At 41.2% G+C, this 144,179-nt stretch overlaps 3 protein-coding genes across 10 annotated transcripts; all 3 read right to left on the bottom strand.

Annotated features, from left to right (window-relative positions):
* Nucleotides 1-34,012: 34,012 nt before the first annotated feature.
* Nucleotides 34,013-63,658, bottom strand: epc1a (enhancer of polycomb homolog 1 (Drosophila) a). 3 transcript variants are annotated; one of them, XM_051940646.1, is made up of 15 exons: nt 63,347-63,658; nt 62,401-62,521; nt 50,987-51,146; nt 49,651-49,796; nt 49,038-49,244; nt 48,474-48,622; nt 46,570-46,723; nt 45,206-45,364; nt 44,861-44,950; nt 44,525-44,673; nt 42,299-42,714; nt 38,914-39,035; nt 38,317-38,458; nt 36,906-37,317; nt 34,013-35,725 (listed from the first exon to the last, which is right to left on the bottom strand). In XM_051940646.1, exons 3-15 carry the CDS (start codon nt 51,084-51,086, stop codon nt 35,653-35,655), a joined length of 2,319 nt encoding a protein of 772 aa, XP_051796606.1. In that variant the 5' UTR covers nt 51,087-51,146; nt 62,401-62,521; nt 63,347-63,658; the 3' UTR covers nt 34,013-35,652. The 3 variants fall into 3 exon arrangements, with proteins under 3 accessions (XP_051796606.1, XP_051796607.1, XP_051796605.1); XM_051940647.1 differs by lacking the exon at nt 63,347-63,658 and adding an exon at nt 63,254-63,276; XM_051940645.1 differs by lacking the exons at nt 62,401-62,521; nt 63,347-63,658 and adding an exon at nt 58,207-58,715.
* Nucleotides 63,659-64,459: 801 nt separating this feature from the next.
* Nucleotides 64,460-80,977, bottom strand: LOC110963851 (integrin beta-1-like). 6 transcript variants are annotated; one of them, XM_051940649.1, is made up of 17 exons: nt 80,562-80,977; nt 80,260-80,469; nt 79,984-80,047; nt 77,712-77,803; nt 76,603-76,828; nt 75,020-75,190; nt 74,429-74,673; nt 73,858-74,013; nt 71,501-71,596; nt 69,565-69,654; nt 69,332-69,472; nt 68,967-69,172; nt 68,623-68,864; nt 68,315-68,537; nt 67,074-67,309; nt 66,172-66,338; nt 64,460-65,857 (listed from the first exon to the last, which is right to left on the bottom strand). In XM_051940649.1, the coding sequence occupies exons 3-17, from the start codon at nt 80,045-80,047 to the stop codon at nt 65,792-65,794; spliced, it is 2,421 nt and encodes an 806-aa protein (XP_051796609.1). In that variant the 5' UTR covers nt 80,260-80,469; nt 80,562-80,977; the 3' UTR covers nt 64,460-65,791. The 6 variants fall into 6 exon arrangements, with proteins under 6 accessions (XP_051796609.1, XP_051796608.1, XP_022068047.2 ...); XM_051940648.1 differs by lacking the exons at nt 80,260-80,469; nt 80,562-80,977 and having other exon boundaries at nt 79,984-80,250; XM_022212355.2 differs by lacking the exons at nt 80,260-80,469; nt 80,562-80,977 and having other exon boundaries at nt 68,967-69,097; nt 79,984-80,250.
* Nucleotides 80,978-83,555: 2,578 nt separating this feature from the next.
* On the bottom strand, nt 83,556-92,762 carry LOC110963854 (serine/threonine-protein kinase H1-like). Its single transcript, XM_022212358.2, has 3 exons — nt 92,506-92,762; nt 91,068-91,767; nt 83,556-83,937 (listed from the first exon to the last, which is right to left on the bottom strand). Exons 1-3 carry the CDS (start codon nt 92,760-92,762, stop codon nt 83,686-83,688), a joined length of 1,209 nt encoding a protein of 402 aa, XP_022068050.1. The 3' UTR covers nt 83,556-83,685.
* Nucleotides 92,763-144,179: the final 51,417 nt, after the last annotated feature.

Genomic DNA, 144,179 nt, shown 5'->3' with positions numbered 1-144,179 from the left:
AGCATGACAAACTTTTGTTGTCTTGCTCCAAGTCACATCGTTCACACACTCTTAGACATCCAATAATATGTAAATCACTCGTATCAGCTGTAAATTAAATGCAGAGTGGTGACATTTTATCCGCCATGAGGGCAAATATTTCACTTTGAAATATGACATTATCTGTGAATAATTTCAAATGACTCACATTCTGCAGTGCATTTAACTCCTCTGTGTCAGCAACATTTGTCTCTTTCCCAGCTCTGCATCGCTGTTTCCTGGCAAAGAAATGCTTGTTTTCATATCTTTACATGCAAATTAAATTTTGTATGAATGTTTGGCTGAGGCAGTAAAATGGATTTAATGCTTTGCTTGAAGGCACAATGGAAGATTGGTTCAGAATTAGCCGTTTTTTGTTATTAGAAGCAGATGTGATGTGTGTAATTTTGCAATATGTTTGATTTCAAGGTGGCTTGAAACACAAATCCGACTCGAATCAGGGATAAAACAGGGAGTAAACTTAAACAGGACAAAAGCATAAAGCAAGAATGTATATGTATATGGAGGTGATGCATCATTAACACTGAACCATAAACTGTTCCAAAGTCTCTAATCTCTTATTAGCATCAAGAACCTCTAATGGAATCGGATATTTTAGGCATTGCAGGAACTCAACGCTGTAGATTTGTTGTATCTGGAGTCTGTTTCCTTCCAGAGGCCTGTTCTGCAGAAACGCTGGAGGAGACAAACCTTCCATTTAAAATGCCAAAATCCACAGAGAGAGCTCCAGGCCAAGGAACATCCTCCCTGCCCCCAAGGCCAATATCCTGATATACTAGTGTTTCCTGTAAATGTTGCTCCTTGGCAGCTGGGGAGGCCTCTGAAAGAGCATTTAGACCTTTATAACAATGAAACTCCCCTCAAATAAAAATAAATTATTCTATTTATGTGACATTTTAAAGCAGACTGTCTCAGCGGCTTATCTATGCAAAGCTTTCATACACAACGGTACATTAAAGGCCTACTTTGCTCCACGTTATCTTGCTTATGTTAACACCTCTTAGCCTAATGTGATGCAAAGCCAAGCTTATAATCTGGCAACTGACTGGATGAGCACGAGCTCTTAAAACAACATTGTTAAATGCACAACTTCAGCATTTAAAACCACAACTGCGTGCATGTGTGTTTTGCAGAATATTTGTGTTTAAACTCTGGCGGATAGTTCAGAGTCGTCCCACCTCCTCCTACATTCACCCAAAAGAACACTGACCTTCCTGTCAGCCGCAGCCAACTTCAAGTTCAACGGTTTCAAGGCCCTGCGCATACCACCCTCGAGTGTTGCATTCCAGAGAGAAGATATTGTGTGAAAGTGACCATCAAATGTGAGATCAAAGTCAGTTGGGAGTTGTAAACAGAAACTCCCAACACAATACATGGAGGTGTTGTTGATTCTCAGCAAACTTTGAACAAAAAAAACTGTAACAGCTTGGCTCAAAACTGCAGCAAAACAGGGAGACTACACCTGTGTGGTGACTAAAAATGGCTTTATTTTAACATGAAACAACCAAAACTCTGCATCAATAACCACAAACAGAAACGCAAAAACCATCCTGCTGGTCATAGTTGCCAAGTCCCCTGATTATTAGCGACTTTGGGCTTGTTTGTCTGTAAAGTTGCTTGCAAATTTCATCAATTTTTCGGCTTGTTTTCTAAAGTGCAGTCGCTTATTTGGGCTTGCTTTGCTGCCTGTGTGATTCTCTCCAAGTTGTCCACAATATAGTGATACACATTAGTTTGTCCTTTTCCAGAACCCGTCCACTCCACCATGTCTTGGTTACAGCCCCTACCCACACTCACAAACATGCACAACAACACCTGAAAGTCTGTCAGAGAGAAACCATGACAATGAGCGGGAAAAGTGGGGGAAATATGATAAAAAATATAGTAAAGACTGGGAAAGCGGGTGCATTGAAAGACTGGATCTGACGTCAGGTGAGAGGTAACTCAAAAGCATTCTGTCGATTTTGCAAATGTGAGATACATGCTAACTACAAATTATATAAAGCATGCTGGCTCTGAAAAAAAGACACTTTGCACCCCGGTAGCGCAACAGCTTGAGTGAGAGGCCCATAGCAGCGGTCATGGGTTCAAATCCAGCCCTTTGCTGGTCCTCACCTCACTTACCTGTCTCTCTCACTGTCAGTAATGCCAAAAAATAACAAAAAAAAAGTCCATGAGGCCGACAGACATTGGCTTCACCACTACAGAACAAACAAATGAGCTAAAGACAGCCACTTACACAGCCTGTCACACATGAGTGATTCAACGTTCTTTTGCTTTTACTGTCAATTTACTGCAAACAAAAATATATGTATATATTTATACTGTTGTCTCTCATTTACCCAGTGTGGCAGTTCAGCTGTTGGGCTTTTTTTGGGCTTGTTTCCAGAGAGCTGGCTGCTTCTTTCTATCACGAGACCTGGCAACACTTCTGCTGGTGCTCCTGGAGGAAGCAGCTCCTGTCAGAGAGGGAGCTTGACAGGAAGTGAGGGAGGTTTCATTCAGTTGAGCTACTGGATCCGAGGTGTGGTTCTATCAGCTGATGATCCTCACTCAGCTCTGGAAGGAGAAGGCAGGGACATCTGGTGTCCAGGTGGAGGGTCGTCACAAAACGTACAAATTGGGATGTTTTTATCCAATCTTTTGGGCCTTTTCAGGCTTTATTATAGAGGACAGTGGGGGGAAAGACGTGCATGAAATGGCCATGAGCTGGATTGGAACCCATGACCGCTGGGTCGGAGACTGCAGCCCCTGTTTATGGGTCGCCCGCTCAACCAGTTGGGCTCTTGGGGTGTCTTTAACCCAATTTTTAACATGCTCCTGAGTGATTTATTCTATTAAAGTGTTGAAAAGCTCAGACAGATGCACTATAACTAACAGTGGCTTAACTTTGTGGTGAGTTTCAAAGTAAAATGAACAATTCATGCATGTTAGCTTCACCTAATTACCGCGTATTTCAGTGTCCTAATCTCCTAACTGCTCATTTAAGGATGAAAGTATGTTTACGAGAAAGTATTTTTGTTCCTCTTTTTCCAATCTGGCCTCTGAGCCCGATTCAAAATATTCCATCAAACAAGCTGCTCTGTGCTTCATCCTCCCTCTTTTTCTTGGTCTGTCTCCCTTTTACCTTCTCCCCTCCTCCCTGCATCCTCTCTTCGGGGAGACAATCTCAATTCTTGTCAAGCTTTCCGTTTAATCTCCCCCCAAAAAGGAGCTCTGGTTAAGATTTTGATTGTTATCACTTCATGTGACAATAAACGCGGCACCTTTTTGACCAAAAACGGCCATTTCAGCTCCCAAGAGGCCAAATCTGACCTTAGCATGCCGTTAAAAAGCGGACACTGTGGAGTTTTCACAAATGAGTCACCGTCTGCTTAAATGTTTCCTTTTTAAAAACCCATCGGGAATCAGGCAGAGGTGGCAGAAAGTGTAAGAACAGTGGAATTTGGCTCATCCAATGGACTGCACAATGAGGAAGCTGCTTCCTGTGGAGCGCTGCTAAGGCGACGATGAAAACAATACCCTCATGCCAGCATAGGTAGACATTAGAGGGGTTTAAATAGCAATGAATGAAATACATAGCTCAAAAACAAATGACTAATTTACTCTTTTCCAGTGTGGAGTTGATGAGACATAAATTCCACAAAAAAAGGGCATCACCTGGTGGTATAAATCTAACATTTTGTAAACACTGCACAAGTTACAGAGCAATCATGGGAATAAATGTGGGTCTTTACTGTTCTTTCAGCTACTGCATGATTGAAATTAACTGAAGCAATATCACTTAGCCTTTTTATTTGGGCGTAATGAATGGAAATCATTCAGTCTATGCATTTTTCCTGCGCAGATCTGGAGAGTATATGTTTAAAAAAAAGAGGAGTCCTACAATATGCTTTACGTCAAAATCTGTGTGAAGTCTTCCAGAAACAGCTCACTGCTGGCAAGAGGCCGTAGCCTTATCAGAGCGTAATGTTTTATATCACAAAGCAGGAGGCCTGTGGTAAACTTGAAAAGAACCCAGAAAACCTCATGGATTAGTCATTTCATGGCTCTGTAGTACATAATAGTTTTGCAGCCAATTCTGCATTACAGAAGATTATAAATTTCTTATTAGTCCAAAACTAACCCAAGAAAATACAGAGAACTTCCCAAACACTTCACTGCATCTGAAGAAAACATGCACCTTATTGTATCCGCAAAGTTCCTACTCTGTTTATACACTTTCTGATCATCAGGTCTAAATGTTTGCTTATTATGGTGCCTAAATAGTCATTTAAAAGCTTGGAATTCTGTTTATTTTATGGCCAACCACCAGCAAAGCTTCTGGCTGTGGTTTGTCTGCTGGCTTGAATTAGTTGTGACTTATAAAAAGTAGTGCCTGAGATGACACAACTGTGCAGCTGCAGACTGGAAAGTTGAGCTGAACTTTTCTCATTTTCTTTAAAATAGCTAAAAATGCTTAATTTATACTCTGTTGATCGATTATTTTGCAGTAAAAATGATGAAGAAGCTGACTGTAGTGCTGCTGCAGCTCCTTCAATAAAGACTATAGACCTTTTTTCTCCTGCCGTGGTCCAGAGAAATCGGCCGTCTTCGCTGTGAGTTTCGGCATTTTTCATACATTTTTCCTTAACGAGAAACTTATTAAGCAATGAATTTGCATTACATAGATGGGTTCCTTGATTAATATTTTGGCACACGGTAAATCTGGACTCATCAGACCACATGACCTTCTTTCATTGCTCCAGAGTCCAGCCTTTATACTATCTAGCAAACTGTTTTTTTGATTAGCCTCACTGATCAGTGGTTTTCTTAGAGCTACAGCTGTTTAGTCCCAATCCTCTGAGTTCCCTTCGTATTGTGCTTGTGGAAATTTTCTTCCTTTCACTATTAAACATAGCTGTGAGTTCTACTATTGATTTCCTATGATCATCTAAGAGTTTGTTCCACATTTGTTCCTTAAAGATGATGGTTCTCCACTGGTTTTTAGTAGTTTCAGAAATCTCCTTAATTGTTTCTTTTGCTTGATGCAGGCCTGTAATTTGACCCTTCTAGAGACAGACTAACATCCTTTCCATGAACACAGGATATGTCTTCCAACATGTTTAAGAACTGAGAAGCTCCTCACTGCATCAGCTAGAGTTAAATAAGTTGTTGCAGCTGAAACGTATTCATCACTGCAGTAATTATCCAATGGAAGGCTCTTACCTGTTTGCTTAGTTAAATCCAGGTGTTGACTTTGTTTTTAGACAGGCAGTGTGTTTGAGTGCGTGCAACCAAAAGTCATAAAAATGCCCAATAATAAGCACAGAAAAACCTGTTAATCTTGAGGTACTTGAACTGAAACTACAATGTAATCTTGCACAAACGCCATATAAAACGCTTTAAAGTTACATCAACACAGAAAAACTCATAAAGCGGCATCTGCACTATGTCACACTAACTGTTTTGTCCAAGCTGGTTCCTTTTTAGGGTGGAGCACGAAAGCAAGTGATGTTCACTGAGCATGAAAATTAGGCCTCCCTAATGGCTAGATGTGTCAGATAAGGTCAGTGGAAGATAATGGTGGCTGTTTCTCATATAGTTAGCCAGAAAGCAGTGAAGCTGAGTCACTCGCAGGAAACCTTTCGTACGGGGCTTTCCGGTGTTGCCATGACACTAATGACCACAAATGTATTTTGACCCCGGAGAAGCGAGTGTTTGGAGAAAATTACACATTAAACGTGGCTTCTGTCCAGATCTGTGACTTGCCAGGGAAGATTTCTTGTTCACGGTCTCTATTGTCTTCATGCACAAACACAAACTATACATGGGATGTGTTACTGCTTTGCATGTGTAGCCGAGTCCATCCCCGCCCAGCTGAATCAGCCGATTTCCCCTGAGCGGGAGTGAAGTTCGAGGGTCTGCGTGATGAGGAGTTTTCAGGATGACCAGTCGGCGCTCTGCCAACTCAGTTTGTCCCCGCTCTGAGGTCAAACAAATCTGTGTTAAGATCTTTCTTTTCAGGTCAATTAAAGATGAAAGGTTTTCTCATCAGAAGGTCCATGAGGACGCTTGGAACATATTAAAGGCAGGACGTTCCATGTAAGTGAAACATTGCGTACAGGGGATAGAATTTTCAAAGCTTTTCGAATATTTGAAAACACAACAAAGGATATCAAAGCCCCAATTTCTACAACTTGCTTTTCTCAAATCTTTTATCTACTTTTAATTGAAGTCAGATGATCTAACATGACGTCAGTGCCTAGTTTAAGCTCTGGAGGTTCTCAATTTATGGAAGAAACAAACAAAATAGGTTTGTTTTCAGACTTTTGCATTAATATCTTGATGTTGGTCCTTGGCACACACTGTATTTATTGAGTCTGGAAAATCTAGTCCTGCTTCCTGTGCACCTGCAGAACCATCGGAAACTGGACTCATTTTTATCCTTTGGGCTTTTAATTTCATCGTATTTTACTTCCAAATGTTCTTGATTAATTTGTTTGTAACACTTAGACGATGCAATCAAGATTTTTACTGTTTTACTTATTTTGAATTTTAAGATTTTTATTGTTATTGCTGTCCAAGTTCCTCATTTGTGTGCCTACATTTTATATTTTCACACTCAGCTACGTTGTAAATGAGGCCTCTGTAGCTTAATGTGTTCCAAGTTTAAATATGTGATTGAAGGAATGAATGAAAACAGGTGAAACATGTGCAATCAGGGAGAACCAAAGGCAGGAGCATGACATCTATGACTTTTATCAGCCACAATTTGCATTTGGGAAATTGCTCAAGGTGTCAAAAGTTATGCAAAACAAGCAAATAAAATGTTTGTCGTGCTGCTTTGCACTGTGTCACGCCACAACAATACTAGTGTCACATATGCATTTCTCAAATTTAAACAAATAAAAAATAAACAAGAGCAGCGAGTAGTGAGCTAAATGCTAACATCTTCATGCTAACACAGGCACATTGACAATACCAGCAGGTATTGTTTAAGATTTTAGTAAAGCACATTAATTTAATTAATTTTAATTTCATCTGAAGGTACCTCAATTCTGCAACAAATGCTGTGAGACTTCATCTTCTGAGGACCACAAATGTGAGGCAATCAATCAAAGCGCCACACCGTTCAGCGTAGGCGATGATATCTCGTAAAACCACATCTCTGCTGCAGTAATTTTGTTTGACATTTTATTATTTGTGTTCCAAGATTCATATTACTTGCAGGTGGATGGATGATTGTACAAGTAGATTCAGTTAAAGAGAATATACGGTTATATACTCGCAACGCTGGGCAGAGGAATCCATAGCTTAATGGCCAGGGTTACAAGTCCGGCATGGACACTGCAGCTGAAGAAGGCAGCAGAGGATCACTCAAGTATTTACTCCTCGTACTGTCATGAACTCCATGAATGTCAAAACTATCCATAAGTTGTGACGGTTCAGTTTGGGACAAATTTGTGGACCAACATTGCGAAACCAGGCGGCCTGCGTGATTAAATATACAGAGAGACCGGAAAGCTAAAGGACACGAAAATGCCGCTTCTGGCCTCAAGCCACAGCACAGCAGCTTTTATTGCAGCAGAGACCATATGAATCCACTTATTAATCCAGACCCTCGCATCATGCTGAGCCACCTCTTGGCACAAGCTTCAGCGGCCACGCAATGGATGTCAGCTTCCAGCGGTGCAAATGGCAGCTGAAACTCGCCAGGCATGAAGATTAACTGCTCAGAAGTACACCACGAATGATGTATCGTGGAATAACACTGTAACAGTAAATAGAGACGTGTTCGGATTTTACTGTCAGACCTCACAACACGCAGACACAATGCTGTCGCTTCTCCCTGAGCTTCGCCTTGGTCTCGTGTTCGTGGAAAATGTGAGCCGATGTGAAGCCAGACCCAGCAGATCGCCAAGCCACATGATAAGAGCCTCCGCCAGAAGAACAAGCTGGGAGCTCATGTGGGAAGTCACAGCTGGCCCTGGCGAATGATGCAAAGGAGACAAATTCCTATTTCACTGCATTTTTTTAGAGTATGCAACCAGAACAGTAACATTCCTTCCATGGAGTTTCTGTTTGATGAACTTCTTCACTCTTCATGCTGTTTACACTGTTCTTATAGGTGATGCTTGAAATAACAGTTATCCAACACTAACTGTGAATCCCAGATCTCTGAGGAACCCACTGTGGGTTAAATCTACCACAAAAAGAGAACCAAAACGCTGTAGATCATCATTAAAAATTCTGAAAACAGTATGTTTAAGTGCGACTGCAGACAAGTGCCTGTTGAGGAGAGAACATATCTTCGTCGTAACAGTCAAAGAGACCAATTCAAGCTGGCAGTTTAAATAAAAAACAGACAAGGAGTTTGCTGGCAGCGACGGAAGAGGATCTCTGTATTCTTGGGTGGCGTTCAATCCTCTTAGCAGTTACATTTGATGCACAATCTGTCTGCAGACAATACGGTAAAATGGAGCAGACGGGAAGACAACTGTCAACAGACGAGGGGTTACATAAAAAGAAGTCCAAATTCCTTTAAAGTAGACATTCAGTCCTGCTGTATCTATATAGGAGAGGTTTAACTGTACATCTGACATCTGTTCATGCTGGCAAAATCATGCTAAATTTGAAGATTGAAGCATTCAGGCTAACGTAATGCTAACGTCGTAGATGCTGACTTTCACTATCTTGAATTTGATCCAACCGAAGCTTTCAGCTGAACTACTTATTCCATCAATAAAAGTTGAATTATCAGTCCATTTGTAAGCATCTTAGGTAACAGCAAGTTTAAACCTTCCAAAATGTCTTGCCTAATGTGCAAAGAGACATTATTTAATAGCACATCCAAAACAACAAATGGGCTTTCCAATAGAGATATAAAATTGATCTTAATGGGATTAAATATGAAGGTTAAGACCCTACAATATTAAATATAATGCAAATTTACTCAAATATTAAGGTTCTGAAACTAAAATAAACAATATAAATGCACAAAGTTGCCTCATTTAACATTTAAATGACCTAATTTTAAGTATTTATTTGCCTGGTTTCACTCATTCAAAACAACAAAAAATTCAAATAACTCTCAGACATCGCTTTATTGATGTTTGGAGATCAAGTCAGCAGGACTGAAAGTTGTTGGAAATTGCTACTCCTCTTAATTTAAATCATGAAGACTGTGTTTTCAGCTGTCGTAACCCGTTTTTTTAAATCCATATTTGTTTTTATTAGTTTTTTTAATCATCAGAAGCTTTATAAAATCACAATATTGGGCTCCAAACCACCACCTAACGATCCATTACCCAATCAGTGGTGAAGTAAACTCTGGTAAAGGCATGCCAGGATCAATCAGCTTTTCATTTTAACTTTTTTGTATTTTAAAAGATTCCAATTTGACTCCATTACTGAAGTATTGGTCAGCAGTTTATTTAGCAGCGAGGTGCTAAATGAAACTTTTGAAATGCTTTGTTTCCATACATCCGTGTCTCAAAAGCTACACAATTATAGTGAGATTTGGTGTATTCAACAGAGTCGTTAATGTGATCCGTAGAGATAACACGAATCATCCTCCAACTTCTAAAGGCTGCACTATATTCTGTATTCAAATCTGTATGCTGTGCGTCAGACTGAGTAGTGTCACTTCTCCACCACTAGAGGGAGCCACATTCCAGGATATTACCTCCTAAATGATTATTTTCAAATCATGATTTCAGAAAATTCACTGGTGCCACAATCTACTGTTTAAATGAGTCTTGATGGTTGGAAAGAAGCAGAATTTGTCACCCACAAATTCACACAGATCCTGCAGGAACCAGTCCAGCTTTTAATCATCAGCTCCAGCTAATGCGTTTAATTCTGCTCTGAGGTGTGAATTTAATTAAATGCCTTCGCTTGCACAAGATGCTTTGCAGTGTTTGTGCACCACTGACTTATTCTTTGAATGGCGCTCCACAATCCATTGAGCATGTTACAGTGTCAGCCGTGAACCATCTGTAAATGTTGGGATTTTCTGGTCACTTCTGCTCACAAGCTGCAGCATCTGGATGATCTGCGTTACAGCAGCTATTCCCACGTCTCGCACATGTGCTAATAAATCCCTCCCCACTAAAAAAAACAAAAAACAAAAAAAACAGCAACACTAACACCCGATGCACAATGAGGGAGAATAACACGAGAGATTTGAGGATGAGTCACAGCCTCGGAGAGAATGGGAGGAAGGTGAGGAAAGACCCGAGTAGCGTTAGGGAGCCAGAACAGAGAGGGATAAAGGCAAGAATAAGGAGAGAGGTTGATAGAGTGCACTCATATCGATGAGTCAGATTCATTATCTGATGAAAAATAAAGAGAGGGAGGGATAAGAGAGGAAGAGGAGTCCAAGAGTAGGGGGTTGAAGAAATGAGGACGATGAGTCAGACTGTTGGAGAGAGTGAAGGGTTGGAGGGAAGAGAGGTAGCAGAGGAGGCCAAGAGTTGAAGTTTCTCTATATATATGTAAAAAGACGGGAAAACAAGTGGAGAAAATGGAACAAGTAAGATGCTGAGCAAAGTTGATGAGAAAACAAAGATGCATGATTAGCTTGTCGGAGTGCAGAAGTGGAGGAAAAGATGGAAAATTAATGAAGAAGAAAATGAAAGATCTGAGTAGCGGTGGGAATGAAAGAGATGAGAGAGAGAGAGGTGGTGGAGAGATCAAGGCCTTCGAATCAGAACAGTGTGCTCAGGTATTGTCAGAGTTTATTTCAGAGTGGTTTAAATGATGCACAAAGCTGTGCACGAGTCGTCACGTTTTCCAACCGTCTTAGAAACCGAAGCTGGGAAAAGAAAGTTCAAGGAGGATGTTTAATAGTGAAGATGACGGATAAAAGAGACGACGAAAAGAAAAAAAATAAAGCAGATGATCTGTAAACGCCTGTATGTTCTCAGTGCAACATAAAAGAATTCATCGGGACAAGTTGTTCATGTTCTAAATGTGAAACTGCACCTCCCTCTACTGGCTGCAAACACACCCACTTCTGCCCACACGAACATGTAGGTGTAAAAATTATGCAGCAAAACACACTAAGCACACTTCCAGTAAAGACTGAGGACATGAATCCGCCTTCAGAGTTGATACTGGAAAGAACTATGACACTAAATCTGAAAAAAAGAGTTACAACAATAAGAGTTGTTGTAGTACAGCAACAAAAGAACTGGATTTATTGAAGGTTAGACTCTTAGATAACACACAGACAGACACACACAGAGTTAAGATGCAAAAGTCCAACAATAACTTAAAAGTAGCATTAGCATCACATTAGTCTGCATGGATAGTGATAAAATAATGACAGAAAAGCCACATGAACAACACAGCAGCTGTATTAAAATGAGAGATAATGCTCTAACAAGGGCACTTTGGTGGGAAGATGTCTGTTTTATCACGGATCTGACACACTGTTGGGCTAATGAAGGCTTTAAATGTTAAAATATGCAGCATTTGAAGCAAGAAAGAACCCAATCTCATTAGAAACAAACATTTAAAGTGAAAAAAATCAGTAGACTGTCAATGCAGCTACAGAGTTCTGTCATTTTTAAGCCACAGCAGCCGAATATTTTCAGTAAAGAAGCCACTCCTAAGACCTGTCCAACTCCCAATGGCGTAAAGTGGCTAGAAATCTGCAGAAATGTTAACAGTTGGTTCTTGCACCTGGTTCTTTCAGCCTTTCTGTTGCCATTGCGATGTAGCTTCGACTCAAAAGTGCACAAATTCAACAGCAAGTAGCAGTTTGTGGATGTATCTCCAGTTCTATAAGCATTGTTTGTCATTGTGGCCATTCAGTGAATTTTACAGTGCTTGACCAAGACATATAAGGGACGAAAAAGTGGGGTTTGTTGTCCTCTCCAAGTCTAATCAATCAGTGTCGAGACAGGGCTTCTTAGAAGAAGACCTAGAAGTAGGTACTGAATTCTCATCCAGAAACAACCCTGCAAGACGTTCCATGGGGGCGGTTCTTGTGGTTGGAACATGCACAAGTCTTTTGGCTCCAGTGGGAAATAACCTATAGAGCCGTAGCAGCTATCTGGTCAACACAGTGGAACATTTACCAGCTAAAGAGCCACAAGTTTCCATTAGGAGTTGGTGGTGGAGACCTGAAAGAGAGTGACTCAAGTCTGCACAGCTGAACAATGGATGAAGAAAGTGCTAACAATTTTCCCAAACACTTCAAACCTGACAATGTATCAGTGTGGCACTAACAGCATGATTCCAGTGTCCTAAAAAAATGCCACTGTGGAAGTCTGCACAAGCGAATACATTCAGAGGCTTTACCGGGTTTCGTATGACTTGATGTTTATGGTGGCTAATGTGAGCTAATGCTAATCAACCGACTTTTTCCTATGCAGCTGATATAGAGTCAGATCACTGAACTCTGAAGACTAAAGATGAATATCGGCCTCTATAAAACGGTAAAATATCGAGCTTTAATTTGACAAACAACATCTTCAAACTGAATGTAACTTGTGCTTCATTTGTACCATTGTGTTAGTGGGTTATGATGTGCCAGTGGTGGCTATGTGGTTAAAAACCTTCCTGAAGTGTGTCACTACATGCCATCTGAACTAGACTCTTACATAAGAAACATTTCTTGAATTTATAGAGGAAATTTGTACTTTTCAGTGAAGTTATACTGCTACTTTTTTTTAATTTCTCACATAAGTTATATTCAAATTTAAACCACATTTATTGACTCACTGTGCAACAGTGTGTTCCACAGCAAATTCAATCTGTGAATTTCCTTTCAAGGCTTTAAAATGTCAATAAAACAGTCCAGCTTAAACAATTATTTTCAAACTGAAAGGAAAATTCTGCAATCTGATCATGTTTAGGCATTAACGTTTAGAGTGTAATACCAGCTTTCTCCATGTGGTGGAGCTGCAAATCTATGATATCACAGAGTAGTACTTGGTGAATGGAAATCAGCACCAAGGAATGGAATATAACTGTCAAATCATATGGTTGTCAATCAAAACTAGAACATACAGCACATGTGGATGGAGTCAAATGGAATCTATTAACTTTGCATTTAGACAATTACAAGCATTTCAAAGTGCTAATTCCACATTACGACTGCTACTGACTTATTTTTAGTAGCTCTAAAAGAACATCTGTGTTGTATTGGTTTAAAAACAACTGTAGAATATGTGAATGGGTTGTATTACTGCTGCTGTGACACCTTGTAAGGCATTTATCTTGCGACCTGGTGTGATATTATGAGGTCACTGGGGTTCATTCTCAATCTCGGCGCCGCTCAGCCATTGGTCGGTCCCACCTGCAGCTCGTGCCAGCGTACGATTAGCCTGTTAGGCCGAGACTGTCTTAGTGCAGTGGGCATAAGGTGGCCCAAGATTAGCGCTAAGTAGTTTGTGAAGACAGCGTTCAAACTAGGACAGAGTGGGGTTTAAGAGGCCCAACAGCTGCTTCTGCAAAAATACTCCTATTGTTAGAGTTGAACTTTAAAAGGTGGCGGTCAGCGAGGTAGAAACAAAGTGAGAAAGGTAAATGTTAAAAGTGCACTGTGGAGTTTTCACATAATGAAAAATAAAGCCAGCAAAGCATTCAGTGTACTTTTGAGACCAGACTTACATCTTCTCTCTTATAAAATATCCGCAAAGCCAGTTGAAAAACACATAAACATATAAAATTGTGCTTTTTTACATCTACACTTCCATTCAAAAGTTTAGGGTCACTTAGGAATGCCTGTATTTTTGAAAGAAAAGCAGTTTTTTTTTTCAATGAAGACAACATGAAATTCATCAGAAATACAGTCTGGACATTGTTAATGTGGGAAATGATTATTCTAGCTGGAAATGTTTAATGGAATATCTCCATAGGGGTACAGAGGAACATTTCCAGCAACCATCACTCCTGTGTTCTAATGCTACATTGTGTTAGCTAATGGTGCTGAAAGACTCATTGAGGATTAGAAAACCCTTGTGCAGTTATGTTAGCACATGGATAAAAGTGGGAGTTTTCATGGAAAACATGGAATTGTCTGGGTGACCCCAAAGTTTTGAACAGTAGTGTAAATATATTCCCCGACAGAAATCTTCTATTTTTGCATATTTCCCAAGCTTAAATGTTCCACATCATCAAACTAATATTCCAAACTAATAAGTGCCATTTTTTTAAAATATGATTTATCAAAGATTCATTGTCACCCTTGTGACAAAGTAATTGGTCCTGAACCTAATAACCAGTTGGCCCACTCTTGGCAGCAACAACTGCGGTTGAATGTTTTTTCGATAGCTTGTAGGAATTTTGGTCCGCCCTTCTCTGCAGAATAATCTAAATTCAGCCACATTAGATGATTTTCAAACATGATTGGCCTTCTTAAGGTCTTGCCACAGGACCTCAGTTGGATAATAGTCCAGACTTTCAGCTTCATTTTGTTCGTTTCCATGGGAAACATGAAATTGTCCGAGTGACAACAAACTTTTGAATGGTAGTGTACATCTTCTTTCTTCTAAAATAACTTCAAAGCCGGTTGAAAAACATAAAAACAGATAAAACTGAGCTTTTTTTTGCATCTATGCGTGTTAGCTTGCGGTGTTTGTCTGCTTTGATTTCGTTGCCACTTTGCATGAAACTGCTGGATAAGCTGATACTTGCAAAAATTCCACCTTTAAGATGCTATATGAAGCCTTTTCTTCCTGATAAAAGAAAAAAAAAGTGCTACACACCTGCTGAGGTTGCCAATCCATCATTTTAAAACCACAAATTTAATCAGCATGACAAAAATAAATAATACTACAGAGGTTTCACTTGCATTTTGACATTTTTCCGTGAAAAAACCCAATGAACGTGGACATTAAAGGGGTCCACACAGTGTTTTAATCTTCTGTAATCCTTCTGTCCCACAGTAGCTACTTCAGGTTTGGACTCTAGCCAAGATGTAGTCCAAGCTGTTGCTTTTTCTCCACATATACAGGATAAACAAATGAGATGTAATGTGTACATTAGGGAGCCCGGCTGCGGCCTTACTGCTGATCTAAGCGAACTGTTTAACGGATAAATGAGATGCGGCAGAAGTTGATGTTATCCAACTCTCTGCAGGAAAGCATGCGCCCCGGATTCCTTTCAAAAGGCTCCAAATTGAGCAGCGCGAGGTGTATGCTGACATTTCTTGCAGTGGAAGTGTTCGCATGTCACGCTGACTGCGAGGCTCGACAACTATTGAGACGTAGAACAAAGATGAGGAGGCTGATGGAGACTCGGCTGGAGAGGCTCTACAGCACTGAATAGGAAGTTGCATGAATAGGATTTGGAGGGGTGACAAATCGAATGGGGAGGGGGATTAGGTGTGTGCGTGAGGTACACCAGCTGGCTGAGTACTCCTTCCCATTAACTGAGGAGGTGTGTGTGTGTTAGTGTGTGTTAGTGTGCGTGCACTTCATCCGTTTGTACTGAGACACATTAGTATAAGTCCACTCTGGATGATCCCCTGAAGACATATGTACACTTCACAACTTAGTCTGCAGTGACGGACGCTGCAGCCTCTTAAAACAGCTAGCATTTGACATATTAATAGACATATTGTGTATTTTATTGTGATTTCCTATTATGGATTTGTGTTTATTTTCAATGTAGAACTCCTACATGGACTAGACCGACTGACATATGACTGTGAATCATATTTTCTCTGGCATTGCAGCAAAGTTGATATTTACTCTCATTGTTTGATCATTTTAGCAGCAATCGTTAACAACACAAGTCTGAAATGTAATTTTAGATATAGTTAAAGACCTAATATCTGAGTATATAAGCCCAGTCCGATGATCCCCTGAAAATTATCAACCAAATTTGAGATTTTGATTTTATGTTCATGTTGGTTTTTTTTTTAGCCTAATCGCGCTAGACCCAGGTCTGAAGACACAAGGGTCTAGTTACCCTCGACAGGGAGGGAGGCGGGCTAAAAGGTGGTCTTTCAAATTGCTCTGCAACAATTGGGTAGGTATACAACCAATCAGCGCAACGAATAGGCTGACGTAGTTCCTAGAGCACCGGAAATCAGAGGATGCAAGAGTGCGGTGAAGCCTTATTTATGGGTGAAGCTCAAGTATATTACAGACATGTTAACACAAAGATTATTCAGAGTCGGTGCTAATGGAGCTCAACGACTGTTGTCGTTTTTGTTGTCGACCCTGGCAGAGAATTAAATTCATTGCCGTGGGTTGTCTAGCGCGGCTAGGCTAGTTGTTTCCGGTTGTTTCTGTCAGAATCGTCACGCCTCTGTCGTCACTTCGTTACACCCGCCTTCTGACTCTACACTTCATGGTGATTCATCGGCCAGTTTTAGGAGCATCCAACCTCGAGGCTTATGGAGGGTAACTAGACCCACCCTGGCAGAGAATTGAATTCGTTGCCGTGGGTTGTCTAGCGCGGCTAGGCTAGGGGTTTTTTGGCATCACTAGCGGATCTACAGTGATCATTTTTTTATTGTATGATCACATTTTTAGCAATATTTCCACTACTTGAATCCGTATTTTTTGTATATGTTCAGCAGTGTTCAATATCCAGAAGTGCAACATCAGTCACACCCTGTTTTTTATCATTGTTAATGTACCAGATAAGCTATATTTAAAAGGATAATTATCCTTGCACATACAGTTGTTTCAACCATACACTTTTATTTTAGATTTGCACATTTTTCCTCCACTATAATTGTGTGATTGCTGCTTAATTCATTGTGCAATTAGCAGCAATCTTCAACACTAACTCTAATTTTATTTACAGCTCAGGCTATATAAGAAATTGCTTAATAATTCATGATTTCTATATATTTTGCTGTGTCTTCCTCAGTCATAGTAGATCTGTGAGCGATTGCTTTTCCAAGAAGATGCCAAAAAAAAAAAAAAAAGAACCCTGAGTGGGAGCTGTGGTGGTTTCAGGCTATGGAACACGCATGTTGTCGAGGCTCCGCTGCCAAGTCATGTGGGCGCGAGTGAGTAAAGAGAACTTTCTGTCTCCACAAATAGATTTACACCCTTTAAACCATGAGGCATTTTTAGAATTTGGGTTGCGAGACACGAATAAAGGCCTTCGCACCATCGAGTCTCCCGCTGTCAACCCCAATCTGAGCGCGTGCGTTTTTATCGTTTCACAGCCGACGTTCTGACACGTCATAGCAGGAGAAGCATGCATAATTGATGCCATTAGTGGAGGCTGACACCAAATTAGTTTTGTCTTCTCCGGATCATTTCTGCGGCTCAGCAGACGGAGCAAAGATGTCATTATTAGTTCCACCTGTGCTTCTTCGGCTCCCGCGAGTCAAGATTTCATTTTTAAAAAAAGGATTTTATCGTAGCTTTTGCCTTCATTTGACAGGTACGGTGGAAATAGCAAGGATGAAAAAGGCAGCTATGACATGCAGCAAAGGTCAAGCCATGGATGGTGCAGTTATGTAGGGGGGAGACTCGCCCTTTAAGAATCCTGTATAGAAATCTATGGGAGGATTCTGTCATGCCAGAGATGGTGGCTACATGACACACTCCCCCCTTGAACTTATGGGGAAAGCTGATTTTTTTAAACCTTATTTTGGTTCAAACTTACCAAAAATTTTTAAAAGATTCCAATTTGCCTCCATTACTGAAGTTTCAGTCAGCAGTTTAATTGATTTTCATACCAGGCTGCAAACATGTTTATTTCTGTTGTAAAGTTGGACATTTTAACATGGAGGTCTATGGGGATTGAGTGGCTTTTGGAAGACAGCCTCAAGTGGCCATTCGCGGAACTGCAGTTTTTGGCGCTTCATTTTTCAGCCCCGATTCTGGTTTTGGTTGAAAATTTAGTCTTCAGCTGACTTTTGATGCTGCCATTTACGGCTTAATTCAATATTGTGCTACAAGACTGAGGCTAAAGCTAAAAGTAAACAGCCCCACCAGCTCATAATTAATGCAGATGCTGTACAAATAGGAATCTTGTATTGCAGCGCAGAGCAGTTTAGTCTTCAGAGAACAAAAAAAAGCATAAAATCAGAGATCATCAGAGTTTGTTCAGTGAAATGTCCACTTGAATCAAACCAAGGTCACATGTTTTAGTTCTGATGGATACAAAAAGGCATTTATATATTTAGAATTGAGCTTTTGGACATTATTTTGCTTTTGCATTTCCTGTTGTGCTGTGACGCACTCCTGTTCATGCGGTCATTGTGATCCGCACTGAGCACGCTCATTTTTCCCAGAATCCCAGCAGCACTCCTCAAAAAGCTCAGTGTTTTTTTCTTTCCATTTTCAAAGCTGCACTTAAAATGAAAATACAAAGCCCGTTAGGAGTCGTGTATTCTTGGACAGCAGTGGGTTTCACTAATGCATCCAAATAAACAAGGCAATTATCTCCGGTGTAATTATCTCCGACGGGCAGCATGTAAAGACTCAGTTTTCATTGACTGACTGTTGACGAGCAGGATTCGCCCTTGTAGCAAATTGCCTTTCAAAAATTCCTCCTCTGTTTCCTCGCATTGATTTTCAAGGGACAATGGGGAAGTCAATAACAAATCTAGGGTTTTACCACCAGTGATTTGAACGCAGGCTGAGCCGTGGACGGGTGTTTCGCTCTAACCTTGCAGAAGCAGGCGTGAATCGAGGAAGGTCAGTGTTTGTTACGGAGTATTATTTTGCAAAACAGCTGCTAAAATGCTACTGAGGCTGGAAGCTGAAACGTGAACAACATTGTGCAAGTTCAAGACAAACACTTGAAGATGCTGCATAGATAGAAGGTGTGAGCCCATTTCGCTCCCTTTCTTTTACAAATGTTAACTATTGTCCCATCCAGAGCCACAACTAGCCCCTGCAGGCCTGTAAAGCTTTGAATTTCTCTACATACAAGAGGTTTAAATGGGAGTTTAGTATGAGTTTAATAAGTTTTGAGGATGATGTCTTATTTTCTACCCTTACAAAAGCAGATATATGGGTGAAATTTGTTTGTGATTTGCAGAAAAGACAACTGCTTTTTGTCGTTTCAGCAATGACAATTAAGTGAATCTAATCTAATTCATGGAGCTAATGTTAGCTATCTACAACTTCTAAAATCTGCCAGCAACAGCTTACGTTTCAGAAAGTTTAAAAAAAAGCTGCAGTTGCCGGCTAGAAATGAGAAGTCTGCCCGTCCACCTTTGTCTGATATGAAGGACCCATTATTTTTAAAACATGATGCTGCTATATCTGCCGTGGTTTTGTGGTGAGGAGTGCAGCGAGAGAATGGAAAGCTTGACGTGCATAGCAACAGTAACTAAGGGGTGCGGGGCCTAATGTGTCAATGAACACAGTTAATTAGGCCGGTTTATAGATCGCGAGTAAAGCAGGTATTTTGTGAATGAGGTTTTGCAGATCCCAGAGGGACTTAGCTGGCGTAATCTGCCTGCATTTCCAGAAAAGCGCCCTCTATGTTGATGCACACATCCACACACACCCAAACAGCCATCCCCCTCCCTTTGAATCCCCCACCGTGCTCCAGCCTTAAGAGGCGTTCTGTTGCCGGGAAATGAAGAGGAGAGAGGCGGCGAGGCAGGTGCTGCTGCCGGGGAACAGTGGGCCACTTGTGGTTCCTTTGAGTGTCTCTCCACACCCGTCCATCTCCCCCACCAGCCTCCCCAACTTTCTCCTCCCCCACCACACACATTGGCTTCGTCTGTTTTAACCCCCGCCGTCATCACAAACAGGTGTGACTCCCTGCCTCATGCTCATCAATTCTCCTGCTCCTCTTCATCATTTTCTTCTCCTTAAGACGCGCAAGAGTCTGATTTCAATTCCTGGATGCATGCCACATCCTAAGATATGCAACCTATATGTGACTCAGCCCGTGTCTGAATGCCAATTACATCGTTCATCCAGCCAGACACATTTTTGTACCTTGGCTGCTTGCTCGGAGGATGCCACGCGACAAAAGAAACAAAGAAACAAGCCTTGTAAATGGTTAAAACCATAGTTTTCATTCCTGGAATTACATCAAGATTCATTGTAGACCAGAAATCATTCAGTATATTATCCTCAAACAGGATTATTTATTTAATTTGCATGTTTTAAATTGCATTTTTCATCTTCAGTGTGAGCAGCACCTGCCCCGCAGATGAGTCTCTCAGCACCGTGACAATTCTCTCAAGGGTAATGAGCCCCCGAAAGAGGCGATGAACTATTAAGAAGTGATCAAACTCCCATTCAGGCCATCAGTACAGCTCATTTTCCTGTGCTTTATCCCACCACGGACGGGTGGCTCTGCAAAAACCAAATCCATATCGACTTCAGATTCCAACCGAGTCCTCTCTCTGCTCAAATATGCTAAGTTTGGCACCTTGAAATCAAAAGAGTTGCTTCATATTTTGGGAAAATGTCACAATATTCAATTAAACAATGGCAGAAAATGTTTCATCTCAAGGACTTCACCTTTTATCGTTACGTCTGAGCAGGGAATGACACAGTGGGCTGGAACTGATTACCTCTGATGTGTTGGGGGACTTTATAACGCTGGAGCAAAGCAAAGGTTAGAATGATGGCCTGTGGCAATTAGTGGATGTTTGTGTGCAGGTGGAAATGATACAACACTTGGAAACCAGTGCTGAGGGGAAAAGGTGGGTTTGCATTAGTAGTTTGGTTTTCTTGGTTCAGAACAAAGCAGAAATTACACATTTTATTCATGGATCAACACAATAAAATGTCTGGACAGCTTTTATGAAGCTTATTTTGTGACAGAACTGACCAAACTTCCAAAACAATATAACATAAATGTGCAAAATTCCTTCACTGTGCACACAAATAAAGATATGTAGCAAAGAGATTATAGCTCCTATAATGAGAAGAACCACATATGCTTCAGTTAAAGGGGAACTTCGGTTTTTTTCAACCTGGGGTCTGTTTTCATATGTCATTTCATACATGTGAGTGATGGAGAAATGAATTTTCGACATAGCTCCAGTATTTAGCCAGGCAGGCAGCTTAGCAGCTCAGCTAGCAGCTCAGCTAGCGAAAAGTATGGGGCAAGAGGCCCCCCCGTCAAAGTCCGCCCTAACGTGCTCTTTTGCCCCACACTGACCGGCTCAGATAGTCTCAATGAGTGTCCCACAACATACTAGAGATGAGAAGTGAACGAAAACCTCCACATTACCTGGCGATCGCTCTTTGTTGTGGTCTGTATCCAAAGCTCAGGAGGCTAGAAAGCAAATCTCGTTCTGAAATCGCACGATAGCTTGCGCCAAAACACTGGTCTGGCGCGAGCTAAAAAGCACGTTAGGCCGGACTTTGACAGGGGGGCCTCTTGCCCCATACTTTTTGCTAGCTGAGCTGCTGAGCTGCTAAGCTGCCTGGCTGGCTAAATACTGGAGCTATGTTGAAAATTCATTTCTCCATCACTCACATGTATGAAATTACATATGAAAACAGATCCCAGGTTGAAAAAAAATGAAGTTCCCCTTTAAGATGTTCTCGGTTTGTTTAGACATCTATGGTCTGTGCTGTGTTTCGGTATTTCAGTCAAATCTCACCAGAATTTGCTTGGAAATGGATTGAAATCTGCCAGTTTAGTGGGTCTCAGTCTGCTTGTTTGATGTATACCAGAGTTAGGATGGCACTAGTTCAAATGAACCTTGCTACCAGAACAGTTGTGCCAATATTTTAATAAAACCAAACCTGTCAGGCGTGAAAGCATCCAATTTGTCTGAGTAATTTTTACTTAGTCAACCAAGAGGCAAATGAAAACATCTTTACATGTACAGAAAATTAAAAGTTTAGTCTTAAACCTTCAACCATTCAGCACGATTCAGATGTTTTGCAGACTGTGCTATGAGAAGTTATATGAATATGACTATAAAATACTTGATGAGGTCTATGTGGATGCTATCTGATCAGATTTGATTGGCCAATATGTATTTAAATGTTATGGTCATCCAATTTAAATACAGGAAAGTGACTGAAAACACCTTTCTTAGAGCTTTGTCCAATCCAAACCAATGAGAGCAGGTCGGGCAAAAACACAAATGTAGATATATGTCATGTGAAACAACCAAACGACTGGCTTACAGGATTTTATGTTCATGTAAATCTCTATTTTTAGGATGAGATTTGAAAAAAGGCTTTAGTCATTGGTTTAGTGCATCAAAAGACCCTGAAAACCCATCTCTGTGTGTCATAGTGACATATTAAGACTTTTTTTCCATGAAAATAATTCATTCCTTCATTAAAAATGGCTCAGATGTAACTCTACACTGTTGTGTCCTCCTGCATTCATATTTCATTCAAATCTCACCAGAATTTGCTTGGAAGTGGATTGAAATCTGCCAGTTTAGGGATAGGGTTTGCCAATGAGGAGCTCAGGCAACAACACAAATCTACATATATGTTACATGAAACAACCAAACAGCGAACATACAGGATTTTATGTTTAAAATGTTTATGTGTAAATCTCCATTTCGAGGATGAGATTTGAAAAAAGGTAGAACGCCCTTCTTTGGTCACTGGTTTCGTCCATAAAATAACCCTAAAAACCCATCTCTATGTGTCATAGTGACATATTTAGACATTTTTTCCATGAAAATAATCCACTCCTGCATTAAAAATGGCTCAGATGTAACTCTACACCATTGCTTCCTCTTCACGCCTCTTCACTCATGGCAGTTCAGTAGCTCACCTACGACTCTGCTCAGACACTCTAAAACTGCTTCACAACAGCAAGTTGTGAACTGATTCTGGACAAGAAGATGTAGAAAATCCCCAGCCTTCCAATGACATTCCTGGTTCCTTCAGTTTGTTTTGTCTGAAACCCCAGAATCCAAGGTTGAAATGCTCCGCCGTGATGCTTATTTCACTCATGATGTCCCCTAAGCATGTAAAAAAACACCTTATGTACATGACAAGGTGAAAAAGTTTATTTTCATTGCAGGAGGTCTTTAAAATTCAACCCACATCTCACACCACTAATTAATGTTTCATCAGCCATCCGGGATGTGCAATTAAGGCCCTCTCATTCCACACCATCCAACACAAAAGTTGCCCTGATTTTGTTTTCACATGGCCAACACTTCAGATGACTCACATTGAAGTAATGTGAAGGTCGTCTGTCACTGAGGAGAAATTACAATTATCAGCGTGACATACAGAACGAGCACGTCCGTGAACGACGCTCCTGACAGCCAGAGTCTCAAGCTCGCATTCACAGAGCAGACCGTGAATCAAATGCCCTCTCATCTCCAGCGACCAGGCACAATCTATTTCTCATTCTCTTCTCATTGTTGACACACTGTCATTGCGGGGCCTAGCTGCCTAGCAACAAAATCCGGGCAGGCGTTTTTCCAATCTTCTGTCAGGAGGGAAGCTCCGCCCTTCTCCGTCCCTGGAGGAATGATTGAAAGGTCACTTCACTCCTCGCCTTGTCTGACAGAGCAAAGATTGTCTTTTTCTGAAAACTATGAAGTGTGTGTGGAACAGACGGGGCGGGGAGGGGAAGAGGACACTTCAGTGTGGGTGCAAAACACTCGGTGACGAGTGGGCCGAGAAGTGCTGCTCTCCACAGACCCCGGTGATCGAAGCGGTAAAGGGGGGGAGGTGTAGCTACCGGATCAATAATGCCACACTTACCTCATCACAGGCTGAATGTGACCCCCATTGGATTGCTTCATTGTTGTTCTTGGATAGGTCAGAGTCCCCCCAATGGAGCGGTATTAAAGAAAAACGTCTGCTTTTTGTTGTTACAAACTGGGTCATAGTATTGTATTTTTGCCCATCTTTCATATCGGTTGGGGAACATTTTACTCATCCACTTGATGCTGAAATGTGGCATCAAGCCGACTGCTCTCGAAAAGCTTTACAGTAGTAGAGCCCACTGGACAACCCACATGAGAGATCAGGCAGGTATTGTGGGCAAATATAGCATCTGTTTTAGACTCTCAAAACAACTGGGATGTTTTTGTATACAGACAGGCTGGAAAATAAATGAAAACCCAATATAAAGTGTCTCAGTAAGGTGTTGGGCTGCCAAAACAGCTTCTACTGAGTCTCCAGAACTAGATTGGAAGCATGGAACACCATTATTTTACAAGATATTCCTTCATATGGTGTTTTGATGGTGGTTGTGGACAGTACTTTCTAACACATTGGTCCAAAATCTTCAATATGTGTTGGAAAATGAAGGGAAACCCAACATAAAGTGTCTCAGTTAGGTGTTGGGCCATCAAAACGGCATCTACGGAGTCTCCAGAACTAGACTGAAAGCATGGAACATCATTCTTTAAAAAGATATTCCTTCATATGGTGTTATGTAGAGAGTGTTTTCTAACACGTCGGTCCAAAAACCTCAAACATGTTAGACAATGAAGGAAAACCCAACATAAAGTGTCTTAGTAAAGCGTTGGGCCACCAAAGGCCTCTAGAAGTTGACTGGAAGTATGTAATACCATCTTCCAGAAGATGTTCCTTTACTTGGTGTTTTGTTGGTCATGACGGAAAGTGCTGTTCACCATGTTGATCCAAAACCTTCTGGAGATATTTAATTTGGTTGTGATCTGATGGTTGTGAAGGCCATAGCATAAGATTTAGATTATCTTTTGACTTATCAACCATTCAGTGACTCCTATGGATGGAGGCATTGTCACTCTACAAAAGACTGTTCCCTCTAAGGCCAGTATTAAAAGCTTTTTGCATTTGCGGATACGTTTACTTTTCATTACCCCCCCCCCCCCCCCCAAGTCTGAAAGAGTCCATGTGGAACCCTCTGTCTGCATTTCGCCCACAATTTGTGTCCATAACTGTCCTACAACAGCAGGAGCTACTATGTGTCTGCAGAATATGTAAATACAACCTACTGCACATGTAGGCAACACAGTCTTTCAAGTGAACTAGAAAAATGGTGTAATAACATCAAATACATGTCCGTGGGTGTCTGGAGCTGCAGTATAATCAAGGCTTAAAGCGATAAGTGGTTCCAAACAATACCTGGAAAATGCCCCCAGCAGCATAACAAAGCTACCAGATCCACACCCAGCAGGGGTCAAGGTTTCTGGCCCATACTGTTCCCTTGCTGTAAGCCACTCATGCATTTGCCCACAGATTGAGAATAGAATGAAGAATGACTCATTTTAGCATTGATGATGCTATTTTTGGACTGTCACTGGTTTTTACTAAGCACAAAATATCGCATATCATTGGAAAGACAAAGACAGTTAGGTTTGTGATCAGCAGTAGAATTAGAGTAGTAGAATAGAAGTAGAGCTCTGCTTTTGACCTTTCCAGTGGCCTCTCTAAGACACGTTCCCAATGTTTCCTAGACGAAATATAAAATAGCTGCCTTAAAATTACACTTCTATCTTGACAAGAAGAGTATTTAGATGCAGCTAAGGCACTAGAGCTAGTCAACCATGATGCCTTAAGGTGTGTAAACGTGCTTTCATTCTTATTTCAAAGCAGTGGCTGAACATTCAAGGTGTCTGCAATCAACTGATTAGGTGGGCAGTGCCGTAGAACGCAATCATCTAGAAGGAAAAAGCTGAACTGTGAAGACTAGTACACCCTTTCCAGACCTGGTAATGTTTAGATCCTATATTAATTTACATGCAAATACAATTAAATGTTGTTCAAGACTGGAAATATGCATCGGATAATCAATTTACAGTCACATGGGCTGCATACGTTTAACATTCTATGCAATGTTTGGTGATACATAGATGTTATTTGGGATAAAATATGGGTAACCCTTCAATTTGTTTACAAGCTGTGTGAGCAATAGGTAACAAATACAATTAAATTGCTGCAAAATGAAAAAAGTTTACCTTTAACAAAATCAATTGGACACAGATTAAAGTCATGACCTCAATTTCATATTTTTAGAACAAGAATGGAGAAAGAATTTGAAATTATTAAGTGGAAATTAAAACAAAACGAGCAGCATCTTTGCCTCTGCTGCTCCGGTTTAATCTGACCCACCCCATAAAGTGCGCTGTGTTTTCTGTGAAAGACATGGAGGTGAACGTGGCTGAGGGTCATGTTGGAAACAGAATGGGAACGGGGGCGTGGATGGGGGCGGAGGTGGAGCGCTGCATGTTTATTCAGCTGAAGGAGCTGAATAAATTTAGTCGTGTCACATCTCTACGAGAGGCGATGTGACGTGACTAAATTTCCAACTAAGTGGCGTCTCATTCGCTGCTGTCAGAGTAGCAAATTGATGAGCTGCGACAGTTTCTCCTTAGCAACTGCAAGCGCGTACTGTCCAAACATTTTCCAGGAAGATTTTCAGTTACATCGGGTTGATCAATTTTTGACCAAAATCTTTATCCCTGCTTCATTATGGAACTGTTTTTCTGTTGGCATTGCTCCCAAATACAATCCTACAGGACAGTAGTAATTAAAAATCTAATTCTAAAGCACAGATGTAGATTCAAGACATGAGTTTGACCTACAATCATAAAAATGAATGAAACTCTGATGGTACAATATCTAAAAAAGTTATACAGCAAATATTGCCAGGAGGTAGCAAACTATGAGTTACTAGTTGGTACATTTCTTTTAATTTTAAGTCCTATTTTCAGTAAGAGTCAGGGGTTGAGGATGGTATTTGTATATGGAGTCTGCACATAGTTTGTTTTACAACTTTTAAAAAAGGTACATTTATTAAATTAAAATGGTCTTAGTTATGGAAAAACACCAATAAGACAGAATTGAAAGGAAAATTTAGCAATATTAATGACTCTATTCTGCTCCCTTTCTGGCATTTTCACTGAGACTGATATTAAATGACTGGATATTTGATACTACTGCATTGAGATTTGATTTAGACTTGCCTTGAAGAACGATCAAGTCATTATGATTTTGAGTTCTATTTCCTGTAAGATCAAAGGCATAGACTTGTCTGAAATGACTAGAGACCTGCTCAGATACAGTTGAAACTTGACATGTACTTGTCATGAATGACATGAAATATCACACTTGTGTTGAATAACGTGAGACTAAAGAAAGACTCGACCCAAATGTCTTGAGATTTGATTTAGACTTCTCTTGAATGTCTATGTAGTCTGTGTATTCGTTTTGCCCTTGAGCTCTAATTTCCGTGAAAGCAAAGGTGTAGATTTGTCTGAAATGACTAAGATTTGTCTCCAGTGACTTGAGTCTTGACTCACACTGGTCTGGAATGACTATGTAGCTGGTATATTCAGTTTTATTTTGAGCCTTCATTTTGTTTAGAGCACAGGAGTTGACTTTTCTTGAATTACTTTTGGCTTGATACGTCCTCAGTGATGTCAGACTTCGTGTAAGCTGGTTTTAAATGCCTCGATGCGTGCTCAGAGACTAAAGACTTGACAGGAAATTCTCAGAAATTACTCTAGACTTGACTTGAGTGACTTCATGACTTGCTCAGAATCAAAACATAACATGGATTTAGTCTGAATGAAATTTGACTTGGATTTGAGTTGAATGACGATGTGGTTAGTATATTTCTGAAATTGAGCTCTATTTTTTTTAAGAGCAAAGGGATAGACTTGTGACTGGAGACCTGCTCAAACAGGGTCATGACTTGACATGAACTTGTTCTGAATGAGATGAGACAAGGCTTGATACCTGCTCAGACAGATTCAAAACTAAACTTACGATTGTCGTGAATGACTTGAGACGAGTCTAGACTCAAGAGTCTTTGTTTTTAATTTCAAGCTTTGTTAAGAGAAAAAAGACTCGAAGCTTGACTAAGGCTCGTCTTGACAAAAGGGGTCGACAGTAATCTATTTAATGTTGAGGTCTAATTTGTTAAGGACAAGGGGTAGACTTGCCTTTAATGACTTGAGACTTGCTCATACAGTGTTGAAACTTCACATGGACCTGTCCCCAGGGACTTAATACTTGAGTTAGACTTCTCTTGAATAACTCAGTGATCTAGTCCTGCGACAGACTGGTGACCTGTCCAGGGTGTCCCCTGCCTTCGCCCGAGTCAGCTGGGATAGGCTCCAGCACCCCCCGCGACCCTAGTGAGGATGAAGTGGTGTATAGAGAATGGATGGATGGAACTCAGTGATCTGTAAGTTTCATTTCATTTTGAACTTTACCTTGATTAAGGGCAAAGGGGTAGAATTATCTCAAATTATTTGAGACTTAGAGAGTCGAGACTTGACAAAGACTTGTCCTGAATGAGGACTTAGACTATCCTCAAATGCCTTAATACTTGCTCAGAAACACTTGAAGGGTGACTTGGATCCGTCTCTAGTGACTTACTTCACTGAGACGTGTCTTTAATAACTATGTGGTCTTTTCATTGACATAGACTTGCTTTGAATGGCTTGAGATTTCTTCAGACGGTTTCTAGACTTGACTTGGACTTGTCTCTAAGAACTTATGGTCTTCATTATTTATTAATTTTCTGTTATGAAATATTTCAATTAAACCTCACACTCCCCCTGATTTGGCGCTTTCACTGCCTCACCACACGACGAAGCAGAGCATCAACAAATGGGAACGTCGGCTTTCACACGAACTTCAAATACAGACCAAAGCAAGCAGACGGGGTTAAAAACTCCCATTCAAGGTGCTTTTGTCGGTGTTTTTCCTCCATCTCAAGATGCACTTTTGTGGTCCGATCAATGCGGCTTCACATTAATATCAGACGAAGAACAAGACAGACACAGCTATAGGCAACCTTCAAAGCCCAGTCCCCTGGATGCATAATGGAAGAGAACTAACGAGCCCATCTCTCATTAACATTCCCCCACAGTCACCTTCAACAATGCATTCGCCTTACTGCGAGTGGCAGCACTCAGTGGGGAGATGGATTTCTCTGTTCTCGTGTCAGAATATTTTAATGTGTCATCAAAGTGGCAGCTCATTTCTGGCACAGCGAAACACTAAGCCTGAGCCAAACACTGGAACAAGAAGTCTGTCTGAGGGATAATATTAGCATACTGCCTCTGTGGTTTGATACGAGGACGAATTCAGACAAGACTTTATTGACTCTGAGAGCAGCCCTGAATGCCGCGGTGATTATGGACCTTTCTGCCACTGGCATGAGATAGAGATTGCGGCATCGGCTGTGTGTTTGCATGTCGTGTGTGTGCGGCTTCCTTTCTCTGATTCACGCCGAGCGCTGTGCCAAGTCTCTTCAAATCCCGGTTTCGTTTAAATCCACTCCGGCTTATCGGGCCTGTATTCCTCGGAGCAGCCAAGAAACAGCCTCACATCGCTCACATTTCAACCTGCACAGGGAAACTGCACCGTAAGAAAGCATTCAGACGCAGTAATAAAGTCAACCAGTTTAACGTTTGAGGAGGAATTCCTAAAGGATAACTCTGAAGCAACGGGTAGACAATCAAACCAAGCGCAACGAAATGGAGGCAGAAGAGAGAAACAGGTTTATATGGACTTCCAACCAGGTGAAAACAATCTCACAATGAGGGGAGGAGCCAAGGATCAGTGGTAAGCAAAGGCAGTCCAAAAAAAAATCTAAATTTTGGAAGTTTTTAATGCTGTGTGTGTAAATGGCCAATATTAATAATATTATGAAGATGAGCTCTAAGAAATAACAAATGTCACATTAAAACAACCGAAGAGCTGTCAAAAACCATGAAAATGAAGCTAATGATATTAAAAAGTCCCCTAAACTCGCTCTTTTTGAGCATAAGTAAAAATAAAGCTCGAAGTAAATGCAGCTTGGTGACCGTGTCATGAAATGATCTCAGAGGTGTTCCATCGTGTGGTCTGCAGTGCTCAGAATGAAACCAGCTCACCTGTGGTTTCCTGAAACCACCAGCAGCTCTTCACCCTGCGGTTCCTCTGAACTGCCGTCAGAGCGACTGCTGCACCTCTCCGTTCACTGCCTGCCTGACTCATTTCCTTTGCAGAACCTCAGTTCAGAAGCTGAGAGAGAGAAGACAGGCCGCGGCTTTGACACCTCCACCACCACAGGGCGGAGGAAGCACAACTCTGACACGCTTGGGCGTTAAACTACCATTCAAATTCTTTTCTTCGTGCAAATTGAAATGAAATACGCTTCCTGTTCTTGATTACTTGGAAAGCGGAGTCACCTTTCACAGAGGCAGACTGTCAGTCACCACCGTCTCAGGCCTCACACCTGTCGTCCGAGACTGCAAGGAGACGCACACACACAAAAAAAACAAAACTGTGAGACCTCAGCCCATCCAATCAGCACCCAGAACCGGATATCTGATCCAGTGGTGGTCAACAGCTGCACCGTGTTTCTACTGCTTTAGACGTGAAGGAATTAATGCAACTTTTCTGATGAGAATGTGGCCCGAGAAGTGGAATTACTGAACAGCGCAAATTAAAAGAAAGAACTTGCGGTCATTTGTGTCAATTTTTGTCGCTTGTCCATTTTTTTTTTGTCGCTTTGTAACTTTTTCTGTCAAATTTTTTGTCTCTTTTTTGTTTTGTTTCATGTTGTTTGTCATTCTGTTTCTCCCTTTTGTCGTTGTGCGTCTCGTTTTTGCCATTTTCAGTTTCATGTTTGTCATGTTTTGTCTCGTTTTTCGTTGTTTTGTGTGTCATTTTGTGGTTTTGCGCCTCTTTTTTGTCTCGCTTGTGTTGGTTGTCTGTTTTTGGTCTTGTTAGTGTCATTTTTGTCTTGTTTTTGTTGCTTCGTAACTTTTGTCAAGTTTTTGGTCTCTTTTTTGTCATTTTTGTTGTTTGCTCATTTTTTGTGACTTTGTAACTTTTTTGTCTCTGTCTTGTTTTGTTTCATGTCGTTTGTCTCATATTTTGTCATTTTGTGTCTCATTTGTGGAATATTTTGTCTTGTTTTTTTTGTCTTCACACTTGTCATCTGAGACTGCAGGGAGACACACAAAAAAAGTGCGAGCAGTGAACTTTTCTGATGACAGTGTGGCCTGAGAAGTGGAATTACTCAACAGTGTGAATAGAAAAAAAAGAACTTGTGGTCTGCAGTAGAACCCTCACACATGCTCAGTTCCCTTACAGACTACAGCACGGCTGAGAAAAAGAAGCTGCAGACTGTGTTTGTCCGCACATAAGTCACTAAAAAAGTGCAGCGAATTTAATGGAAAAACTCCAAGATATGAGCTACAGTTGCAGCTATCTTCCCTGGAGGACGTCGGTGATTTATTTCTGCCACAAAGCTACTGTTAACACCCAGAAAAGTTGATGAGAAAAACAACTTTATTTCAGGTCTGCAACAAAAAGAAAAAAAAAAAAAAAAAGCTTAAAAAAAATCAGCCAGTCCAGTAATGAGAGCGTGTTCCGGGGTAAACGCCCACATTGCAGATTGTCAGTAGGGCCCAGTTGTCTTACTATTGACTGATTCCTCCTCGGCAACATAAATAATGTGCGACTGAATAAAGCTGGCGGGGCTCCAGAGCAGCTAAATTGAAAAACTCAAAGTAATTTGGCCGCTGATGAGAAAGTGATATCTACACTGCAGAGTTTCTACAGGGAATTGCTGTTGTTCTATTTATGCCCAAGCATTAAAACACACTCGCTGTTAAAAATGGAGGGGGTATGGAACCTTTAATATGTCCTCTTGTGGTTCTGATCAAACAAATGCCATACAATTCAGTCCAAACTTCTTAATAGTGAGGCCAAATGTTGACTTATGCTGTGTTTTTCTTTGTGCAACAGGTTTGTTCTGGTTGGAAATTGCATAAACAAGCGACAAAAGACGAGGAGACTTTGTGTTAGAGATGTTAATGATGAATGTTGACTGTGGAACGGGTTAGAAACAAATGATTCGGGTCATTTCTACCGAGTTCTAGAGAAGGGGTGCCAAATATGTGGCCTGTGGACCAAAAGCGGCCCGCCAGAGGGTCCAATCCGGCCCCAGGACGACTTTGTAAAGTGTAAAAACTACAGAGAAGACATTAACTGTAAGTTGTGAATTTGTAAAACCATGAATTTACAATAATTTCTAGACCTTGATAAGTTGATTTGATCACAAAGTAAAATGTTGGATTGCTCGTTGGTCTTTTATCATTTTGTCTCATGTTTTTCCGTTATGTCGTTTGTCATGTTTTTGTTATGTTGCGTTTCAAACACTGACCTTAACTGAGGCGAAGGAGGCCTGCAGGTCTTTAGATGTTGTCCCGGGTTCCTCTGTGACCTCCTGGATGAGTCGTCGCTGTGCCCTTGGGGTAATTTTGGTAGTGAAGGTTCACCACCGTTCCACGTTTTCTCCATTTGTGGATAATGACTCACCGTGGTTCTCTGGAGTCTTACAGCTTTAGAAATGGTTTTGTAACCCTTTCTAGACTGATAGATGTCAGTTACTTTACTTGTTTCTCATCTGTTCTTGAATTTCTTTGAATCTTTTCATTTTGTTGCAGCTTTTTAAGACCTTTTGGCCGCCTTCATTTGGGTCTATCGAAGTGATTTCTTGATTGAACAGGTCTGGAGGTAATCAGGTTTGGGTGTGGTCAGTGAAATTGAGCTCGCTTTAGAAAAAGGTAGTGTCTACAGATATGGACCCGTACCCGTAGCCTGGGGCCTACGGATACGGCACTTTCCATTTGCCAGACAGATACGGACCCGTACGCGAGTCTCGCGAGTCAAGAAGCTGCTAACCACTGCAAACTGTTGAAAGGTAAGCAAAGGTTAAGGTTAGGGTCAGGTTTAGGGTCCGTAACTGTAGTACCGATGCTACGGGTCCGTACCTCTAGCGTCTACCGGGAGTCACGTGACCAGATCTTGCGTATCTGATTGGCAAATGGAAAGTGCCGTATCCGTAGTCCACATGCTACGGGTACGGGTCCGTACCTCTAGCAGCAACCTTAGAAAAAAATGTGACTAGCCACAGTTAATTCATGATTTAAAAGGGGGGCAGTTACTTTTCCACATAGGGCCAGGTCGGTTTGAATAGCTGTTTTCCCTTAAAACATTAAATCATTTAAAAACTGGATTTTTGATTGACTTCGGTTATTTTTGTCTTACATTTAATTTTTTTGATGGTCTTCAACTTTGAAGCAGAGGTAAATATAAAAAAAACCCATAAAATTCAAGAAGGGGGCAAATACTTTTTCACTGCACTGTATCCGTCTCTAACTTTTACACAGAGTTGGGTTTTTAGGGGTTTAACCAACCATCAGAGAGGTAATTTGACACATAAATCATATTGACCTTGCATGTAAATACACTATTGTAACACGTTTAATGGCTAGTGTTTGAAAACCCTTGCAGAAAAAAAAAAAGACCTATATGTGGATTTTTTTTCTTTTAAAATGTTTGGACAAAACCAAGCTAGCCGTGTCTGCTCATTTCCACTCTTTATGCTAAGCTAACAGAATGGAGGCTGTAGCCTTATTTTTGCAAGCCAGATAGGTATCAATCATCCCATTTAACTCAAAAAAAGTAGGGATAGAAAGTTTCCTTTAATACTAAGCTAACTACCCACTTGCTGTAGCATCATATGTAGTGTTTTTTTGTATTGAAAAGTTCCGTACGGCTTGAGTTGACGGAAGAGTTACAGGATTTCTGGTCATTTTCTAAGCACTGGCATCATTTTTTAAGAGATGTATGGTATTGTTATAAGATCTCAATCATAACAGTTACAGATTTCCTGGCTTAGAATCAGCATTTTAGGAGTTAACGAAACAATAAAAAGCAGGACCAATTCATGTACTGTAAAAAAAAAATACGAGTCTGAGCTATTGTTTTTTTACATAAATGTGTTTATCAGGTATTTCCTGGAAAGAAATTAACAAAAAATGTCTGTTATGTTTAAGCACATGAACTAATTCCAACTAAAAAAGGTAAAAATAGAAAAATATATTCTCAATTCTTAACATTTTGAACTTTTTTCTTTTCTTTTGGTGCTGATAGAAACCTGTTTAGGAGGGCAAAAAAATAAAATTAAGGCTTCTATTAAGCTGAAATTTGACGTAGATACTAACTGTGAAAACTTTAATCAACTATAAAAGATGTTTCTTAACAGTAGAATGCATCACTTGTGTTTCTGCGCTAAAAAAAGCAAACTAACCTCTACTTAAAACACACACAGTTCGAGACAAAAAAAGAAGACATCAGAGTCGAAGCGGTTCACATTTAATGCCCTGGGCTTTATTGTCTTATTTTAGTGAGAGTTCTGTCACATTTTTTTAGTCTTTTCAGCCTCCAGGTGGGACAAGTAAACCTCAAGGATATATCCTGCCATTGGACTGGGCATTCAGATTCTGACAAAGACGAGAAGCACTACTAAGTAATGCTGCCTTTGTGCCTAACTCTTCACAGAAGAGAGTACATTAAATTCCCCAAAGGAAGGCACCCAAATACTTGTGGTTTTTGGCCTTGCAGCCGTCTGGAGATTTTCTTTTTTCAAAGAAAAAAACGAACATAAAGAAAAAAAAAGAGGAAGAGGGAAGGGGCGAGAAAACTGCCGTCTTCCCACGATCCCCCACCCCTCCGTCCCCCTCATTAGCATTTTTTTGTTGTTAAAAACTGGAATGATGAAACACGTACAGCGATCACTGCCCATTCGCCTCCCTTCTTATCACCTATGCATGAACAAGTAACAAACGAACCGAAGAATGAAGTCTTTCAACAAACCAAAAGCTTACAATCGAGTTTGACCACAAGGACGGGGAGAGGGACAAAAGATACAAAAATAACTGAATTTTTGTTTTACAAAAACGTTTGTCAGATAAAACGATTACAAAAAAACAAAACAAAAAGGGAGTGGGGTGGAGGGGGAGGAGTCCGCTTGCATGAAAATGAAGGACAACCCCCCTCTTTTAAAAACAAATACAAAAGCAGCATTGATATTAAAAAACATGAACAAAAAAAAGAGAAATAGTGCTTAAATCAGAAGCAGCAGAAGCTTCTGGGAAGAGACTTCATCCCTGTTGTGTTACTTGTGTTTTGGGCCGATGTTTAGCTCCCTGGAGGAGAGGAAACGCCTCTTTTCCAGGGTCACCGGCCGACACACCGCCTCCTCCTGCTTTCTCCTGGTCTGTATGTATGTCACCACTGATTTCACATGATCCACAGAGAAGAAGAAGAAGAAGCACAGGGACCCAAAATAAACATGGGAAGGGCGGGGGGAACCTGCTTTGTGTTCACAATATACAAAAATACCCAGGAGTCCGTAGCTACCTAACATTTACTACAGCACAGGAACCAACGAAGGTACAGTGTACAAATAAAAAAATTAAAAATGAATAAAAGAACAAACCAAACCAGAAAATAAAAAACAAAAAACTGTAAACACAGCACAATAAATAGATAAAAACAGCAGGCTCTGCACCATGCACATGATGTGATAAAACTCTTCTTCTATACAACTCCCACATCTCTCACACTCGCCACAAGTTACTTGGCTTTTGCTTTTTTTTTTTTTCTTATCCTTTAAGTTTGACTCCCAAGTGCAAAACATCACAAATGGACAGTTCTGTATTCAAGTAATATATACAAGAAGGGCTGGGGGGGATATTACAAATATGTAGTTACTGTACAGATACTAATTTTGCCATATTCATAATTTACAGGTGTCGATATTTTTCATCGTTTTATTTTTTAACTTTTAACAGTAACAAAAAAAACAAAAGGTTCTTTTTAAAAAGTATGAGAGATGAGAATTGCAAGCGTCGTTCCGCCTCGTCTGCTCAGAGTCCTGCTGTCCCTTTTGCATTCCCGATGCTACGATGCACAGCACCTACAGAGTGGACTCCCCGCCGCCCCGCTACGTCACCTCCATGGCCACTGTGTTGTCTGCTATACTGTTCAGTGCTGGCTTGTCTTCGTCGTGATTATCCCTGCGGAGAAAAGAGGAGAGCTTAGCGCCTCGGTAGTTGGTCCCAGAGCTTCTCTCTCCGTTTGTGACGTCACGTCATTCCAGCTTTCCTTTCAGGCTGGGTTTTGCTGCGTTATCACACTGCACGTCTTCTGATCAGATCTGCCAGGTCCAGCCGACTGCTTAAACCAGGGATTCTATCTATCAGTGCAAAGGCTTTAACGCTGCTTATCTAAAGCAAACATTACATTTGAGCTAATCTGTGTGTGCACAATTCATTCTGAATCCTTACTTTTCCCTTTAAACCTCGTGTCGTCCTGCGGGTCAAAATTGACCCGTTTTAAAGTCTGAAAATGCAGGATTAAAAAAAATTACAGTGAAACTTCTGATGTCCTTATTGTCAACATTTTTGGGAAACTTTTGAACGTATTTTGGTGGGAAAAAAAAGAAATGTTAAAAATGTTTTAAGAACATTCACAAAAAAACTGAATGTTCTTAAAGAGAATATCAGAAGTTTTACTGATATATGTGTAATCACTTTAGATATTTTTAGGATTTTTTTGGAAGATTTTTACTCAGTTTTTGAAAATATTTACAAGAATCTTCTTGACAAATTTGGGGGATGTTTTTTTTTTAAACTTTCAAAGGTAACCGTAGGTTTTGCAAATTTTCAGAAATTTGGGCAATTTTTTTGCTGAATTTTTGAATTTTTTCAGACAAGGAAACAATATTTTTTGGTGCCTGTAAATGAAGACAACAGGAGGGTTAATAATGCAGACTACTGTTTATAAGTTTGGGCTCACTGAGAAATGTCCTTATTTTTGAAAGAAAAGCAGATTTTTTTTCAATGAAGATAACATGAAATTAATCAGAAATACAATCTAGACATTGTTAATGTGGTAAATGACTATTGTAGCTGGAAACAGGTGATTTCTAATGGAACATCTCCATAGGGGTACAGAGGAACATTTCCAGCAACCATCACTCCTGTGTTCTAATGCTACATTGTTCTAATGCTAATGGTGTTGAAAAGCTAATGGATGATTTGTGCAATTATGTCAGCAGATGAATAAAAGTGTGAGCTTTCATGGAAAACATGAAACTGTCTGGCTGTAAATATATTTCTAACCCTATTTCTCTTTCTTTAACGTGCCCACCTAATTGCCCCTGTGGGATAAATACAGTTTCTTCCGATTCCTCACCTGGAGCCCATGTCCATGGACGATGCTCCGGAGACTTTGGGCATCTGCAGGTTGGTGGTGGTGGACAGCTTTAAGGCAGAGGGTGGCACGTTGCCGAGGGTCCGGGGGATGTGGCGTCCGGCCAGGCTGGCGGCCGACGGCACGCTCAGACAGATGTTGTTCCCGATGAGGACCTGAGTGGTGGCGGGGGTGGCACTGGCAGCGCTGCATCCCAACAGCCCCAGCGCTGCTGCTGCGTGAGCACCGGGGGTGGAGTTGAGGGAGGCGGGGACGGCGTTGGCGGGCGCCGGGGTGGCCGAGTTGGAGGAGGGCTGGAGGAAGGCGGGGGCTGTGGCGGTGGTAGTGTGTGTGGACTGGTTGGTCTGGTGGAGGGCTGCCGTGGTGCTGGAGAGGTGCAGGCCTTTGAAAACACCTGGAGAGAGCACACAAGCTTTCAGAAATGCAAATGAAAGCAGAGAGATTTCCACAGAAAAAAATAAACATTTCTGTTTGGCGCAAGTTCAGTCTTCAATGACAAAACAGCATTTCAGATAAGGAGTGCACCTGCACAATCTAATGCAATCCAGCCCAACAGAGCTGCAATAAATCCCATCTTTGTGAGGCTCAGAATGTTAAGTTTGTTGACTCTGTCAGAGTTGTTGATGCAACACTATGGTAATTGTGCGGCTGTTGGCAGCGGTGTTGCTGCTGAACATTTATTCAGTGTGTTTTCTCCCCACCGACCTCCATTTCCATGAGTGAGGTGCAAAGCAGGGCTACAGACAGTCAGCACATTGTTATGCATGGAGATCTGAAGCCACGTATTTGCAAACACTAAGCCCTGGACGTATTCTTTCCACCTTGTGCTCACGCTTAAGGAGCTTTGGGGTTGTTCATGAGTGGTTTTCAACCTCATTTGCCCTTGTGTTGTCCTGTGGGTCAAAATGTGGGTTTTAAAGTTTGAACATGTGGAAAAAAAAAACAATATTTTCACAGTCAAACTTCTGATGTCCACATTTTCAACATTTTGGGAAATCTTTCAACATTTTTTGGTGGAAAAAAGAAATGTTTGAAATTTTTCTTTAAGTACAATCAAATTTTGCTGGATTTTGGCAGATTTTTTGTGAAACTTTTAGGGAATTATTGCAATTTTCTTCCTGAAGATTTAGCAAATTTTCAGAAATTTGGGTAAAGAAACAATATTTTTTGCGTGCTCATAAGTGAAGACAACAGGACGTTACATTAACATGAAGCTGTGTGCACATGGAACACGTCCTTCCTTCCTGCTGCTATCACACTCTACAGGGTGGGCCATAAGTTTCCATACACAGGAAAAAGTATATTTTTTGTTTCAGATTCCCTAGAACAGTGGTTCCCAACCTGTTCAGCTTGGAGCCCCCCAGCCCCTGAAACTGATAAGCAGGGGACTCACCTGCACCTGTCAGGACCCCGTTGACTCCACTTGCCAGCACGAGCTCCTCTTTGGACTTGAAAGCCAGCAGATGATCCGTGGTGACGAGGGCTGAAGCAGCAAACTGAGCGCTGGCCTGGTCCAACGTCTTGGACGCGAGAGCCTGGCCGAGAACCAGCGAGACATGCAGGAAAGAGCACACGTGTGAGTCCATGCCAATAAGTTGACCGCTCAATGCGTCAAACTGCTGAAACAACTGAGCTCAGCACTTGTGCTGCCAAACAGGAAGCGAGCTGGTGTCATTAAAGCTGCTCGTGGGAATGAGGATGTGTCCCATTTCCTTGGGACGGGTGAACCGACCTTCAGCTGGAAATTAATTCCATGTTGTGAGATCTCTGGCTAATTTAGTTTTTTTACCAAACTCATTTGCTTTTGTTTGGTCAGAAAGGCGTATTTAAGACATGCCACAAGATTGCAAAAAAAATGACAAACAGCAAGAAATCATTCCAGAGACTGACTAGGATGGGTAACAGGTGTCGGGGGGCAACCTTCTTGGTCTTGCAGCACTTTTACATCTGCTCTGGTTGATTCCAGTGGGCTTCAGACACCCATACTGACCTGTGCGGTGGTAGCTGTTGCAGGGGTGTTGGCTTGTTGCTGCTGTTGGCTCTGCTCCAGCTGCTGCTTCTGCATGAGGGCCAGCTGCTCCTGGTGCTGCTGGTACTGCTCGGCTGTGAACACTGTGGACGGGACGCGACACACTGGTCAAAATCAGGATGTGGGTGTGATTTGAGGTGGTTTTAGCTGCAACGCCACATGGGAGGATCATATGACAGAGAAGTGAACTGAAGCCATCAGTTTTCACACAAAAATGAAGCTTTCTGTCAACAGCCTCCTCTGAAAATGAAGTTGGTGTACAGCTAGAAACATGTTAACACAACATGGCCTATCACCTTTAAGCCACCAAAGCTTCCTAATTACAGCCTTCACAAAACTTTTACCTCACTGAAGCAAAGGTCCAGACATAACCTGATTTTCTGAACACAAAAGCAAAGCCTTTAGGGGCATCAGACAACAAGAGCCAAAGGTTTGCTCGGTGTGGGTGTGCTGCTGCGGAGCGCGAGGTAAAAACAGAAAAGAATAGCAAGCTACAAAGTCCGGTTTGAAGGTTCAAACACAAAGGTACAGACGAACAAAACGGTTCATACCCAGAGGCGGCACTGACTCAGGAGGAGCTGAAACATGAACGGCATCAGGTAGAAACTACGAGGTACTCCACCTGCTGTGAGCCGCAACTAAGCTGAGTGGTCAACACAAGCGTTAAGCTAGACTCAAACAGGAAATGGAAAGAAATCGGCACAAGTATTAAACCAGAGAAGCCAAATTAGACGATACAAATACAGATCTTTCAACAAGTATCAGCACTAAACCTTGTTATCAATCCTAGTTACCCGTTTTGCTTCAAGTTCCAGATCCAAACAAAAAGTTTCCTCTTTGTTAGTTAATAAAGACTGAACAAAAAGTACAAATGACGTGCAATTAAAATAGAAAAAAAACATCATTTTGTGAGTAAAAATCAACTTTAATGACCTGAAAACAAACTATTCGAGCTAACCAACATGCTGAGGGCCTTTTCCACAGCAGACTTTGAAGCATTTTTCCAGTTATCAATCATAAAAAACAAGAAAAAGGAAACAATTCCCAATAAAATCATTTTATTTAACACTTCACAACTTCATCTCGGATGCAGCAGCCCCTCTCTATCTGCAGTCACAACTCTGATCTTAATTACACGCCAAAACTAATCACCTGTCAACACTAAAGAATCTCCTAATTAAAACATGAGCAAACAAAGGCTTACCCACAAAGTCTTACATTACTTCTACATTTCAAGGCAAAAATGGTCATTTTTACTGCAACTTTATATCAGTTATCTCTCTCTGATTACTAATAATCAGTATCAGTCTAACACCAGTCTGTACAGGTTCTGATCTTAACATAACGATGGATCTGCTCTATTCAAGCGTCCCACTAAGTCATGAAGCGACACTCTGAACCAGAGTTCTTCAAGTTAACTGGCAAAAATCAGGATAAAAACCAACTCTGTTAACATCAGCAGAAAAGTCTTCACCGACAGCTAGAACTTCTATTCTCTGGCGACACTGAGGCTGATAGAAAGAAATGCTGAATTCTCCAAACTAACTGTGTTGAGATTAGGCCTGAGATAAACGGCTCTCTGGAAACCCACCACGCCAAAAAAAAAAAAAAACGCCCACTACTGACTCCATGCTGTGGGCCTACTCTACAACAAACCACATTTACTTTCAACCTCATTTCACTTCAATTATTGAAAGAAGCCTCAAGGTGGTAACTATCTACTGTATCTCCAAATAAAAGCATCAATCACTACGACAAAAAAAGTACATTCAAGGAATATCCACATTTCACACCCCATTTAAAACCAGATACCTTCTCCTTGTCCCAGCTGGAGAACAGACAGTTTTCACATCCATTAAATAAGTCACAAATGTCCACAGTTTGTTTCCCTTAAAAGTTCCCTCTTGTACCAATTAACAGAATTACTGCAAATTGTAAAATGTGGCATTTGCATTTTGTATTTTTTCCCCTCAAATTGCTGACAAAACTGCACGAAACTACAAATCAGTTCCACCTTCCCCGAAGAACTTGCAGAAGTATTGACAGATTGGAAAGTTTGTTGTAACTCAGGCTTAGATTCTGAGAAATTCATAGCTCCTATAATGTTGTTTGACATTCGTCTACTCTTCCTAACCAGCCCAGTGCGGTTCAAATTGAGTCTGCACCTAATGGGTTTCGCTGTTGATTAATGAGGCGATTATTTTCTCGGTTAAGCAATTCGTTGTTTGGCTACAAATGTCAAGAAATGTTGAAACGATGTCAGACAAAACTTTCTTAAATAGTCATCTTACTCTCAAAGAGGTGTAAAGAAAATAGAAAATATTCACATTTGAGCTGGAATCAATCAGTTCTCACTTCAAAAATAAAGTACTCACACCGAATAAACGATTCTAAAAGTAGTTGATGCATATTTTTAATAGCTGACAACTAACTGGTTGTTTGCTGCAGCTCTGGTTTCCCTCTTTCCAGCCCAGATGCACTCAAGGACGTATCACAAATCTATTTATACAAGAGCATTTCTAATTGACTCCCCGAAGCCTGGGGAACACAAGCATGTATTACAGTATGGAGAGAGGGTACGAAAGCTGAAAGTTCATGAGATTTATCAGCAGCGAGGGAGCCGAGGCTGGAGCAGAGCAATCTAACTCTGAGGTACCTCATCAGAAAGTGTTGCACAAGAGCAGCAGCAAGCCTCGACCAAACACAACTGAGCTGGCTTTTAAGTCCAACGTTTTCACCCTCTTGCCATGAAATATCCACAAGCACAAAACCAATAAAACAGCAGCAACTAATGTGAGTTTATGCACAGAGAAAGCTCTACATTCACACCACAAAAGCAGCTCTCCAAATTGTCTGGCAGAAAAGGCTATATGAGGAAAAAGAGATGTGAAACGAAAAAAAAAAAAATCAAGCAGCAGTTCTAAAAACATCAACACCTGTCTAAAACTACGAAAAAAATACAACAGGTTTCAGAGGAAAGCAGGATCCTCTAAAGAAACCACACTCCCAACAGGTCTCTAGGCTCTGCAGAGATAGATGCTGACATTTAATTAAAGTGCTTATGAACAGAAGGCAAACTTTCTGACTGATGCTCAAACAGAATTCAGCTCCGTCTTTAATTATAGCCGAATGCACAAAGGGCGATCGGGATTTACTCCTGAAAATTACCGCCAGAATCGCTAACCTCGCAGAATGACACATTTTCATAATTTTATTAAATCAGCTTCCAGTGATACCATGAAACCTTTCTCCTTATATTGCAATAAAACAAGCTCTGTGTAGAAATGCACAGTAAAGGCAGAAAAGGAAACACTGAGCAGCACAGCAGAGGAAACAACTGACTGACCGTTGACAGGAGTGGCGGCTGGGCCGGTGCGGTTCTGGGAGCTGGCTCCTCCAGACAGGGTCCGGGTTAGTCCTGACACCGTCCGGCTAAAATCCCTAAATCCTCTGCGAGACAAGTCTCCTCCACCCAAAGGGTGATGGGATAGCGTCCGTGGTCTGAAGTGCCTCCAGCGGCAAGCTTTAATGTTCAAAAGAATCTGGCTGAGGTCCATGGGAGTCGATGACGACAGGGGGGATGAAGACGGGGGAAGGTGGGAGGAGCTGGTTGGGTCCGAGGTATTGGTTTCTGAGGTACTGGCACTGGAGTTGCGGAGCGGAGAGCTTGGAAGTGGCGAGGCGAGTGGTTCGGGCTCTGGGTCGGAGTCCAGGCTCTGGCAGATGCTGTCCACATCTGTGTGCGCTCTGTCCAACAAGATCCTGAAAACAAACACAGATTTCATAATGAATCGGCGAGCTATTTAAAAACCAGAAGCCAACTGAGGTCCGGTTACATGAAAAACACGCTGGAGCCATAAACGGTGCAACGTCAACATCCTCTGGCTACGACTGGAGGCTGCTCCTTGAATGCCGTTCATGTAATTACAATGTCCAGTGGGGCCGGTACCAAATATAACTGGGTATCGCACAAAACAAAACACAGAGTCCTTCCATGAACACAAGACAGGACACTTATGTAATGACAATTCTACTCGCAGTTTCCAACGATATTGCAGCCTCGTGGGCCTAAGCTTGTTAAAATGCAGAAAAACAGAGAAACAAGTGATGTTTTTGTGGACCTTTTCACAGGTAGGGCAGAGCTGGTTTGTTTCCATGGAGCTGGTGTCAGAAGAAAAGCCAAATTGGAAGCTAAATTAAAATTTTACTGGGGCTTTGTAGAATTAAAATTGCCAAAGAATGTTGATAAATTGTGAAAATAGAGTACTTCTGTATTTCTTCCATGCCTTTTCCGTATCAAGCTGCTGCAACATTTCTCTTCTGAGGGATCAATTCAGTTCATTTTATGCATGTCTGTACTAAATGTGAAAGAAATCCTTGTTGAGACATTCAACTGTGGCCCCAATGAAGACAATCAGGAAAGTTTTTGGAAATTATTGAGCTGTTTGTTGTTCATTGTTTATTTCTGTTCAATCTGAGTCAGAAGGAAGGTTAAAGAGCAGAAACCTGATTGGTTCAGGCTGTGAGACTTTTGTTTCTCTACAAAATTTGAGCTTAAAACAAACAAGCAAAAACAAAAAACAGACATGTTTTCAGCAGATGTGCAAAAAAAAAAAAGCCGCTGGTTTATTCCTTGATACAAAAACGGTTTATCAGTAAACCTACGTATAATCAATAAACCTGCTGGAGTCCCCTGATCACTGATGATGTAAACTATTGATCGCAGCAGGTTTAATTAAGTTTTCTTCTTTGTCATCTTGTCACCAATCCAACAAATTGATCATTTCTGTGCAACTAAAACACTTTTGCTATCATAAACACACATTATACTAAAGAAGACATTTTAATTCAATCATCTCAGTCCTTCAACCTCCCTTGAGGCAGCACATAAGGTCACCGCAGACAGAAAAAAAGCGCTGTTTATCCCATGTGTGTCGCTGAAACAGACATTGTGTGACCCACTTGGTCTCCTTCACAACACACCTGGCACTGAAGAAGCCACCGGCCAACTGCTCCAGTGTTTCATTCAACCGTCTGTGTATTTACTGAGAAGATACCAGACGAGCCACAGGACCCGTTGCTCCAAGTTTGCCGATGCGCCTACAGGCCACAGAACCAGGTGAATCCCAAAATGGGATTGTCATGTTCATGATTTCAGCAGCCAGCTTGATATTTATAATAGAATGATGCTGCCAACTGGAGGCTGGTAACCTGCCAGAGAGCTGCTATGGTAAACAACCTCGGCAGCTACAGCCAACACTTGGCTGCATTTCTCCGTCTCGGTATCGACACTGGCAGCATTCCTACACACGTCTCATATTTCTACATTTTCTCTGATTTTGGTCTAATCATAAATACGCCGCACATCAACCTACTTCCACGTCACAAACGACAGCATGCACTGGGTGAAAAGCTTCACAAACTCCAAAGTCCTGCTCACATTAGAAGTCATTTTTGATTTAGCCAAATTGCTCAAGAGCTGGAAAAACAATCTGTGTTGCCTCCGCGGCTGCATCAGAGCAGAGCATCACAAAGCTCAGCGAGTGCAACCGAATCGCCGGCCTGAACTCACCTGCCCCCTCTGCCCACGCGACGCCGTGCCAGACCTATGCAGCGCCGTGGCACGTTCAGCGAGGTCAGACAGTAGCGGAAACGTGGGTCGCCCAGCCCGCCCTCTGACGGGCTCACCCAGGGCCAGCTGCCGCTCTCGTCCTGTCGAGACTGAGGGAAGAGAAAACACGAGGTATTAAAAGCGAGCGTAAACAAAGAAAGCGAGAAAGAGGCAGGTCTGTTATTGCATTGTTCTGTCCAGCAGAGTGTGGAAGACTAACAGGCAGAGCAGCCAGACTGGCCAGCCTGCTGTTGGCACTATAAATAGAAGCAATGGGAGTCACAGGAGGGCACTCACAGCGTAGTACTGACAGCCGGCCTTCCTTCTGAACGCATAGCAGCCATCTGGGTCATTCTCCTCTTCTGCCTCTGAGGAACCTGAATGGATCTACACAACAACAACAAAAAAAAATTAAGTAAATGAAGAGCCGAGGCCTTTTAAACCTGACAGAAGGAGTTTATTACTGGCCAAGCATGATTTGTAGAGGTGCTGAAGCATAGTCAATATTAGCTTGGTGATTACAGTTTTCATTTTCTGTTCCTTGCTTGGTCATTTTTTAATACCGGCCTCCAAATGAAAATTGCACTCAAACCACATCACAATGAGAACTGAATCACATTCTGTTTAATTTTTTTTGGTTACCTGTGAGAATGGTTCGTCGTCTGAGCTGGGGAAATCATACTGGTTGAGGTCCTTGGGATTGAACACAGAGGGCCCCGAATGCTGAGGCGCCGACAGTGGAGGGATTTTGGGTTTCTTCTCGTATTTCCTTTTGGTTCGCACCGCCTCCGTCTTCTCGGGCTTTGAAGGGGGGGAGGAAAAGATAACATGTTTACGCTGCGGTCGGTGTCATCAAAAGGGCATTTCCGAAAGCGAAACAACAGCCTCGGCGGTAATTGAGTGTTGGTGGCCTATGCACGGACACGAGGAGTGTGTGGAGAAACAACAGCGAGTAAAAAGAGGCATTGATATGCAGATGGCAGCACGTGGCAGATGCCGCCGCCTCGCCAGATGGCTGTCCTCCCCCCTTCTCCACAATCCACCCCGTGCCACCTTTCACCCCAACTTCCCCAGTGGGACGACCCCTCCCTGTCTGAACAGACTCCAACTCCAGCAGGATTAGTCAGAATCTATTCAGTCCTCAGACTTTGGGGGGACAAAGCAAACAGAGGAGCAGAGACTCGACAGTGAAGAACTGCTGTGTCAAATCAATGGAAGAAATTGGGGTGAGAGTGATGACGGAGGAGGGGCAGAGTTAAACCGAAAATAAGCGTCGGTAAACAAAAGGGAAAAGTCAACCAGCTGGTAAGAGGGGGAGGAAACGGAGAGGGGAGGAGGGGGGGGGGTGAAATAGATGTCTCCCTACAGGGCAGGGGGGAGAGCTGTTGGACACTGGAGCTAATGAGGTTATAATGAGGAGAGGTGACACAGAGTTCACGACTCTGCTGTGTAATGAAGTGCGACATCAGTGAAGCATATGCAAACTAAACTTTATATTAAATGTTTTGGAAAATTGAAGGAGTCTGTGCAAAAAAATAGGGAGGGCTAATCATGGTAGAAAGAAAACATTTATCTTCTATTTCTGGTTATTTATATTGCCGTCACTTTGTTTTCCAACCAAGTGAAACTACTTACCAAACCGTGTTAGGTAATCTTTCAACAAATACACAAGGAACATTCTGAAAAATCTGATTTTTTTCCAAACAAAAATCAGTAATGTTGCTCCCAGTAAGGCAAGGATTTTCAGTAATTTATACCTAGCTGCCATTCAATATTATGTACCTTTTTAAACATGAAAATGCCAAGGTCTCTTCTGCACAATGTGCGACAGTACCTTGCATTGAACGGCTATCATTGACGTGTGAATCGACTCAGGTGAAGAGCAAATGTGAAGTCAATAACATTTCTCACACTCGTACAGAGCTGAAAGGAAGGAAATCATTTCTTGTACTGTCCCTGATGTGATTAGGGGGAAGCGGGGGTGTTGTGAAGGCGTGTGGCCGTACCTTCTTGTAGTCCTTCATGTCCAAATGGTCCTGGTGTCTGTACTGGTTACTGCTGGACAGGGGAATGATGGGGATGGTGTAGACGGGCTTCACCAGAGCTCGCTGTGCCAGTGCTTCTGCCATCACCTCACTGCCAAAGTCTGGCATTGCATTCCTGATGGACAAGGAGAAAAACAAGGAGTTCAGCAATTTCAACAGTTACATTTCTATTGTGGAATGTCAAAGCAGAATGAAATCACACTGGTAAACATCCTTAGCTAGTTGGACTATGTTCATTTTGTCATTTCTTGTTATAGAATTGCGTTCCTTTCAAACCGATAACTAAATAAGGAAAGCATCAAAACATCAGCAAGGTAAAAACCATACTTTCCTTATTTAGCTGTCAGTTTAAAAGTAACGTAATAGTATATCATCCTTAGCTGCAACTCTAACTCTAGCTAATCATCACCAATGTTGGTTTCTTTCCTGTTTAAAGGGTGCTTTTCTTGCCACTTAGGGCTTGCTTTGGGGGTTCAGGTATATGGGTTCTGTAAAGCATCTTGGGATAATTTGACCTGTAACTGGTGCTACAGGAATAAAACTGAATTGAATTTACAGAAAGGTAAACACTAAACTAATAAACGTGTGCATACCATACTGTAATTTATCTTCAGTGTTTAGGAACAGATTAATAGTCAACACTGTGCAGATTAGGGCTGGTCTGAATCGTAATTAAGGACGAATATCTGAATATTTAGTTTATCAACGGGGAGGAGGGGTGACGATGATGTTGCCCCTCAGGGTTTTCATCATCAGACTCCGACAGCGTTAGCATTAGCACATATATGGAGGGAAACTTCAAGCATTGGGATCTCAAAATTAATATTCGTACGCTACCACAACGACCGAATATACGGATATTCGGGTCCAGCCCTAGTACAGACGAGGCTTATAACAGTAAAATCTCTACTTCAGTGCATAGAAAAATTCCTAGACAGTCCACTGACAGGCTGCAAATACCACACAGTAAACCCAGGTCACTATAAACCAGCGTAACATCATCAAGTGGTCTGCAGAAGCTATCCGCTGGGAACAGAGCGGTACAGTCTGGGAGTGAACACTAGCTGTGGTGATGCGCCGGCAGAAACCAGGCCGGGATAACAAGAGGAAATTGAAATGTCACTACAAATCAAAAGCACTTCAAGGAGAAGGGTCCAATTTAAGCTCACACTGACAGCTACTTTCAGAGGAAATTCATTCCATTCGGATGTCATGTTTAGATGGATCGCAGAGGCTCCACCGGGAGGGAAAGGAAAGAAAAAAAACACACCACAACAATTCAGAGTAGAGCCAGGAGAACAAAAAAGTTTATCTCTACAAACATGCTTTTATTACAGAAACATAATCTGGTGCACTACCTAACAGACTGGGGGAAATATGACTCCAGGAGGCACAAAGAACTCATTTAAATGAATACATAGGGTGAACTCTAAATTGATAATGCACCCAAAAAAACAGTGTATATAACAGCACTCCCAATTAACAGGAGCAGCGAAGCCTGACGTTAAGGAAAATATGTGGCTGGTTTGGATTTTTACTTGAAGCGTAAACAAAAGCCTAATCAAACACTTAGGTTCACCGCATGAGCCGTCAAAAACGCCACATTGTCTCCAGCATTTTAAAAGCACATCCAAAAGCCCAAAACAACAGGACATGGGCACCCAATATTACCTAAAATATTTATCAAAATAAAACCTCAAACCTGTTCATCCAAACAGAAGAGCGTTCCACAAACAACAGCATCCAAAACACGAATAAAAAAAGCTTCCCTGATTGCAGCTGCTCGCCTAACAAGGCAGTTTTCGCAGCGCAGGCAACTCCAGCAAAACACAACCAAACTCTTTTCAGGCCAATTTCACATTTACCTCTTCTCCACGATTTCCAGTGTGAGGTGCAGCAGTTCCCTCTTGCTCTTCTCCCTCCTTTTGATCATCTCCAGGATAGTGACGGCTCGGCTCAGGTCCCTGCGCAGCTTCAGCATCTTCTCGTACGACGCCTCGTCGTTCTTGCGATTCTGAAAACGGAACGGTGATGATTCAGCAACGCTACAACCGCTTCCATCCACACTGGAACTTTTTAGAGATCAAGTGGCTGAAACTTTTAACACATTTTTTAAAAAGCATAATGGTGCAATATATATAATCTAATCGACACTATATAGAGCATGACTGTGGTCCCATGGTGCTACAGATATTCTAAATTACTTTTTATCCCTCAAAGGCTTCCTCTAAATGCAGGTGAAGGACCAGGGGGAATGCATTTTGGCAGCCAATAGTGCCAGAGCTGCTTTCTAAGTAGAAAACTGCCAAAACATGCCCATTTGAGATCACGGATAACTCCCTAAGCCAAGTCATAAAGAACCCCTAATAAGTTTACCACAGCTTAGTCCATTCTATTTGCTTTCTCTCGCCACATTCTCTCGCTCCTACCTTCCTGGTCTGCATCTTCTCCGTCCGTCGGCGGAAGGCCACATAAGGGTCGCTGGTGCTCGATCCATCCCTCTTCTCCTGCTTGACGTTGGGGATGAGGCAGCCACCCTTACAGGTTTTCCTCTTGCGGCTCCAGTAGTCAAACACCTCCTTGATCAGCTCGTCGTCCTCCTTCAGCAGCAGCTTGGCTTCCTGGAGAGTGACGAGCTGTGAGGCGACACATGGGCGAGACCAGGTTAGTGCAAAGGCCAGAGCCCTAGCGCTCGGCTAGTAACAAGAATTCCTATCACCTGAGTATAATAAATAAAAAAATAAACAGAACAGACAAGCTACAGACTTTATAAACCCACACCCTTCATACACTCTTGTTTCCAAGTTTAACTGTTATCAGAATGGACTATTTGTAAGTCAGAGATGTCAACAACTTCTGAAAATACTATCGTGACGACCCACTTTTTGAATTCCTAAAATACAGGGTAAAAACCACAATTTTATTCAATAGAGGGTACCATAAATCTGCCTCAGTGGGTGTATTTACTGTCTGTAAAGTAAATCCAGAGATGCGTTTGCACCCATGCAAACCTCTACTTTCCCCGCACAGGCTGACAAATACCTGCTGTCCACTGCCTTTCTCCAGTCGGTCTATCATTTCTTCAAACTGCAGGGCGGTGATTTCCATTTTCTTTTTCAGCTTATTCACAAACGTGTCATCCTCTGAATCTAGGTCGTAGTCTGGCTGCTCTGTATCCAAACTGAAAGCTGTGAGATAAAGAAGAGCTGGTTACTTTAGAGACAGACACAGGCTACATCACTTTTGTAAACAATATTTGAACAGACTGCACTGTGCATCAGACTTATGAATCAATATGAAATAAGTTGGGACACATTTCACTGAGAAAATCTACGCTTTTCCATCTTTACTCGTATTTTTGGTATAATCTGTTATGTTCAGGCTAAGCTGAAAATGTGACATGGATTTATAATTGTGATTAGATTGCAACTGTGTATTTCAGGCAAAGTCAATAAACACAAGCCACGGGGTATACATTCTTGTAGCCTTAATCCTCATCTGCTGCCAAACTTTGCTCAAAAATAAACACGACATTTTGTCATGACAAAGCTCTGCACTCAAGTTTAGCTGTGCGCCATCGCAAACTCAATAAAGCACTGCTCCGGGACAATCACGAGTATCCAAGCTGTGATCTTAACCAGGCACTCGCTCATAAATATAGCCTGTGGCATGCAGTTTTTGGCCAACTGATCCAGCCAGAATTTCCACCCATGGACTGGAGCCTCTCCAGAAAACAACAAATTAGTCTGGTAAAACGCTAACAGTCACTGTCTGTTGTGATCCATCAGCTCCCGTGACCTGTGGCTGAATAAAAACCAATGTTTACTGCACAGCCATTACCAGAAGCCCACTATAATTAACACGGTGACCTGCCAAAACCTGGGGCATGTGGAAAAGTTTGTAGTACTCCCTCTCACCTTCACGTATCGAAACTGTTAGATAAATGAGCGACACAGCTGCCAAGTTGGGGTGAAAACACGCGCAACAGTGGTCCCTCAGCGTGACATTTCGCTAATTCAGACAGTGTAGATAATTGCTGCTGCACACGGCAGACAAAAGGAATTTGTTCTCATATTTTTGGTGAGAAACACTGCTTCACTTTAGCTTATGGTCTGTTTATTCAGCACCCTTCTCCAGATGCTTTATTTCCTTCATTGCAGGGACCAGAAAACAAATCACACTTGGATAAACAGCAACCGACATGAAGACGATTTCAGCAGCTGTGAATTAGTTACTCCTGAACTGAAACACCATGAATCTCTCAATCGGCAAGATAAACCCGTCCGATGAACACCGACCGGCAACATCATCGCCATGTGCTCACAGACCACCAACGCAGCTAAGCAGATAATCCAGTTGCAAGCGGCCTACTACTCACGCTGTATGTGAATAAGCTGCTTTGGCATTTTGAACTCCCCGGGGTAGAGGGACTCGTAGTGCGTGATGTTGCACTCTGCCTCGGGGACGGGGATAACCATGTTGTCCCGCTTCTCGCCATATACCTGCTGCGCCGAGATGGCCCGCTGGAGATGGTGCTCCTGCAAGAGAGAGGGGGGAAAAAAACAGCTGTTCAAAATAAGCTGCAATTTAAACGCTCCTGCAGACATTTTCACAACTGAATATCACATTTTTCAACCTGTGGAGATAAAGTGCTTCCCAGAAATCTCACTTTATTACGTGGATATGCATCGACGGGCATGTACAACGGTGTGTGACGGGAATACAGATGAGCGAGACTGATTTAAACGATGAAAAAATACCACCGCTTCATTGTGAGTTTAACGATTTGTCATTTTCCAGACGTACTGAATGCAGGAATCTAGCCTCTTTCAGAAGATCACAAACCATTCAGATGTTTAAGATAACCAAGCTTCGACAGAATATAACACTACTGACGGATTAACAAAGAAACTGCAGCATAAATCTTGAGTTTCAGCACAACTATACAAAAACTACCTCTCATTGGAGTAGACGGTATGTAGGAAAACTGCTGTAGTAAATTAGGTGCAATACCTTCTGGCCGCTATTAAAAAAACCTGCATTTCAACTTGCTGCAGTCACATATCTGCCTGAACCCTTTAAATCCCACTGTTTTTATTGCATTTCCTAGTTCTGATAACAAATGTAATCTGTAACCATTAGTCTCTGCTGCTCTAAGCAGGAAGAACATACCATTTGTCATAATAAGTAACGCCTATATATTGTATACCAACGCAGTAATGACGTATCTCGGAGGAATGAGTCATCAGCAGAACAACGGTGTAGGAGTTAAAGTAAGCGTAGTGGAATGTCAGCGAGTTTGCCAAAGGTGAGCCTCACAGTTGTACTTTGGAGCGTGCGTTTTCTGGCAAAGACGTCAGTTCCAAGCAGTGCACAGGTAAACCTACGATCATTCATAACAGTGACTCATTTCTATTCGCTGCAGCTCTCGGGTGGAAACGAGCCCAAGACCATATTTTAAATACCTGCGAGCTTCTCATGCAGCAAATCCGGAAGTTTTACTAACTCTTGGCAGCACAAACAAGGACGTGGGCAAATGACTCAGACAGTTTGACTCTTGAACTCAGCGAGCACACAATGTTTTTGTATTATGTAATCTGAGAGTCACCTAAAAAGACGTCTGCTTTTTCCATAAACACACCGTCTGGATAACATATTAGTGATGTTACTTCACAAACATTGTTGCTACTGAATGATATCAAGATCTGCATAAAGGTAATGCAGCTCATTACTAATGTATGCTCAGTCCGTAGCACACAACATTTGTAGGCCTATTCTAAGTAGCTGATGCAACAGATGGCCAATTCAGTCAAACTGACTCGAGACCCATCTTACTCTAACAAGTACTTTAACAGAGCTCCTACTCATTTTACACAGAGCACACTTTTTCACGACCACTTCCTTGGCCGGATTTTGAAATATGGGTCAGCGTTCGATGACATACCAACTGTGGCTGGCAAATACGACAGCATATCTCAGCATGGCTAATTTTCCCATTACCTGAAAACTATTCAACTGCGCACACTTCCACATTTGCGTGGGAGCTTGAAGTGATTAGGGCCTTAAGTACAATCCAAAGCCACGAGGAGCTCTGCACGGAGTAACAGGAGAACCATATCAGAGCTGTGAGCTGGCATGAAAGGACACAGCGTGTGCCCAGAGCTGAACCATCTGCCCCTGGTAAGCTTATCAAGCCCGGCGCTGTATACTTTCTCCCACAACCAAAACACAGGGAAAGCTGCAAAAGCGTTCACGAGAGGATTCATCCGCGACCTCCCGAAGCCCAACCTGCTTGTTTCTTGTGGCTCCAAACAAGTGTGGGATGTAAACACGCAGCGTACCACAAACAAATCGCCGTGTGCTCGCAAATCGCTCATAATTTATCACGAAGCTCAGCTGGCACGAGTTCGGCATGTTCGCACACTCAAAAATCACAGCTTCAGGACGAAAACAAAGCGCTGTATTTGGCTACGACTGCTGCTATGTGTGCAGACTGTCCAGCCACAAACTTCGCGCAGCCATGTTTCACTGCCCACAAACACACAACTTCCTGCAATTAGCCAACTACTTCGTGTCATCATGCATTTAAGAACCCCTTCATTACTCGGTCTAGAAACTACAGAGGCTGTGGTTCTCCATTCCCAGATCTCAATGACATGAAACGCCAACTGCAAAAGAATTGGCTTTGAATATGCAGCCGAGTTACAACAAAATGCTTGACAATACAGCAAACTCAATTTCAATTGGGTCATGCTGCATTTAACGCAAGAATTATGTAAAAACTATTGCACATCTGTACGTAGAATAAACTTGGCCATTAAACACTTTGCTTCTTCCAAACATCCATAAATGTTGCATCCACGTTTACTCAGCGACAGCGACCTGGCATGTTTTTATGGGCTGTAGTTTCGTCACTCTGTTGACAAACAAGGACAGATTTCACCAGAGAGCCGTCTATAGTGTGATCTGATGGAAACTCTCTGAACAGGCACAGTGGAGTGTCTATTCCCTCGTGTAACCTGTCTAAAACATCCCCAAAAAGCTGCTCTCTGTGAACCCCTGGCTGCCTGACATGCTGATGAACCCTGAGCTTTGTGAGCTAAGGAACCTGCATAAACGTACACGCAAGGAGCCAATTAAATCTAAGCCTGGCCCAGACCTGCCTTTGCAGGCTTCTGGAGAGGATATAACCACGGCGGGTTACAGCAGGCTGCCCTGAGCCTCATCTGACCTTAAGATATCCTGATCTTTCGCAGCTGTGATCCTCACAACCGCGGTTCACAGCCTGGGATTTCCTCTGCTGAGGAATCGGGTGACTGCGGATAAAAGGCTTTTTGTGAATGGCACACGGCAAGGAGCGAACTCGGTTATCGCAGGACACACTGCAAATATTTGTTTTTGGCAAATTTTAGAAGTTGACATGTCACTTCTGCATGTTTGCTCTGGAAAAAAGCCTTTCCTGATAGCTTGCTGATGCTGAAAACCTGTACTTAAAATGAGAAAAGTCAAACGTTCAAAGACATTTCGAGAGCAAACCAGGGGGAATGTAAATGCAGTCTGGTAAGAGACACACAAGGGGGACAAATCCTGAAAAACTTTGCTTCAGAGTAGCTCCTAACTGCTCCTGCCTCCAGCTCCGGAGAACACAAACTAATATCGAACCTCCAATTCTCTTGCTCTTCCTACACAAAATGTTCTGGGACTGCAGAGACTTGCACAGTGGCAGTCCTGCTTTTTGTCACAGCCACAGATGCAGAACGTGGAGAGACAAATGAAAATCTATTTCTCACAGCACCACGCATCCTTCCATTAAATGTTCCCAAGAAAAATAGATGACTCCAATAAAAGTTGCCATGGCAACAAAAGTGCGGCCTCCAGCAGGTGTTTTCAGCTCACGCCGACCGGAGGAAGGCGAGGAAGTCTTGAGGACTGCGATCTTCTTGGTAAACCGAGGCATACACCTTGTGTGAAACCCACAAAAGCAGCAACATTCCTTTACATCTGTTAAAACAGACAGAAAAACTTAGTGATGTTTTACAACAGCGAGAATTCAAAGAAGGATCAATGTCGTCCTTAATGTGCAACCACAAAACACCAAAACGACCACATCTAAGTGGCACAGAGGCGCTAGAACAAGGATGTGTTACTTCAACTCAAGGATAAAATAGGCACTGAAGCAAGTTTATTTCATTTAAATGATGAAAACTGTTTATTAATTTGTGGTATTTTAAAATATGCGAGAACATTTTCACTTTATAGCCAGAAAAATGGCTGATGTATGTCTGATAGATCTAAGTTTGAAGGAAATAAACCTCTAATGTTACTTGATTGTCAGCCATTTACAATGCATCACGTTTCATTCCTACATTGCATATTTTAAGACGAAGATTCAGTCATAACGCGGCTCCACATACTCAACTACAAGCATGACTGCAACCATTACAGACTCTTACATGAGAAAAAAAACATGCTATTTTTGGCCACCATCATCAAAATGCATGTACACGGTGTACTAATTCTACAAACCTAGCACTGATGCACAAAACCAGAGCTCTATCTGGTTGAAAAGCTGCACTGTAGATGAACTGTTCTACGCTATAATGGTGCAAGCACATTATCATTAGTATTAGCAAATTAAATACCGTGTTTCCGGTACCGCTGCAATTACTCACGGTGCACAGACTGTTTTGTTGGAGGTTAATTATTTCTGTCAGGTATGAAGCTGTGAACGTTGCTGAGGCAGACGCACAAAGGCGCTTGATGACATAAACAAAGTGAAAAGTCAACTGCTTATAGATCCTGCTTACACTCCACAAGGTGAAGCGACGGCTTGAACACGACAGGCCAACGTCTGTATGTACACACTATGACTGCTCACAAATTGTTTACCTATTTACGAGCAAAATCAACACGCCTCTCAAGCCGGCGTGTGGTCATTTAGCCAGCTCGGCGCAGCTGCACGCCATTGTTGCCGGACAGGATGTGGGTCAGGGAGCTAAGCCACGCACAGCCTTGTAGTAAAACTGTCCTCTTTATCTCTTCTGTCACACTGTTATGTAATGCCGCTGTGTCTGTGTGTACAGTAGGTGGGGGAGGGCCGGCAGGGGGGCAGGATTTCTGCTGACTTTGCACCCCGTCTGTGCTTTCCTTGTGTTTGTGTCTGCTGAGGCATCTCGGCGGCACAGAAGCGCCCGGGAGGAATTCAGCGGAGCATGCGGGGTAGTAAATAACAGCCAGCCATTAAAACTCCGTCTACAGTCAGAAATAATAACCAGCCATCAGCTCAGGTAAACACTATAAATCAGGAGGGTTAGTATGTTAAGTCTACACAATGTAGACGGCATATGGACGCAAATAGAAAGGCTGTTTGATCTGTGTTCACACTTCAAATGTTGCATCACAGGTACATGCAACATGACAATGTTTAGGGTGAAAATGTATGCCTGAACATAACGCATCTACAATGACAATGTAAATCTCTACATTTGCCTGTGATTTGAATTCGACCACCATTAAACGCCAACTTGCATGCGCAAGAGCAGGGATGTAGTCGGGATTCTCTGGCTGAAATTCAGACAAGCTTAAGTAAATATCACACAAATCCCAGTTTAATCCTAAAACTGAACTGATCTGTAATAATACTACAGCTCTTACTGACAATCCAAGTATCCAGAAGGGTCCAATAAAGCCAGTCACAAGTAATTAAGGCTGATTTAAGACACCACAGCAGCAATATCCTGCACAACAACTGCACTTCAGGCGACTCTGTGCACTTAGATTACAGATTCACAGCTGTTTACAAGCTGCACACTGAAAGAAGAACATATCAATGAAAATGTGCATTTGGTGCAGGTATTATTGGTGCAATTTACGTTTCTTGTCACTTTTAATCAATAAAATCACTTTGAATGACTACAATGCTATCACAGTGCACCCAGTGACCAAAAGAATCAAATAAAGCCAGTTCACAAGTAATTAAAGCTGATTTGTGACACTGAACAACTGCACAAAAAGTGACTCTGTGTACTCATGTCACAGAGCTCACAAGTGTTTACATGCTGCATACTAAAAAAGCATGTCTGAATATATAAAAATTTGCATTTCTTGCTGTAACAAATTGCATTTCTTGTTACTTTTAATTTAAAAAAATCACTTTAACTATGGCTACAACACAATCACCGTGCTCCCAGTGAGTACAAGGATGAAATAGTCAGTTCACAAGTAATTAAAGCTGATTTTTTGACACTATGGCAACAGTATTCTGCATGACAACTGCATAAAAAGTGACTTTGTGTACAGTTTCCAATGTGCACACTAAAAAAAGCACATCTGTATATATTAAAATATGCAATTTGTGCAGTTACTACTATTGCAAAATGCCTTTCTTGTCACTTTAAATAAAAGAAACCACTTTACATATGGCTACAACACTGGTTTCTTGCAAAATAGTTACTATATTCACAACTGTTTACAAGGAGTACAATAAAGGATGTCTATCTCTCTGTAAATGTGTAATTTGTGCAGTGATTGTTGCAAAATGCCTTTCCGGTCACTTTTAATTTAAAAAAAATCACTTAAAATATGGCTACAATACCAATTTGTTGCAAAACAGTCACTGAATTCACAACTGTTTACAAGCTGCGCACTAAGGAAGCACATCTGTATATGTTCAAATGTGCAATCTGTACAGTTATTACTGTTGAAAAATACCTTCCTTGTCACTTTTAATCAAAGACATCACTTTAAAAAATAAAGCTACAACACCAGTCTGTTGCAAAATAGTCACTGAGGTCACAACCGTTTGAGCTGCACACTGAAAGGACGTACGTCTGTATATATTAAAGTGTGCATCTTGTGCAGTTACTACTGTTGCATGTGCATTTCTTGTCAATTCTTGACAGCAAAATCCCTTTAAATATGGCTACAACACTATAATCGTGCACCCAGTGACCAAACCAGATGTAATGCTTCCTCTGACATCACTCCGCTTGCTGTACCATGTATGTCACAACACATTATGCTCCAAATGCAACGTGCAATTCTGCAGGTGTGAACTGTTATTAAAACAGAGGGCAGGATTTTCTTTTTCCCCCCTCTCTGCATTCTACGCCAAAAAAAAAACAAAAAACAGGCTGCTCAGTGCAGCACACATGGTACGGGCTGGAGCTGTCAACACGCAACACCTCGCTGTCAAACCGGGCTGCGGGGCTCAGTGTCTCCCCCTGGCACCCGTTCACGGAAAGTACAGCCCGTCCGAGGCCTATCCCCGCTCGCCTTCACCACAGAGAAAGTCAACAAAATGGTGGAACAGAGACAAGTCACGTGACTTCTTTGTGCATTCGGGTACAGTTTGATGGGAAACAAATGGACACAACCCGGCTTACGAATAAAATATCGTTGTGTTGTCGCCTTATAATGACCCTCTTGGCGGAACGGCCCGGTAAAATCGAATATTCGTCGAGATCTGTCGTGTGCACGAAAGAGCAGATATGGCGGCCATTTTGCACAAGCTTGCGCAGGCAACATAGTGGCGCCCCTCGATACGAAAACACCGCCAAAGCGATCCACCACCAGTCGGGCAGCAATGAAAAAACATACCGATTCCTCCTCTTTTTCCATCCCAGTCGGCATCTGCGGCACTGCCCGGTTGATTGAGGCATACTCGTGCAGGTCCGGCAAATCCTCGCAGCGGAAGACGGGCAGGGGCTTACTAGCATCCAGCGCCCGTGCCCGAAACGACAATTTACTCATTTTTTTTATAATAAAAGATGCAGCATAAATCTATTCGGTCTGCTAGGAATAACAGCAGGTCTGCCTCGAGTTCTCATGGATGAATCTGTGACGGTCTCTGAGTCAGCCGGTCGATTGAGGGCAGGCTTGAGGTCCGTAGCAGCGCGAACAGAGCCGGGCAGGCCCGGGTCTCGGTCGCTCTCTGTCGGTCTCTTTCTCTCGTAGGCTCCGCTGTTCCTCCCCGGTTCAATACGCCATGGCCAACATGGCGGACATTACAAACTCATGCAGCTCTCCGCTCGCTCCAAGCGGCCCAACCCCCTCGATCACACAAACAGCCATTCCCACGCAGTTTCGCACGCGTGCGCGCTCGCGAAACCCTTTGGGGTACGAGAAGGGAGGGAGGGGGGGCAGATGAACCGACGGTAGGGGCAAAAAAAAAGAAAAAAAAAAAAAGATGCTGGATGCTGATGAAGGGATGTGAACTTCCCAGGCTCGGGATGTTCTCATCCTGTAATACGCCAGACGGATGCTGACGTACGAAAACACGCATATATCCCCCACGAAAAAAATAAAAATACATTTAAAAAAAAATCAAAAACAAAAAAACAACATTTAACGCCTTCCTACAGCGTCACGGCATTAAAATAAATTAGATATTTTAATGAAAATAAGTCACAATCACCACTCATAAAAAATGGAAGAAAAGAATGTTTTATAACCTTCCAAGGACACAACATTTTGTCAAAAAATTATACTGTGCAACCAAAAAAAAAACATGACACATTCCACCAATTAGATGCAATTGTTTTGCAAATATCGCCACCCCGTGGTGCAAAACGCTACTACACTATGATAAACGAATTACTTCAGTTGCATACTAATGAACAGCGACACATATTACCATGATCAAAGCATCATTTCCTTGAAAAAAATACATAAATACAAAGATCACTCAAATACTACAGTGTAAGTGTAACAGGGTAAGTTGTGCAGCAGTGGTTGTGGGTTAATTATACATGTATTATGGTATTAGTAATATATAATATACCATATATATTTTATTTTATTGTTATGTTTATTGTTATAATTGCACAAAGTTTGGTCCTTCTCTCAGTTGTTGTGTAAAATCTTCGCTGGGAGTCCCTGCACTCTCCTATATGCACTTTTAGCTGCCCCACGCCGTCATATAAATGAGCTTTTCTGCCTTACATCTCCCCTTTTGTTCATGTGTTCTGAGAAAGAGGTAAGCGAGATTGTGCAGTTGTAATATGCGTGATTAACTGTAATATACTTCCACTTATAAGTTCACTTTCCCATTCTAATGTGGTTAGCCACTGTTTAATTTTTGTAGGACTACAAGTCTTGGGTGATGGAAGATTTTGTGTCGACTGTAAAGGGCTGTAATAAACAGAAATCGCCTCCAAAGAACGTGTGTCGGCTGAGGCAGAGAAGAGAAGCCACCGGTTCAGTAAATGCATCAGAAGATGGTCGACACAACAGGAATATCAATTCACTAAAGCTCTGAAATTTTGCCTTCGGACGAGAAACTTCGTTAGATATTCTGTTTACACTTTTCTAACTTGGTTTTAAATGCAAAGTGCTCTTATTAAAATATTGTGTCCTGCTTTTATTTTTATAATAAGTATTGCATTATTCTTATTTTATTACTACTTCTCTTACCTTTTTCATTATTTTATTTTCCCCCTGTATATAAAGCTGACTCAAGAAAACCCACCAAGAACTCCAGTGTACCTGCACTGTGATGCACCCATGCACATTTCAATAAAACTCTATTCTATTCACCTGTGATCATTCATTGTAGTCATCCAGTACTGAGGAGTGCATTTTGAAGGGAGATAAAAACTATAAAACCAGTTTCAATGTCCTAACCTGGGCAGGTTACCATGGTAACTAATGCTTGGGATTTAAACCACTTTTTTTCCCCCTCCAATTCATTTCCTGTTCTCCATGTGTTATATCTGCAAACTTATTGGAATTACACGAATAAAGCCAGTGAACCGACCAGATGGGTCTCATCGCCATGGAAACCCACACCATTTAGTTGGTGATGGAGAACTTGCACAAATTAGAAAACTCAGTCATCTATTGGTTTCACTTTGATTTGTCCAAAAATTGAAGGGATTTTTGGATAATGTTAACTATGGGACAGTGTCAAAGGCACTTCTTGAGGTATGAAGCACAAGAGCTCCAACGTGCCGCTGTCGTAAATAAATATATCTTACACGATTAACAGGTTTCTACCAGCACTCCAGTCTTCCCTTATTTGCAGCAACAGTGATTTTGGTCGAAACAACTATTTTAAACTCTTCATAGCTCTCCGTTACAACAACTTCTTCCTCTTGACTAAAGTAGGCAGTACACTATCTATCAATTCTGTACTAAAGAAGAGTCAAATGATGTGTCAAATGCCCCCTTTTATGGGCGCGTGCACAAAAACTGATGAAGACAACCTAGATGAACAAACAAAGAAGACAACCACCATTTATTTCTGAGCGTGGTTTTTAGTTTTGTTGAGTCAGCTTACACAAAGAAAGTTTGATGTGCTTAGTGCAAAGAAATGTATAAATATAGGACTCTTAAATCGCAAGGCCTACAAGAATAAAGACCAAAAAAAAGCTCAAAACTGACTCCTTTAACAGTTCCAAAGCTAGATCGAGACACTCTTAAATTCCCGACAATGTGTTCTATCGTTTGGATCTGACCTTTGTCAATAAACAGTGTGATGTGGAGTCACAAAATAGTTCTTATATGCTGCTATGACCACAACAAGAGTAGAACACGTGCATTCAAGGCTTGCCAAGCATCAGAAACCAATATAACGACACAAGCAATGTTGTTAAATCTGTAGCGTGCTTCATCCTCTTGCTGGGAGATGTGAGAAATGAGCTGCAACCAAAAGCTTCACAGGAGGGTGAACTGCACATCTTCAGAGATCCTGATGTTCTTTACTGATTTACTGCAGTATTACTGTTGCATTTTTCACAAAACTACCACAATCTACTGGGTGATTAATTAAAAAAAACAAACACTCTTTGTCCAACACACACCAATCACAGGAGTGACCTGCTTACAAACTTTACGATTTCTACAATTCTGACCGCAAACTTTTGGTCACAGATAATCACACAACATTCTAAGTTAACTAATTAAACTTGCTCGCCTGTGCTTGATATTTAGTCCAACAGCTGCTGAAAATTCTCCCGGTGTTGGCTTTTTTGTTTGATTTAAATACAACAAGTAAGCAGCCTGCAAAAACAAGGAGGCATGTCAGATAGTTTGATCAAAATACGGTACATACAGTGGCCTAAATATCAGTATTTGTTTCCAGACTTTGAGCTTTTCACACAGAAACACAGCAGCAGCTACTTGTAATATTATATGCCAATTGCTTTTCATGGAAACATTAAGCATATCCAATAAAACTTCCTTCTCAGAAGAAGGAACTATGCTGTCAATAATTTTACTTTTTTAAACTCAGCTCTGCACATGATCGAAGAGAAGCTTCTGTGTCTGCTTGACCTCCTGCTGCCCTGTTGACCTCTCAGAAAGCTAAGCTAATTGGTAAAATTGGAGAACACTAGAGAGCAAAGCAGTGCGGTGTGGTATTTTGGGGTTTTCACCTTAAATGGCATAAGACAAGGCTGTTAGCTGAGTCTGCCTTCCGTTACGGCAATAACAAATCCAAGGACTTGTCAGACTTGGGTGGCAAAGGCACCAGAAATGAGTGCAGCAAGATCAGTTTTGCAGGCTTGTCACGCTGCCTACACTTTTTGCCACACTAAACAGGCCTAACAGCGCGTTCAAATTACTTGAAACGAATCAGGCGCTAATTCAAATTCGTGCAAAACTGACTTTCTGAGAAGTTGTAGCTTTTAAACACATCCCTCGATAGAGTCCAGCACTGCAAAATGCCTCAGAAATTATCCAAATAAATACCAATTACAAGCACAGTCTTTTTTACAAGGTTGGTAACACAACATATGTGATTGATAAATTGCATTTTAGCAGCACAGAATAATGATAAGAAATGCAATTCACCTGTCAGCGTGGGTGAAGATTCCTCTGGGCATGAGTGAAAGATCCAGATGTGGGAGGCTGACACGATAATCATCATCCATTTGGGAGCAATAGATTCACATCTGTGAAGCATAATGGAGGCCTGCGAAACAGTGTGCCAAGAGAGACATACTAATATAAAACACACCATTAATAGAGTCACATCTGAGCAAAAATACACATCCCGTGTGATTAATCAGCCTCAAAGGAGGTGCCATGTCGCTGCATTTACTGTCATGTTATTTTCTTCTCTGTTGAGCTTAAATTACAACCGTGAGCCATGAAATAAGCAGGTTCACTGGGGAGAAAACGTCGAGCAAGATCTGACAACTATGTACACCTCACACGCACATACAGTAGGACACACACACATACAGTAGGATTTTCAACTTCACCTGTGCTGTATTCCAATTCAAATGAAGATGTGGATGCATTTCCTTTGCTACTGCCTTTGGAGTGTGTTTAAAAATGCAGAATAAGTTTTATAGTGCACATTAGTGAGACCCATATATGGAAGAGTGGAGGGGTAAATAGAGCAGGACACGACAGCAAAAAGACACTCAGAAATCGCCTTAGAAAAACGTGGACGACAAGCAAGTCGAGCACAAAGCACGTTTTTTCAACGGATTTCCTTATCATTCGTGTCGATTCCCAGAAAAAAGCTCAGACCCCACAGCTGTGTGTTTGCACAAGGAACAGCGACACCGAGACTAGCTGACAGGCTGCTAGCTTGACGCTAGCTTAGCCCAGTTTACCCTGACCCTGCGCCATTTACCAGCCAGCTAACAGTTTGCGGACACACCGCCAACAGTTTAATACGAACTCGTAAACTTACTTATCCGCGATTGAGAGCCGTGTCTTTCGATTCCCATCAAGGCGACACGGAGGAGGGCGGAAAAAACTAGCCAGAGTTGGAGTTGCAACTTACCTGCTGCTAGCAAAGCCACAGGGGAGGATGGTGATGATGGCAGTTCTTCTGGTTGTCATGCTAGCACGATGCTAACGCTGCTTTAGCTCGCTCACAGGACGCCTCAGAGGAGAAGGATTTCCAGTTTCTTTTTTTTTTTTTTTTGAAAAAAATATTTCCAGAAGTGGGGTTAAACTCGGCGAGAGAGGTCGCAGGAGGTGGAGAGAGAGGAATCCTATTGCGGAGGGGAAACTTGGATAGTTCGCTAAGGTTACTTCGACAAAATATACAAGAAAAAAAAAGATCCAAACTGACCACCGAGCCACTTTGCAGACGAATTGTGATTGGAGGGTGAAAGCCACCAATCACCTGTGGAGAGCTCAGGGGGGATGAGCTCATTGGTCCCTCCGCCCACACACATAAAACATTAAAACATCAATAATAATAATTATTATTATTATTATATTTACACATATTCTTATCTATACATATTTATAATAATAAACAATATTTATTTATTTATTTATTATGAATTATAATAACATTAAATTAAATAACAAAAACAATAATTAGCATTAATATGACGATTGTTATAAAAAAATTACAACAATTATTATTATGATCTTTAGGCACACATATTATTATTATTATTAGTATTAGTATTGTTATTATTCATAATAATAATGTATAATAATAATAATAATAATGTTCACATATTATCTGTTTTGTTATTAATATTGTTTTTAATAATAATAATATTTATTTATTATGGATTATAATAATATAATTAAATAATAATAATAATGAGAATTCGTATTAGAAACAAAAAATATAATGTATGATTATTATTTATGTACATGTTTTTTATTATTTTTAACATTGTTATTATTTATAAAAATAATAATTTATTCACTCTGTATAATATAAAACATAATTATATATATTATAAGATTAAAATATTATCATTATTTTTATCATCCATTATAATAATAGTAATAACAATAGAACTTACTATTATTTTTAATAGACAGTATTTTATCATTATGTACAATAAAAATTAATATAGTTATTTTTTATTTAATTATTTTTTTGGAGTGCAACGTTCAAATGATGCATTCAAAAAAATCAGCAGAGCAAAGTCAGATTATTTTTATTTGCATTGAAATGACACAAATGAGAAATTTATTCATGCCTCAACAAGTGATAAAGATGCAAGCTACAGTGGGGTTTTTTTTTGTTGTTTTTTTTTCTAACATGGTTGCAGTATTTGTTATGTAACCATCTCACCTCCCTCCACCCTCCTATCTCTGCCCCCTTCACATGTCGCAGGGCAGGGCTGACTCTGCTGCTGTCTCCTCCTCCTACGATGATGATGCGATATTTGCACCATTTTTATTTATTTATTAATTTTAGAATCAGACACAGTTGAAAGAGAATGCTGCATAGTGGAAACATATGGAGTCATTTTCTTGTGATGCTTCCCCACCACCGCCGCCGCCGCCTCCCACCACCCACTGGCTGTTAAAGCTGCATGCACGCCTGCTCAGCGGCTGTGGGAGTGGAGGAGGCATCGCTATGATTAATATTGCTTTGCTCAACTCTCCCAGCAAGGTCATCAGCAGCCATCTGTAGGCAGTTGGAGACAAAAAAGAAAGGGGAAAAAAGAAACCCTAACATCCATTTAGATCTGCACATCCCCATTGTTTCTCTGCGTTTTACACGATTCAGCCCAGTGTTGGGGCAAAGTGGCTGGCATATGCACTTATTGTTGGTTTCAGCGCGTCTATTTGAAAAATTCATAGTCGTCTACTGGAACGCGAAAGCACCAAGAGTTTAGCTGTGTGTCAAAAAAATAACATCTTCTATGACTCTGGTGAACTGTAAATGAATAGGAGGCTGCTTCATCACTTCCAACAGGAAGGACACTTTCTTCTCCTGTCATCTAGAGGGCAGTGGAGGCCCACGCAAAGACCTGAGCTTCTATTTGAATTACAATGCATAATGCAGAATGCTCACCTCACTATCTCTCGCCTTCTGAGACCAAAGTTACACAGCCGAGCCAACCGTCAGCATATATGAGAGATTTTCCTCTCGCGTGTGCCTTGCAAAAATATTTAACTATATGCAATTAGCCTTTGTGGATTTTTTTAAAATGTGAGCGCATTAACTTTGCATGTATCCCGCAGACAACTAAGCATGTCTAAGAAGCAGCTTATAAGGGGAGATGCTGCTTGAATTTGTGTGCGTGCCGTGCATGCAGCGAAGGGAAGGGTTGGAGACTAGCAGTCCAGGGGTTGCATATTGAGATCAAAGGAGTGCAAGTCAGACATCAACATCCGTTTTCACCCTCCTCCTGCAGAACAAGTTGGGCCATCTGCTGACAACGGTTCAGGCAAAGGATGTTGTGTCATTGTGCTTCACAACAGGGATCCTGATGGAAAAGCAGATCTCCTTCCATTGCTGCCATCAATGTTCTTTATATTTGGGGTTGACAACTGTCGTGATGGCACTCTTGTAGATGGGGTTGTCTTTCTGCAAAGGAGTGGAAACATGGCATGATTAACCTTTATTTTGGGTCACAATAGAGAGAAATAGGTGATCGAGTGTGTTATATGTGGCATTTTTGCTTCTTAGAGAGGAAAGTGTGGTCAGTTTCTTGTGTATTTCATGCCTTTCCTTTGCTCTCACTCTGTTTTCTGTTGCTTCTGTATCAAATTTGCTGTGTTTTATCGTGTTAGCGGCCAATATGTCCCTGTACCAGTGTCAACAGAGACACGGTCCTGCATTTATTATGCAGCGTCTGACGGACAGGCGCTGACAGAAGGATTTGTTTGGGCAGGGCTCACCCTGTTCCAGCGTCTCTGCTCCAGCTCTCTCTGGAAGCGGGCAAACTCCCTGCGGTCGTGGATGCTGGTGAGTAGTTTCCATAGCAGCAACAAAGCCACACCCAGCACCACTACAGAGCCTGATAGCACTGCAGTAATCAGGATCACGTTTGGACCTGATGGGCATTCTAGACAGGCAAAGGAAGCAAACGGTTCTTCATCAAACGCACGGCATTAATATGCTTGTTCAATCTCATTGTGGCGTCATTAAAGTTGGAGTGGGGGACTTTTGCATAAAAGTGAACATATGATGCCAAAGAAGTTTGCACAATGCTGATTAAGCCAATGAGCACCAGGAAAGATTCTCTGTATCTCACAGTATAAAGCAATTTTTAATCTGATGTCTACGGATTCTTATGCATTTTATGCCAATGAGCAATAACTGGAGGGCAGCAAACATAACAATTAGCATGATGGAACCCGTGGTGGAAAAAGCAAAGTAGCGTCCAAGATATAAACAAGAAAGTTGGTATTTAAAGGTCTAAAAAACTGAAATGGATCATGTTTTGGCATGCACCAACAGTGTTTGTGTAATTACTCTCATTGCCACAAGGGGGAGATAAAAGTTCCACACTCCAGGTTTAAATAACTTTTTAAACAAAATTAGGTTACAGAAAGTAGGTTATAGAACACAAAGACCATCTAAAGTAACATTATGCAGAGTTCGGCTTGCATTTAGCACAATAAACCACAACTGACACCTTTTTAATCTGCAAGACTCACTTACAAGATGTCTTACTTTGTGCTTTATTATTATGACACAGTTTTTACATAAAAGGAGAATCCCCAGAGCTGCTGCAGTCGACAGAACTAGTTGTTTTAATGTAGATATACCACTGCAGTCCTCAAAAATAGTGACTTACCTCGTTCAAGGGCCACACGAGCGTGGATAGAGCCTTCTTTTTCTCCGGCTCTCAGCAGAAAGTGCACTCTGCAGCCCTCCATGTCCACTTCCATACACCTGTGAAGGCTTAAAGATGGGTGTGCTGTTGCTAAGACACCAGCCTGACCTACCAAGGTGACGTTGAGGTGGGCACACTTCACCGCACACTCCTCTGGACTCAAGCCCAGCGCGAAGGCCCCGCACAAGACGCATTCTCTGTGGACATGAACCATCTGTGTAATTAGAACTGAGGCAGCGTTTAGGAAGTGAGGCAACAAAAAAGGTGCATCTACAGCGAAGTTTTCTGCTGTCATTTTGTTCTCAAGTGTGGGGTAGATGACAGGAGCGTGAACCTTTACAACCCAAGACTGCCGACTGTTCGCCGACAAGCGTGACCGCTACGTGTTTGCCAGAAAACGAATGCTTCTTCAAACCAATACTGAGATTTTCTGTCATTAATGCTTCATTATTACAAGTGACAAATGATTAAATTAGTTACCGAACTTTGGAGGTGCTTTCATTTTTACATGCTTTCCACTGATAGTGTCTAAATGCATAGGAAGCTCTAAATTCTCCAGGAATCCCATGCTATGTATACTAGTAAATCCACTTACACTGTGATGATGCATCCTAATTTCTAACTAGATGCTACGTGCTGTAAAAAGTGCAAAGTCACACATGAATGGTGCTGATGTAACGGGGCAATGTGACTGTCTGCATATATGTAGAACTGAATGCGCATCGACTGTCTTCTTTCAAAGTCTGCATCATGAATCATGAATAAGCTGAAGATAGATGACTTTCACTCAAAGAGTAGGGTTTGAATCCTGGGTAAGATGATAAATTAATGTTGAATTTTACCTGTATATTTTCCAGTTCTGTCTTTTTTGGTGTCTTTTCCAGGTTTCTTCTCATTACAGTTTCATTATTTATCACGGAACCACGATTTTCAGCACTGTTCATTAAAGTTTTTGAAATTTGGGAAAAGGGTAGGAGTCAGAAGGAGCAACAGATACATTCAAGATGTAAAATAGTGGAGACCTTGGGCAAAAGCTCCATAAAAGATGTGATGAGGCAAAAAACTTTGCATATTCAACAGCCTAATTTTACCAGTTTACCAAGGTGAGATCACAGGAGTGGCAGCTTCACTTGTGCCCACAGGTAGTGTGAACCTTTACTCTAATTTTTGTTTAATTTTCTTGAACTTGAAGGCCACACTACCTGTGTAAGGTACACATGCTGGGGCAGGAAGGGCAAAGCTCACAAGTCGGGCCCTGGAAGCGGATGTCACGGCAAATGCAGGTCCCGCAGTGGCAGTCGCCTCTGCCCCCGCAAATCTGTCCGTCCTGAGACAGACAAGACTCCAAGCTGAGAGGGCACTCACACGCTCGACCGCGAAACGCCGGGAGACACTTGCACTCCCCGCACACACACCTGCCCCGTCCTGGGAGGGTAAAAGCACGGCAGGAGTCAAAAATCACCTCCTGGGATTTGCATTATATACATGACACGTGTTATGTTTGCGTTACCTCCACCTCCACACTGCATCCCTCGGTACTGATCACAGCTGAAATCACTGCACTCACAGAACTGCCCGTAGTAGTTGGGCTTTTTGCCGCTCTTTCCACAAACACACCTCCCACAAACACACTCTCCACGTCCGCTGCACACCTGTGATGCATTATCACGGCGACAAAGGTGCGACTCGACCACCTCGCCCGACTCCTCTCCATCGCACTCGCAGGACACTCCGATTCTTCCTTCGTTGCACCTGCAGCACAGAGAAGAAGAAGAAAAAATGTGTCGCCTTCCCAGAGAGCCTGAAAATAAGACTTGTTAGCAGAAATTGATGCCATCAAGCTCCTTCACCTACCTACACGCACCACACTCCAGAGTGCCGTTGCCATGGCTACATGAAGGGCTGTGTGGGACCGCGTCCTTTTGACATGAGCACTCGCATATGGGGCTCAGCAGGACCTCAACCTCTTCACCGTAGCCTTGGGGCTTAATAATAACACGGGATGGTCTTTGTGAAGCAGTCGCACACTGAGGCGCCATAATGCTTACATTAAAGCTCACCTAGAGGGGAGGTGAGAATTCCTTGAGTGCAATTCTAATGCCCCGCTAACGAGGTAATCATAATTAGCATTATCACCGCTTCGACAGTGAGTGGCCACATGCTAACAGCAGCACTTAGACAATTTACCCCATACAGGGCCCGCCGCCATGGCTACAAACCTCGTCACCCATGGAGATGTTGGAGCACCTCCTCCCCTGTTCGCCGTGCCTCGGTCCACTGTTCTTACAGTGAGAAGCATAGGAGATGGAAAAGCCCGGTGGCAGCTTACTGTTCTCCATAACAACTTCAGAGGTCAGCGCCTGTAGTCAATAAAGCAGTTAAGAGATGAGGAAGTGTCAGCAGGCTACACAGGAGGCTAACGACCTTTGCAGGGAGTTTCTGCTTCGCTTACATTGTACGCTTCGACAATTATCTGCAGGATGTTGTGGGAGTTGTTGGAAAGCGTTCCGACCGCACATTTTGGGAAGATGCTTCTCAGGCCCTGCAGCAAAAGCAACAATATCTTTAACCTAAAAAAAAATCGATATTGTTTGTGTTCATTGACAATCTGCCAGCTGATTTACATGCAACTCTATATAGCAACCTTTCCATTACTGTTGTGGCAAAGAGGAAGTGATAGTAAACGCAAAGCTCAAATTAGTCACAGCTGAATGATGAATGAAGGTGTAGAAATGTAAATATACTAAGATGTTACTATTCTTGATTGATTTCCAGCAGATGCACAGTTGAATGTCAAAGGACAAGTCTGTCAATATACTACAAATCCTTAAAAGGACCAAACAACAAAGAATTGATATCAGAGGCAATACAAGCCTGATAAGCTCGTTCATGAGAGCTATTGACCTCCTCTATTGTCTACAGACGCATTGATGGGCCACACAATGGTACTCCACTGCATGTTCCTTTCTAACTGTGAACTGCAGTTTATTTTGTAGATTTAAGCACCAAATCTGCAGCTGATAATAGTCTCTAATAAAAATATTACCAATTATATTTGCTTGGGTTATGCTGGCCAGAAAGTAAGGGAAGTGTTTCCCATTCAGAAAACTATAAATTAATTTGAGATTTTGAAAGAAGGGCAGAACATTACCGGCTTTCACCTTTTATGTTGTGCAGTTCTATGCTGCTTGCTAGTAGAGAGTGTTACCTTTAGTTAAAGCTGGGGTAGGCAGCATTTCTTTGGCATCATTGGGCAAAAATTCCATACTTTCCTTTCAATCTATAATTCAACTGATTTAGAGAAACTTCTGCACTTCCTCCAGCCTCCATTTTCAGATTTATGAATGTCTAGCCTTTGACTGGAGATTTTAGCGAATCGCATCTCTTTTCGCCAATCGGATGAGATGAGAAGGTAAAGAGCAGGATATGGACCTGGTGGCGCATAAAGTTAAGTCTAATTCATGCTTTCTAAGTATCTGACAGCCTGGAGTAAGTTTGGTTGACAACCCAAGTCTGCAGATTGTCGGCGGCCACTGCGTGTTTGCCAGAAAAGGAAAGGTTCTTAAAACCAATACTGAGATTTTCTGTCATCACCACTTTCAAATCATTAGTACAACTTAAAGATGATTAAAGTAGTTCCTGCTGAACTTTGGAGGTGCTTGTATTTTCACATGCTTTGCACTAATGGTGCCCAAATGAATAGGAAGCGCTAAATTCTCTAACAATCCATGCTATCTGTGCTAATGTAACCACTTAGACTAACTAGATGCTACATGCTGTTAAAAGTGTAAAGTCACAGCCAGTTTTTGGAGACATGAACGGTGGCAATATAAGGAGGCAATGAAATCTTCTATGTAGATGTAGAACTATATTCATATCAACCGTCTTCTTTCAAAGTCTGCATCATAAATCATGAATAACCCTAAGATAGACGACTTTCACTTGAAGGGTAGGGCTTGAATCCCGGGTAAGATGCTGAATTAATGTCGAATTTTACCTGTATATTTTCAAATTCTGTCTCTTTTGGTATCTTTTATAGATCTCCAGCTTTATTATTTATCACGCAACCATGATTTTCCACACTGTAGTCAAGTTAATAAAATTTTGTGACTCTGTGAAAAGGGGAGGAGTCAGAAGGAGCAACAGATACATTCAAGATGCAATATGGTGGAGACTTTGGGCAAAAGCTCCATAAAAGTTGTGATGAGGTGAAAAACTTTGCACATTCCCCAGCCTAATTTCACCAGTTTACCAAGGTGCCATCACAGTAATGGCAGCTTGACTTCTGCCCACAGGTATACCGAAAACAACTCACCACAGCACTGAAATTTACATTTGCAGAAAGCATTCGATAAATAATGAAATAGCAGAAATAGCTCCTGCCGTACCTCATACAGGTGTGTGACTTCTTCGGTGACGGCGAAGATGATCTGGATGTTCTTCCGTCTCAGCGTCTCGGCGACGTGAGCCACCGAAGGGTAATCCTGACAGAGGGGAGTCAGGGCAGATGCAAAATGCAATGCATAACAGTCAGGCCGGGATATATATGTGTAATCAGTAGTTAAGCACGCTCTCCCTCTTCCCTCTATTGCTGTCCTCCCCCTTTCCCTCCCATCTAACAACTCCTTCTATTGCTCATTTCATTCACTCTCCCTGACAGACTTTCCATTCCCTCCAAATAGATAAATAAGTACCATTCAGGGAGGAGCGACACCCGCATCTCGCACATCCATTTCCAGCCTTGGGTGGCCATTTATCCAGACAGAAATAGATTAATAATGCATCCATATTCACTCTACCTGTCAACTGCCTGGACTGGAATAAGGTCAAGACACATCACACTCGCGTGAATCTAATGAGAGGCCTATATGGATGTTTAAACACAGAGATAAAGACTTACACCCCGCACAAAACCGACACACACACACTCTCAGCTCCCAACCTCGGCGGTGCACAAACACAGTGAGATTAAGAGATGAAAGCTTTGGTTTGAATTACTCCACAAACACTCCAGCTGTTTCCCATCAGGGTGTGCCTGTCAGCATCTTCTTTACCCAGGGAACTGTGCTGTTTATTCTGACCTTTAAATCACTCTCTTTGACTTCTGTCTGCGGCCGCCCCGGACCTCTATTTCACCGCTAGGATTGGAGACGGGAATCAATTTAGCACGCGTTGCAATATCTGTTCCATAGGATAAACACCGTACGCTCCTCGGGACCACAGCTACCCAAAGCGTGCTTCAAACAGAGCGAAAACACACACTGTGACAGCTTGATCTGTTGAGTGAAAGCTCTGGTCTTTGTCTGTGAATATAAGCACGAGATATCACAATTTATTGGATTTTCCTGCAAAGGAGGAGAGCTCGAAAACAAACCGACGGCTCTGCAGCAAAAAGTAGCATTATTAACCTATTAAAATGATGCTTCAGTCCATGTAATAAATGGAAATCTGATATTTACTCTCCATCCAGTTCTTGCTTGTTTGACTGTGAATGCTCAGAATAAAGTCTTTATTTGCTAGACAATGAGCTTATTTTTTAAGCTAGGTACAAACTTCTTTTGCCTGCGTATTTGGGGTTGATCAGAGCTGTTTTGCTGAAAAGAGACTCCTGCTGTAGCCGTAATAAGGCTGATTATCATTATAAAACTCAACCGTACAATATAAATGCCCCATAATACCAAAACAATGGGCTAAACAAAGCAATTTCCTCCCTAGCATCAGGCAATTATATGTAAAATGAAATGCTACTTTTGCTTGATAAAGCTGCAGAAAATGGTATGAGATATTGAATAATTTAAATTTTACATATACCAGATTATACCTTTTCTCTTGTGGCTTCTATGGTTAAAAAATATAATTATGTTACTTATATAATTGTTGTATTGTATTGCATTGTATTGTGTTGTATTGCAGTTGAATGCATTTAAAAGTTTAATTTTAAAAAATTGTAAACATCTGATTTTATTTTCGTCATTTGTGGCTTCTGGGACTTTTTTAATGATTATTTTTTGTGGAATGGAAACAATATCTTCTTTGTGGTATAATACAATGCAATAGAATACTATACAACAGATGACACTACATGGAATACATATTTTTTCTATTTGAAAGCTTTTCCAAATCCGCTAAAGCCACAAAAGAAAAACAACAAAAAAGTAATAAAAATGAATACATTTTTTAAATATTATATTTTATGCTATTATATTATATTATATTATATTATATTCTTAAAGGAGATTTCATTAAAAAATTGCAAACATCTGATTTTTTTTTCTTCATTTGTGGCTTTTGGGACGTCATTTTTAAAAACTTGGAATATATTTTTTTTTCTATTTGAAAGTTTTCCCAAATCTACTAAAGGCACAAAAGACAAACAACAACAATAACAACAGCAACAACTATAAAATACATACATTTAAGTTTTGTAAAGATTTTAATTAGGAATTGATTCAATTAAGAATTATGACATAAATACAGCAAAAATAATAGAAATGTAATGTTTTAGCACTGCTCAGATACATTGCATATATTATATTATATTATATTATATTATATTATATTATGAGTTGAAAAATGACCAAAAATCTAAGTTTTCAATAATACTCAGTCCTGGAGCTGAAAGATGACAAATCGCTTGGTGGATTTCCAGATTTGGACGTGATTCTTTATGGATGTCTCCCCTTTACTTAGCATGCAGCCAGCGTATTCTGAATCAACATATTCAAAAACAAGTTTAGCACCAAACCTGTGAGTTTCCTCTGGTGTACACATTTTCTTCCAAGTGGCACTTTCCGTCATTGGGAAGTACAATTCCGCCTAATTTGCCGTCTCCGGCTAAGTGAAAACCAGCATCTGTGGAGAGCACCAGCAGACGAGTCACATTTCTCCAGCCGATCTGCTCCTGCAAGGGAAGAACATCAAACAGTCAATGAACTAGCGACTGGTAGCAAATTGAACACCATGACTGACGTAAGTGTTTCTGACAGGCTTTGGGAAAGAGGAATTATCTTCCTGCTCTTGCACGTAATCAAATAGCTGTGGATTAGAAAATGCTTTGTGCCTTCACGCTCTTTGGAGTTTAAATCTAAAACCTGTTTTATTAAAATTAAATTTCATATTTCAAAACACATAATGAGTTTAAAGTACACCCCGAAAGTGACTGGTGCAAACTCCCAAAGGAAGCTTAGTATTCTGAAAAGGCCCTCTCATCTATTGTCTGCAGTCTTTCCACTTCCTCCACAGAAAAACGCCCACTCAAACAAAAGCAACAATCTCTGTATTGCAGTCCTGCTCCCTGCTGGGTTTCCTCACTTTACCTCACACATGGCGGCCTGCACCAGGGCATCCAGCCCACCCTCTGGTGAATCCAGGTTACCGGAGACCCGCTGCCCCCCCACCAGCTCTGCGAATCGGCTTCCGTTGGCGGTGAGGCTCAGGAGGTGGTGGTAGGTGAATGGAGGGGCGCAGGGCCACGGCTTGGTTCTCTTGCAGGGGTTTCTGAGCATGTCCTTCGCCGTGCTGATGTACGGCATCACCGTCTTGTCCACGAACGCGCCAAAGCCTTTTGGAGTGGAAACGAATGGACGGGGAGTTAGAAGTGGTGTAAAGTTTTGAAAAGTGATTATGTGACTGAAGGGGGGAGAAAGTGAATAACTAATGCTCTCCCTTCTCTCTGCGGCTGCCAGTTGTCCTTGAGCAAAGCACTTAATCCCCAATCGCTCCAGTGGTGCCGCTCAGTGGCCACTAGTAAGATTATGATTGTACTGGGCAGCTCCCAGGTGTGTAACTATGCGAATGTGACACAAGGGTATTCCATAAAAGGAGTGTGCAGCGGGACGAAAAGCTCAAAGAAAAATGATGTTAGCCTACATTTTTAGGTGATAAGGAGACACTCGGGGCAGACAGACCCATTCTGAAGTCGCTGGTGGTATTTCTCATCTCTTCCATGAGGTCGGCTCCCAGCTTCTTGACATTGGGCAGGTCGTCCTCCATGGAGAAGGACAGATCCATCAGGTAGTACAGGTCTATGGGGTGGTCCTCCACACGCCTGAACCTCACCTCCAAGGTTTGGGGTTCACCTACAAGTAAATCATGAGCATGCAGACATGAAGAGTCTGTACAACACCATTAGCTAACACAATGTAGCATTAGAACACAGGAGTGATGGTTGCTGGAAATGTTCCTCTGTACCCCTATGGAGATATTCCATTAAAAATCAGCTAGAATAGTCATTTACCACTTTAACAACGGCTAGACCGTATTTCTGATTCATTTTATTTTAGCATCACTGAAGATAAGGGTTTTTCTTTCAAAAATGAGGACATTTCTGAGTGACAACAAACTTTTAAGCAGTAGTGTCAATACAGTCATGCCAACATAAAGTATTCAACCACCTTGGAAGCTTTCCTGTTGTAATGACTTTCAACACTGAATCACGGTCAATTTGATTTGGCTTTTTGACAAGAATTTTAAAAAAAACAAAACATGTAAAATTGGGGATTGCATTCTATACCGTCAGCACTAGATCACAGTCCATTTAATTTTGTCTTTATATGATGAGAAAAAAGTCTCTTTCATGTCAAAGTGGAAACAGATTTCTACATAGAAATCTCAATTAATTGAAAATAAAATTTATATAAAATGAATGATTGCAGTATTGACCCTCTTCAATCAAAGACTTATTGTTACAATTACAGCATTCAGATGTAAAATAGATAAATAGAATAATTAATTAATTTATATATGAAACATATTCATACATATTATTTTTGGTATAAAATATATACACAAAAACACATGTATTATTTTACTCTGAAAAAATTAGATTATTATAGTATAAAATATTGTAGTTATAATGTATATGTACATAAATATATATATAATATTAAATTTTGTCCTATATTCAATATTCTATATGTAACTATACACCCCCTGTGAAAAGTTTTAGGACACTTTCTCATTCATTTGAATGAGAAAGCGTCCTCAAACCTTTGACAGGGGGTCTACATACATACATATACATGTAACATAAAGTTTTTATATTACCTTCTATATCGGGGTTTATTATTTAGATCACCATGCAAGCAGCTTGGTTAAAGAAAGTTGTTATTTTATGATATTTCATGATAATAATGTAATTTTTCACAGTAAAATAACAAAGTGCTTAGAAAATGATTTGCTTTGATGTACATGGGAATGGGGGTTGTTGGGGGGATTTATAAACTCACTATTTGTACTTATACTCCTGTATAATACCTTTCTATTTAGCAAATCTCATTATGTAAAACTGCAAATTGAGATTTTTAAGGCAGCACAGCTTGTGGAAACCTCTCTACATTGTATTACTGTACTTTTATGAGCTGGCCATTGTTTCCCAACAACTTTTCTAAGTAACTTATTAGTGCTTAAACTTCAGCTGTAAGAAAGACAGAAATAGGCAATAAGAACATTTCCACTGCCATCCTAAGCAAGGGTGGCTTCTAACACCCACCTGGCCTGAGGTGCATGTGGACACTCTGAGGCTGGAGTTGCGTCACCTGCTTGTGCCACCGTGTCTGTGTTCTTTGTTCTTTAGGGTGAAGGGTGATCTTCTTGTTTTTCAGAAGGACGGTGGAACCTCTGGGATCCTCCAGGCGATCTGAAGGACATCCCCTCCTTAGCAGCACCCCGGCGGTGTCGCAGCGCTCCCACATGTTCTGACCCACTTCTAGAAAAGTCTTTACACAAGTTTAGGCTCAGTTCAGCCAAGTTTTGTTACGCACGAGTTTGTTATGGATGTATATTGCTATATGCTCCGTGGGGCCTCAGGGAGAGTAGCTACTGTTAGCTCTTATATCAACACCCACCCCAAAAACATACGGAAAATTAAATGTAGGAAGACAGCAAAGACTAAACAACACTGCAGCTATGGAGCCAAACAGCAATTTGCATAGAGAGATATCTCCGATGCAGTTAATGACAGTGATTTAGAGAGGATGTGAATGTCATAATGAAAAGCAGCTTGGGTGTTTGTTCTCTCTTTGCTCACAACACGCCTGCATCCTTCAAATATGCAAATAAATGTAATTAAAAATGACACATACATTCAACACTTGCTCATGATGGCCCTTTTTTCAGCACTTGCTTTTATGATATTTTATGTTTTGACAACAGAACATGCTTGCATCGCTGTTCAAATGCGCATGCAAATGGCAACATAAGATCTGTCAGATATAATAAAAGTCCTTATTAACACACAGTCAGCAGCAGAGATGCATGATTTGTCAGTTGCATCACTTTCAAAAAAAACTTCTTCATAGTAGAATATCCAATGAGACGGCACTTAGACTTTCCAGAGTCTACTTATTTTGTATCTTTAAGCGAAATTCTACATTTTTTACACAAGTTTCGTGGTCAGATAAATGACTGACGGACCCTTTACACACACAAAAACAATCATTCACATAGAGGTTGTTGTCCTTCCCCACAGGCATCACTCTGTTCAAGGAACTGAAGTGCAGCACTGAGAAACTTCTCTGTGACCCTAAAAACGTACACAGCGCTGAGTTAACAGTGATCCCTTCGAAGAAGAAGTCATAGAGTATTTCCGAGGCCACTCACCTCCTCAGTACACCAAGCACAGTGTGGCCCAGCTGCCAGACATTCTCCACAGCTCCTGACCCCCTGACTTTGGCATTCGTGATCTGAATGGTCTGTAGGCGGAACAGAAACCAGCCAAAAGCTATACTTTTTGCGACGCATAAATGCACCGTGCCATAGCTGCGGAGGTGAAGTTTGCTGAGCATGTTTTTTTCGGACTGGAAGGAGATCAGAGTTCCTTTTTCCTTTTTTTTTTAACTACATGAAGTACAAAACCATCAATCATAGATGTACAATTCTGTTGCAACTTTGATCTTGCAGTTTGAATGTTAATCTTGTTCTTTCCTTAACAGAAACACAACCTTACGAATTCTATTTGATGTAAATATGTGATCTGAATCACACTGCAAGTTGTCTGAAGTTAGATTACCCACAGTGGACAACTACACACACTGACAACACCTATTTCACATGCATTAGAACACAGATTTCACTCCCTTTAGGTGTTGTCTTTGGCTATCGCTCCATGTTTAGCATAAAACTCTTGGTAAGAAAGAAAAAAAGTTCTTTTCCTAAAACAGAACGATTCCTTGATTACAAAACTAAACTTTTTACAACACATTCATGCACCATGACGCGTCTGCAGAGGTGAAGTTTGTCGATATGTATGTTGTGTTTTTTCACAGTGGAAGGGTTGTCTTTGGAAGTCAAGGGAGGTTAAGATCAGAGTTTAACTGCGAGAAGCACGAAAACCATCAATCATCGATGTTCAGTTTTGTTGCAACTTTGATCTTGCAATTTGTGTCTTTATCTTGTACTTTCCTTATCAAAAATACAACCTCACAAATTCCAGTCAATGCAAATATGTGATCTGAATCAAGCTGCAGGTTTTCTGGAGTCCAATTAGCCAGAATGGACAACTATAGATATCGACAGCACCTATTTCACATGCACTATAGAACGCAGATTTTACTCCCTTTGTATGTTATCTTTGGTTGTAGCATCATATATTTAGCATAAATACAACTCTAGGTAAGAAAGCAAAGAAAAATTGTTTTCTAAAACAGAGCTAGATCAAACTTTCTGAACTACAAGAAGGACAAAACTATCAATCCTTGATGCTTGATTGATTGATGTTCATTTTTGTTGCAGCTTTGATCTTGCAATATGTGTGTTTACCATACAGTTTACTTCTCAAAAATACAACCTCACAAAGTCTATTTGATGCAATCATGTGATCTGAATTACACTGCAGGTTGTCTGGAGTTAAATTAACCACAATGGACAACTATACATACAGACAACACCTATTTCACATGCATTAGAACACAGATTTCACTCCCTTTAGGTGTTGTCTTTGGCTATAGCTTCATGTTTAGCATAAAACTCTCGGTAAGAAAGCAAATAAGTTCTTCTTCTGAAAGAGATTACACACCTATGCTTTTTGCATTAATGCACCATGAAGCACCCGTGGAAGTGAGGTTTGCTAATCATGTTGCATTTTCTTAGAGTGGAAGGGTTGCTTTTGGAAGTCAAGGGAGGTAAAGATCAGAATTTCTTAACTACGAGAAGCACAAAGCCCATCAATCATTGATGTTCAAGTTTGTTCCAACTTTGATCTTGCAATTTGTGTCTTTATGTTGTACTTTCACAAATTCCATTTGATGTAAATAAAGGATCTGAATCAAACTGCAGGTTGTCTGGAGTCCCAATTAGCCAGACTGGACAACTATAGATATCGACAGCACCTACTTCACACGCACTAGAAGACAGATTCTACTCCCTTTGGATGTTATCTTTGGTTGTAGCATCATACTTTGCATACATAAAACTCTTAGTAAAAAAGCAAAGAAATTCTTTTTTCCTACCTCAAGAATATTGTGCAAAATCTATGTTTACTGGACCAAAAATGACTGTTACATTAAAATACTAACACCTGTTCTTTGTGTGAGTGAATGACAGAAGCATAGTCTCTTAAATGTCAAACATTACATTAAATTCTAATTTGATTCCAACCCGTTTCGTTTGAGCAAAGCGACACTCTGCCGAAATGCCCCACGGAAGTAAATACACCTGCCGCCCCGTCACGTTTGAATCTCCGCTGCATTAAAGAAAGAGAAATAAATAAATAAACCAGAGCCGCTCAGCCTCGAGGAGATGACAAGTGCAAATTTTTGAGTGGCAAAACAACCGGTGGGATCCAGGCTACAATCTAAATGAGAATTTCTGAGCGGGAAGAATAATGAGACAGTTTGCTTTCATTGCATCCTCAATGAGAAAAGTATTGACCCACCTTGTGTTCCTGTGGCGTCGCATCTGCAGCACAATAACAGGACAACGGCAAATAGGAGTCTCATCTGGAAACAAAGAGGGGGGGGGGAGAAGAAGAAGGTGGAAAGCAATTTACGGACTAAAACGTGGAGCGTTCTTTCCTCTCAAATCATTAAGGCGGAGTGCAGTTGTAATTGCTGTTTAAGGGAAATAATCTCTACACAGAGTGGCTCACAAAAGACTGCATATTTGACCTACTGGGTGTTTGGTTTGTACAACAAGAACAAGAGGCACTTACCTTGACTGATTCAACTGTGTGGAGGCAAACATGAAGGGGGAATCTTCCCTCTGGGGGAGGGACCAGATGTTTCCTCTATACATCCTGCGCAAGACACAAGCTGAGGGACTCCTCTGCCATCGCTCCCCTTCCTCAGTTATCCTCTTTCTTATTGCAGCCACAAGTGGATCTGCCGGCTTATGTTTCAGGGTCCTGAGCAGCAAATGATCTCTTCAAGTAAGGCCAAAGATAAAGAGAATAAGTCCTTGGCTTTCTGCTGAGAGAAGCTGGAGAGAAAAAGAAAAAGACACTTTCTGTCATACTTGTCCACACATTGCACGCGGGGCTGGCGCGAGAGAGCTGAAACGCTATCGTCTCCAATCTTCTCCACGCTTCGCTTTTTCTCAATTGTTTGGCCTTGCCGACCACTGCATGAGACTAAAGCCTCCACAGAAGGATATTGACCCAGCAGCACACAAGCTAAATGAGTTTTGAGGACAGGTTTCTGGCTCAAAAAACAACAACAACAAAAAAAAAACCACTGAGTTTTCCCTCCCAGCAGGAGCAGATCCTTTTAAAACTTCAGACTCAGATGTCCTGATGGGCGAGATAGAAGAGGTAAATAAAGAAACAATATGGCAGCTAATGGAGGTTTTGTTTGCATCCAGCTGGTGCAGTTTTATCCCACACAGGAGCCGCTTTCCCAGAGCTGAAATAAATTAGCCGAAGATCACATAGCACAAAATAATAGGAGGATTATCTGCGGTGCTCTAGTTACAACCACAAGTAAATACCTATAGAATTTCCTCAAGATCAAGCAGCTTTCTCTGCCCACTCTCAACCTACTGTAACAGCAGAAGACAATGGAATTAGTCAGTGTGCAAAAACACGGAAAGGAAAAAGGACAATATGTTGAAGTTGGTTTCTCCTTTTAAAAAGATAAAGGATAATGAGAAAAAATGAGCACATTTCATTACTGCTGACTTCTATTTGTTTTTATTATTCAATTCAAATTCCTTTATCGGTTCGTGAGCATAATTTTTTTTTTGCAGACCGAGTTGAAAATAAAAATGCAAAGCAAATCACCTCTTCCTCAACCGTGCAGTCAAACATCCTTTGATAACGCCAAATATAGTCAGCTGCTCGGCGCCATATGCAAACAATTTCGGGAAAGAATAGAAAGTTTCTTTGCAATGCATGAGGGCTGCATGATTCTATGATAAATCTATATGAATATAGAACGCACATCACAGCATAGAGAGAGAGAGGAGACCATGCAGTGTTTCCTCGAGTGTTTTAAGGAGATTTTCCTTGCCCACGACCATTTGCCCACTTGTATGGAACTGTGTTTCTTTTTGACTTGCTGACACATTACTTCCAAAATACACCAGCAGCTCTCGTGTTCTTCCCAAAGGGACATTGATCTCAGGTCAGCGGGAAGAAGCAGACACCGAGAGACATTAACAACCCTCTGGTGCTCCCTTTTGGAGAAATAATGCATGAGTCTCCTCCAAGTGACATCATGCATATTCACAATTTAGGAAGTTTTTAGTGGACTAAATGCAGTCCTGTTGTATCCATTAGAACGGAGTTAGGTGTTTGTCTTTAGTGTGAACCAACAGGACTGTAAATTACAGCAAATTAACATTAATTAAGGTGAAAAAATGTAAATCAAGGCCCATTTACTTGCATTTCCTGGAGCTTTCGGCCACTTTGCATTGCTTTCAAAGATGGTTGTTTACCAAGAAACCAGAAAGCTTGAGAAAAAAAGCAAGATTTGAAATGCTGATATTTGTAAAACTGGTATTTCTTGAGCTCAAACTGCATTTTTGAGTATTCTGCCCATGAAAGCTATGAGAAATGGTTGAAAGCATGGGATAAAAATTGCAGTAAGTTGGCCTTGAGTTAACATATTTTCTACAAAGCTGCAAAAATAGGGCAGAAATCTCCAAAAAAAAAAAAGTCTCACAGGTGGACTTGACAATGAGAAAAAGCTGCAAAAATGATGCTGTTATGTTATATTGTTTAGTTGTAATATTAGATAATATATTTGACACATTTTTAAGAATTGATAATATTACTGAGCACATATCTTAGAAATTCCAATTCAGAGTCATGGCTTCAACCCTCAGATCACCATGGCACCCCTTAGAACTGCATTTTGCTGCGTATGGAATTGAGTATTGGTATTAAAGGCATTAGCTGCCCTAAAACATGCTTTGTTGACTGATTTAACTCATTAAATGAGAAGCTAAATGTCTTTTCCCATCTTGGACTTGAATGGTTGTTAAAAAACTGTGTTTTCATATGAAAACAAAACACACACATAGATGAAAGTTATTCCTAAATTGATTTCAAAAGCAAATTTATTATGTTCTTAGATGTCAAAATACCACCAGTAACCCGTCTTCCATCCTGATGCTGATTATCCTTGTGTGTTTCAGCTCACTTTGTGTCCAAGTAGTCTATGCAAAGTCACAAATGACACAACAAAATGGCAAAAAATCCACAACAGACAATGTTTGATGTTGCTGAATAAGGCTGGGTTTCACTGGTAATTCTGTTTTCCATCCTACTTGCATTTTAATCCACTCTCACAGCTTTTCCCCCACCTGTCACGTACGATTTTACTTTCAAACTTCTCACCAGAAATGCCGTTGTTTACAGCTTACATAATGTTCGGGGGAAGAGGAGAGACGGAGCGAGCTCTTTATGCCCGCAGCTTCATTTTAACTTGATAGAGGCCTGTCAACAAATATCTGGATTGTGCTTTCGGTGGTTACACAGGACTGTGGGTGCTCCGGTAGGAGGAGTAACAACAAAGAGCGAAGACAAGAGCGCTGTCACACTCCAAGTACGAAAACAGTAAAGGGTTTACTGTTTTCATGCTGCTTTGTGGCGGTGAGTTCGATTTAAAAAGTTAAAGAAAGAAAAAAAGGAAAAAGATCACAGCGAAAGAGGGATTTTTTTTTCTACTTTTACATCACCCCGGCTAAGATTAGCTCCTATTCCTCAAATGATGAATTTCTCAGATTTCTAGAATGAGCCTCTTCACAGGCAGGTAATGCAGTGACTCATAATGATCTAAATGAGGCCTTGAACCCATTAGCCTGAGCTGTGTGAATAACCAGGGGCGAGAGATTTTGTGGAGGTGGACAGCTCTGTCTCCAGATTGGCCCCGGACCTCAAAAGTGAAGGATTTTCACCCACAAGAAACTAGTGGAAGATGGAAACCAGCCTTTAGGGGAACCTGGGTTATTACACCGGTAGAAAAAAGCCTGACTGAAATCCAGAAAACTTTCTTGGTGAGAGCATTTGGGCTCCATGTTTGGTGCTTGGAGGATTGTAATTGCAATACACGCCGGGATGGAGCACCTGGTTCCATCTCTCCGTCATTAATCTGATGCTTTAGTTCTCCCGATGCCTTCTGGCTTTAGCTTGTCGGACTCATTCCAGCTGCTGATGCTGGCTTCTCTTGGAGCTCGCGGCGCCACTCAGGCACCGGGAGGAGCTGCGTGACGCCCGCTGAAGGAGGTTCTGGGAAATAGATCGATGGAGGTTCGTCATGGAGGAGCCGGCCGCCATGGTGACCACCCAGGGGTGTCGGACGGCCTGGTCGGCGGTGAGGCGGGTGGCCGGGTCCGACAGCAGCAGGCGCGCAATGAAGTCCTTCGCCAAGGCGGACACCGAGGGCCAAGGCTGTGGGATAGAAGAGGCAGAATGAATACAAAAGCACATGACACCAAGACGAAGTCAGTTCACATAAAGACACTCTGGAAACCCGCGGCGCTCTAAGCAGCATCTGGACGAGGCGCCTGCACAGATTCAAAGCCTCTTCAAAGGCGGGATGCAAGATTTCATTCGAACAAAGCAATAAAACTATGATCCCTGTGCTCTGCAGGCCTAACAAGCAGAACTAAACTCAAAGGAAAGCTAAATGTCACTGGGCAAAGAGAAGCAGCAGTCTGGGCTGAATGAATACTGGGAGGTAGAGCGGCTCTGTCGCATGTGTGGGATTTGGGTGCATGTTTATTCTTAGCCTGCATTAGCTTCCCAACAAAAGAGATGAGCTTCATTGGGATCCTTTGGCTCTTTCTTTTTTTCTTCCCCCCTTCAAAATTCAAATAGCAAGTCGTTCCCCTTGCCATGACCCGAGCTGACATTCAAGGATCCTTTTGAAATCTGCCATGCCATCTTTCCGGTGGGAGAAGAAGACATCAGAATCATTATCATAATTCAGAATCATTCAATTATTCATCGCCGCTTTGGTTCTTTGTCACGGAGACAACATTGTGGAGGGCCGCCTCAGGAAATCGATGACCTTTGGTGCTCCCATCTAATTTTAAATAAAATATTACTGATGCAGATGTGGGGCTAGATTGATGTGGCGTCAGATTAAAAGATGGTCGAGACAGTAACCTTCATCGGCAAAGCAAAAGGCTTCCTTCCTGTTAATAAGCTTAATGCTAAGACTGCTTTCTTAATCACTCAGTCACCACCAATTAGCTCAAGTATTTCTTTCCCTCGTTTGACTGGGGAGCAGAAAAAGTTAAATACAGTGAAATCTCTGTGTGCGAAAAAACTCTCATTCTCCGCTCAACCTCCTCGCACAGACTAAATCTCGCTCTTTAGGGAGGTCTCGCTCTCCATTTTAATCCTGAAACGCATTTCTAACTCCTTTTTTCTTTTTTCTTTTTGTTTCTCACGGAGTAATGACAATTAATCAGGCATGAAATTGACAATCGCGAGACTGTTGCCGGTGAGAGGAATTCAAAGAAGCAGGGACTTGCTTATTCTCGTAGTGTAACTGACTGGAGGAGAAGAAGAAGTAGAAGAAGAAGAGCAGCGTGTGCAGAGACACAGCGGAGGGTGCTGCCAGCCGAACAGTCATAAAAAAGAAAAAGAAGAGGGGAAAAAAAGAAGCTTCTCACTCAAACTTTCTTCTCATTGTGTTGTTATTTCACACCTGAGAAGCAGGCAGAGTGACACTGTTTGATTGAGCTCCCACGGCTTTCTTCTCCTGGTGGTGATTTTTAGGCAATGCCCCTTTAGTATCACGCAGCATTTGATGGCGAGCAGGCGCCTTTTGTCCTTGATCTGGAAAGACGGTGTGTGTGTGTGTGTGTGTGTGTGTGTGTGTGTGTGTGTGTGTGTGTGTGTGTGTGTGTGTGTGTGTGTGTGTGTGTGTGTGGGGATGGTGGGGAGGGGGGGGGGGTTTGAGATGCTTTTACTCAGTTGGAATTATGCAGCAAAAGTCTTTGATGCCACTGCTGAGGGGTATCAAAAGTTTTCCCTTCCTTCCTCCAGCACACCTAAAGAAGAAGAGACATAACTGAGTTGCTTTCCTGGAACCGAGCCACCTCCAGGAAGTTTATCTCTCCCCCTTATTTTGAACATTTTTCACGTCAAAATACACAAAGGCTTTATTGCGTTTGGAGGAAAGGGGGCGAGAGCCGGTGTTATACATCACTGCTGAGCGGAGAGCTAGCCAAAGAGGAGGGAAAAGCAGGAAAGAGAGGGGAGAGAAAGTGGAGTGCACAAGGGGCAGAAGCAGTGGAGAAACCTACAGGGCTCGGCTTATTGAGAAACATCTTGTTAGAGCGAACCAGAAGCAGCACTGACTGTGTTTGCGGCGAGTCACATCTTTACCTGACAAAGCCGTAATTGCAACAAATGAAGAAAACGCTAGAAGGCTGGATTAATGTGATCAGGGGGATAATGCACTTTTGAGTAATGAACTGGCTCTGCGCGAGTGTCTCCGCCTCGCAAATTCACCCACCACCTGATTGACCTGGCAGCGTCTCCCGAGCGACGGAGCCAAGTTTAAATATGCCTCATCATAATGAGCACAAATAGGGGAGGTGGCCCTGTCGCTAATACAGGTGAAAGTTTCAGCTTTAAAAAAAAACCCACGGTAATCAAAACATCAATACACGGATGCTTGGAAAGATTGGGCTGTCATGTGTAATATCACTGTGGCCGGGGAGAAAAGCGAGGCTGGGTTTGTTCACGTGTTCCGCACTAGGGGGCAGACTGGGCTAAACCATCAACCCACGTTTGAGATGTAGATGTTTGGGGCTGGGTGAGGAGATTCACTAACACAACAGCAGAAATGCAGAGGAGGTTACCAGGCTGCCCGGACAATGCACTGACTTGTGCTTTACATACAAAAAAAAAAAAAAAGCCCCGCTCACAGAAAATGCGCCCGTGCATTCACACACAGATGAGATGTCCTGATTACGTGCGGGGGAAATGATCCGGCCTGCCTGCAGAAGACTGACTGATAAGGTGTGAAAAGCCCTGGAAGCTACACCCTGCTGCCCTGCTCGTCTTTTTCGATTCCCCCACCCCTCGCCCTACTGTTGCGTAAACACAACAGTGTGACTCCGCTGCTACAGCTCCTCTGGCAAAAGGTGGATATCGCACCTGTAGAGGAGGGAATGTACGGCATGAGCGTGTGCATATGTTGTTTGTGTGGAAGATGGGGGGAGTGGAGGGTAGGGACGCCGGTTCGCGGGAAGGAACCGGAAGCCGTTTCCGAGCCAGTCTCACCTCCATCATCGTGCAGAAACCCCCCACAGCCCACCCACACTCTTCTCTCACATAGGATGGCCCCCATTCAGATTCAACAAACACTAAAAGTTGCTTTTTGGAGGAGCGTTTGCACCGGCAGCCCTTGTGTATTCATTTGCATAGTGCAGAAGACGACTCTGTACCTGAAGTTACACCACATTGTTGAATACATATTTATAAATGAAGACAGTCTGCGTTCTCCCATTGATGCATAACAAATGCACATATTACACAACGGTGCAATCTGTTGACCGAAAGAGGTCTTACGTATGGATCTATAGAAGTCTGTTGACTCACATTTGACCTGGCTACAGAGAGGCTTTTAGAATGTAAATGAATAATTCACTCCTCTCCTGTCAGTAACTGTGTACTTGTAAAGTCTGACAGCATGCATGGCATTATAGCCATTTCCACGTCCACAAGCTATAACAGAATCTGTGAACTTGTCCATGATCTCTTCCTTCTTTATCTAGTTTATGCACGAAAATATACAGAAGCCCCTTAGTTTTTCAGATTTCTTTTGGGTTCAAAATGTGCTTCTGGAGGACGATCAGTCCTTATGATCATCCTGTGCTATCTTATTTGATTGAAGTCTCTGCATTTTCCTGTCATTTCTGACCATTTGGACGAACAAAAATCACTTCAACACTGGTGATTTTCCTCTAGCCCTGATTAAAACCTCTTTGGGTGCGCCAAAAATGGTTTTTGGACATAAATAAAGTTGAAAATCCACGTACGTACCAGCCAGGTTTGTGGTGTTAATGAAGTTATCCTAGTTAACATAATGAGCTGCTACTCCGACATAAACACAGGGTCGGTCAGCGAGGATCGGCATCTGCAAGAGTCCAAAATGGCAGAAGCAAGAGCCAGCAGCCTTGGCAGCCTTGTTGATGTGATTGGAGGAAAGTGGAATGTGTGCATCACATTTAAATTGGTGGAATGGAGATTGAATTTCTCAGATCTATTTAAACAGCAAGGGACAAAGCAGTGCAGCATGTTGAAAAGACGAGTCAATGCGGTGCAGGAAACTGAAACACAGAAACGCTATTATCTAAAGGTCAACAGGTCACATCTTAACAAGCTGATAAATACTGTGAAAAGCATTGCTGAGGTTGATAGGAAACCACAGCAACATGTGGAATTTATGAAGAAAGTTCTGCAGTTTTTCATTTATCGAAGAATTACACAAATATCCTTAAAATGTTCTATTTTAGTTGACTTAAAACTTGATTGGTACGCCATTTAAAATGATAAATATCCTTAAAACGTTGTGCCTTAGCTCACTTTCAACCTCATAGGAACATTATTTGAAATGATAATTATCCTCAAAATGTCCTTTGAACATTAGATTATATGTCTTCTTTAAAACTTAATTAAAACTTAAAGGTAATGTTCATAAAGTTGTGGGAACCGTCCCTGCTTCTGGTCATTTATTGTGTTGAATTGCATAAATTTGCTGCTTCTTTGCCACCTTAAGGTCATTCTGGTTGTGCAGTTTCATCAGTAGTCGTAACTTAACCTCTATACAGTGGATGCTACTGCATTTGTCAACGTCTGTCACTCCTGTAATGGGGAGTTTCTCATTTTATAACCAGGACGGACCTCATCAGTCTGTGGCACTGACCCAGTTCAGCTTTAGTTTCATCATCATTGTAAAGCCTGTCTTGGCGCGCTGACTGCATGTGCCATCAAATTATCTTTATTTTCAGGCCTTTTCTCGCTGACATGTAACATTGGATGGAAAAAATTCAGTTAATAATGGTGGCATTGGTTTTACTATCCTGGCTGACTGAGACTTTTGAATAAATAAAGAGTTATCCTTCATGTTATTAGCATCATCTGTGCTTTTCCTACTGTGTGTATTGACATCCAATCACTTTTACATGGAGCATCCTGAGATGAAAAGACGCTGCTTATTGGTTTTTTCATGCAAATGAGCCTTCCAAGCTTTTCTCCAGCACTGCCTGTGATTCATTTGTGCAGTTTCTGACATTTAACTACAGCACAGAGGATCCAGTCAGTCATGTTATAATTACTCTCCTTTCTATGAAGGGCAATGTGCTCATTTTTGGGGGTCACTTATTTCAATCGGCAGACGGCTCATTTCGAATGAAACTCTTCAAGTCAAGTTTAATATGTGAGGGGAATTGCTCAGGCTGTTGAGACTATTCTTATCTGAAAGAGAAGCACCCTCGTGAATGACGTGAAGAACCCTCGCGGTGGCAGAAGTCCACATTTCGTGGATACTTGTCAACCTTCATCACGCACTACAACATTATTATCGCGGAGTGTGTTTAACCGTGCTGTCAGTCCGCTGGAGAGGGTGGATACATGCACATGACGGAGAACGAGCGTGTTGTCAACATGGAAATGTGATTGATGGCTCGTCTATCAAGGCCTGCTGCTCAGCCACCGATGATGTCTTCATAGTGTTACCAAATGAATTTGCACATTGATGCATCTCAGTGGGTTGCAACATAGCATGCCACACATGAATGCAAAAGGGGTTTTTCTTCACCAGTGTGGCCTACATCTGAGCTGTGTCGAAAAGCCACCATGAAAAACGTGCGGTAAGCCCTCGCATAAACTCCAGGAGGATTTTTACACTATTGTTCAGTTGGTGGTCAGTGCAGCGGTAAACACAGGGATAATAGTCCAGGGCCTATGTAAGGCAGCCTCTTGTATGCCAGACTAAAATGTCAGGCTGCATCCCTGAGAATCGAGCCGGGCTTATAGCCCAGTGAATAATCCCGCCTTGGGTGTAATCAGCGTGAAAGAACAAGCCCGAACTCACCACCGAGCTTGACAGAATAGGCTGTTAAAAATACTCACTTCAGTTGTACGACGGCGGAAAAGAGTGGAGGAAGAAATGAAAAAAAATAAAAACCATGCAAGGCACACTCCCCCACCCCCCCTCCATTTTGAAGCTTCCTCAAAGAGCCAAACCAAGCGCAAACTTGAGACACCACAACAAACTTTCACACATCCATTCATGTGCTGCAGAGGAGGAGATGAAAATGAGGAAAGAATCCGGCTGCCACCGCACCTGCACTGCTGTACGCTCAGCTGATTTTTCTCTACTTAGAGGTGGCAATGATGGAATAATGTAGCTATTTCTGGTCGTTCTTATGGCATAATGATGAAGTTATGAATCAGTCTTTTGCAGCAAGCACACGTAGCAGCGATGCCTGAAAAAATGTGCCAGATAAGTGCAAATCATGTGCATTATACAACAAAACCAAATAAGTGTGCACTGTGGGGAAAAGGCCTTATGTCAAATTTGAGAAAAAAATTTTTTTTTGTTGTTTTTTTAAAATGCTGGAAGCAAAAAACTGAGGCCCCATCCACACGAAGACAAACCGAGGTCTAAACGCATAAGTTTCTTGCCGAATCTGCGTATCATCCACACAAAGACGGCGTTTTGGGGGTCTGTAAACGATCATTTTTGAAACCAGGTTCCAGAGTGGAGAGATTTTGAAACGCCGTATACGCAGCTCCGTGTTTACTGGTTATCCGCTACTTCTCAGATACGCTTGCGTCATAGTTTCGTGTCTTCATTGACACGCATGCGCCACACGCGGCAATGACAACAACAATGGCGGCGTACAGTGTAGCAAATGTGCTGATGAAGCTAGTGACCCTACTATCCCTGTTGCAGCAAAATCTCCTTCTTCTCAATCACCACCGAGTTGAACAAACAATTACTGAGGACACATTACAGCCCACTCATGCTTCCCGGCTTGGTCTCTGTTTACAACTTTTGCCGCAAGTGCGCATGCCCACTGTTTTTTCTTCTGTTTGCGCGTGTTTCCGTCATATCGTTACAGCGCCCCTAGAGGTCTGGCATGTGTTTTACAGCGTTTTCATGGCTATCGAGTGCGTTCATGTAGACGCACACATTTTCTGAGACGCCTTTGTCTTTATGGCGATCGTTTTTGAAACTGTTAAGCGTTTTGTCTTCTTGTTGATGGGGCCTAATTCAACTGGCAAAAGACCTGCAGCCTCTCCTGCTAAACTGTCTGCCCAAGTGTCACATTAGCAAATAGACAAAGTTTGTTTGAACGCGGTACAATATCATGTATTTCAGACAAATTATTGAAAGACCTAAATACTAAATTTCTGATGTTTTTCAGAATTGTCCAATGTGTATATATTTGCAAGGAGAACTGATTTATCTTGGTCTATAAAACTATCATTTGCTCCAAGAAATACCAAACCAAACGCCAGTCTACATATGAAAAGCCCAACAAACTTACATTTCCATGGAAGCTGTATTTTCCTCTCACAATGGACCTGTAGAGTCGTGTACGGCTGTCGTCTTCAAACGGCATGCATCCGCTCAGCACGATGTAGGCGATCACCCCCAGAGCCCACATGTCCACCGCACACGTATAGGGTTTCCTCAGCAACACCTCAGGGGCCATGTACTCAGGGGTTCCACAGGTGGTCCTCAAAGACCAGGACCGGCCTTCTCCAGTTGGAGAAATCTCAGACTCTGCGATTGTGCCTCCAAAAGTGGCCAATCCAAAGTCAGTCACCAAGAGCCTGGAGCTGGCTCCAGGGTGGTAGTACAGAAGATTCTCGGGTTTCAAGTCTCTGTGGGTGATACCGAGGCTGTGCAGGTATCCAACCCCGGCCAGAACCATCTGTAGAGCCTGGGTGGCGTCTCGCTCCGTGAAGTGACCCCTGCTGACGACCCGGTCCAACAGCTCCCCACCGGTCGCCAGCTCCAGCACCACGTAGACCCTCTGAGGAAACTGGAACACCTCGATCATCTGAATCACATTAGCGTGCTTCACCCGCCGCAGCACGGCCAGCTCGGACGCACACACCTCACGTCCCTGCGGGGCCTCCACCTCCATCATTTTTATGGCAAAGGGCTGCCGAGTCGCTCTGTGCTCCACGCGCACGACACGGCTGAAGCTTCCCCGACCAATCAGCGCCTTGATGTCATATCTGACAGGGCAGAAGGGGAATGATGACTCATTACAGCATAACCATCGAATGATACACTGTTGCAGAGCACTCACTGTCTCACACTGCAGCTGCAGCCGTGATGTATGGGGAGATATCTGTTGCGGCGGCATGCAAAGTCGATCAAACAAACTCCTGCGATTCTGATTTAGATTGCCAATGAACAAGGCAGTATTTTACCCCAGCTGTGACTTATCAGATGTGTAGAGAGAGAGATGTGCTTGCCTTTAAAAAAAGACATCAGTTTTCTTGCTTTAATTGTTTCTAAGCTTTTATCTGACAAGAGCAGGAAGGCAGTCTTCAGGTACTACAAGGCCCGGGCCTCTCAAATGAATGCCTGCTATTATTGCATGGAGGTTGGTGGAGCTATGCTGAAAAGAATAAGAAAGCTAGTGCCATTAAAAGGCTCCCATGAGGATTGCAAAGAGTCTTAAGCTATTTCACCTTGTGTTGTGCTGCAATAAATTCTTGTTGCCAAATGCTGGCCTTAAAAAATAATGGGTGTAAGCTATGCTGTCAGTTGCTATTGGCTTCGATTCCAACACTCTTTACAGTCAATTTCAATGCAAAAATATACAATGTCAAAGGTTTTAAGTGCCTGTTAGAGATTACTTGGAAATAGCTTTTCGAGGAGAGTTTTATTTGGAGCTAGCTCATATCTTTTTACTTTCTGCTGTCACTTGAAAAATGTTCTTTAAAATGTGCTCTTGAATCATTTACCTTGCAGTGACACGTGGCTCAAACTTGTCCTTATAGCTGGCGGCTTTGTCCCGTCCTCGTCTGGATTGCTGTTGGGTGTTTGATGTTAGCTGAGGACAGTTGACGGTGGAAGAAAACCACGGACCTCTTCGCTTCTCTTTGTGCTTCTTTGGCTCATCGTCTTCTTGTTTTTTACTAAAAACCACAAGCGATTGCACCACGCTTGCATAGCCCTTCTTGGACGCCTCGGGCAGCACCTTACCGTTCCCACAGCCCATCACTCAGGAGGAAACATCCATTCCCAAAGAAATCCAGCATCTGCTGCAAGAGCATAAGTCTACATGGCTTCTTTCTGGCAGGTGCTTGCTTGAATTAAATGTAAACAGCAACAGCAAAGCTCCACCTTCTCAGCAGGTTGGAGGTTGGCAGGTGTGTGAACTCACACTCACTTGTGATGCAAACAGAAGTTGGTTTGAAGTCATTGTCAGTCCTTCTAGTGAAGATGGACACAGTGGTTGCAGGTGTGGAAGTCAACATTCCAGTTACATGCCACCAAACATGTTTAAAGAGTAAAAAACATCTCAGTTGATGTTGAACAGTGACATTGGGACTAAAAATGGCTAGAAAGTTGAAAATGCAACCAGTCTGATGCACACAGAGGCAGGATTAATGATTAGTCCATTCATCAGTTCATCAAAACTCCAGTTACATGCTACAAAACATATTCAAAGAGCAAAAAAACCCCAAACAATGACATTGGGACTAAAAATTGCTACCACTGGTCTATATGAAGGTATTTAAACGCAAAATATCCTTGCTACAGGGAGTTAAATATCGATAAAGTGCATCAAAAATGTCTTTTAACTTATTTCAACTTCAGTAGATTAAGAGGGACGACATTTATTTACATTTTTTTACTCTGATAAACTTATTTAACAGGTGTAATTATGGGATTGTTTTCAGATTAAAAGGACACTTCTGCAATTTGACGTTCCACTTTCATAAGGCCAAGACAGATTTAAAGAAGATAAGTGAAAACCAACGCATTCAAGGCCGTCATACCTGGACTATTTAAACCAAGTTGGTCTCATATTGAGCTATGGGAAGCTGAAAAAGCAACCAGTCCAATGCACACTGCAGCAGGACTAACGTTTAGCCAATCGGTGTCATGGTTTGTTGGTATTCTCACGTGTCGTCAACGTGTCGAACAGCAGGACTGAAAACAAAAGAAGAAAAATTTTAACGCAACTGACGTGATTAAAAATGATATTTTGAACAGACAGGATGGATTCTCATTATTTCCTGACATTGTAGTGGGCTTTTACTTGACTTTTAACACTTTTAACCAGAGCAGAATCGATGCGTTGGTATGACTATGCATCAGTATTGACTTAACCCTTTGAGCCCCAGGCTATTTTCCTTGCAGTTTCACTACCAGTGCTGTGAAGCTCTTATCTTGGTCATTATAAGGGCTACACATACATGCTGTTATTTTTTTATTCAGGTCTTCCAGTAGATTTTTATCTGAGCTTTTTTAATCACAGAAAAAGAAATGTTTCGTATATCTCACCAGAAAATGCTGGTATTAAAGTTCTCTTTTCAAATTGTGGTGGGGAGACTGTTTGGAGTCTGACTGATATTCAATAAAAAAAATGAGGAAAAAAAGCAGTTAGTGCTTAAATATATATTTCATTGAAGTCTTCACATACAGTAGCTTACATGCAAAGGTAACAAAAAAGAAAAATAATTGTCCTCCAACTCGTCTTTTGCTCATCTTTTGAATAGCTGCAACTGAAACCAAATCCAGTATGTATTTTTCATCCATAGAGGGACATAATGTGAGCCAATGTTGAAATTCGCTCTAATTTCACAACTCTTTGACACACAGTGAAACAGCACTAGAAAGGATGAGTTCTGCTGTTTATTTTGATCTTCAATAATCCTACATTATGAAATGACTATCTCAAGACTTTGTAAGAAGCAGGAGAGTGAAAATGTGAAAATAGGCATATATGTTGCATATTTACAAAGCTACAGTTCTGCCATTTCTTATGACATTAAAACATCGCTGTATTGATATTAACGTACAATTTCTATGCAATGACAAGTTCACGAGTAATTCATAAAAGAATATTGGCTGTATGCGGGTTGAAACTAGTATGAATAAATTTGATTCAAAATGATTTTTTTCTCTGCAACACTTCGTCACACAGACAAGCAAATAAAAATACCGGAAAGATCAAGTTTACCTGAATTTATTATGCAGTCCATTGGCTTTATTAATCTATTTTTCTTTTTATTGTATTTGATGTAACTGCTCTGTATCTGTCTGAGCACTACGGATGTAAATGAGCATTGTTGTTGTTGTATAATCCAGCATATTTACTTCTATTGCTATCTAAACATACCCTCTTTAATGGACACTGTCCCTCCCAAATAAAGAAGTAAATAAGTAAGTTCAGTTCTAACAAGTTAAGTGTTGGCAACACAAAGTGCATCTGTTCAGCTCTTAGGTTTAAAATGATCTGAGATTCATGCAGATACTTTGGTTTTGGTGCCACAACACTGCATCCTTTACTGGATTCCCATTGTGCAATTCAGTAAAGGTAGTTTCTACAGATACGGACCCGTATGGCTACGGATACGGCACTTTCCATTTGCCAGACAGATACGGACCCGTACGCAAGTCTCGCGAATCAGAAGCTGCTAACCACTGCAAACTGTTGAAAGGTAAGCAAAACTTCAGTGTACCGCCGGCGGTACACTTACTAATTTGCATAGGAATTTCAAGAATGTCCGACGGCTGCAAACGCGATTATACAAACACTATACGCTGATGGAAAGCTTAGATTCTCATGAATCCGCCGGTATAAACCACTTTCAGATGTGATTACCACAGCGGGTGAGAAAAACACATTTGTCCGACAAAAACGAATATCCATCCATCTGTTCTCTATACACGGCTTCAACGCACACAGCGCGACTCACATTTCCGGGTTCATTATTACACGCAGATGAAAATATTCCACAAAAAACGGCCATAAGCCAACCTTGGACATCCAGACGACACAAGCTAGTAAACTATTTTGTCCAAAACATGTCCTGAAGTCGGTATAAAATCCACGAATCGGTCGTTTTCAAGGAAATGCACCTCACGATGTGCGTCCAATATTCCCTGTATTTTTCGTCATTTTTTAAATTTAAAAATAGAATATTAGCGATTTTTTGTACTGAAAATGGCTGGAATTGACTGCAGCTTAAAGGGTTAAGGTTAGGGTTAGTGTTAGGGTCAGGTTTAGGGTCCGTACCTGTAGTACCGATGCTACGGGTCCGTACCGCTAGCGTCTACCGGGAGTCACGTGACCAGATCTCGTGTATCTGTCTGCCAAATGGCAAGTGCCGTATCCGTAGTCCACAGGCTACGGGTACGGGTCCGTACCTCTAGCAACAACCTTCAGTAAAATCCCGGTGACATCACTGGGTCTATTTTTTCCAACTTTTTGGCTAGCTCCCTCCAAAGCCACAGGAGACGTTATGCAACAGGCTGGGTGCCTTTTGAAAAGGAAACCGAACTTCATGTGTATGCACTTGCCAAGTGGTAGGTCTTTTGTGGGAATAATCCTGCAGGCACACTGGAAATGCTGCATTCCCCCCCCCCCCATGCAGCAAAAGTGAGATGTTTTTTTTAAAATAAATACAAGAAAGTGAAAGGCAGACAGAACGGTAGCAGGCACCGCTGACAAAGCACCACCTACAGAGTTTAGCGACAGAGAATTGTGAAACAATGGATTGATGGATTTTGTGCATAACAGCCTTAAAAAGTGTCAAGCATCATAAAGAATGTATAGGTGTTATGGGTGTCTACCCACAAATAAAATGAGCCTTCTTTTGGAAACACTCTCTGCAAATCTTCCTAAATACATAAACATGCTGCACAATTTATTCACAAACATGAACTCATTATACCAAACCTCATAGAAACACATTATTTCTGTGCTGCTCCAGTGAAAAGGAATAATTTAAACCCAGTGTACAGCACACTTGTGGTAAGGGGAAAAAAAGGAAATAGAAAAAAAAAGGTGTCCCTTCCCTGCTTTTGATTTCTTGCTTCTGCTCAGCTGCCTCGTCTGAATAAATATGTGCATGTTTTTGTGTCGTTTTCGGCTTTCCGCAAGGTTTAGCTCTTTTAAACAACGGACCGGGCAGGCTGCATGTTATTTGCTTTTCTCCTGTGCCGTTCTCTGAAGATTATGGACAAACGGAGACAGGGGAAACAACATAATGCAGAAAACAGAGAAAGTTTGCGCTTTTCTCCAGCTTGACAGGGACACTATGCAACACCGGGCTTAACAATGCAGTAAACACACATTACCGGTCAAAAGTTTGGACAGACCTTCTCATTTAATGGGGCTTCTTTATTTTCATGACTATTTGCATTGTAGATTCTCACTGAAGGCATCAAGACTATGATCGAAAACATATGGAATTATGAAGTAAAGAAAAAACTCTCTCACTCTTGGTATTCTCTTAGTTAGGTTCATGAGGTAGTCACCTGAAATGGTTTTTCTTGAAGGACATCTCATCCCAAACCATCTCCATGTATCTACAATGTCGTAAAAATAAAATAAAAACACTGACTGAGAAGGTGTGTCCAAACTTTTGACTGGTAGTGTACCTTCTGCAGGTAGAAAAGTTGGTTTAAGGTTTAAGAGTCAGCTGCACAGCAAACTGTGCAGATAGAAAAGCTTTCATGATCTGAGTGCAGCTTTAGTCATCATTGCGTTATATCCAGTGGCAGTTACGAGGGAGGGAAGTGTTTATTTATATGAAAATGTCAAAAGATGCCATTACACATCGCTGTGTCTTTTCAAAAGGTGCAAATTGTGTTTTCGCTTGACAGAGAATCAGGCTGCATCATCAGTTGCTTGTCTGCTGCAGTTTTTTTTTTTTCCCACCGTTGGAGCCAAAGGGGATTCTGGGCCTATCAGTCTGTTCTGCTGTCACACACTGTCTATCGCCTTTCTCAGAGGACTGTACACACAAATAACGCAGGCACAGAAACCCCTCCAACAGACAGACACGCTCAGCCGGCAGAGGATAGACATCACATCAGCACTGAGGTGGTAAATCGCCCTTCAGAAGCCTTCCTCAAGGGAGTCAGCAGTTCAGCGTTTATCGAACCACTATCTGATTACTAAAAGGCTGTCCTCGGTTATAAATGAACCCGCAACATGCGTGTGGTATTGGTAACACCGGGGCCTTGGGAGTAAAAGCCATTATGAGGGGCTGCTGTGAATCAGTTTAGGCCAGAGGAGTGGTCAGAGCGCAGCTGCCACTTGCCAGTCAGTTCATTACTGTTGTTATTGTAGTCAGAGGGATGCGATACCTGCGTGGAGAGTGGACTGGAGCGAGGTAAAAGCGACGGATTTAAGAGGCTCAGAAGCACAGCGGAGTGAAAGGTTGCAAAAGAGCAGGGTTGAGAGTAAAATATCTAAAAAGAAAAATTGGTTTGGGTTAAAAAGAAAGAAAGAAAGAAAAATGTTTCAGTGAACACTTGAACTTTGAAAAATATAAGCTTTAGGTGGGCCAGACAGCATGGAGGCTATTTTTGGTGAGCGCTTAACGCAACAACTAGCAGGGATCCATGATCTATACACGACTTAATCCTCATTTCATCGATGAGAATCCACGCCACCTAGAGGCTGGACGGAGAAGAGAAAGCCATGTACACCCTGGACAGGAGCATTAACGCTGAGCTGGAGCCCGACAACGAATTTAACGTCAAAATTCACAACATCAACGACAACGCGCTGAAATTTGCAAAGGAAATCTACCTCGCCAGCATGCCTGAGATGTAGGAAGTTGATAAGTTTTGATTGGTTGGAGCTCAAAAGTGAAATCCATCCATCTATCCATTATCTATACGCCATTTAATCCTCATTAGGGTTGAAGGAGCAATCAATCTATGGGACAATCTAGACGAGGAATCAAAAGAATCTGAATCACATGCAGGATTTTAAAATGTAATTAAAACCAGCATATTATTAAAAAACAAAGAAACGAATTAAGAGTATCACAGTGTTTGCTGTGAGAGAAAACTCTGATATGAGTGAGTGGCTGCAGTCCTCTCAGACTCTACAGTCATTTTGTTTGTTGCTTGTTTTTAATGCTAATTGTAACTGAATGTTTGTTATAAAGGGGCAGATTGCATAAGTTTATTCTTCTTTCTGCTCACTTTCATTCAGAAGTTTGAAAATTTTTGTATTGTATTTGTTTTTTCGTTTGTCAATGAATGAAATAAAAACCAACCAACCAACCATGCAGTCCAACTAGCAGGGATGATTGACAATAAAAGAAAAGAACACTCCCAGTGAACTCGCCTGAAGTAATATTCAGGATAAAAACGACACATTCATGTAGTCTGTGGTGGCTTTTTCATGAATATAAGACTTCTTTAGTTGTGATTAGAAGAAATGCTAATACTCGCCTTGACCTCGGCGCCATCCAACAGCTCTGGGATAAATTCGAGACTCAGACTACGAGTCAGACTTTATCACCCGCCATCGCTAATGCTCTCATGTTTGAACGGAAGCCAGTCCTCGCAGCCAGGTTTCTGCACTGTGTAGGCAGTCAGAATGGCATTTTAATGCCCATGGTTTAGTCATGTTCATTATGCGGACGCTTTGATCACATGCGAGTACGTCGGCTCAACCTAAAGATCCTCGCTGACGTTATTCCACTCTGCTGTTCTAACCGCTTTTTCAGATGCTTTAGTGTTTTTATAAGGGGGATTTTAATCATTTTGATTTGGAATTTCTTCATGAAAAATTCAAACGTGCTGAATATTTAATCCACAGAGATCAAATCAAGTTTATTAAAAAGAATATGCAGACAGAGAATATTGGGAATATTACAGAACCTAAAATAGAGCCCTGTGGTACTCGGCAGCAGACAGGTGGGAATAAAAAGAGAAATTGGTAACCCAACTGAGACAAAGACAGGTTTAATCACCAAAAACAGCTGATTCACTTGCTCTACAGACTATTTATATCCAGCTAGCAATCTGTGCAGCACTTGTATTAGCAGAGCATGCTCAAATGCAACCTTAAAGTTCACTTGTCTGCATTGTTTTCCTTGAGTCCTCTGTCTGTTTGTATTTATTAGCATACAGTCAAAAGCTTTGTAAGTGCTCAGACCACAAGATTTCCAACAATCAGGGGATTATTATCATTTTAAGCACAACTGATGTACAGACTTTAAGTCTGGCTAGCAATCTGTGCACCATTTGTATTTGGAGAACATGCTAAAAACGTTCTGAGACTTTCCACAAATTTTTTTTTTTATAATTCCTCTGGCTATTCTTACTCTTTATTTTTCAGATTTGTTAGTGAATATTATATGCTAAAGTTGTCAATTTCGTACCTGTGTCCATTTCCTTCTTTATATTAACTTTAAATTAGTTTAGGCAACCTATATGTTGAAGCTAGGCTATTTAAGATGAAATACACATGAATTATATGTAAAATAACGCTGCTCACTTCAATGACAAATAGAGTTAAAATTGTATGATTATGCTTAGAGTGCCAGTTGTGTTGTCCCATCTTATTAACAGTTTGCTTTTAGTCTAAATGGCACTGATTTCTATCAGTGTAGCAAAATACTGCCTTGCTTTTCTTGCCATTCTCTTTTTATACTACGCACTACAAACTTAACACTCCACCCCTGTGTGTAGATGAGTTAGGTGGCCTATATTTTTAGACAAACCTGCACAGAATCTTCTTTACTGAGGTCACCTGGCCTTTATTTCTTGTAAAAGATGTGGGCAAAGGAGTTGGGACGAGTCAGACAGTTTGAACGAGTTGGTGTTAGCTGGTGCTAAACTTGAAATGGTGAGGCTAACTTTGGCTTGAGTCACTATTGCAGGTTTGCTGGTGGTAACAGATCTGCTGCCTCCATGATCTGGAGGAGGCTGACGTTGCTGCTAATGTTTGATCTCGGCCTCCCCGACCACTTTCGGATATCCTTGTATCAATATTTGCACGACTAGCAAACACTGTGGGCTGAATTCTGTCCTGTATTGTTAAGATTCACCCAAGCACACCTGCACAAACCACCACAACACAGCAGATTTGCACAATTTTAGTCTTTATTTGACTGACTGCGCATCAAAATCCCCCCCTTGTCACTTACAATTCAAATTAGTATTCAAATATTAACTGCAAAATATTGAATTGAGGATGAAAATGCATGTTTCTGAACCCTGTAGTGGAGTCTGTATGTCAACATGCTCATGATTCTGTCCTACTGAGAAACCACTGTAGCATTTTCACAACCAGAAAAGGTAGCAACTGTTTTTGATCTTGTTCAGCGGCCCTAAAACCCTCAAGAGACACCTCGTCTGGGCTGATAAAATAACAAGCCGCCGCTGCTGATCGGCCTTTGAGATGTGCTCTCCCATCCATGATGCGCCAAACCCTTCTCCTGACCTTTTTCGAGCCCAAACGCAACATTATCCCTCTGATTAATTAAAGGCATCCACCATTCATCAATGGAACACAGGCCTGTAATTATTGTTTTGTGGAGAGACAAATAATTGGAGAGTCGGACACAAAAAGTATGTTTGCTTATTACAAGCTGTTGAGAGAGGGAGAAATCAATGCCCGAGGAGGACACTTGCTTTTTTCCCCCCACGTCGGGGCATTTAAACCCAGACTGCTTTAATGCGACGCCGCACGCAGCTATGCAGCAATAAAAGCAGGGCTGCTGAGCACAATGGTGGCGAAAACAAAACTAATTACAGTGACAAGTGAGGCAGGCGCCAGGTCTGTCAACAGAGGGGGAGGATGCTACGTCTCCCAAAGGCAGGACCCTTAGGGACGGCTGACGGATACTCTAATTTTCTTTTTCTGTGAAGAGCTCGGAGGTGGCCGAGGGGAGAGGCGCACCAGACAAATTGCGTGCGACGTCTTGATTGAACAAATCATGAATGTTGCGCGAGTTGGCAAAATTGGATCCAGCTGACAGATACAGTCACCTGTCTGGGCAGCAGCCCGACGCCTGGAAATATGTAATTAATGAAGAGCTCTGCTAATTGCTCTTGAGCAGATAAAGAAAACAACAAAAGGGCAGTCAGGTGGCAGACAATAAATTTGGCTCTTTGACATTTAAGATGTATTTTTCCAGGTATACAACCTGATCTCTGAGAAAAGTTTACCTCCAAAAGTCAGTGAGTAGACTTCGTTCTGTCTCCATGAGTCACAGATCACGATTTATAACCTGCAGATTTGACCTTTAAAACCGCCTGGTGGCAGGAACTCAATGACAGCTTCCAAAAACAAACCAGGAAAACCTCAAAAAGCTAAAGTTAGTGAGATCATTTTAAAATTGAAGATGATACAGAATGAAAAAGAAGTTTACATGAGGTGACAAATTACATGCCGAATGATAAGAAGAGTGAGTTTAACGTGAGCTTTTTTAAAATAAATGAGTATAAAAGTGAGTCATTTTCAGACCTCTGTTTAGCCACGCTGCTGGTGATAGACTCATCCTCACTTTTGAAATATTGACTGATAAATTTGAGGAAGCAACATTTTTTTTCAAACAGATATATTGCGATTTTTTTTCTCCTTTTTTATGGCTGAAGTCTTCAATTATTTAGTCACCCAGTGGCAGAAACTTCAGAGTTTGAAGTGATGGAAATCTAATATCTGTATCACATCCATCAAGCCTTGAGGGAAGTTATTCAAACGGAGGATTTGATTCCGAGAGATGAGCGCACGCACTCCTCTCACCGTGAACACCGAAATTTAATTTGAAAATGGGCAGCAGGATTATTCCCATTATCCTGCTCCCAGACACTCATTTTTAAATGACAGACAGAAATATGCAAGTGACTGTAATTATACTGGGAGCACAGAAAAGGTTTTCCTTTCTTTTTTTCTTCCTTTTGCTCATTTTTTGTTGCACCGGTTGGTTGTTATTGGACCCTGCATGGGAATTTAATCAACTGGGCATTAATTTTCATATTAACACCTCAGAATAACACAAATAGGATTTCAAGTTATTACTGGGGTGATTATGGGGGTTTTGTGACGAACAGCAGCATAAAATATGTGGGTGAATGTGTCGGTCTTTTGCCTAGAAAAGGTAGTTTTTCTGTATCATAACTGTACTGACTTTACTGTACCAACTTTCCTTTAATTTTCTGGTTCCTTTAAGTGTCAGATTGATCAAGGATGCATTCCAGCTGTGCTGATAATTCCTATAAAGAACACAGAGAGCAGTACTGTACCGTTGTCATGCTAACGCCCAACCGGGGAGCTATTTGGTTATCGTTCTTGCTTTTCCCCCCATGTATATTATATATCATGTATATGTTATATGTTATATGTTATACAGTTTTATTATGGAGAGGAAAACTGGGTTTGTATAAAAGCTTTGAAACCGAACATTTCATTTTTAAAAACTTGCATATTTTGCCTAATATTCATATTGGTCATGCAATTTACTATCCGGCCTCATTTTTGTAGCAGGTGGAGGAATTCAAACAGCTGGGAGCAGAAGGAAAGAGGAAAGCCAGAACTGCCTTTTAACTGCATTATTCTAACATCTGATACAAGTGGGATCCAAGGTGAACACTAAAGGGAAGTGATGACCCCAACAGTAAATGTAAACATCCACTAGCTTCGCATAGATGCCTCTTGCCTCAACTTTGACCCACCAGATGTGCCTTATCTGCATGCATATGTTTTAAACTGCACTGGATGCTTGTTCTGGATGACTATAAGTGATGTTTCAGGAGTGTTTTCACATTCAGTGCGACATGACGTGATTATCAAGGCTGGACAAACAGCTCTTGTAATGGCTGGGGCACAGCTCTGGGGATAGCAAAGTTTGTCTGTCGGTTAGGTTGACCCACCGCCTGTACAATGAAACATCTCACAGGCCTACTGGATGGATTACTGTTTAATTTTACACTGGCATTTGTGATCCAGAGAGAGTGAACCCTACTGACTTTCCGAGAGCCTACACTACCGTTCCAAAGTTTGGGCTCACTTAGAAATGTCCATTTTTAAAAGAAAAGCATTTTTTTTCCAATAAAGACAACATTTAATGAATCAGAAATATAGTCCAGACATTGCTGATGTGGTAAATGACTATTGTAGCTGGAAACGGCTGATTTTTAATGGAATATCTCCATAGGGGTACAGAGGAACATTTCCAGCAACCATCACTCCTGTGTTCTAATGCTACATTGAGTTAGCTAATAGCTTGTCTCAACTATCTGTATCCCCCTCTACCTCCTCTTCTTCCTACGCCTTGATCTCCCTCCCTTCTTGACAAACTGGCAGCTAAAACTGGGCAAGAGAAGACTTTATATGTGGATTGATCAATGAGACAAGAAACAGGTGAAGCCAATGAAGGCAGACGATCAAAGTGGAGGGAAAACTCACAAAGGAAGGAACTAAAGCAACTACAAGCACACGAGGCAAAGGATTTCATATTTAAAAGGAAGTAAACTACAAACAAAACCAAAGATCATGAAATTTTCAATGCTAGAAGACAGACTTTTCGAACTTGGAAACAATGACAGATTCATTGTTTTTTGAGGTTAAATCAACAACTGAAGAAGCACTTGGAAAATATTGATTAGTTTTACATTTCAGTGCCTTGAATGTTCATCAAAACTGCCCGAACATGTGGAAGCTGACCAGCTACAAAGCTACAACAGGAAAAACAGCTGGTAGCTAGCTGTAACCTCTGACTCTGTGCCTTATGGGCTTCCATTAGATAGCTGTGGGCGTACTAATGTTGTCATGTCCCCAGATAAAACTAATAATGATCGACCGCAACGTTGTAATTACTGGCAGGGGTAATGGGTGAAACCATAAAAGAAGATCAGGTTGTAAAACCTTGAGTTTTTGCTTAAAGGCTTGCAGCTGTTGAGGCGTCATAATCAACTCTGAAGCCAAAATGTCTTTTCAGCTGCTTCACTGCACCTTTTTTTGCTTCAAGTGTACAATATAATACAAACCCAGTCAATCACACTTTCAAGGTTATACCCCAGAACAGAATAAGACAAAACCACCATTGGGATTTAAACCGAGCCGCCTCAGCAGGCTTCCTATTGAGCTTTAACTGTCTTTATCTAAATTTGGACAAGTTGGTGTTACTTCAAGGATTCAGATTCAAAGGCACATTTTGGGAACAGGGAAATGGAGAAAAAACAACGCCTGTGTTTGTCTTCTTTTGCCTTTTCTCTCTTTTCAAGGGTATTCAAACAACTTTGCAGTGTTTGGCGCCCCGACGACGTTTCATCATTTAGCTGAAGCATGCAGAAGTCCTAACCTGTGATAATGGGACTTGGTAGTGCTGACAATACTTTGCTGTCCCTCTCCCCTCTCAGCATTGCTGTCAAAGCCATAAGCACAGTAACGAACGGTCTCTCAGGTGCTATAACACGCCGTACCAATAGCCGTTATCTCTCCACTGTCTTATCATCTCCCGGCAGCTCTACCGTGGAATATATGCCTCTGGGGTAAAAAATGGACTCATGCAGTCAGGCGACTTATTATCAAGCAAAATCATTGCCGCCCACTCTGTGAGCACGAGGTGTCAATATAGAGTGTAGAGGTAGCATCTGTCTTTATGCGGTGACATTGCAGGTGAGCTGCACAGCTTCACAGGTTATGTGCATGAGAATAATGTGAGGTGAGGCGAGTGTGTGTACAGTAATGTTAGAATTCATCACCTTAAGTAGGGATTGTAATGGGCCAACCAGGGATTCAGTAATCAAGGCACGCCCCTTTCTTAGCTTACACAGAGTGGACTGAAGGCTGCAGACAGACATTGCTGTATGCAGAACTAGTGTGTTTGCGGTATTGTTTGTGCTGCTGAGAAGTAAAGTCCCATCCGATATCTGTGCCTTCTCAGTAAGCACTGATTTGGTGATCTGCAGGTGTATGGAATAAGATTACTGTCAAAAGTATTCATCCACGATTCTAACCATTCGTATTCGTAATGTTAAACATTTGTATGTTAATAAAAAATGTGTACACAAAATTCTGCTGTCATATGCATGAGTTTGATAAATTAAGGGTTAGGATTGTTTTTACGAGTATGAACCTAAAAGTTGTGAGTGCAACTCTAATTTCTACGACTACGAAGTCTTCCCTGTGAGGACGAATTCAAGTTTATGGGTACGAGTAGAAAAATACTGGAATGACGTCACATAGGTCACAGGGGAAGGTAATCGAACACAGATTGCTCCAAACGCGCATGCGCCATTTATAAAGAGTAGACGCCGGGTGGACCCGGTGGACCTACCGGGGCAGGTGACGCCTCACAGGTCAAGTAAATAACACATCCAACTTCTTGTAATTTATTTATTTCATGAAACTGTACTGTTTTAATTGATATACAGTTTATGGACGAAAGACGGTACTGCTTAGCTTGCACGCTAACGAGCCGGGCCGGTGACACATTAGCCTTCTAATGCAAGGAGGCTAATGAGGAGGCTAAGGAGGCTTAATAACAAAACAAACATAATTTGAGATTATGAATCGTGGCAATTGGCGTATGAATCAGCCCATTGTACAGCCTAAATTGCTGTAAATTAAGTCCAGTTTTAGTTCTTTGCAAACTCAGACACGTGCATTAGTTTAGTTTACAATGAATCTGGCGGAGTTCGGTAAAGTTGGAAAGATATTCACAGATTCGGACTTCCGGCATCAATAACTCATGAGATATATGTTGTCAAAACATGAACGATGCCTCTTTCAAATCGTTGTAAGGTAGACAATGTGCTACAAGGCCAATTTTATCAAAAGTCGCTGTATTTCAAGCTACAGAAATAACATTGGCGTCTATGAGCAGCCGGCGGTGCAACGAGTGAACAGGGACCGTCTGCAAATAGCAAAACCGCTGCAACAGCGAAAAGAGACACTACACATATATTCAATAACTTCACTGTAGAGCCACCAAAATCACTGGAGCCATGAATGGGCTCTTGCTGGTCAAACTACAACTCTTGCTTTGGCGCTAAATTAAAAATCTGAATTTTAAGGAATTTTTATGTTTTGTATGATTATTTTATGAGTATTAAAATGGCACTTTTCTTCATGTATGTGGTATATTTTATATAACACAGGGAAAATGGCATAAGGGCATAGTGTACTTGCTGTGACCTGTGCTGGTCAGACCGTCTGGTTTATTACCTCCAAGTATTGTCTGTACAGTCCTTAACTAGAAAAATATTACTCTCAATTTAACATTATGGTATAAATGAATCAATTGACACTGAAACTTTGCAATAAAGTGTCTTATCGTCTTTCTTCTCAATCATCAGTACTTGAGGTGACAGTCTAAACAGTTTGTTTGGTATATTGGCGTTATCTGATACTCTTCTTTGGTAAGGATTGTAAATTCCATTACTATACAGAATTATGTGTTTGGACAAACAAGTACACTATGCCCTTATGCCATTTTTCCTGTGTGTTATATAAAATATACCACATACATGAAGAAAAGTGCCATTTTAATACTCATAAAATAATCATACAAAACATAAAAAATCCTTAAAATTCAATTTTTCATTTAGCACCAAACAAAGAGTTGTAGTTTGACCAGCCGCAGCCGATTCATGGCTCCAGTGATTTTAGTGGCTCTACAGGGTACAAGAGTAAAGTTACTGAATAAATGTGCAGCGTCTCTTTTCGCTGTTGCAGCGGTTTTGCTATTTGCAGACGGTCCCTGTTCACTCGTTGCACCGCCGGCTATTCATAGACGCCAATGTTATTTCTGTAGCTTGAAATACAGCGACTTTTGATAAAATTGGCCTTGTAGCACATTGTCTACCTTACAACGATTTGAAAGAGGCATCGTTCATGTTTTGACAACATATATCTCATGAGTTATTGATGCCGGAAGTCCGAATCTGTGAATATCTTTCCAACTTTACCGAACTCCGCCAGATTCATTGTAAACTAAACTAATGCACGTGTCTGAGTTTGCAAAGAACTAAAACTGGACTTAATTTACAGCAATTTAGGCTGTACAATGGGCTGATTCATACGCCAATTGCCACGATTCATAATCTCAAATTATGTTTGTTTTGTTATTAAGCCTCCTTAGCCTCCTCATTAGCCTCCTTGCATTAGAAGGCTAATGTGTCACCGGCCCGGCTCGTTAGCGTGCAAGCTAAGCAGTACCGTCTTTCGTCCATAAACTGTATATCAATTAAAACAGTACAGTTTCATGAAATAAATAAATTACAAGAAGTTGGATGTGTTATTTACTTGACCTGTGAGGCGTCACCTGCCCCGGTAGGTCCACCGGGTCCACCCGGCGTCTACTCTTTATAAATGGCGCATGCGCGTTTGGAGCAATCTGTGTTCGATTACCTTCCCCTGTGACCTATGTGACGTCATTCCAGTATTTTTCTACTCGTACCCATAAACTTGAATTCGTCCTCACAGGGAAGACTTCGTAGTCGTAGAAATTAGAGTTGCACTCACAACTTTTAGGTTCATACTCGTAAAAACAATCCTAACCCTTAATTTATCAAACTCATGCATATGACAGCAGAATTTTGTGTACACATTTTTTATTAACATACAAACGTTTAACATTACGAATACGAATGGTTAGAATTGTGGATGAATACTTTTGACAGTAATCTTACTCCATACAGGTGCAAGAATTTAGGTAAAAAGTGCTCAATCTGGTTGCACTGACCTCAACTTTTTCTTCCGCAAACTAAAAACTATATGTTCAAATATCTTAGTTGAATGCGAGTGAGTAAAAGTTACTAATTTAACTGTTATTGTCAAGTAACTGTCAGATCTTAAGGTGTTCAGCCAAAGTACTTTCCAACAGAGAAATAAGATTGGCATTAATAATTTACCCAACAACTTTAAATATGAAGGTTAAGACCCTGCAGTATTTTTATTACGTGAATTTCCCCGAGAGATTTAAATATTATGGATAAGACCCTGCAATATAATGCAAAATACAAATTCATCTGACTGAATTAAATATTAAAGTTAAGACCCTACAATATAATGTAGAAGATCAATTTACCCCACCAAGATCCAATAATATTATTCATTATGCATATTTACTTGACTAATTTAGATATTAAGGTTAAGACCCTACAACTATTATACAGACTTTCCTCTCCAGTTGAAATATTACAGTTAAGACTCTAAAATATTATTTCTAGGTTTGTCTTATGTATCAAAGTTGATCCCAACTTGACTTAACACAAACAGTATGTGCTGGACAGGGCTCATTAAACGTCACAGAAGACTTTGTCATGGTGCCCCTTCACTAGCTAAACAATACACTGCTTGTCAACACATCTCCTCTGGTTGCTACAGTATGAATGAAACAGTCAGAAGTTCCACCTGGTGGTGCAACCAGGTACTGCAGGTAATCTACAATACTTTAACAGCGTATTATCTAAGGAAATTTTTATCAGGTATTGGTAGCAACTTAGCATAAAATGACTTGAATGAGGGCCAAAAGAGGTCAAGTGGGACATCATTGCACAGTTTGTTACATATACACACTACCATTCAAATGTTTCGGGTCACTTAGTAATGTCCTTATTTTTTAAAGAAAAACTTTTGAATGAAACATAAGTGCCTTGGCGACTCCAAACTTTTGAACGGTAGTGTATTTAGCTGACTAATTTAAATATTAAGGTTAAAACTGCAATATTGTATATAATGCAAATTTACCTGACTAACTTAAACATTAAAGCAAAGAACCTACAATATTATACATGCTATCAAATTACCTTACGGATTAAAAGCTAGGATTAATACCCTAAAGGGATTATACAAAGATAACCCAGCAAATCTGTGCTTTGTTAGATATAATGTATATTTTTATCAGCCATCTGCCTCCAGTACCATCACAGACACATTTTACTATTTTTGTTTATATTCATGAGTGCTATGTTGTGACACATTGTGGGAATTCTTTTGATTTTAAACACTACAGTGCGTAGAAAGTTTATCTCATTGGTGTCGGGGAAGGAGATAGTGAAAGAGCAACAGAATCTACAAACCAGGAGTTCTGCGGAAACTTAACACTACCACCCCAGCAGTCGATAATATCTGAACGTAAAGGTCTATTAGTTTATTTTGCATTAATAGTGAACAATTTAAAGCAATGGCACCTGAGTTACTTAGCAACTACAGAGCAATAAATACACTACATAAAGCTATCCAACACTAAAAAGTCCATCAATGGCAGAAAATACATTAAAATCTATAAAAATGCTAAATCATATGTAATCATTGGAGATGACAATTTTGGACGACTTCAGCTCAACCTCGAGGCTGGTTTTGGACGCTGCAAACTTTTCTGAATCTCTAATGTTGGCAGAGATTGTCACTATATTGATATGCAGACTTGAGGGTTCAGCGGCATCAGTATTACCCAAAGGCAGGCAAACTTTTTGCATTGCAAACCTCAGCCAAACAGACACCAATTTGATGAGGTAGGCAGGAGACTATCAAACAAACGCACCTCAGTCGCCGTGTGAATACAAATGTAGCCAATCTTTAAAACATCCAACAACCTTCAAACAGTCCCGACTGCACTCCGAGTCACAGAGAAACCCCATGTGGCGACCGGGAAGCAGAGACAAAAGGCAGCCATGACGCCACAGGTGCTTTAAATACCCTCAGATAGGGGCTGGAACATGGGAGGAGTCGACCCAGTTCTATTGCGGTGTGTTCGATAGCTATCAGGGAAGTGTTCGTACGACACATCAGACCTTGAAAAACACTAGCTTGGTCTTCTCTTAGGTCTTCGTACATAATACTCTCACTGTCAAAACTGGAATTAGCTTGAATCCAGGGCTGTAATGATCCATATCTTCACCAATAAAATGCGATCAGTCAAAGTGCCCTCGAGTAAGACACTCAATCTTCCCCATAATGCCGCTTTAATCCTTCACAAACAGCTGTCACACACTTCAGTGTTCGTCGGCAGCGCAATAGATTTAGTTGTCAGGAACAACAACGCTTTAATCTGGTTTGGCCGTAATTGCGGCTCATTGATTGGTAATTGTTTTGACTGACATTCAGGGAGACACTAATTGGGAGCTTCTGGAATTATCAGAGGAATTAGCACTTGTCTTCGTCCCCTTTGCTGCTTCAGACTTTGATCATCATGATGCACGGCAGGTTGATTGATGGACAGATGAACGAGGGGATGTGAATTCCACTCTAGCGTGTTCGGACAGAATCAACAATGTGCAGACAGGCGTACGTCAGCATGCACGGTCTCTCAAACTTTTTTGATATGTAAATGTAGATATAATCACAATAAGTCTCATTTTTGTAATATTTTGGATGACTTTCACAATAAAAGATCTGGTATGTGTTGCAAGAGTGACTAAATCTACTACTAAGTTTGTTTGTAAAATGATGTAAAATGTCCTCCAGTTCTGGAATGACCCAAATACTGACCAAGTTCAGCTTTCAGTTTTGTGCTGACACAGATGTGAACACAGACATACATGCAGTAAAGAAAAAAACCTCAAAGACACAGCTCCAATTGCTCAGCTGAAGCCGAGGCCACAACCTTTCCAAAGCCACTGCACAATTCATTTGATCCACGGCTCCAGGAGTCAAAGGCCAGATGCTAACCTTTCACGATGACAGGACCAGGGGGCGGGGGGGAATCATGACATAGACTGAGGATCATCGCCAGCTACAGCTCCTGGTTAAAGACACAAAACAACGGCAGAGAGACGCTCACTTCCATCTCGTTCTGACCTGCAGTCTTATTTTTCCTCTGAAGGAATGAAAACAGTCCTGCAACCGTCCTGCTGACACATTTTTACCGAACGTTAGCTCGTTTCAGATTCAGCATTTGGCCTCAATCAAAGACACACGCGAACGTAATTGAAAACAAATGAAAATAATCTCGACCTAAGGGCAGATTTTGCTGTTTGAATTAAAACAAGAGGAGATTTCTTTATTACTCTGGATAGCTGTAATAGATGCTGCTTTTAAATAGGAGATACTGTAAAGTTCAGCTCACATAATGCAAGAATTAATAACATGATTCACACACAAGTCATCCGGGATTCTAATTCCCAGTAACACTTAGCAGGCAAGTGTTACTTATGATACAGAGAGTTTTTATGCTATGGAAAGTGTTATTTTCTTTATTTTAGGGGCAAGGGTCAGAGTCCAGCAGTAAGACAGTGGCAACAATACAATAATACAATACTCTCCACGCTGCCCTTTAATCCACACCATTAGGCTAATTCAGCTGATGAAAAACCTTTCATGCATGGGCTTTTTGCAAAAAAAAACTGGCAAAAAACACTTGAACTTCCACTACAAAGCCAGTGGAACTGCAGAGAGGCCAAACATGCCTGAAAGATTCAACCTCAAGTGTAGCTTTGTAGACGAAAAACAGTCTACGATGAATAATATTGGTCCTCGGTTTATGATTTCCTCGACCTACGGCGTTTCATCGTTACATCGGAACTGGTTAAGTGGAACTAGTAGCCAAGCGGACTGGACGATTACATCATCATATGGCGCTATAAGACAGCTTTGTTTACATTCTCCGGCTGTACACCACCTTGGATTGGACTAACCTTTTGCCCTTCATTATGGCTCCCAAGCGTAAGTCAGACTCTTTTTTTACATGAAAACCCCCAGAAAATTTCTGTAAATTCAGTAAAATTTAGAGTTCATTTCTTTTAAAATTAGGATTCCTCTTCCTACAGTGTTTTTCATCCAGCACTTCCCACTAAGCATTAAGACACCTGGACAATGACCCACAATCATTTCCAAATAAATCTGAATAACAGCCACATTAATCTCTGCCTCAAATGAGTTTTTGTGGAACTGACAATAGAGAGCAACAAAGCGCTGGAAGATGGAAAATAATGTGGAGATAAATTGATATTTGAGGCTGTGAAGGTCGTAAACCCTCGGGATTTAATGCACATAACATTGTGTTACTGATTGATTTTTCGGAGGCTGTTAGGGGTGAGGGTGGGTGACATGGCTCAATGGGCAGAGAGGCCGTCTTGCAATCGGAAGGTCACCGGTCCGATCCCTGGCCTGGAGCGCTCATGTCAAGGTGTGCCTGAGCAAGACACCGAATCTGTAACTGCTCCTAATGAGCCATGGTTAGCGCCTTGCATGGCAGCTTCCCACATCAGTATGTGATTGCAATTTTGCTGTACACTGAATAATGACAATAAAGACTTTCTTCTTCTTCTTTTTCTTCTTCTTGGTTGTGGGTTTTTATCCTTAGTGAGCTCCGACACACTGAGCATCGAAAAAAAGACACTGAGCAAAAGGAAACGGGAGACTGAACGTTGCTGAAGAGTGAAAATCATTTTCAGATGCAGCTGTTTTCTGCAGACTGAAGCACCTGAGGCCAAACAACATGTGGCTTTTAAATAATGAGACCAAAGCTGCAACTCAGTTTTATTTAATTCTCTGTTATTTAATTCACTTATTGAACAGATTGAAACTTTCAGGGCTGTTTGTTTTTCTCACTGATCAGTGCTATGTACTGTAAAACAATTTGTTTTTAACAGCTTTTAATTACAATTTCAGTTATTTTACAGACTTTCCCCGTTTCAGTTACAAATAATAACTCATAAAGTCACAGTAAAAGTATAAATTTGCATGTTTAACTGAAACAATGAAATGTTATTCTGAAGAATATTCCCAGTTTAGATCAATGAAATAGTAAATGTTCATATTTATAAAGTAAAACAAAAACAAAATCCACTTTTGTACCATGTATAACGTAATAAAAATAATCATTTTATATTTTAAATATATAAGTATTCCCTTACATGTCAAATGGAAAATAATATCCACATCAAAAATCTTTCACTAATTGCGGTTGTTCTTTTACAACATTTCACTGCAAAATCAAACCATTCCTTTTGCAAAATATATAATTAATTTATAAATATTTACTGATAATTAAAAGCCAAAAAAACATTATGTATGTCATGTATAAAATATGAAAATTTTACAGATTTTTCGTGTTTTGTTAAATAAGACAATATGTGTGTGTGTGTGTGTGTGTGTGTGTGTGTGTGTGTGTGTGTGTGTGTACAAACACACACATTAAGGCCCAATTATATTGACAAAAAATGATTTCATATTGATTTTTACACCACAAGCTTCCCTCGTTGAATTAAATTTTATTATTCTACCCACAAATAATTCACTCACTTGATTAATTGCTTGATTAATTTGATAGCTAGACAATTTTGGCCACAGTTGTCATTTGGTTTTCTGGAAACAGCATTAGCATTGATTATGTTTGGGAGAGATACTGAGCTAATCTCCTTATAACTGAGTGTCTTTACATCTTATGCTCGGTGGGCGTCTACACACTTTCTGAAAAAATGTACCTTAACTGTCTAATCATGTAGTCCTTGTGTCATTTTTTTAAGTTATTTTTTTGGCCTTTTGTTGACTTTATTAGACAGGTTAGTTGACAGAAAGACAGGAAAGTATTTAGAAGAAGAGGGGGGAAGACCCATGGCTGCTGCATTGGAGCCCCTGTTTATGGGTGGCTTGCTGAACCTGTTGAGCTACCTGGGTGCACCTTTAACAAATCTGTGGATCCGGACTATAAGCCACATCACTGCCACAATCTATTCAACAGGTACTTGCATCATTTCTGACCTTCCCTGAAAATTTCATCCACATCCGTTAGTCTGTTCTTGAATAATGTTGCGGACAGACAAACAGACAGAAAAACTAATCCTGATCGTCACATAACTCCACCAAGTTCCTTTCTTGGAGTAATAACGGTGGGGGGTGTTTTGACACTCCATTCATTGGCGTCGGTAAACTGCACTTTGTCAGACAAAACTGTGACCATACGACTCAACTCTGTGCTTTTAGAGAAGCTCCTCGGCAGCCTGTTAATGAAGCCGTGCTCAATAAGTCACGGTGATAATTCCAATGAGCTGCTTTATTGGCTCTTCCATGAACTCTGGTAGCCAGGATGGACTCGTTGCTCTCTCATTTCACCAGCGTTGCATTGTGGTCCGGAGCCGGCAGGAAGACCGAATGCTGATAAAAAAAACAAAAAACAAAAACTGCTTGCATGTTCTTGCTCCGTCTTTGCAAATCAGTCATGCATTTTCCAATTACAGCCCTCCAGTCAGCAGCCCATTCACAATCACCAGAGCAGAGACAAACAAGAAGATTAAGAATAAATGATATGACGCACAATCACATCTCTAACCAGACCATGACAGAAATAAGCAGCGCGGCCTCGCTCTTCAGAAAGGGGGAAAAAAAGGAGGAAAATGGTGATGGTGAAGTGAGAAAGCAACTACAAAAAAGACGAAAAAAGATTTACGGTGACGAAAGAAGTTGTTGTGATTGATTACATGTGATGTAGAGCAATTAAAAGAAATTAACAATTTGCATTTTAATAACATTATTATCATCAGTTAAACGAATTCATTAGTCTTGATTAGTTTGGTATCAGTATGACAAGTGCAGCTCAACAGAGCGTGATGACACTAATAGAAGTCTGCAACAGAGCCGAGGCAGATAGAGGAGATAGGAGGCTGATGATGGGGGGCCAGAGATGGAAGTATGCATGGGGAGGGGGGTTTTACTCGAGAAACTGTCTGTAAAAACTGTAAATTTAATGGGATTTGGTTTAAGCTTATCACTGCTTTGTCTGGGAACTGAGAGGACTCTAGCATGTGCCATCAAGGAGGCTAAAATGATCCTGACAAGTCCTGATCACCAATAATTACACATCATAATCAATCTTTCCTTTATTTTACAGCACAAACATGACATTTGCTGGTATGTCTTTGTGTGTAGATTGACAAGAACTGCTGGGAAATGTGAAAAACAGCTTTAAAATCCACTCAAAGACCGCCTTTTGGTGTAAATTAATTGGTAAAAATATTTAATTCAGTTATATTTGAACAATTTAGTGTTAATTTATAAAATTCTAGATATAAAATTGTATATTTTGTCACTGAAAATATAAAAAATACAAAGAGCTGCTTTAAAGTGAGAAACTGGCCATGAAAAATGCAGAAAAACACTAATTTATCTTTTCAAAAACAAACAGCTCCCCACAGTTTGCTGGTTTAACTCACAGGGGATATTTTCAGACCAGTGTTTTGTAATTAAACCTCAGTATGCAGCGTTTATCCAGGTTAACCAACATCGCTGCTACTTACAGCGGGGCATTTATTAATACTTTGAGCTTAAAGCTTAGGGATTGACCTTAGAAATAACAAGCTGACCAATGATTCTCACCAAAAGGTCCATTTTGTTTCTGTTTCTGAAGCTCGGATGGAATATCAGATGATGTGACAGCAACGGGCCCATGGAAACACCAGTTAAGTGGACTTTGAATACTATGAATACTATTTCTATTGCTCAGATTATGGCATGGCAGCCATATCAAAACCTTTTTTTTAAAGTAAATGTATAGTTTTCAGCCTTGAGGGAGCTCATTTCCTTTTGATTTGGTCTTTCAAAGATCTTGTTTTGGTTCAGTTTTGCAGATGGTTGAGAATGATCGCTCTTGTGCACCTTCTAATTTCTCTCCAAGTCTTAATCTAACTCCTAAAAACTCACCTCTGTGTATCAAAATTGCATATTCATCAGTTTTTGTTCCTTCGAAATAACCCCCACCCCCTTAAAATAGTGTTTCTGCACTGTTGCATCCTCTAGAATATGCAGATCTACGTAGCTTCTGGATCCACCCAACCCTCAGTTCAGCTCACCAGGTTTGCTACCCTAACCCTAACCTGACCCTTGTAGGTAAGATGCTTTGTACCATCCATAGCATTCTGGTATAAGTCCCATCAAGTCTTTTTGAGAGTGTCTTTGTTAGCGACCATGAGTCGGATCCATAGAGTAAGATGGATTCCACTGACGCCTTGAATGCTCTCATTTTGGCGCCGTTTTAATCGGGGACACCCAGAGAGAGCATTGCTCCCCAAGCTTCACCAGTTTTTGTTTCTATATCATGTGCTGTGTTGGTGTAGCCTCTAAGATATAGGAAATCATCATTTTTTTCAATTTCTGACCCATCTAGTTCATGCAATCTCTCCCTAGATGTTGGGTTAAGGAGCATGAACTTTCCAACAATCAGGAAGAGTCCAGTCTGACTTGTTTCTCGCTCTCCGTCTTCTGCTTCACTGAGAATGTTTTACACTACTTATTAGAACTCAAATAAGCTTTAAAATGACACGAGATTAGAAAAAAAAAACACATGCACTTTGGGTCAGGTATAAAATGTTGCATCCCCATACTTATCCTGTCTCCATGGCAACTATGAAACATCCAACCAGCAGGAGAAAATTAGCTCGTTTGATTTATCCTCAAGATAAGCGTTGCACCCGAACATTTAAGCTGATAAAACACATTATCAACAGTGTAAAACTTCTGAAACATCTGGCTGCACCAACATCTGGCTGAATGGATGAGTGTTAAATTAACAGCTAACGTCTTCACGGGAGGGAAGAGCCACTTTCCCTTTAATCTGTAGATCAGCACCAACATGCCTCATCTGCACTTCATAATTAGCACAATTACGTACCGCGGCTCTCGTGTGACTTTGGCTTGACGACGTGGTTTTGCCAGTGCGTCCTGGTGGGAGGAGATTACTGCTTCTGCTCACCGACGCTTCTATCTCCACCTTTTCTCTGCTAAAATCAAGAAAACGATCAGAGAAATTATTGCTCTTATTAATTATTCCTGTGTTATTTTTATTAATCTGAGCGCACGTCGGGTGTTTCCCCAGAACGCTGGCTTAAGTGAATCCTCTGTGCTGATTATTATCAGTTAATTAATGGTTACACGCGGAGATAAGACAGCAGCAGACACAGTATGGAGTAATAACACAGGGACCACTCAGCCAAAGCCTGCAACAGCTGAAAGTACTGTTTCCTGCTCCTGGGAGCTGCATAAATGCTCCAATCTGTCTGGTCTGCAGTGTAGTGTGTGAGCAATTATGTGTGTGTGTGTGTGTGTGTGTGTGTGAGCGTCGGTCTGTTTTAGCGTTACCAAAACAGGTTCGATCAAGTTGCAATTGTCTGTTATTCCAGTCGACCTTAGAATTTAGAGGTCACTGTTGGCAAACAAAGAGAGATAAAACCTGAATAAACACCAGTCAGAATATCAGACGGCCTGAACAATGAGCCACGATAAGTGACTGAATCATGCTGCATAATTTCATACAAAACCAGGCTGAACAAGCAGTGAGAAACACCAGTTGGTCTGCCACGTCTAGACTTTGATATTACATAAAGCTAAAAACATCAGCTCTGCAGCATCAAAACAGATAAAACTTGATCTAGCTAGCTGAATGTGGGAATATTTCAAAAATATAAAATGCTGTATTATTTTTTATTAAATGAAATATTTAATTATTATATTTGTATCATGTATAATGAAATAAAATCTATAAAATATTTGAAAGTATTCATTTGCATTTAAAACGTTAAATAATATCCATATTAAAATTAAAAAAGTCAAACATCATCAGTAAAATTATTTAATCCAGTTGTAGTTTGTGCGGATGGAAAAGCTCAGGGGTTCTTGATGTGTGGCTTGTTTAGTTCAATTACTAAAAAATATTAGATATTAAATTTTATATTCCATCAATAAAAATATATAAAAAATAACATTATATTACTTACCATCAAATTAGATATTAAACTATTTTTGGCTTTTATTTGTGTAATGTAATGAAATATATATTTAAAAAATATAAACAAGAATTTGAATCTAAAACTGTAAATAATTGAATCTAAATGTAATTAAAAATAAATATATACACAATAAAAATATAATAAATAATAATATCATAATATAAAAATAGTTATATATTATACTCAATGAAATAATAATATGTAATATTTATAACAAATAAAAATGCAGATTTTTAACTCTAACTTTGACAGACTTTTCCTGTTTACTTATATTGTAGATAATAACCGCTAAAATTCCAGACAAAAAATTCTAATATACATGTTAAATTAAATATGAAATTATTTGTTGTATATAATTGGAAAAAATATGATACTATAATATATATATATATATATATATATATATATATATATATATATATATATAATTTAAAAGTATGTATTTGCATGTAAAACTGTAAATAACATCCATAAAGTAAAAACAAAAAATATATGTATATACTGTAAAAAAGTAAAATAAATATATAATACATTATAATAATATCATATAAATATATAAAGAAAATAGTATTTACATATAATTTCAAATTTATAATAAATAAAAAAGATTTTTTAAGTATTTTTAAACAGATTTTTCCGGTTTAGTTCAATTACAGATAATCACTTGTGAAATCATAGAAAACAAAAACAGTATTAATTTACATGTCAACCATAAAAAAACGAACCAGATCTGTAAACATCTGTGTTTTAGTTTGAAAAGATCCACAATAAGCGACTGAATCAAGCTGCATAACTTTAGAAAAAAAAAAAACAGGCTGAGCAAGCAATGAGAAGCAGCAGCTCATCTGCCACGTCTAGACTTTGATATTAGATCACTGAGCTAAAAATATCAGCTCTGCAGCATCAGTCAATCCTGCTCTGGCCTGCAACCCTCGTCAGAACAGATAAAAATTGATTAAGTGTTTAAGCTTCCTGAATCAGTGAATATTACACTGGTCTTTGTAATTTTTTTTTTTGCTAAATATGCACCAGGGGGAAGTTCGCTGCTTTGAGGTTCCTGTTGGTTCCTCACAGACAATTATGTGGGTTATTTTAATTAAATCAAATGTTTATAAGCCAATATCTTATAAATATTACAGCACCAATTCACTCAATATCTGGTGAGAACGCATCGTCTGCTCACGCCTGAATTATTATTAACGTTTGTTTGCATCGGTGGATATTAGCTCAGACATGGAGGACGCCATTGTAGGAATGTAATGATCACACAGTGTCACAATGAGCTGAAAGTAAGATATCACTGACAAGCGGGTACATCATGTGCTCCCGGTAAAACGTGGCTTCATTCTGCGTGGAAATGTCTCGGTATGGATTTCCTCGTCTGTCCTTTTTGACATTTCTTTCTCCGGCTAATCTGACACCGAGCAAGGTTGAAAAGTCGATGCACAGACGGAGCTGGCTGAATGCGTTTAACGGGCTATCAGGCGTTGGTGCAGCCAGACGTACGCCGCTTTTCTATGCTGTGTGCTGTAAGGAAAAGTCCACGGGGTGCGGTGTACGTCCTCCATGTGTGGAGGTGCTCTCCTGCCGGTTATCTGCTGCTGACCGCGTGGGTGGATGGATATGTGATGTGTATCAGGAGTGACTGTCTGTGCACAGAGGTCTTCCTCTAAAAAGCTCGCCCGTAAGGAGAAAAGGACTGGGAATACCTTTCATCCAAGATCAATAAACAGCTTAACTAAGTATTTCACAGTGTGCTGATCCTGGGGGAGCCTCAGTCGCTGCACGGTAAAAACCTGCCACTGCAGGGACCGGGTCCTCCCTTCTAAATCCTCCAACTTCCTCTTAAGTACGAAAATTGATATACAGCAGCCAGATCTCCATTCATTTGTGAGGTCATTTATATCATTATTGCCTTTCTTGGTGCTTGGGAAGGGCGAGGCAGCTCCTCTGAAGTAAATGGATTTCACAGGCTGCAGGAAATTGAAGGGATATATTCAGTGAAATGTGTGCGACAGGAAGAAATATCAGACCAAATCAGGCCAAAACATACTCCAGAGGCCTTCTTTGTGTTGGGATTTGTTGCACCAAGTGGAAAGTTTCATGACGAACAATGAATACATGTTACTTACGATAACGGTGAAAGGTATTCCGTGTGTTTATATGACATCTGGAGTTCACAGATTTGCAGGGGAAAAAAAAGCACTTTTACGGAGGGTTCGTTTTAGCAGGTTATGATTTAGAAGAGCGAATTAGACCCGAGAGCTGACAGGTGCTCTTAATGCGCTGCTAATGGTGAAGCAGAGTGCCAGTTTGCAATTTTCTCCCACCGCCTGATGACTGGATTCCACTCCCAGCCCGACTGTCCTCAGGTATCTCCGATGCGTTATTTATTTTCTCTTTGGAGGCGCTTAAAACAAACTTGTGGAGGAGTGAGGAGACTAAGCTTCTGTCAAGACGTGTTGGAATCCTCCATGTCTAAACGCACCTCTAATGAGATCTGCTACTTCTTTCTCACCTTGACAGCCTAAACCAATAATCAGGTTATTTTCTAACTGATCCCCAAACCCCCGCATGCTGCAAATTAAACACCTTTTCACCAGAGTCTGCTATGTGCGCCGGGCTGTCAGATATGTTGAGGATTTATTTATTTATTCATCTTAACACTTGAGGTGTTTAGTGGAAGCCAAAAATAGATTACAACATCAATAATTGATGATTACGCTTTAATAGACTTTAATCACCTCGCGGATTGAACTGGTTTTAATAATATCACGGTATGGAGCGTCTTTCTAGGGAATTCCCAGAACGATTCAATAAGTGTCGTAATCAGGATGAATGGTGCGTTAACTGGGTTTGGCTTGATTTGTCCAACCTCAGAGGAACGTGGCGGAGAAAGACAATGACTGAAAGACAGACAGAACTCCACTGGAGTCTTTAGGAGGTGGCTGGGGTGGATGGTGGGCCCACAAAACACTCGACTCTCGATGGGTTTTGCATCCAAGACTTAAGCTGTGTCTCAAGTTGCTTTGCTAACCCCAAATATATTTTGTGAACACATTAATGTTACCAAATGTATGTCAAGACGACTGAGTTTAGTTTTCTGGAACATCAAATTTACTGCTTCATGAATAAAAGTATGCTGCATTAATTGAGCTTTATGTCAGGGTTCGGGACTAGAGCTCAATTGCAGGGAATGAACGAGAGTGCCAGTGTTAGCGTTTTAAAAAGGTTTTATTGCCTAAACACAAGTAGCTGCTAACAGGCGGAAGGCTAATAGACAAACAACAACTGAGGGAAGCTAAACTGAGCACTACTGCTCCCAGAGGTCGGAGGATAATCATTAATCAAAAACTAAGGCGTGACACTCTAAACAAACAAAAGTACAAAGCACTCAGTAACTCGAAGGCAAACGATAACAAAAAGCGAAGCCAAAGGGCTTGAAGTATTGCTCATAAAAGGCTCAGAACGTAATGATCACTTGGTAAACTAAAACGGTGCTAAGGCTAAGGCTACAAACAAAAGGAGACGCTCGGACTGGGCTCCAGGAGTGGGGGACAGAGGGTGAGTTGTCGGCTGAAGGTGCTGGATGGACCGGAGAAAAACGGTAGGCGATATCCTTGGAGGAGTTCCAGCCGGCGCACGAGAGGTGCAGGTGACCCCAGAAGTAGCGTCACGATCCAGCGCCGGAGAGCGAGTGGTGTCTGTTCTTGTTGCTTGAGGAAGTCCTCCTGATTGGCTGGAACCACACGTGTCACTAATTCTGCAGCTGATTATGATGAGCTTCAGCTGTGAGCTGCAGCCACACAGAGAAGAAACCTAGCAAAAGGAAAAAGGGGAGGGAAGGAGGCACTAGGCAGAGCACCAGCGGCTGGCCTGACACTTTGATAGAGTTTAATTACCTCGAGGATTCAACTATTTTTAATAATACCCTGGGATGGAGCGTCTTTCAAGGGGAGGAAGACCTCAAGAGGAAGACAATGAGGGTTGGGCTTGATGGTGGGCCCACAAAGCACTCGACTCTCAGCAGGTTTTGCATCCATGACTCAGCTAGTGTCCCAAATTACTGAGCTAACCTTAAATATATTCTATGAACACCTTAACTTGACCAAATGTATGTCAAGAGGACTGAGTTCAGGTTGCTGTAACATCAGATTTACTGCTTTGTGAATGTAAGTACGCTACATTAACTGAGCCTTAATAGACTTTAATTACCTTGCGGATTCAATAGTTTTTAATAATACCCCGGTATCTTTCTAGGGATTTCCCAGAAATATTCAATAAGTGTTATCAGGATGAATGGCACATTAACTGGGTTTGACTTGATTTGTCCAACCTCAGGAGGAACGTGGCGGAGAAAGAAGAATGACCGAAACAAAGAAAAGTTGATGGGAAACGAGAGGAAGAGAAAAGTACTTCCTGAAAGCGCAAAGCGATTCCTTTATTCCCAATCCATAAATGACCAGCTTGGCCAATTAGGCGATGATTTAAAGCCGAGACCTCTCAACCCTGAAGACAGTTCATAATCACTGCGAAATCATTACAGGGTGTGTGAAGCAAAGCGGATAGATAACAAGCTCTGATTCCTCTCCCATTACAACTGGACCGAGTCCCAGCGGTGGCCTCGCTACACAGGCTCCGGGACGCTGAGGGTGACTTTGAAAGAGGCGCTCAACAAAGCCTTTTGCCTTTACATGCAAGGGGGGAGTTGGTCGAGCACCAAAAGTGCAATTTATAATCTATCTGACAACTTCTCCCTTCGTGCCCCCTCTGCCAAAGAGGCATCACTCATAGCGGCCCGCGCTTTGCATATTGCGAGTCAAAAGCTTTTAATGACGAGACGTAACTTCCCTCTCTTCCCATTGATCATGTGGCAGTCTGGGACTCCCATGAGCCGTGTGCATTAAGGCCAGTGACAAGCGGAAAACATTACAAATGAGCTTTAGCAAATTTGCAAGGCAGTGTCGCCCCCTTTGATGTATAGATAAGTGGATGCCGGCTTTTCCTCTCCTTTGCGTTCTCTTCGGCGAGCTTCCATCTATCTCCACCTCTCTGTCTGCCAAGTCTTCCTCTTCTTCCCCTTCCCGCTTTTGGATTAAACAAAACTGATGCCTGTGAAAAGTCCCGGTGATGAACGCATCGCCGTTCTGATGAAGCTGAGGGCGAGCACGTCATAAATCATGCCCTCGAGAGCCAGGCAGCGGGGGGAAATTGTACTATGATAAATATTGAGAGGTGGAATGAGCAATAGTTTTATCACAATATGGAGGCGCCCACATCTCCCCCTCCGCCCCAACCCCTTCTCCCATGAAATGTGGCTTTGTGATTGAGCCCGGGCAGGCAGGATGAGCAGAGAGCTGTAATTCAGGCAGCCACAGCCGAGGATGCTTTTGAAGCCACATACATCTGTGATACAAAAGCGAGTGATAAATTGTTATCCGACCTGCGAATCGTCTCCCTTTTTTTTTTTTTCACTTCTCCGCCAGACTTGGGAGACACGTAATTGAGAGAGAACATGCAAACAAAGCTAATGATTTTCCTCCCACTTTACATTTCTTTCCCTGAGGCTCTTGTCTGCCGAGCTGTGCTCATACATCTTTCACTAAGTACAGCTCTGCGTCTCCTGACCCCCCTCACACACTTTGAGGCAGGGAGCATTAAAATGTCTACTTTTCCCTGACAAAAATAGAAGTCAGTGTCTCCTCCGCTGATGATTTCATGCTGTCTCGAGCTTTTGTTGTTGCTGCGATTGAGTTTCGTTGTTGTGGACGCCTGAGGGGTATTTCTCCCTCAGATAAAAGCACATTTACAGTCAATGAGAGGACATAACACTCATGTGGCGCGTAAACTGTAGGCCACGAAGGGTCCTGTACATCAGACGTCTGCTTTTGAAAAACAGGATAGTAAAAACCGACTACAACATAATCTGTACTCGCATTAACAGCTAATTAGCACAGCATTTCTGAGTTGTTCGTGGCCACATTTTCATGCATCAGCTTCTGCAGAAAATACAGAAGTGAACTGAGGTCGCAAACAGCCGAGCAGAGAAATAAGCAATAATTATGCAGAGTCATGCCTCCTCTCATATCTACAAAACCTCATTTCGGTTGTTCATAAATTCAGGGAATTCAAGAAACGGCGAGACATGCCAGCAAAGACACGCCATAGATTCTCTAATCTATACTGACACATACTGTATACGCAGGACTGGGATGACGCTCAGTGGATGATTTCCAATGTTGAATTTTGCATTGGAAAGCTAAGCTGAGTTGGAGTCTGGCTCAAGCTGAGCATTTGTGAGTACAACCATGTAAAGTAGGTTTCTTTGCAACTCAACACTTTTTCCATATTATGTTTAGGTGCAACAGTCAGAGAGAACATTTTATTCGAATGAATGAAGCATCACAGTACGTCATGAACTCCACTGGAGTGTTTAGGAGGTGGTTTGGGTGGATGGTGGACAGAGATTATAGGGCGATGTGTGATGTGTAAATGTGGTGCCCCAAACCAAGCACGGATGGTGTCAGTGCATGTGGCCGCTCGCCTTTTGTGGTTATTTCCTTTAGCAACGTCCATCGTGTCAATGAAACACTCGCAGCCACCAATAAAAAAGGAGTATAAAGTCCTACCTGACTAAACCCTCTGAGTCCTGCAGGTATGAGGGAGATTTACTGTCAGATATGTGAACTTCAGTCCCTCATAATCGACTTTAAGACAGTTTTTTATTGGCGGTGTTATTGATGGCTGGAAAGCTTGAGGCAACTTTAAAAATAGCAAATGCACTGGAACATCTCTATTTTTTCACTTTCTGCCCCACTGAGCCATTAAAACCTCATTATCTTCAGCCAGTGATTGTTTTTTCCATTTGCCTGTTGCAAATATTTCACATGAATTGGCTGACAAGACACATTTTAGCCAAGAAAAAGTTCAATTTTGCTGCAACTTTCATATTAAAGGTAGGATAAAGTCTCATTCACATTATGAGATGGCATTGCTCCTTTTGGGGTAACTTTTGTGCTCTTAATTGAGAAATTTGTCTGTTTTCTGACGGTAAATGTTGAGCAAAATGTGGCTTGTGCACAAAATGTCAAGCGGTCGACATTTAACAGTGATGTATGCACATATTTTGAGGTTTTGCCACAGAATTGCATTTGAAAAACTAAGCAAAAAAGGTGGCATTTATCAAAAAAAAAATCCTACTGGAAAACACCCTGAAGCTCCAACAGGCAAAGACTGAACATTTAGGTCCTATTTGCATCTCCTGCGTGGGTCTTTTGCATTTAAACCTCATATTTAATAAGCATTCTTTCAGTATTTCAATTGCAAATCAGATTCTACGTACTTGTCAACACACATGGCGAGTCCCAGGTCAGGGGAAAGCTGCTGTATTTCTACACTCTATGCTTCATGCGACAGCTTATAACTGCTATTACTTGTCACTGCTGCCAGGTTTGCTTAAGCTGACAGAGGGAGGTGAAGTTAGGTGACTGTTTTTTCCTCCCTGAAAGACGTTGTCATACTGTTCACGTTGCATTTATGCAATAACAGCCCCCAGATGTGGTCCGATCCAGCAGCACTCACTTACACCTGGCGTAAACATGCGTTATTCATACCCAGACAGGACATCCAAACACAGACTGCGATGTTAATGCCAAGTATAAATGGACTCTTTTCTCTTCCTCTCACTGAGTTTGAAGCCACCGTTTGTTTGTTAGCTGGACAGAAAAGCGACAAAGCATCAACGCAAGATTTTTCGATTAATGTTGATTCCTAATGCGCTCGCTCATAAATGCGGCGACTTTAATGGAATGCCATTTGGTGCAGAACAGTGTACCCTTCCTTCCTAAGTGCCTACTCATCCCCTGCTTAGAGGGCCCAATAATGCACACCTGTTTGTGCAACCACTAAATGAGCAGATGCACAAAAAAACAAAAAAACTGCACAGCACAAACAGACTTTTGGTATTTTTACGAGCCGCAGTCAACAATAAACTTTTACACAATCAATTCAGTAAATTACATGTTTTAGCTTCTTGGGATAATCATATTCTAGACTCTCAAATAAGCTGCAAATCACTTGCAACTAGGACAGTGAAGTCATTGCCAGGCTCTTTCTACTAAATCTCACTCGAATCCCATTTCATTATTAGCACCCCAGTGAATATTAGCCCCGATGGAGTAACTGTCTGTGACGCTAAAATATTTCTTTGACGTGGGGTTTCAATATTTATATTAGTCTAAGAGGTTGTTTCATAACCAGGAAGCTACAGGTTTCCCCTGAAAACAGCAACAACATGCATAAACAACCATGTTTGCTGCGTTTCAGAGGAAGACTGAGCTTGCACAGTGTGCATTTACTCCCTGCAAGCTGGGGCTAAATAGAATGTGCAATGTAAAAATGTCAATTTGCATTAAAGCTAAGCTGCAGTTGCACCTTATCAAAGCAGAAAATGTACTATATGGCGTCCAATAACCAGCAGTCGGCATGCAATTACATACAGATGTCATGTTTCATATCATTACCACCTGTCACCTACGCTCCTCAGTCATGTTAAGAGCTAGTCTTACTCTCACTTATCTCATTGGCAGTGACACTGTGGTGACTGAAGAGTCCAGTCACAGCCCCGCCCTCACATCCAATGTTGTCTCAAGCTGACAGAAAAGAAAAGGGACATGTGGCTGCGATGGAAATTGACCCTGCTGCTCATTTTCTGAGCCGTTTCTCAACACAGTGTTATCGTGGAGCCCCCGGTCCTTCCACTAAGCACAGCTGTAGGCAATAATTTCACACACACACTTATTGTGAACTTCTTTTGCCGTCGGGTTTCAATCACCCACCTGCAGAAGGGTTTCGGCAGGAAGCAAAAGCAGCTCTTGAAGTCAAACTGAGTCTGGGCTGAGCTCCTGGATGGGAAAGTATATTCAGTCAGGTCACTATTCCAGGCTGAAATTTCTCAAAGCTATTGGATGGATAGCCATTAAATTCTGTACAGATCTTCTTGGGCTGCTTGCTTTGACGTCATATCGTGCACCATGAGCAGGTCAGATTTTCTCTTCATCCAGTTAAATATGGAGGTCACAGTTTTCTTTTTGCAGAGACATTCGTGGATGAAACGGAAGAGCTTTGGTGATCTCCTAGTTCAACCTCTCGTGTGCCCTCTTGGGTAACATTTGTGGTTTTAAATGAAGTATCTCCACAACTGCTGGTCATGTTGCTGGGAAATTCAGCACAAACGTTATTGCTCCCCTCTGAATTAAATGTTTTTCTTTGGTTCGCCCTTAATTGGCCCATTTATATCATCGCTTGATGGAAAACAAATATTCTCCAGAGTCGCAGTTCTCTTGTCAGCTGCAGCAGGCTGTCCTCCAGGGTTTCCCTGTGCTTTGCTGCATTCATTTCACTCTCTACCGTTACAAGTCTCCGTTGAAGCAGCACCACACAATGATGCTGCTACCACCGTGCTTCACATTGGAGATGGGATGCAAAGGGGTGAGTACTTTTTATAGCCTCTGTAAAGGCATTTTCTAGAAGGATCAAGAGCCGAGTCTACCTCAAGAAAGCCTGAAGTCTGAAGTTGGAATTTATTGTTACAAAACATCATGAACCTGAAACTTCTTAAGAAACATGAGCTCAATTTCAAAAACATGCCTCAGTTTATCATTTACATAGTTGTCCCATGGACCGGATTGAACCCTCTGGTGGGCTGCATGTTTGACATTCCTTGCCTACATAGTAAGTATTGCATCTGTAAAACATCTACATTTTTGCCACTGTGAGGACATTAGCTCGCAGATGCTAGCATTGTGCTCACAGCAATGTTCATAAGCACTTTCTGAACCGCTAAAAATAAGGGTAGGCATCATGTACTTCACTGGAGTTTAACTAATGAGGGACTCATGATGCATTGCTGTGTCTGGCTCATTCAGGACATGACAAGTCCCTACTTTTGACCACATACACATTACTCACTAGTGTCAACTTTGGTCAGCCAACAACCCTAAATAAATTATGTACAAGCTTAAAACTGATTTTACTTTCACACATTCCTTAACTGGAAATCAAGTCAGTGTGAATTCTCATTAGCTGACACTGGAACGATTATTCATTAATGGAGAGTTCACAACACACCCTGCTTTTACTCATGTACTAAATCATGAGTCACACATTAGTTAGCCATTATGTAAGTATGATTTATACTTGAATTATAAAATATAACCTCGGACAGCCATTCAGAGGCCTGAACCTCGTATTTGTGGATAGTAAAACGTTTATTTAACAGCTCGTTGTGCTTCAAACTCTTGTGGAATAAAATGTGCAAGCTGCTCCTGAATGAAGGGAAACCACATTAGAAGAACACATCCTTGAACTTATGAACTCAATCGTTGAGGATAACAGCTGTAATTCTTCAACGAGAATCAGTTCTTTACTAACTAAAACCACCATGGCCAGCTCAAGGCCCACGACTACACTCACAAGCTGCTAAAGTCCATTTTGTGTTGCTACATTACACATTTCAGTCAAAGTCTGCTTCTGTTAGACACCTGACAAGGACTTAAATTTCAGTCAGTTAGCAAAGATGGCTGAAGTCATTGTGTTGGAGACAAACACGCACAATCTGCTGCCGGTTCGTTACTTTTTGTCTTCGTCAAGATGGATTTAATTTGCTACTAAATTGTTTAGAGGAAGCTTAATTACCCCGCGGTAAAATCTTTATGGGTTCAAATGTTAAGAGGCTGCGTTCGCTAGTTTGCCTGAGATTAAAAGTGGCGTGTTTATGAAATGCTGCGGTTGTATCCTTTAATTCAAGTGTTTCGTTTCAGCAGATGCGCTCCATTCACCTCCACGAGGCTCGTAAATGTCTGTTCACGAGACTGAAACACGGCAGTCGGCGTGCGAGCATCCACACACGTGCCGCACGTCTTTTTAATCAAATATTAAACGCCTGTTGTTGTGCGATCCAGTGTTTGTCGCTGCTGTAAGGCCGCTCGAGTGTGTGCAAAGCCTCAATCTTACTGTAAATATTAACCACATTTAACAGGATGGAAAGCAATTACACAGACGGTGAATTGAACCGAAATGAGACAAACGAGGACATCACAAGGATACTTCTAATAAAGATTTTACGGCCTGTTTTAACTGTAACAAGCGTATTTTGTCAACAAGAACGGCTTTGTGCGAGCGCTCAGGAGCAAACAGATAGCCGGACAATTCCTCCAAGCGACAGCGTGTCTCCTGAGCACAGCACTTATGCCAGTTTTTTTACTTACCACCGGAGCAATCATAGAGCTAGACATGCTGGGTTTGACCTGACAAAGGAGGCTTATTACCCTTCCGTAATTGGAAAGCCTAGCGAGGAGGGGGCGCCACATCATGATTCCATTTACAATATTTACAACTCAATAAACATTTCGTTTCATCCTCTGTCCTTCATGGCTGTGAATTCCAGATAACACAGAGGTTAAAGAGAACACTAAATATAAATTGGCTCAAAGCAGAGCATATGGAAGTGAGGACTGAAGGATCCCTTTGAGATTGCCGCTGCTTTACCTTTGCATTACTGCCAAATGATATTGGGTGTGAGGCTTGAATTAGCACTGAAATCAGGCGTGGGATACAATCAGGCTTTCGGAGGGTCTAGGAGCAGACTTTTTGGAATATCCGTGGACCGCTGACTGACTCAGAAATGACTTGAGCGCAGGCTGTGGGCTTGATGCATGTTATCCTACAAGGTCTGGTGCCGCCCACTCTCCTCTGATAGCACGGTAGGGTTGGGAGGTTTCACTGGAGGGAGGCTGAACTTGAAACACTTAACCCTGTTAAGGAGACAACTGGAGGAGGCGCACTTTAAATTTCTGGTCTCCATTTCATGCAACACAGACCAGGCTAGACGTACAAAAAGTCACGGAGAAAGTATTTACCCCTGTCCTCAAGGCTGCACGAATGAATATTTTATGTAAACACGGGATCAAAGTGGTAACTGTAATGTGAAAGGGGCCTTTCAGAGCTCAGCTATTACTCTGAAAGATTACATTCCTGTTCAACTTAACTGTATTTTCAACTTATTTCTTGCCATTTGTTTTCGATGTGTACTGTTCAAATCAACATATCTTCGTCATTTATTTTATTGCTTTACTATCGCATCTCATCAGCCAACCAGTTAATATTAGATGGGGCAGGTCTGATCACATTGGCAAACCAGAAAATGGATAAGAAGCTTCAAACATGGTGCTTTCCCAAACATAGCTACATAAATTTGGTGCCTAACCCTAATCAAGCTTCTAACAAGCAGCTATGATTGTGAAAGTGTCGATTAAACCTTGACGTTTTCCAAAACTTGAACACACACACTACCGTTCCAAAGTTTGGTGTCATTTAGAAATATCCTTATTTTTGAAAGAAAATCCATTTTTGTTTCAGTGAAGATAACGTTAAATGAATCAGAAATACAGTCCAGACATAGTTAATGTGGTAAATGACTATTCTAGCTGGAAACAACTGATTTTTAATGGAATATCTCCATAGGGGTACAGAGGAACATTTCCAGCAACCATCACTCCTGTGTTCTAATGCTACATTGTGTTAGCTAATGGTGTTGAAAGGCTCATTGATGATTAGAAAACCCTTGTACAGTTATGTTAACACATGAATAAAAGTGAGAGTTTTCATGGAAAACATGAAATTGCCTTAAATTACAATTTTTCATAATTCACTTGCAGATATTCACAATTCACATTGTAGATATATGCACCTGAACTGTACATACCTGTAATGAGAATCCCCATACACATGAATAGTAAAAGTGACATCATCTGTGCTAGGAAGAAGGATGAAATAGATACTTGAAATGGCAATTGCGGACAGGAAGAATGACAGTGAAAATCTGAGATGCTCTTTTTGAATAAGAAGAACTGAATAAGGGATATCTGCAATATATATCCTGTCTTGCTATTAAATGTCAAAACTCCATGCCATAGTTGCTGACTTATATCTCCATCCTTCATACATTCAAACTGGAGGCCTTTTCCGCTACGTTGCAGTCTTAACCTTTGAGGAAAATATATTTCTTCAGACCAGAATGTCCATATCTGCAATTTTTAGGGTTTCCCAGCTCATTATTTTCATTCTGTGGCCCACAATTTTGCTGTTTTGAGCCATCAGCTTTGCTCCTTTATAAACATTGTTCAGACAGGAATCGTTACAAGTTTGGACGGTGAAAACATGTCAGACTGTTGCTGTGCTTGTTTGCTGTCCTGAAGTGTCTCAAAACTCTTGTCGTAGCAGAGACAGGATGGACGGTGTTGCCTCACAGCAAGAAGGTTCTGCCTTTGAACCTTCTGCTTGGGTTTCTGCATCTGCATGGGTTTTTATCAAGGTGCTCTGGCTTCCTCCAAACCTGGTAGGCTAATTGGTGATTGTAAATTAGCTGTAGGTGTGTTTGTGATGGGGTTTACCTGCCTCAAGCCCAGTGTTAGAGCTTAGAAAATGCATCTAGCTGGTTTAGAAACTACAAGATTTCCTTAAAAGTACTGAAATACCCCAATAAAGTACAAACATTTTGCCTCTGCTTAGTTATTTTGCATCACCAGCAGCTAAAAGTGAAGCTTCAAATCAACATTACACTATTTTGCCTCACCGCAAATGTAATACAGCAACGAGTGCACTACAGAAGAGGAAAACATATCAGTTTTTCCACCCCTCACCCTTAATAGACTGGAATGCAGCACAGCCATCAAATTCATTACGGTGCAACCCAGCGCTCAGACGGCCATTTTCTTTGTAATTACTTTGAATGACTGTCATTTACAGCTTCATATAAGGTTTTATCAGAGATTTATTTATCCATCGCCCAATTTCTTTGTGTCACTTCTGTTTTGCTTGTGTTCAGAATGCAAGAGCACGTACGCACGCCAGCTTCGGCTTGCTGTAAGCCCCGTTTTCTTTCACCATCTGTGCATTTGATTGTTGTGTCGTCTAGTTTTGTACGTTTGCACAAATAAGCGATTAAATCATCACAAAACAATAAATCCTACATATACATACAGATATGGCTCTTGCAACATCATTTCCAGGCTTGTATTTTACAGCGACATGCCACAATAACGCAGTAAAAATACAAGAAAAAGTCACTTTTAGCCATCTATTCTCGTAGAAGACTACTGTATACACACTCCTGGGAAGCTCTCCTGTCTGCTTTTACTGTAGATGAATCCTGAAAAACACACTGAGCATAATAAGATGACTGAAGTGCTCTAATGCTTATAAAAAAATAACCATCTGCTGTTGAAACGCTGCCAGAAAAGGCAGATCACACACACTCCGGGCTGGTTGTAATCCTGCGTTTACGGCGAACTCCCAGCGAGGGCTTGGAAGGGTGCTAACAGACCTGCTGCTCGGATCTGCTGCGTATTATCCTTGATGAGGATGCAGCGGCGTGTAGGAATGAGGGGGCTTCTCCTGTGGCGGTTGTACACTACATTAGCATCTGCTGGGCCATACGATGGGAGATAAATCTGGAACAGGCGTGATGCATCTTCATTAAAGTCGCCACTTACCACCTCACAGGAAAACTGTCAAACTGTCTCTGTGGCCAGCTGCTGCTTTTAAGCTTTGTTTGCTGTGTGTGATTTAAAAATTTAAAAAAAAAGTATTTATTTTTTGTTGAAGAGGGTCTTGGTGATACAGACTCCATTTGGGAGGGTTTCGTGGCACTGCAAGCTAAATTTAGACATCAATCTTAGTTAAACAAGTATATGCTAAGATGCTAATTTACGTAGAGCTTAATGGTAGCGGCGAACGAGTCAAGAAGAGGCTTTTCATCCTGCAGCTGTGATGGATTAAGAACCGTTTCAGACAATTCTTTGTCAAAATCATTTTGTCAGATTGGATTTGTGTGTTGGGGTGGAGAAAGTGCTTCTCCTTTTGGGGGGTGGGGGGTGGACTGCTCTGTTGGGACTTAAATCAGAGTTTTAAACTTCAGTCCCTTTCAGACATGCCCTCTTCTCCTGATGGCATCTGAAGTCTTCACAGTCCTGCTACCTGCAGAAGTTTTCAGATGACTGCCACAGTGGGCTCTATCAGCAGGAGACAGGACACCGAGGACAGGACTGAGGTGGACGAGTTGGTTAGAGTGCCATGAAATCAACCACCTGCAACTCGACATCATGAAAACAGGAGTTGGTGGATTTTTAGGAGGCACCAGACCACCTCACAGCCCCAGCCTTCACTTTTCTGTAAGAAAAAAACTGTTGAAAGAATAAAATTTAAAGTCAAAATATTTGAAAATTCAAAGCAAAACATTGTGACATTAAAATTGAAACATTCCAAAATTCAAGTTAAAATGTCCTAAAAATGTTAATCAAAATATTCCAACTTCCTAATCAATTTGAGCCTCTTTAAAATCAAAACTGTCACGGATAAGGGGGGCGTCAGAACCCAGAATGCAGGCACAGACAGGTCAGGTTTAATAAAGGAGTTTTAATTAAACAGAAGCCAACGATGCAAACAAAAGCAACGCCGACCAGGGGCAGGTAATAAACCAAAGTCCTGGCAAATAACTCAGGATTTAACAGGATTAAACAAACTCAAATATAAGAGCTGATAAAGACTAAAAGTCACAACTCAGAACTGAAACCAGCGAGCTTACAGACCACAAACACAAAGCAGACAGGAAAAGGGAAAGCAGTCTGGGGCATTCTAAAATTCAAACCAAAGCATTCTTAAATTTTGATCACAGCATTTTAAAACTCAAATCAAAACACTGTGAAATCAAAATCATAAAATTCTAAATTTTAAATCATAACATTCTAATCGATTTTAATCTCTCTTTAAAATCAAAACATTTTAAAATTCATATAAAAATATCCCAAAATCCAAATCAAAATATTCTAAAAAAATTCTAAAAATTCTAAAATTAAATTCATTCAAAGCAAAACACTTCAAAATTGTAAAATTTAAATCAGAACATTCTAAAAATTTAAATTGAAACTAAAAATTAAAATTCAAATCAAATTACTGTAACATTCAAATCAAAATATTCCCCCCAAAAAATCTAACATTCTGAAAACATCAAATCATAACATTCTAAAACTGAAATCTAAATATTTTAAATTTCAAATCAAAATATTCTAAATTCAAATCTGAACATTCTGAAATGCAAACAATAACATTCCAAAAAAATTAAAATCATAACAATGTAACATTCAAATCACGACAGTATGATCTTTGACTCGTAACATTTTAAAATTCAAATCAAAGTATCCAAAAATTCGAATCATAACATTCTTGGATTTAAATCACAACGACTGATGGACCTGTCGTTGAATCAGGTCACCTATTTCTAACAGCTTTACTCTGCTTGTCCTCTGAGGCTCTGCACAGCGAGGAAGACATGATTCATGATGTATTAAATCAGGACAAACAAGGGTCAAGTTTCACAGACCTCTTAAACCAGAAAGCTGCTCATAGTTTACAGCTTTTTTTTGCAGATACAACCTGTAACCGTCTGCTGACCCGACAATCTTAACAGTCCAGCCACCCGTTCATTCACCTACTGCCTGTGTCAGTGTCATGTTTTTTTTTTGTTTTTTTTTTAGGAAGAAGAGTAGGTGTGTGTGGATAAAACACAGTATATCTGATGAAAAGAAAAAGCCTCCCAGACTCCATTAGACAGATTAAAGAAACTGAGATCACCTGGTGAGTCTGGCGGCGAGCTGAACTGATCAAGGAACGTTCCCGTCGTCAGATGATTTCCTTCAGAGGCGGCTATCTTGACGAAGAACACCCCGGTCTCCCTCTGATCACTCTGCATCTCACAATTGACGTTTCATCTGTGCGTTATGATTAATGCACCTTGGCATTCATTTCATGCCAGCGAGGAAGGTCACCGGTATTTGTTGCTGGTCTGAGAGATTAGCTCTAACCTTAGTAAAACATAAAGTTGGTGACGTTTGCAGGACGAGACGGCCACCGATCCTGGACTCTAGACCTGTGGTGTGACTTCTGCTGAGGTGTTTGAAAGGAGGTGAATCATTTAGTTAGCCGCCTAATCAAACTACATGACTTGTAGTGTATAGAGCGGTCCTTTTCTTAGGGCTGTCTGTGTACATTTCTGTAGGTGCCTCTTTCATTTCTGATGGTTTTTGCTATTCATGTTTCCCTCAGACGTCTTGCAAGACTTATTTTCAATAGTGTCTGAACCTTTTCACCAAAGGATTTTAAAGATTATTTGGTGTCTATGGAGCCACATATTCATTTATCTCTGTTAGGTGTTGGCATAGACTTGTATTTGAACCTGCATAAGCTAGAAATGAGGCCATTTTGCTAATATGATAAAGTCATATTCAGGCGTGTTGTGCTATTTAATGTGATATCATGGGATTCCAAATGATTCTGTTTGTCATGTAGATGCATTTAAACTGGTGGTGGGATGTGATTGAATAAAATGAATCTAAGTAATTAGAGGCTTTGTAATTATTTGCGATGAATCCGCTTTTGTTAAACAGCAATATTTGACACAATAAGCAAAGTTTTTTTTAATTCGAATAAACTTGGGTTGACAACTTGATCGATGAATAGACATTTACACTACTGTTCAAAATCTGGGGTCACTTCAAAATGTCCTTATTTTTGAAAGAAAAGTATATTTTTTGCAATGAAAATAAAGTAAAATCAACTGGAAATCCAGTCCAGACATTGTTAATGCGGTAAATGACTATTCTAGCAGGAAACAGCTGATTTTTAATGGAATATCTCCATAGGGGTACAGAGGAACATTTCCAGCAACCATCACTCCTGTGTTCTAATGCTACATTGTGTTAGCTAATGCTGTTGAAAGGCTCATTGATGATTAGAAAACCCTTGTGCAGTTATGTTAACACATGGATAAAAGTGTGAGTTTTCATGGAAAACATGAAATTTCCAAGGTGACCCCAACTTTTAAACAGTAGTGTATGAATTTACCTCCTCCTTACTTCTGTCTCCTCCTCTCTCCCTTTGCAAAGAAGCTCTCCAGAGACCACTCAGTCACATGCAGTGAAGTGACGCCTCAAGTTGTGGACCTAATATGATGCTGGCAGTCAGGATTTCTAGAAATGGAGCTTTCTGTGTCTGCATGTTTGAAACAGACTCCACTCACTTCCAGGACGTTGTCCTCGCAGAGTGCTCAGCATCACAGGTTGTCAGGGATATGCTTTCGAGAGTGACAAGGTTAATCGTATTTTGTTTCCACTCCTCTCATATGATGTCTGTAGTCCTCACAGTTGCCCCATTGAGCATCATTGAATATGAGCCGAATTGCCTGTTGGCCTGTTTGAGTTTGGGAGTCTTGCTCGCCAGGTGCAAAGATCATTAGGTGCTGCAATTTGGCCTCCGTCCTCCACAAAGCTGTTGGCACTCGTGAGGCTATTATGGCGGAAAGCGTTGGCACATAGACGAGCTGAGGGTAGCATGCAGAAGCTCCAACTCTCCTCACCTAAGCACAGAATCTTGGCAGAGGGAGAGATCTCTGTCTGGAGCACGCTTTTCCGGGCTTCAAACTTTCCACTCGAAGAAGAGGAGATCCCATAGGCTCTGACGGTGTATTTGATGGCGTCATTGTGGTTGTCAGGCTCTGGAAATAACCCTGCTGCACCAGTAAGTGTGTGTGATATATGAAGAAGCCTGAATGACCTTTCCCCTGTTGATGCACTATGGATGCACCCTCTGGTTGGTTGGGTGCATTGTGTGTTGTCAGGATTGCGCTCTTCACCTCTGACTGTACGGTGTAGTCTTAACTGATAAACCCAAGACTTCACTGACAGGAGAAGTGTGGGTGGTAATATCTTGGGATTATATACACACTCTGGCTCCAAGGGCCTTCACCAGATTGCCATAAACGTGTTGATCTCCTGATATGATACCTTCAGACAGGACAGTGCACGGTCCACGATGTTCTTGGGCAGAATCCGAGGCTGTGTGTTATTTATATCTGACCTGGATCAACGTGCTTGTGTAAGATCTGCCTGTTGAACAATATCTATTTCAGATGTGATTTTATGAGATTCTTCAGCAGGGAGACACCTCCAGCAGCTGACAGATTAGGCCCCAACAGAAACGCATGGACGCACAATCTACAGTTCTATTTCATCTGGCAGATGCTTTTATCCAAAGTGACGTCCATCTGAGAGCGGATACAACGCAAGCAAGTTTCTAGTCAGTAGAAAAGAACCTGGAGGAGTGCCATAAAACAAGTTCAAGAGTGGCAGTGTTGTGGAATATTAAGATTGAACAAATGATAAAATTAGACGAATGGGATGTGGATATTAAACTTAAGAGCAAACAATGATGAGATTCGAAGACCTACCGTGTCAACTGAAGTTACGAATACACTAAACAATCCTGTGTAAAGCAGCAACCCAAAGGACGCCCATGGAGCCCATATAAGGCATTGAGACCAGAAGTGTGTGGCCTCTCATCGTCTGCACTCATGTGTTGAAACCAAGGTCACACTAAGCTAAGCAGAAATAATCTGCTATAGCAGAAATAAAAAAAGAGAAGATGGTCTAACATTTGATACTATTGCATCATATACATCCTAACTGGGGCTTAAGATGATAGGTTGTGGCTTTCCACAATGGAAGAGTGTTTAGGTCTGCAAGACGATGTAACGCTTTGTGTAGTCAGTTAAAATCTCAAGATTTTGCTCATGTTTGTTCTTACAGCCTCTGTATTGAATAAACTTTATTCACACCCAACTCTGAAGACTCTTGAAAACTTTTTGAAGACTTCAACTTTTGATCCAGGATTGATTTTTGACAAAGCTGCCTGATGATCACTGGCCCTGAGCAGGCAGACTGAGTCACAACACTAGGACCTTGGTGCCTAGAGGCAGTGCAGGAGATAATAGGAATTATTATTATTTTTTGTTTTTTTGCAAGTGTCTATCAAGTGCAAAGCTGTTCAGTGAGGAGCTGGGTTTTTAGTCTTTCCTTAAAGACTGAGAGGGATTCTGTAGATTTAACAAAGTTTGGTAATTCATTCCACCACCAAGATGCTGGAGAATGGACAGAAAGTGGCGTTGTTTGCCAAGTCTACGGTATCAATAACTACATCCAATTTCCTGATCAGGATTGTGCACTTGGTGTATGAAGAACAGTCCAAGAAGGGTCTCAACAGTTTCCAGCTTCGTGCCTACATCCAGGATCTTCAGCAAATACGAACCCGGTGTTCGAGAGCCACTGTCTTCTGGTTGGCTCTTCTTAAAGAAGATGAGGACAGCGGCTGGCAATCTGTCCACTGGTCTCCACAAAACACAAGGACAGCGTTTTGTGGCAGGTTTTTCATGCTTAAAAATATTAAGGTACGAGCTGTTTCTAAGAAAATTAGAGCAGGTGTTGTGTTATTCGTGCAGGATATAACCAGGCCTTGAAATTTTGCACCCAACTGGTCCATCATCAAGAAATTGAGGATCCTCTGTTGTAAAGCATAAGCATCTGATTGTCCCTGTTTGAAATACCAACGGAAACTGACCATATGAGCAAATGTTAGACTGAATCTATACATAGTAAATGTCATTTCATTGCAAAGAAAACAGCTTAACACTCCCACCTAAAGGATTATGTCTCAGTATCTTATCAAAGGACTGTTCTGTGGCAAAACGGCCTAATTAATTAAGTCTTGCAATCTGCCCTGAGACCCCAGTACTGATGGACTGCAGCATTCATAGCAATGAACGAGATTTATTAAGCAGAAATAGGGGCTTTGGGTAAATTTAAAGCTAGTTTATTGTGTTATTATTACTGTTTAGGTGTTCCAAAAGAGATGATAGCATATTTTGCTGCTTTTTCATCTTCACTAGTTAATGTATAGACTAATGCCTATCAGTCAGTGGCAACTTTTAAGGTGGAATGTTTTCTTGCATGTTCTCAATGCATGAGTTGGTGTCATGAATCTATCAAGTCCACCTTAAGTGTGAATCCAGCAACACTGACTATTTGTTTTTGTTTTTGGGTTTCCTGCTTGATTTACACTTTAGTGCCGGTTGAGTTTTCTTCTAAAAGTTCAAAATGTTCATGAATTTCAATCAGATTATGCAAACTGAGAAGAATCTATTTCCTCACTTGGAAAACAAAAGTGGTAGAAAACATCCCAGGCAGGGCTGCACCTGTGGTCATACTTAATTGTGTTTGTAGAGTGGCAAAAGAAGAAACAAACTATAACTAAATTTAAAGTTGTGTTTGTAGCTTTTACTTTTACTTAAAGGCCCAATTCACCCCAAATCACCTTATTTATCACTGAGGCCTGACAGCAATAGAAACATGTATTGCTTTGCTTTAAAGAAACACCATTTTGGGGGGAAATTGTGTGTGTTCCTCTTCATATTATTACTCTAATTGCTTAGGGTGACCTGACCGGGAGCGATCTGAAAATAAAACATGTTTTTTTTTTTTTTTGCTGTAACATTAACCATAACTACTGTTATCATTTAGGTGCACCATAAGGGCCCTGGTACTGTGTGTGCTGACTCACCTTTGTTGCTTAATGGGATGAATAAATGGAATCCAGCCATTGTTAATGTTTATTACACTTGTGAGTTTCTCTGTCTGACAATACAAACCATCTGCCATGAGGAAGGAGTTCCAGGTCATGTGAGTTATTCACACTGACCCCGTTAATATAACCGAGGCAGACCGTTGGACTCTGTCAAAATAATTATTATCTGCACACATCTCAGCACAGCGAGGAAGAGGTTAGTGTCAAGTCTGTGCGCTTCGACATATCAGTAACACATATGGGAAATAATTTTGCGAATCGATAAACTCTACCGCACACATAATGGCCTCGGTGAGGAGCGATCGAGCCGAATGTGCGACCAGCGTGAATAAGGTCACACGACCCCCTCAGACTCGCTCAAACACACTTCAAATCCATCAAATTAAATTCGATAAAAGGCTTCGCAATTTAGCAGTATTCTCAAATGAGGATCTGAGAGACCGGGAGGAAAAATCGGGGCGAGTACAGTTCAAGTTCAAAGCCAAAGGCTCATCTTTCATCCCGTGGCACTGAGGGACACGTTTGTTCGCCGCTGCAACAATGATCTGTCAGTGTTAATGACTGATGAGTGGTGATTTATTTTTTGCTGCGGTGCTGTGTAAAACAAATCACTTCATATTCCAGCCCTGTAATATTCTCCATTAGGACAAGGATACTTACATCTGTATTTATGAGCGGGAGGAACACACTTGTAATCAAATTACTATTTGATCACTTGAGGCTGAATGATACGAATTTACATAAGAGTTTGTTAGAAAGAACATTAGTCTAATTGGGTCATTCCAGAATTGGAGGACATTTGGGCTTCAACATTTTTGAAAAATTAACCTTCTCTTTTATAATCTTCTGCTCCATATTCATCAATAATAGGTAATAAACTATCAAAGGCTTGATTGGCTCAGCTTGCACTTCAGTGGTACCATTTTTATTCCATGTTTTATTTGTTGTTTGCTAACCCTACTCTAATCACAGTAACAGAGTTGCTAATCCATGCTAATGTGATCTTTTTCTCAGCAGTAGAAGCTAGATATTTAGCTAGCTGTTACTGCTGACCAAGAGGTCATTCTTGCTGATGGAAAAAAGCAAAAATGATTCAGTTTTTTTCTTCTACCACCTGAAAATGTTATTCTAACTGGGCTGTTGTGGGACACACGTTCCATGTATGATAATTATTTTTTAAAATATTATGTTGATTAAAAAGATGTGCCCACAGTTACAAGAGAGATCAATGGAAAAAATAATACGGGGAGAGAGACAAGAGAAAAACAGCATCTTAGAAGAACTCCAGACTTATTTGATATTTTAAAAAACAAATCAAGCATTCTTTTCTCCTTGTTGTTGTTTTTTTTTTGTTTGTTTGTTTTAGATTTGGTCTCAGGACAAGTACATTTACACAACTGCATGTTTTAATGTTTTGTACATGGATTATTTGAAATTTGATGCATGGGACGTAAAATGTCCTCCAATTCTGGAATGACCCAACGATATCACATGATACTGCTATATGCTATATGTGATGAGATGTTCTGTGGGGTTTTACTGGTGTTATTACCAATGTTAAGGCCCTTGTTTAAAATATTGCCAACTGTGCATGTTAGAAGCACTTTCAAAATACTCATTATTTAACATCAGAACCACTTCCTGTGTGCAACAATTGGAAAAAGCAATGTATTTGGAAAAAAATTTCCAATTTAAGGTTATGTTCTGGCTTTAAAAAACGAAAGGATAGGATTCACGCGTCACATTTCATACCGTAGATTTGAGTCAGTTATAGACAAAAAATAATGATATTTATTTGTTAAATGTGAAGGCACAAGATGTATTTAAAGTAATTAATCAGAGTAAATCCAACTTGGCCTACAATTTCAGACCAAAATAATCAAAATTATCCCAATCAAAGACGACAAACTCTGTCCTGGTTCTTTAAAAGACATTTTATGGAGCCATTCTGTCAAAAACAAGTGAAAACATGTAATCAGTCAAATTAGTATGCTAGGGAAACCGCAAGTCAACGAAAAAACTCTGTCCAACAGCAACAATTTCTTGTTGTTATTTAAAGCCTCCAAAAGAACCGGTGACATACTTTTGTGGGAGTGAGAGCACTAAATCAACTACTCTATGACATTTAGAGCAAATGCAGGCGGCTTCATACCGCCGGGGCTGCAGTGACATCTCCGTCTTAAATGACATTTATCGTGCGTCATTTCCACCACTGCGTGTTGTTGTGAAGTTTGAATCCGAATTTTAAGAAGTTTTTTCCTCATTAAATTTCACAGTTTTGTATGAAAACACTCAATGGATGGATGAGCAGTGCTGTCTTACCACTCCTGCAAGCTGAATCCATTCATGTGCATCGTGTTTTCATTTCAAACAAATGTCTAGCAAATGCCATACAAGAAAACCAGACAATGGAAATGTTCTATCTGCATAATTATGAACAAAGCTCTGTAAAAGGTTAACAAGACTTGCTTCAACTGTCAGCAAGACGTAAAAAAACAAAAAAACAGATTTAATAAGGAGGATGCCTGTGTCGGGTTAACAGCCATAAACGTAAACAATCTGTGAGATTTCACAACTGCAAACAGCAGTGACCTTACAGCAGCTCCCATGGCAAATTGAGCTTAATACTTTTTCAGATAAAGTTGTGAGTGCAGTAAGTAACTCGGGGCGTTAAAATTCAGAAGATGCATCAGCGCAATCTGCTGGAATAGTGTTGCCATCAAGACAAACAGCTCAAGTGGCAATCATGGGCGTTGCTTTTTCTTGCCAACATTTCTCGTGCAAAGCAAAGGATGCTGCAGCACTACTGTGATTCCACATTCTTCTCCGTGATTACATGTCAATCAAATAGATTCCAGTACAGCTGAGGCTCTTTGCTCTCTTCTTCCGAGCTGTTTTTCAGCTAAATTTGATCCAATCCACTTCTACGTAACTCAAGTAGTCAGATTTTCACCTTTTCCCCTGGATGTTTTAACAGATCCCAACACGGTTTCTCGTTCATTTAATTAGAAATTGTGCATCTGGTGCTTGTGGAAACTGAAAAATATCAGTGCTCAAAATGTGAGAAGAAAATGTGCAAAAATGTTGTTGTTATTGTACTGGATTAGCAAACACATTTTGTCCAAAACACTTCAAACCAAGATAGAATAGGTTTTTGTGCAATGCAGGAATGCCGCTCAATGATGTCATCATGACATATGTGCTGGAATTTTCTTCTTGCTGGAGAACAGATTGCATTCCTACTGCCCATGAAGTGTACCACAGCTTGACTGGAACCAATCTTAAATCACTTTATTTAGATGGACCCAGCTACAGTCTCTTGGTCCGGTGGCTGAACCGCTCACAGATTTTCAGTCAACGTATGCGAGAGGTCACAGAGAACAGCTGTAGGGCTTCCTGCTGTAGCGGTTGTTTGTCAGCGCGTCGTCTCCCTCTGCAGATGAACTCATTTATCCCACTATCCTCCTGCTACAAACCAAATGTTCTCCCTCACTTGCTCTCCTCTCCAGCAGAGGGGAAACGAAATCAGATGTGGCGGAATATTGTCCTTATTAACCTTCGATCGAAACTCCGCTGGAAAGACAGGCTTCTAGCCAGAGTTGTTAAATTAAAAACTTGTTCACTCGGCCTGAAAGGTTCTCCACTGACTGATTTTGTTTTCTTTGCTTTTTAAGTTAAAGGCAATCTAGGTTTGTTTGGTATAACTTCAAGTGTGAAATCATTTAGTATGAATTTTACAAAGTGCTATGATACTCAAAGGGATGCAGAAACCCCTCACCACCTCACCCTCATGTAATGCCTGCTCTGAGGCCTGATCGGCTTGACTTTGAGGTGTGCACAGAGGATGGTGCAGGATCCATGACAAGTGACACCTGGTCCAGACCAGCCTCCAAGCACCTTTGTCTTTACCTTAGGGATAGGGTTTTTCATTGAAAAACACAATTGTTACGATCCCACAGACTCAGGCTCAAGTGCAGGGCTGAAGACACAACAGCAGGCATAAGGCAATACAACAGCCAGAGTCTATGTACAAATATACAAAGAGTACAGAGGAAAGTAGGAGAGAAGCCTGCAACTGCCTGGAACCAGAGGTAAAGGGCGTAACAGGAATTCAAAAATGATTAATAATTTCTGATTATATCAACTAAAGCGAAACATATTATCATGTTCGACTTTTCAGCTTTATCACATAGAAAATTAAGAGTTGTAGGAGTCACTGGAAAAGCTATAAATAAATACATGGAAGCGTAACAAGTGTCCTCAGCTTGCTGGATTACAAGCTCACCCTTTTCCTGTATCTGCCTTTCTGTGCTTTGGATAAACAGCACAACACTTGAACCTTTTTCCCCTTATCTTGACTTCCATTGTGTCCTCGCTCAATGAAGTCTAGGGTATACAGCATCATAAAGCAAGAAGACCTTATAAAGATAACAATCCGTGCAAATATTAGTTT

The sequence above is a fragment of the Acanthochromis polyacanthus genome, chromosome 20, assembly GCF_021347895.1.
Source record: "Acanthochromis polyacanthus isolate Apoly-LR-REF ecotype Palm Island chromosome 20, KAUST_Apoly_ChrSc, whole genome shotgun sequence".
NCBI classification, from domain to species: Eukaryota; Metazoa; Chordata; class Actinopteri; family Pomacentridae; genus Acanthochromis; species Acanthochromis polyacanthus.
The sequence above is the reverse complement of the archived record's forward strand: the minus strand, read 5'-3'. Positions and strand labels throughout refer to the sequence as shown.

Coding starts and splice junctions, on each gene's coding strand:
- epc1a (XM_051940645.1), bottom strand. CDS start 58,359: ATGAGTAAATTGTCGTTTCGGGCACGGGCGCTGGATGCTAGTAAGCCC. Junction 44,951..45,205: donor ACGACGAACCATTCTCACAG/GTAACCAAAAAA, acceptor GTTGTTGTGTAG/ATCCATTCAGGTTCCTCAGA. Junction 44,674..44,860: donor CCGGCTGTCAGTACTACGCT/GTGAGTGCCCTC, acceptor CTCTTCCCTCAG/TCTCGACAGGACGAGAGCGG.
- LOC110963851 (XM_051940649.1), bottom strand. CDS start 80,047: ATGAGACTCCTATTTGCCGTTGTCCTGTTATTGTGCTGCAGATGCGAC. Junction 69,473..69,564: donor TAATTGTCGAAGCGTACAAT/GTAAGCGAAGCA, acceptor TATTGACTACAG/GCGCTGACCTCTGAAGTTGT. Junction 67,310..68,314: donor AGCATGTGTACCTTACACAG/GTAGTGTGGCCT, acceptor TCATGTCCACAG/AGAATGCGTCTTGTGCGGGG.
- LOC110963854 (XM_022212358.2), bottom strand. CDS start 92,762: ATGGGCTGTGGGAACGGTAAGGTGCTGCCCGAGGCGTCCAAGAAGGGC. Junction 91,768..92,505: donor GAGCCACGTGTCACTGCAAG/GTAAATGATTCA, acceptor CTGCCCTGTCAG/ATATGACATCAAGGCGCTGA. Junction 83,938..91,067: donor AATACAGCTTCCATGGAAAT/GTAAGTTTGTTG, acceptor TCTATCCCACAG/CCTTGGCCCTCGGTGTCCGC.